Below are 129722 nucleotides of genomic sequence, written 5' to 3' on the forward strand. Positions count from 1 at the left end.
GGAAGTGCTCACTGGGGAGGTGACAGGAGGAAGGAAGAAAGAGGTTGGAGGCAGCTCTGCCATGGGGCATGGGCATCCGGTCCCCTAACAACATGCCCAGGCCCATAGCATGAAGGGGAGAGATGCCAGACTGGTGGGCAGGGGGTCCCCAAGGTACACAGGGGGATGCAGGGGTTGGGGCCACCCCTAGAGCAGCCTGTAGAGAACCAGGTCTGGTGTCCTGTGGCCACCACTCTGGGCACCGGGAACTAGGATGTGACCCCCTAGGGGGGAGGGGATACAGCAGAGAAGGCTAGATCTTACGCCTCTGTAAATTGGGGTGCATAGATGGGGTGACTCTAAGGGTCCCACAGGCTTGTAGAAGAGTCTATTGACCTTCGTTCTCCATCCATGACCCACTGTTCTCTGAGTCCTTGTAAAATGCATTCCATTCCCTCGAGGTCTTGCTGAGCAGAAGGCAGCCTGAGAGCTTGGGGACTGGGGGCCCGGGCAGTGCAGAACATGGCAGAGCACTGGTCGACTTGTCTGGGGACCAGGGGCAAGGCCATCCTTGTCGGAGCCTCGGGGGCCTCCTTTGGAAGTGAGGTGGAGTCATTGCCCTGGCTGGGGCGAGGAGGCCTTGTGAGTCAACGGGACACGCCAGGGCCAGTGGAGGGAAAGCGGGGAGCAAGAGAGGCTTCTGAGGTCCCTCACGTCCCTCCTGGAGCCCACAGGTCCTGCTCCTTTGCGTCCTCGGCCCTGGTGGAACCACTGCCTTGAGGACCCCAAACAAAGAAAGGTGTGTGTTTTGCTTTCTGCTTTCCTGCCTGGGGCTGCAAGGCTGGGGCTGACCACCAGGGGTGTCCTGTGTCCACTCATGCTCAATGCAGCAAGTGGAGCAGGGAAGGGACGCCCAAGGCTCGTTCTGGGTGTTCCCCTGTCCAAAGCAACAGGCACCTTTGATTACTGGCATCCACGTCCACAATGGGAGCTGCTCAGAGGCGGGAGGGGACCCTGAGATCCTTTCATGATTCTTTCAGCTACTGTGGCGCCAGCACTCACCCTGAGCAGGGCCCATGTTAGTCCTGAGGGCAGTGCTGAAAGCACCCACATGGTCTCTGTCCTCCAGGAGCTCACAGCCTGGAGGTGGAAAGGACAAAATCATGAACAAATCCATGTGAAAAAGAAGAGAAGGTGCTACAGAGCAATGAAGCAGGGTGCTGGAGGAGGGAGGGCCTGGAGCCCCTAGGTGGGTGTAAATGGCCTCCCTGGGGACATTTGTGCCCTGAGCAGAAGGACAAGAGGAGCCAGCCCTGCATCTGTCTGCAAACAGCGTGCTGGGGGGAAGCTCAAAGGCACAGAGACTTGGAGGCAGAAGAGGATTTGACGAGAGAGGAGGTGAGAAAAGAGCCAGTGTGGCTAGAGTGAGCTGGGGAGGAGAGAAGTGAGGGAGAGAGGATGGCAGGGCCAGACCCAGGCCTGGAAGGAGGTACTAGCTGTCTATGCTGGGTGACAGCATTAGCCTCACTTAGCACTTACGAGACCTATCATTGAGCATCTGACAGTGTCTCTACCAGGGTCCAGGCTCAGGTCAGCTGGGAGGCTCCCCGTCAAGGTCTAGCAGGAGGCTGGGGCTGTGTTCTCAACTGAAGCTCGATAGAGGCAGGAGCCATCTCGGAGATCATTCACAAGTATCGGGGCAGTGGTAGGATTCAGTTCGGATGGGGGGTTTCAGGCCTTTTCTGTCTGTGGGCCGGGACCCTCTGCCAGTTCTTTGCATTAGGGGGTGTCATAGGGAAGGAAGCTCATAATATCTGATATGGCTTCTCCTGAATAGTGGATCAGAGAGACAGAAAGAGGGAGAGAAAGAGAGACAGTGACACACAGAGATAGAAAGATGGGGAGAGGGGCAAAGAGAGTAGACACAGACAGAGACAGGGAGACAAAGAGAGAGACAGAGAGACAGGGAGAGACCAAGAGAGATACAGACAGCCAGAGACACAGAGACAGAGAGAGACAAAGACAGAGAGAGACAGAGACAGAGAGATAGAATGAACACAGGAGAGACAGAACCACACAGAAGTCACAGACTTTTCATTAAGCTGACCGTGGAAGTGACATCCCATCACTCGGCCCTATTCTATTGGTTAGAAGCCAGCCGCAAAGTCCATTCTCACAGAGGAGCGGGGATTACATAGGATGTGTGCCTAGGAAGTGGGAACGCTGGGAGCCGTTGTTGGGGCTGCCCACCACATAGGCTGAGATGACCACCACTCAGGCACTTGGACCTGAGTCTAAACATAACAGGAGGCCCTGGAGGGTTGCGAGCCAGAAGGAGATGATGTCTGAACGTCATTTCATTTCAACCCTCCCTAGGAACACTGGGAAACAGGCAAGAGGGGAAGTGCCTCTCCCAGACGCCCAGCAGACCCAAGCCTCTTTGCGTTGTATTCTCTGCCACAGCCAGCCCTTTCTGTAATCCTTGCACTGCCAAGTCTGTGCAGGAGCTACGTGTGGGAGCAGCCCACGGGATTCACAGACTCTGAAGGGATCTCTAGGTCTATACACCTGATGACATCCCTAGGAAGTAGATGCTAGAATGACCCCCACTACACAGAGAGGGACATGAACACAGGAGAGACCCTGAGAGGGGAGGCCCTGAGAGGCGCAGGGTTGTCCAGGGTGACATCACTGGCAAGAAGCAGGAGCGGGACTGAATTCAACTCTGTGTCCTCAAAGCTGGGGCCCTGGTTGCGTCCAGACCTCCCCAGAGGCTGTGGGGTGGACTGTGTCGGTGTGACTGTGTCTGGACAGGGTATGGAGATGGAGAGTGAGCAGTCAGCAGCCCGGGGGGCCCTTAGGAAGGTCTTGTGTGAGGAGGAAGCTTAGGTAAGGGGATCCCAGGAAGTGACCTCACAGAGCCCAATAGAACTTGGAACCCTGGTAACTAGGCACCCACATCCTAAACACAGCCCCCAAGCGAGCTCACTTCTCTAGCACTTGTCTAGAAGGAACAACATGTTTAGTTGCTGCTTCCCAATGACCAGGGGCCGGAGCCCCAGGAAAGCCCCCAAAGACCGATGCAGATGCTGGTGCCCCTCTCACGGCCGACGGCTCTGGTCGTTTACCCGGAGGGACGGAAAGGTAACACCGGGAGGCCCAGGGAAGGCCATTCCAAACCAGGCTACCACTGTGGTCCCATCTGGGCAGCCCTACATCCCCTCCCCATGTGTGCCTGGAAGGGCGGGTTCATGTGGGTAGACCACCATGAGCAGGAGCAGTCGGTGAGGTGTTAGAAGCCTTGGGGGGTCGGTCAGGTTCAAAGCCCAGGTCAAGGCCGGCTGGGTGGGATGTGGAGTGCGGGGTGGTGCCCTTCTGCCTGAGGTTTATCCCAAGCCCCTGAGGTGTAGGTCTTTCCTCAGGGGTGGAATAATGTGCAGACACAGGTGTGTGCCTGATCTGGGAGAATTAGGACCAGAGGGCAGAAGCAGCAGCAAGGACAGCTGGGCAGGGCTCTGATGCCTCTGGGACGGAGCCAGTCACTGTCTTTGCAGAGCTCCACGAAGAAGATCAGCGTGGAGCTGGCGGAAGGGGATATTCCATCCATCTCCCCGATGGAGGCGCCGGTGTCCCACAGGCCTGGACCAGCAGCTACTGGGAGACCGTCTGCAGTGACAGTGATAAAACCCTCAGAGCCACCAGAAGACCCAGCTTCAATCCCGGGAGAACCATCATACCCACCATGTCCTGCAGCAGCGCAGGAGGCAGCTGAGGCCCCAGCATCCGTGCAGGGAGCGCCATCCCCTGCACAGTCTCCTGTAGCAGACCAGGAGGCAGAAGAGGCCCAAACCTCTGTGCAGGGAGGGCCATCCCCTGCACAGCCTCCTGCAGGAGACGAGGAGGCAGCTGAGATCCCTGCCTCCGTGCTGGGACAGACATCTCCTGCACAGACTCCTGCAGGACTCCAAGAGGCAGCTGAGGCCTCAGCCTCTGTGCAGGGAGAGCCATCCCCTGCACAGTCTCCTGCAGGAGAACAGGAGGCAGCTGAGGCCCCAGCCTCTGTGCAGGGAGAGCCATCCCCTGCACAGTCTCCTGCAGGAGAACAGGAGGAAGCTGAGGCCCCAGCCTCTGTGCAGGGAGAGCCATCCCCTGCACAGGCTCCTGCAGGAGAACAGGAGGCAGCTGAGGCCCCAGCCTCTGTGCAGGGAGAGCCATCCCCTGCACTGTCTCCGGCAGGAGACCAGGAGGCAGCTGAGACCCCAGCCTCTGTGCAGGGAGAGCCATCCCCTGCACAGGCTCCTGTAGGAGAACAGGAGGCAGCTGAGGGCCCAGCCTCTGTGCAGGGAGAGCCATCCCCTGCACAGTCTAATGCAGGAGACCAGGAGGCAGCTGAGGCCCCAGCCTCTGTGCAGGGAGAGCCATCCCCTGCACAGCCTCCAGCAGGAGAACAGGAGGCAGCTGAGGGCCCAGCCTCTGTGCAGGGAGAGCCATCCCCTGCACAGGCTCCTGTAGGAGAACAGGAGGCAGCTGAGGGCCCAGCCTCTGTGCAGGGAGAGCCATCCCCTGCACAGTCTAATGCAGGAGACCAGGAGGCAGCTGAGGCCCCAGCCTCTGTGCAGGGAGAGCCATCCCCTGCACAGGCTCCTGTAGGAGAACAGGAGGCAGCTGAGGCCCCAACCTCCGTGCAGGGAGAGCCATCCCTTGCACAATCTCCTGCAGGAGAACAGGAGGCAGCTGAGGCCCCAACCTCCGTGCAGGGAGAGCCATCCCCTGCACAGGCTCCTGTAGGAGAACAGGAGGCAGCTGAGGGCCCAGCCTCTGTGCAGGGAGAGCCATCCCCTGCACAGTCTAATGCAGGAGACCAGGAGGCAGCTGAGGCCCCAGCCTCTGTGCAGGGAGAGCCATCCCCTGCACAGCCTCCAGCAGGAGAACAGGAGGCAGCTGAGGGCCCAGCCTCTGTGCAGGGAGAGCCATCCCCTGCACAGGCTCCTGTAGGAGAACAGGAGGCAGCTGAGGGCCCAGCCTCTGTGCAGGGAGAGCCATCCCCTGCACAGTCTAATGCAGGAGACCAGGAGGCAGCTGAGGCCCCAGCCTCTGTGCAGGGAGAGCCATCCCCTGCACAGGCTCCTGTAGGAGAACAGGAGGCAGCTGAGGCCCCAACCTCCGTGCAGGGAGAGCCATCCCTTGCACAATCTCCTGCAGGAGAACAGGAGGCAGCTGAGGCCCCAACCTCCGTGCAGGGAGAGCCATCCCCTGCACAGGCTCCTGTAGGAGAACAGGAGGCAGAAGAGGCCCAAACCTCTGTGCAGGGAGAGCCATCCTCTGCACAGGCTTCTGCAGGAGAACAGGAGGCAGCTGAGGGCCCAGCCTCCGTGCAGGGAGAGCCATCCCCTGCACAGTCTCCTGCAGGAGACCAGGAGGCAGCTGAGGCCCCAGCCTCTGTGCAGGGAGAGCCATGCCCTGCACAGTCTCCTGCAGGAGACAGGGAGGCAGCTGAGGCCCCAGCCTCTGTGCAGGGAGAGCCATCCCCTGCACAGCCTCCAGCAGGAGAACAGGAGGCAGCTGAGGGCCCAGCCTCTGTGCAGGGAGAGCCATCCCCTGCACAGCCTCCAGCAGGAGAACAGGAGGCAGCTGAGGGCCCAGCCTCTGTGCAGGGAGAGCCAAGCCCTGCACAGGCTCAGGGAGGAGAACGAGAGGCAGCTGAGGCCCCAGCCTCTGTGCAGGGAGAGCCATCCCTTGCACAGGCGCCTGCAGGAGACAGGGAGGCAGCTGAGGCCAATCTCTGCGGCCTGGGAGAGCTGGCTCGGGAACCTCCCTCATTAGCACCTCCAGTCCCACCTGTTCCACCTACTCCCTTACCACAAATATCCTTCCCCATCCTCCTAATTGTGTTTCTCTATTTCTTGGTTTCTTTCATTGATTTTTTTTTATTGTTTATATCTTGATTATTTAAAATAAATTTCACTTTCATCTTTTAACAGTTTAAAGTTTAATGTTTTTCATTTTAAATTGTACACTTCATGAGCATTAAGTACATTCACAATGCTGTGCAGCCATCACCACTGTATGGGTTTAGAATATTTCATTCTCCAAAAGAACACCCTGTTCTAAAAGCACTCACTCCCACTTTCTCCCTCAGGCCCTGGCAACCCCTAATCTGTTTTCTGTCACTGTTTCCTTTTTTTTTTTAAATCTGTTCAGGATGTTTCCTATAAGTGAAATCATGCCATAGGTTGCCATGTGTTTTCTGCCCATTTATTTTCGCACGGCCTGATAGGTTTTCCTTTTCTGTTTTTATTTGAAATAGAATTTCTCTAATTTGATAGGAAAATCCCAGATGGAGTCTAGATTTGATGTATCAAAGAAAGCCCTTCTGGTAAATATGTGCATAATCTTAGGGTACAGACTGCTGTTCTACGTGGGACACCAAAGCCAGAAGCCACACACGAAACGCGTTGCTCTTCCTGCGGCCAAAACAAAAACAAGAAAGGGTAGAAAGCTGGAAAGACAAACCACAAACCGGAATGTATTCCTCATGACACAAGGCCAGGGAAAGGTTACGCATCCTTGTGGTCCAAAAAAACGCTCGAAAGTCAGAATTTTAAAAAGAGATAAAGAGCAAACACATTCAACGCCAACGAGAGGTGATACACGGGGGCAGCATGTGTCAGAGATGCGCGAGCTCCCCGAGGAGTAGACGCGCACATGGAGACACTGTGGAGAGGGCACTGGGCCCCATCAGACGGGCTGGGTTCCAGTGTGGTGACGACCAGACCTGGTGACAATGTGAGGAAGCAGAGGCCCCAGTAGACCCCTAGAGACAAGTGTGAAAGGACACTCCTCTCTGGAGACCAACCTGCAGGACCCATCGCAGTCCCCAGGGGCACGCCTGTGCTGGCGGTACTGATCCCAGGACTTCATCCCACAGAAATTCCTGCCCAACTTTTCAAAGATGTATTTTCCAGACTATTCATCACAGCACTGGTTGCAATAGCAAGCAATTGGAAGGAATGCTACTGTCCATGGCGAGGCGATGGGATCCATCCGTCCCATCTGTAAGACCACTAATATGTGATATCAGCCGGGAGACATGCATCTAGGAACATGAATCTGTGTGTGAGAGAGAGACAGAGACAGACAGAGAAAGAGAGAGACAGAGCCAGAGAGATACGTACCAAATCATCCATGGGGTTCACCTCTGGGGATGGGAATTGCCACTCGCTTCTCTTCTCCTTTAGAGGCCTGCGTGATATTTCAACTTGATAGAATGTGCCTCTATTCCTCTTATAATTCTAACAAGATTAAAATCACATGTTAATGTTATCCATTTATCACTCATCTTTGGACTGAAGTACATTACTTAGTTTTTCTTTGTAAAGGTTTTTATTACAAAGACAATGTACGTTAATTACAGTAAAAGAATGAATTCTAAGGGAATTAAGAATTAAGTGGAAACTGAGGAGTGCCCTTAACAGGCAGTGTTCACCGTTTCAGTCCTTTGCCTTTGTATGCACGTGTGTGTGCACATGTGTGCATGTGCCCATTCAGCTGTGTGCATCTGTATGCACATGGGTATGTCTATGTGCAAGTGTGTGTGGGTGTGCACTTGCGGCTATCGTGTGGGAAGGACTGCAGGGAGTGTGCTCTTCTGGAACCTGATTTCCCCAGGGCTGGACCCTGGCCAGTCAATCCTCTTCCTCCTCTGCGTCGGCCTCAGAATTGCCTAAGAGCCTGTGCTGGGCAACACGGATCATTTCTGATTTCTCACTCCCGTCATCGTGCTGAAAGGAACACCTGCATCCATAAATCTCTACTTCTTTAGGACCGATCCCTAGAGGCAGAGATTCTGGCTCATAATGTAAACGTGATGTTAAGGTGTTGGTCACAGTCTCTGACCCCCAAGGTCTCCTTCTACCCTGCGATCTTGTTTGGGAACAGGGAGTCCAGAGACCCTGAAGCAGAGACCTGAGGGAGGGAGGGAGAAGGAGGAGCAGCTAGGATGCAGGGGATGAAGGTACCTGGGGTGACCTGCCCAGCTGGAAGGCCTCGCTCCTGTTGCTTCTGTCCCTACCACTCCCCTCACCCCTGGCCCCGCCCCGAACACACCTGACCCCGCTTTGGCCTTGCCCATGCCCCTCCTGCTCCCTAACTCACCTGAGCTGAGCAGCCTGGCCTGCCATCCAGGACAGATGATGATGAGGGTCTGGACACTCCTGCCTGCTCCCTCTCCCTCCAAGCAGAGAGCCCCATCCTCAGTCAGGAAAGTACATCTAGGTCAGTGCAGTGAGTCACAGGGACCTCCTTGAACATGCTCCCTCCAGGGGGAGTTCTCAGTTGCAACAGCAGGACCCACTTAAGCTTGTGTGAGCAGAAGTGACTTTTACAAGACAGAGTAGAGGTGTCATAGAAGGTGCCAGAAGGTCAGAGCACGGGGCTAGAGGCTTTGGAGAAGGTCATCGTGCCCAAAGCACACCTCAGGGTTTTCCAGGAGTGATGGCTGCCTCAGGCACTGTGCCAGCCCCAGCCCACATATCCAGCACATTCAGCCTCTGCGATGGAGGGGCCCTGCTCAGTGGGGATGAGGGAGAGAGCCCTGGTGACCTCGGAGAGGCACGGCCATTGGAGCCTCGGTTTCCTCCCCTGTGAAGTGGGGTGGCAGCGACCTTTCATGGTGGTGTCAGACAAGTTCGCTGAGGCTGCACCTGGAGCGCCCTGCACCTTCTCAGATCTCAACAGCTGCTAGCTCTAATGAAGAGGAATCAAGAGAGGAGAGATGGGGCTGGGTCCTGGATCCCCACCTGGCTGGCTGACTGCCATGGGACGAGATGGGGTGGAGAAAGGCATTCCAGAGGAACAGCGGAGTCAGAGCGAGTAGCGCATGCCTGGTGGGAGATCAGAGTGGGCAGAGGCGAAGGGCCCCAGGGGGCTCTGAGTGGGGTGACATCAGCAGGAACAGCTCACGGTGATGAGCACTTACCGGGGCCTCTGTTCTCCTCTTGAGCTATCTCCTTGAATCCTCCCCACAACTCCTTGGGGGAGGAGCAATTATTGTCTTCATTTCACTGATGCGGAAACTGAGGCTCAAAGAGACTTGCCCCCTCTGTGCCCTGCAGAGTGGCAGAGCCGGGATTTGAACCCAGTGCCTCTTAGACCCCTTGGGCCTGCCTGAGAAGGGCTCCCCCATGCTGAGAGAGGGACCTCTTTTCCCTAAAGTTCTGAGAACTTTTGGTCCTGATGCCCAGAGAGATCTCACTCTGCGGAGGGATAGGCTGGTCCTTGGTACTGGGAGAGCCCACAGCGCCCACAGCTGGCCATTCCCCGGCCACCATACCCAGCCCCAGGCAGACGGAGTAGCCCTGTCCCTTTAGTTCAGTGATGGCTGGAGGCCAGAAGGGTGCAGGCCCCAGGGAGGCCAGGACCCCTGAGCCCGAGGAGGCCACAGTGCAGGACAGTGGTTTGGAATGATCCAAAGTCAGAGAAACAGGGGTCCTAGTCCCTGCTCAGCCTCTTTCTAGCTGGTGATGCAGGTGAGGCTCTCAGCCTCAGTTTCCCCATCTGTACAATGAGGAAATAACTTGGCCTCCTGATGGGCTGTTGGGAGACTTCCCTGAGGAATTGCTTGAGCATCTCTAGCCTGGTGCCCGGAGCGTGTTAAGAGCCCCCTGCCAGGCTGTCACAGTGGTCCTCCAGGGCGCAGGGTCTGGGAAGTCCCTCCTCAGGTTCCCTTCCTGCTGCCCTGCTCCCGGGAACATTCAGCATTGTTTGAGGAGGAGCTGAAGAAGATCCAGGACCACACTGTGTTGCAGGTGACGGAGGCTCAGCGCTGGGAGGACAGCTGGACATGCTCCATGCCACCGTCCAGGGCTTGTGCTGTGACCCACTGTGAGCCCGCCACAGATAAAGGCTCCTCCTGTCTGGATCCAGCTTCTGTGGTTTACTCACTTACTGCTTCATTCACCCAGTCATTCCTTCACTCATTCCTTCACTCACTCACTCCTGCACTCATGTACTCATTCATGCATTCGTTCATTGTTTCACTCACTCATTCAGCCAATACGTTCTGGTCCCTGCCATGGGCCGAGCACTGTAACTTCACCAGTGAGTATGACTCCACGTGGTCCCTGCCCACCTGGAGCTCACATCCACTGTGTGACCTGAAAGAGGGCTGTCCCTCGGGTTAGCAGGGGTGATGAGCACCAGGAATCCACTTCTGAAAGTAGAGGCCACCCATGCAAAGAAAAGAACGGAGAAAACCCATGCTTGGCACTTCATCGACAAAAGAAAATAATTAAAAGTTAAGAAAAATAAAGATATCCTACATTTAACAAAATGTGGGTTCTAATCACAAGTGTGCACTCATTCCGACAACCAATGAGAAGTAATCCAGAGTGGACTGGGTGTTTGTAACACATTCTTCCGGCCAATAATAGCATTTCAGTAAACATGTTCCAGGGCCTCACGATTTTCCTCAGGCCTCTGTGATCCTCCAACACTTAAATCTTTCTCCTTGGAAGCCTCTGTCCTGTCCCCCTCCTTGTCGAATGGCTCTTCCACTGTCCGGGGGCCTACCCTGCACGGCCACACTCGTCAGTGACTCTCCACGTTGTGTGGACAGGCTGCCCGCGTTCCTCCCGCAGCCTCACGAGCTCCTGTTGCTTTGGCAAGGTTGGGGTTTTCCCTGGGTGATCAGCGGGCGTCCTTCTTTGCAGCGGTGTGCGTCTCCCCACGCTGCGTCTGCTCTGGCGACTCCGGGAGGCAGGCCTGTGGCCCCATCTCACAGGTGAGGAAGCTCAAGTCCAGAAGGCTGGACGACCTGCTCCACGTCACAGCCAGCGTGCAGCCTCCGCAGAGTCTGGGCCCAGAGCAGACAAGGACGTAGGGCGAGTGGTTTGTCTGCAGGTGAGGGAGGAGGCCCGAGGGAGGCCATGGGGAAGGGAGCCTGGAGGAGGAGAGCCAGTGCGGGCCTGACGAGGGAGCACTGAGGTGAGCATCCATCCTAGTCCTGCTGGGAGATGAGATCCCACCCGGACTGGCTCTGTGCCCGTGGGTGGAGGGTTTACCCCGGGTCGTGAAGGCTTCTGTGCTACAGGCTGGCACAGGCTCGCAGGAGAGGAAGCTCCCGCTGCAGGAGAGAGCCCTCAGGCAGAGAGTGGATGCAGGTGCTCCAGGGGGACACTGTGGGCCTGCCGGGGACTGGCTCCCGGGGACTGCAGGGACTCAAGTGGGCTGAGGGAACTGAAGGGCAGCAGCAGCAATGTCTGCAGCGGGGGTCTGCACACATGTCCCACACGTATGCCCCCAGAAAGGCTGCTCTGCGTGGCATTTCTCCTCCCAGATGCGTAGTTGGCCCAAACCGCCCCTCCACTCCACACTCCCAACTCCTTTCCACTCGTCTCAGGTTACTAGAAATTCAGAATATTTTAGTTGGTGTTGGAGCCCAGAGACTTTTGTTTGTCCTGCCCATGTTCTAACATTGCTGGCTTTTTAAAGATCTCAGGGCTTTGACTCCAAAACAGCAAGATGATGAGGATCCCAGAGAGCTTTCTGGAAGCAAGATTTTATGCTTTGCAATACTGCCATCCCACCAGCTCTTCTCAAAATCCCTCCAGGACACAGACTCACAATCTTGGGTCCTCAGATTGCTGAAAGGATGCGCCTTCAGAAAGTGATCGGCGTGGGTCGGCAGGACACACCGAATGGTTGAGTGAGGAATTCAGCCAATCCTCTTCCCGGAAAGCCATGATCACACCGGACGTGCTGTCAGAAAACAACCTCTGGGAAGAGACCGAAGACATACAACCAACTGAGGAGCATGTGAAGCTGAGGGAAGAACAGTGAGAGTCGTGGTGTTTTTGCCCAGGGCAGGTCCCGTCCCCACCCCCTCAGTGTGACGGCCCTGTGAGCAGCCCAAGCCTGAATGGGGGTGGCTTCACTGTCAGAGGTTGCCCACTTGATGTCGCCATGCGTGGGCAAAGCCCGGCCCCTAAGCATTTCTGGAAACAGTAGCCATCTCAGTAGCAAGCTGACATGGAAGGTCAACTTTGCAGCCGCCTGAGGTTGGATCTAGAACAGAGCAGCGAATCAGCCAGGAAGGTGAGACGGACAACCACACAATGAGACAGACACAGCGGCCTTGATGGGCTGCACGTAACCCCAGGGGGTCTGAAAGGTGGTGTGCTTGTGCAGGCCTGTGCTCAATCAGGTGAGACCAGGAAGATGGGCATTGTGGGGATGCTTAGAGACCTGCCACCAGCCTAGGCCCTGCCCCCAGGGGTTGCTGCCTCCCAGGAAGTCCAAGTTGACTGAGGGGACAATGCCCAGCCCTGTCGAAGGTCCCTGTCCACTCTGGGGCTCCCATGGAGAGAGGCCTTCCCACCTGGAAACTTCTCCCCAGGTCTTCTTCAGAGGCTGAAACGAGGTGCTCTCAGAGCAGAGAAGATGGTGAGCAGTGAGGAGAGGCTCCTGAGGAGTCGGCCCTCCTGGGGAAGGAAGCAAATGAGCTGGGAGGGTGGAGTGGTCCCTGCTTGCTCTGGCCTCAGCCCCCTCAGTGTACATCTCCCTCCTGGAGGAGACAGGAGCCCAGGGAACCCAGGAGACCACACCTGGGCCCCGAGGAGCAACACTCCCAAGGAGGAGGATCTGAGCTCAACGCAGGATCAGCCCAGGTAGGAAGGGAGCCTTTCGCCACCAGGACACTCGAGTCAAGGTCAGCGTGCTCCTGCAGGGATGAGCTCCCTGCCTGTTCTACACGTCCCTGTGGACCACTGACTGCTTAGGGACTGGCTTCTGACCAGCAGACCCAGCACAAGTGACAGGACGACCCTTCCCAGATTCCATCACCGAGGCTGTCATTCTCTCTCACTCGCTCTCTTGTGTTCCCTCTTCCCTCTCCCCTTGTTCCCCTCTCTCAGTCTGTCTAACCCCTGGACCTGGGGACATACATGGATGTCCTGAGCTCCCCTATGCAGAGGCCCACGCAGAAGAAAACCAAGGGAGTGCCCTGGCCAACAGACAGAAAAGAGCCAGGCTCTCAGTGAAGCTGATCCTGACCGAGCCCACAGGAGTAAGCTTGACAGCACATCTCACCCTGGTCCAGCCTCAGTGGAGGCCACAGCCCCAACCTGGAAGTCGTCATGAGCAGAGGCTTCAGCTCAGTTGTGCAGGATTCCTGGTCCACAGAGATGAAGAGAGAGTGAATATTTGCGGTTTACAGATGCAGGGTGGGGAGCAGTGTTGTCAGAGAGGAGGAGACACCTCACACCATCTCCCAGTTCCCAGGTCTGGCCTGCCCTTCTCCCTCCTCTCCCCTCCAGGTTCTCTGCAGCCACAGTGCCCACCTCTCTAACCTCCTCTGGCCAAACTCACTTCTGCCTGGGTGTCTCCACACCAGCAGTGCCTTCTCCCTGGCACGCTGATCACAGGTGAGTGCAGCGCTGTGTCCTCATGTCATTCTGGTCACAGCAAATGTCACCTCAGTCAGGCCTTTCAGACCCTCCTACCCAGTGAGACCCCAGCCCTCCCTGCAGGACACTCTTTATTTTCATTCCAGTTCATGCTCTTCTCTTTCACGTGTCTCTGATTTTGTGCTTTTGTCCATCTGCCTCCAAACTGAGCTCCTGGTGGGCAGGGACCACTGGGTAGATTTCAGCACCACCCTTGGGCCCACCAGGGCTCCCGGCCCAGGGTGATGGCTTGGCACATAGCTGCCGAATGAACAAATAGGGGCATCTTGGATCCCTCCTTCCTGCTTTTGCTCCACTCAGTCGGTGAAGAGGAACACTAGTAATAGGAAGTGCAAGTGGGTCCTGAGGCAGGCGGAGGGTCAGCGTGACTTCTGCATGAATCCTCCTTTCCCCAAATTGCTCCAGCAAAGCTCAGTGGGCACCACTGACACAGGAGGCTGCCACCTGATGGCCAGCACAGGAACTGCAGCCTCAGGCAGGGACAGCACAGCACCAGGCAGGCATGTATTTCTGCTGGAGAAATGCCTATCCAAACGCATTGCCCATTTTTCATTGTGTTATTTGTATTTTATTGTTGAGAGGGGAGAATGTATTATATATTCTCAATAGTAGACCTTTATCAGATATGTAAAGATCTGTAAACATATTCTCCCCTTCTGTGAGTCGTCTTTTCGCTTTCTTGATCGTGTCTTTCAACGCACTCAAGTTTTACTTTTCATGAAGTTTAATTGATCTGTTTTCCCTTGGTTGCTTATGTGTTGGGTGCCACAATTACAAAAACATTGCCTAATCCAGGGCCATGTTTTCTTCCAAGAGTTTTATAGTTTTAGGTCTTACATTTACATCTTTGATGGTAAGAAGATGTAACATTTTTGTATATGGTGTGAGGTAGGGGTTCACCTTTATTCTTTCACATGTGGATATCCACCTGTCCCAGCACTACTTGTTGAAAAGATTATTCCCTCCTCATTGTCTTGGCATCTCAAATAATTCTAGAATCTGTGGTTGTTGCAGGTGGTGTGACTTACAGTTCCTTAGAATTTTTCTTTACATGAAGGTTGCTTTTCTCTGGCCTTGTGGACTTTCACCCACTGCATATGTAGACTGATCATTAGTGAAATAATCATATCAGGTATTTGGACTAGTTTTTTCTTTGCTTGCGGTGGGTATGTAAGTCCACACCCTGTTACTCCCTGATGGCTGGGTGGACCACATTGCACCATTGTTCTGGCCTGGATTATCGCTGTATCCTTCTAACTGGTTTCTCTGCCTCTATATTTGATGCGCAATATATCCTCAATGCACCAATTGGAGTGACCCTTTAAAACCAGATGTCACACCCTGACATTGTGAAATCTCTCAAGGGGCTCTCCATTTCTCTCAGGGGGAAAGTTCAAGTCCTTATGATGGACCTCAAGCCCAATACAGTTGGTCCCACACTCTCTCTGACATCATCTTTGGCCAGTCATCCCCTGTACCATTTGCTCCAGTCCCTCTGCCCTCCATTATGCTCCTGGTACATGCCAGGCACTCTCCCACCTGTAGACTTGTACTCTATGTTCCTTCCACTTGGAATCCTCTTCCACATGATGATTTCATGCCTCATCTTCTTCACTATCTTTAATTCTGTGTTCAAATGTCATCTTGGTGAGGCTGTATTGACCATCTCATTTAAAATATAAACTATCCTCTTGTTCTGACACTCCCTATCCAACTTGTTCCCCTTTCATTTTTCCCCTTAGCACTAACACCCTATAAAATAATATATAATGATAAGAATCAGTGTTCAATCAGGACACGGAAACCAACCAATAGATTGAGCAGGGACAGTTTATATAATGAACAATTAACCATAAACCTTTAAAGGGAACTATAGAGAATAGCCCAGAATTACAGTAGAGTAGTTAAGAAAGAAACAAATTTGGGAGAGGACCCCCTCGCCAAGGCTGCCTTCAGGCCTTGTTGGAGAAGGAATGATTGCAGCACAGGGATGGTGGAGAAGATTGTCATGTTTCCCAAGGCCAGTACCAGTCCCTGGTCAGGGCAGAGCTCAGCAGGTAGGGAACAGCAGGCTGAGACCGGCAAACAGGAAAACCCTGTCCCCTCCCAGGGGCAGGTAGGCTGAGGCTGGGATGCCTACTGGATTCACTGGGATTCCACTTGCAGCGGTGCCACTCATTCTCCTTATTAAGCCATCCAAGGGGATCCACTGAATCCACTGTGGATCACCCACTGTGGGTGAGTCCACGTAGACACCCCTGAATTGCGCCACTGCTGGTTGTACTGCAGGAGAAAGAAAAAGAAAAGAATGGAAGCACCCTGGAATTAGGATGGAAGGCCCTTTGTCCTAAACCTTCTCTGACAAAAGCTTAACCCCTGCCAGGCGCAAAAGAGAAATGTCTACTGGGTGCAGCTCCATTATTGCAGAACAGACAATAGAGGGCAACACTCTGATCTTGTTACACAGGGGCAATCCATTGATAACTGGCACCATAATTCCCTTATTATTTTGTTTATGTATTCCATGCTTTTACTTCCAACTTGCCTCTATTGCTTTATTTGAAGTAAGATTTTGAAGACAGCATATGCTTGTATCAAGGTTTCTAAAAAAAGGTATTTTGACCCCCCAAAATGCCATTATTAGATCAAAACAACAGAAGAATTAAAAGTACAAAGTAGCTATACTATCAGTATATGCCTTAAGTAAATAGTTTACTGTCAAATTCCTCTTATATAAGAAAGCACCATGCAGTTTCATTTTAATGATGTTAACCTCAATAATCTAGTATAATAATAAACTCCTTTGTAATGAGTAACTATATAAAATGAAGTTACAATAATTTACAATTTACGTCTGTGACATGACCCAACTACTCTCTACAAGCACCACTGAAATCTTGATTGATGCTTGGCTACCTTGTTCTACTAGAACTAACGGGAATATTTCACTGCCAACAAATTCTGTTTACCTACTGTGTAGTTTATAAGGGTTGAATTCTTCTCTACTTGAAAATCACCATTTTCATCTCTCCATATGGATACCTGTTTATTGGCAGATAGCTTTGCAGCCAGTATAGTTTTTTTCAGGAGAGTCTTATATAAGAAGTCATAAAATATGAGTATAAATAACTTACACTTAGGTAATTTTTCTTTTTCTTTTTTTTTCCCTGCTTGGAAAGATTTGCCCTGAGCTAACATCTGTTGCCAATCTGCCTCTCTTCTTTCTCCCTTCCCAAAGCCCCAGTACATAGTTCTATATTCTACGTGTAAATCCTTCTAGTTCTTCTACATGAGCCACTGCCACAGCATAGTCAATGAGAGATGAGTGGTGTGGTTCGCGCCTGGGAACTGAACCTGGGACTCCGAAGCGGAGCGTGCCAAACTTTAACCGCTAGGCCATCAGGGGTTGCTCCAGGAAATTTTTCTAGAAAAATATTGGAATCAAGATGTATGATTTATTTCTAAAAATTTCATAACATACTTTAAAACATGAAATGCTCAACATGTTTAAAAGCACTTTACCACTCAGTTTACCTTAACAAAGATATAGCAAACATTTTGAGAAATATACTTTCCACAGGAAAGTCCAATTGTAGCTTTATGCTTTTGTAGACCACTCCCAATAACGTGGCTTAAAAAATAATACTGTAAGAGTCTCTCAAGAAAAGGTATTTCATTTCTATAAAAATCGTTCTTTACAGTGTCTCAATGTTTGTTTCCTACTAAGCTTCTCAATGTTCTTTAGGCTTAACAATATAGTAGAATCAAGCTCCTATAATCTAGCTTTTAATCCCACAATCCGGAAAGCTCTATCTCAAGGTCATCAACGACCTCTTAAATCACCGAATAATATTATTCCCATTTTATAAGTGCGAATACTAGGTTTTAAAGAAGTCAAGTTCATGCCCAATATTGTTTAGCTAGTAAGAGGCAGAGCCTAGATATGACTGACTCCTGCTGTCTGATTCTAAAATCCATAAGCATAACCTCTAGGTATACAGCCAAACATAACACTCTGTATTCTTGCAACAGAATAAATGCATTTGCTTTTTCTTTAATATCTGTAACACGGTTCTTAACTATTCCAATACATTGGTTTCTCCTTTTCTGTAAATGAGAGTGTTCTTCAAAGTACCTTCCTTCCTCTCTGCTCTTCTCTATACTTTCCCTCCACTCCCAGTTCTTGAATTCATTTCACAAGCATTTATTTTATTGAGTCCATACAATTCCAGACCCCATGGAAAAACAATGAAAAAAAACCAGTCCCTGGCCTTGAAGGATTTACAGACTACTAGGGGAGAAAGCCCTATAAGCAAGTCCAATACTATTTTCAAAAAAAAAAAACAAGTTTGAGTCTGCACAAACACAGAAGGCTATCTATGCCACACAGCACGGGTTTTCAAGCCTTTTCTGAGGAGGACTACAGTTTTTTAAGAAATAGCGTTTAAAATTTCCAAAAGAGCACGCGAGACCTAGAACTTCCCTGATCCACTGTCCCCTTCCCACTACAAGCCATGTTTTTTCTAAGACTCTTAAGAACATCGTTTGAAAACCACTATATTCTAACATCTTAATAGTTTTGCCTTTCATGCCTAGGTCTTTAATCTACCTGGAATGGATTTTTGTGTACGGAGTAAAGTAGGGTTCCAATTTGAATTTTTTCCATACTGATATCTAATAGTCCCAGGACCACTTAAAGAAACGCCCCTCCTTTGCCCTCTGCTCTGTAAGAGCACTTCTATTAAAAGAAATCAAGTTTCTGGATACACGTGGAACTGGATTTGGGTTCTCTACTGTTTTCCACTGGTCTAACACTGTGCTAATACCAAAGTGCTTTAGTTACTATAGCTTTATATATAATAAATCAGGATATCTCATAGATCAAGTCTTCTCACCTTGACCTGCTGCTTAAAAAATATCTTGGCTATGCTTAGTCCTTTGTATTTCCATATGGATTTCAGAAAAGACACGTAATTTTGAGCTCTGTAATTTCCTGGTAAACTGGTAAAATACCCACAAAACAAATCTAGATCAGTGTTTCTCGACCAGGGCAATTTTAACACCCCCACCTCCCACCCCAGGGACATTCAGCAACGTCTGGAAACATTTTTGGTTGTCACAAAGTGGGGGGTAGGTACTACTGGCCTCTAGTGGGTTGAGGCCTGGGAGATGCTGCTAAGCATCCCACAGTGCACAGGACAGCTGCCACAACAAAGAATTATCCCATTCAAATTTTAATAGTGCCACTTTTGAGAAACCCTGTCCCAAATAAATCAAGGGGCAAATTTGCATGGACCTATTAAAGGCCAGGGAACGTCTACCAAAAACAATAATTTAGTTTTAGAAAAACTGAACTGCCATGTGCCAAATGAGATTTACCCCAATTCATTAAAAAAAAAATCATATTATTTGCATAGACCAAAAGGCTTATCTTCCTCTTCTCTATAGCAGGGACATTTACAGGAAGCTTATTGGAGGGGTTAAGTCTTTAAAATACAAAGTTATAAAGAAACAAGACATATCCAGAAGATATTTAAAAAAAAAAAGAAACTCATAGAAATCAGTAAGAAACAACCCAATAGAAATATGGGCAATCTAAATAGGCAATTCACTAAAAGGAATATTCAAATGACCGATAAACATATAAAAAGATGCTCAACCTCATTAGTCACCAGAGAAATACCAATTCAAACTCACGAGAACACCATCCATGCACCAGAATGGCTAAAATTTTAGAAGACTGGACATAGCAAGTGTTAACAAGAATGCTGAACAACGTAATTCCGATAATACTACTGGATGTAGGGAAGGGGTTGCATAAACTGGTTCAACCACTTTGGAAAATGTTGGCAGTCTCTACTATAGCTGAACATATCCATACACTATGACCAGCAATGCCATTCCTAGGTATATATCCAACAGAAAATACTTACCTATTTGCAAAAGAATGAACAAGAATGTTCATAAAAGCATTAAAAGCCTAATGTAGAAACCATCCAAATGTCTAATAACTGCAGAACGGATTAATAAACTGTGATATGTTCATAGAAGTAAATAATATACCACAACAAGAACTACTACTATATGCAACAACACAAATGAATCCCCAAAACACAATGGTAAGCAAAAGTACGCAGACTCAAGAGTACAGATATCACTCCATTTCTATAAAGAGGCAAAACTCATCAATGGTGACAGAAGGGAGGATAGCCAATACCTGTGGAGAGAAAGGATAGTGACTAGAAAAGAGCATAAGAAGGGGCTGTAGGGTGTTGGTAATGTCCTATTTTTATCTAGGTGGTAGATACACGAGTGTGTTTACTTTGTGAAAATTCATCAAGCTATACACTTAGGATTTGTATGCTTTTCTGTATTTAGCTTATATCTTACTAAAGAATTTGCTTAAAAATAGAAAGAATCCAACCCTGATTTATCGCATCTGATGCTTCAAGAGACTATTCTAAACAGCCCAAACTCACAATGATGCTAAAATGCAAGTTGTGTATATATTGACAACTGATTTTTTTACCAAGGAACAAAGGCAATGCAGTGGATAAAGGATAGCCTTTTCAATAAATGGTGCTGAACAATGAGATATCCATAGGCAAAATAAATGAACTTGGATCCATACCTCACACCATATACCAAAAATAACTCGAAATGGATTTTAGACCTAACAGTAAAACCTAAAACTATATTTGCTAGAAAAACACTTGTATTCAAAATATATAAAGAACTCTCAAAACTTAACAATAAGGAAAAAAAAATAGGCAAAAGTTTCAAAAAGACATTTTATCAGAGAAGATATACAGATGGCTCATAAGCACATGAAAAGACGCTCAACATCATAAGTCATCAGGGAAATGCAAATTAAAACCACAATGAGATACCATACTACATGCCTATTAGAATGGCAGACAAGACTGACCATACCGAGTGTAAGCAAAGATGTAGAGAAATGGGAACTCTCCGACACTGCTGGTGGGAATGTAAAGTGGTATAATGTATAAACACTTTGGGTAACAGTTTGAAAGTTTCTTAAAGAGTTAAACATAAGTGATCCACTCATTCTACTCTTATGTATTTGCCCATAAAAAGGAAAGCACATGTCCATAACAAAGACTGACATACAAATTTTCATAGCAGCTTTATTTGTAATAGCCCAAAACTAGAAACAACTCACACATACATCAACACGTGACTGGATAAACAATTTGTAGTATATCCATAGAACAGAACCTTACTCAGCAACACAAAGGAACAAACTGTTGACACACACAACATGGATGAATTTCAAAAGAATTATGTTAAGTGACAGAAGCTAGACAAAATTGGTGCACAAATTGTCTGATTCCATTTATATAAACTCTAGAAAATGCAAACTAATCTATAGTGATAGAAAGCAAATCAGTGGTTGTTTGGGGAGAGAAAGTCACAGAGGGGTGGGAAGGAGGGATAACAAATGTGCATGAGAAAACTTTTGAAGGTAATGCATATGTTCACTATCTTGACGCTGACTGAAAGTTTCATGGAGGTACACCTTATGGTGGAGGCCATAACTTATCAAAGCGTACCATTTATTTTATTTTATATTTTTTCATTTATATATTTTTATTTGGAAATGTTTATATCAGTACAATGAAACTAAATTTTAGAGACACGGGATGTCATTAGTTTGGATATCATTAGTATATTATAAAAGAGAGACATGGAAATTATTTACATGATGAAAGATTTCAGTACTTCAGTGCAATGGGCAGCTTCACGTGATGCCATTTCAATAGTGATTCATTTCAGTCTACATACTTTCCAAGAATGTCACCATCTCTAAATAAGAAATAATCCTTGTCGTCTAGAGCTACTTTGGTGCCTCCGTACCCTTGGAGAAGCACTTTATCTCCCACTTTCACACTAACTGGTTGAATCTCTCCACTCTTTCCTTTAGAGCCGGATCCAACAGCTACTACTGTTGCTTGCAATACTTTTCCTTGAGATTTTTCTGGAAGCATAATGCCTCCTTTGGTTACAGTTTCCGCTGCACTCCTTTCAACCAAAACTCGGTCAAGAGGGGAAGAGACTTTCTAAGTGCCTGTCCTGCCATGACTCCGGCCGCCGCAGCCCACGCTCCGCTCTAGCGCCGCCGTTGCAAGAAGAGACCCGCAATCCCACCCTCGAGACACGTGAACTTGGGACAAGGCACCCGGCGTGCAGGCGCACTCGCCCCCGGCCCCTGCCCCTCCCCACGCGAGGGGGCGGTGAGGCAGCGTGCACCGCGATTCCGCAGGAGGGCCCTGCGCAGGCCCTGACGCGAGGACCCCAAAGCGTACCATTTAAATAAATACAGTTTGTTTTGTCAAGTATGTTTCAATAAAGCTTTTCTAAAAAAATACAGGTTGTATATAAATATTATAAACCAGAGTTTCTATAATTAGCTCAAAATCAACTCCATTCATTCACACAACAAATAGTTATCTAGCACCTACTATACGCCAAGCACTCTGCTAGGTTCCAGGGTTACAATGGTAAGCAAACTGACATGGCTCCTGACCTCATGGAGAACACAGTCTGCTAGGGGAAGCAGAGATCAATAAAAGATGCACACAGACACATGGATAATAAACACTTCACAGACAAGTGCTGTGAAGGAGACAAACAGAGTGAGATGACACAAAATAACGGGGAAACCAAATCTGATCTAACGGAAAGGTCATCATGGCTCCCTCAAGGAAGTGAAATTTAAGCGATACCTAATGGAAGAGGAGGATAACAAGTTGAAGATGTAACTTTCCTCAGAAGAGACACTAACACAAGCAAAGGCTCTGAGGCAGAAGAAAGCATGACCCTTTGAAGGAATGGAAAGAAAGTCAAAAGGGCTAAGGGTCAAAACAGTGTAGACAACACTATTGGTCACCTCTCCAGTAACTATTCCATCTCCTCTTCCTCACTCCTAACAGAATCACACTTGGGTTCCAGCAGCCACCCTCCTCCACACATAGTCATGTGCTTTAGAGGAAGATGACTCCATTCTTGATTTTAGGAAGTGGATACGTTGAGACTTAAGTCAGTCATGGCCACCTCTTTTCTCCCTGCCAGTGATTAGTTAAAGAATGGCATGAGGGAAAGCAGGAAAAGAAGTTATTGCATGCTCTAAACAAGAGATGGTAGTTTGGACCAGGGAGTTGTCAATGGAGATAGAGATTTGCACGGAGAAATAAGGTAGAGCAACGTGTACAGGATGTCTCCTAGGTCTTAGGCAAATAACGACCAATCTTTTCCATATAGTCAAAGCCAGAGAAATATTTTTTAAAAATTAAGAGTCTTATGTTATTCTTAATATATTTCACTTAAATAAATCTAATTAGAACTATTCAAGGATCATACCTAAAACATATCTCATCCTCATGCAGGATACTGGCTTCAGAAGTTCATGCAAACTTATCAGGAATGAATGAGGCTAACTAGATTTTGTCTTACAATACAAATCAGTGTTTTCTAAAATCCTAACTTATAATTAACAATCCTGCCTACAAATAACATCAATTTCTGAATATCATTTATTTTGCCTTGCCTGCTTCAAAAAATGATTTAAGCTAGCAAAATGTCCAAATCAATTAAAAGCCAAGCCAAGAATAAAGTAGTCCAAGGATTTCTGACCACTCTTGTGTTATCTAAAAATAATTCCAGAGAAATTAGATGGAGGTACCTAATGAATTATGCTCATCAAATTTATCAAATTAGATCTCATAACAACAGTAATGAAGGTTCCTATTACACATACCAACAGACCCAGGCAAAAATATAACCTACCTTGACAAGTTGATGAAGTGCCATTTCTTTCAGAAGCTGGTGTACTTGGACTGTTGAAATGACGTGAAGCTCCTCGGTCCTCGCCATCGTTTGTAACACTCTTTGAGTGGCACGTACAACGACGTGACAACGGCACTTCAGCTTTTTCGCTTAAGCTTTCATCCGCTGGCTTCCCTCAAAGTGAAAGAACCTCTATTCATAACATTTCTAATTAAACAAACATTAATCATCCTCTGCAGCTAGAGTGAGCAACCACTCAAATTTGCCCAGGATTGGGAGGTTCCCCAGGCTGTAAGATTTTCAGGGCTAAACCTGGGAAAGTACCTGGCAAATCTGGACAAGTTGGTCACCCTATCTGTAGCATCAAATTAGGACAGGAGAGAAACACTTATGCTGTCAGAGACATTTATAGAGAAATTATCATCAATTTACATAACTTACAAAAAGATAATAGTCAAAGATTAATAATGTAATAAAGGCACAACCACTTGAGTATTCGTTTATATTGAGATTCATTAAAATATCAAGCAGGGAGGATTAAAAGAAAGACCAAAAGTATATTCTTAGTTACTGCTATTTCCTTAAATGAATCATTCTGGATAAAAAGTACTTTATTATATTTTTGTCAAGTCCCAATAATCAAGCTGAATATATCAACCAAATACTCACCACGAAGAAGAGACTGTTGCCACGCTAAAGCAGCACAAAGTAAGACTAAGCTTTTCCCACTTCCTGTAGGGCTCTCCAACAAACAATGCTGCTTACTTTTTAATCCTTGGACAATCTATTGACACAAAAACAATAAAAAAAAATCAGTAAACAATTTACTTCATTAGGGTCTGTCTGCATCACAAGTACAAACACAACAAGCAGTAAAGTTGTACTTGAGGGAACATAGCAATAGCAGAAGGGAGAATTAGTATTTCGTTCAATCTAGACCTTATTCCTTTATCTTTCTCCCTAAAATTACGTTGGACTTAAAAGCATATAGGCATAAAAGAAATGAACAAAGCAATTTCTGCCTTAAGGATGCAAGCACCATCATTTCTGTAAGACTAGAGTACACTAATACCTTTGAAGACAACTTAATGGAGGATACTGCTAGAGAGTGTAAATCACTACAACCACTTTGGACAGAAATTAACAATTTCTAGCAAAGTTGAAGATACCCAACACCAGGAAGTCCAGTCCTATGTATATATCCAAAACCTTTCCCACAGGAACATAAGGAAACATGCATAAGAAAGTTCATAGCAGCATTGTTTAGAATTGCAAAAGAATGTAAACAACTTAAATGTCTGTCAGAAGGAAACTGGATAAAAAAATTCTGGTACATTCATACAATGGAATACTATACAGCAATTAAAATAGACTAACAATCAATAAGGCTACTTCTTAAAAATAATGTTAAGCAAGTAAAAAAACTTCTGAACAAATATAGGTACAGTATCATATCATTGTACAAAGTTTAAAAACAGGTAGAGCAATGCTCTATATTGTTTACAGATACATATGTAACAAAAGTATAACAACACATCTAGGAAAGAAAAAGAATAAATTCAGCATACTAGTAATGTTACTTGCAAACAAGGTATAAAGTAAATATGGCAAAATATTAAGATGGAACAACTCTGGAAAGTTGGCTTACTCATTTGTCTATTAATTTTCTATATGATTGAAACATCTCAAAAAATATGGTGAGAAATATAGTATTCTGTGTAAAAGACAGTAAATACTTTGTAGAAAGTAGTAATTCCGTAAAGTAAGTAGAAGTTCCAAATGAGCTGAGAATAGTTTTCAGAATATTCTCCTTTGCCTCCTAACCATATACAGTTTATAGCGATCAGGATTATTTTTCGAAAGGTTACATGTTCTTCCATGAACCCAGCAAATATTTTCAATCTATTTACTATCTGAGAAAATGAATGTAGTCACAGATTCAGTATGTTATGAATTATCAGCATCTTTATCTTAATAAAGACTTAACTGCTGAAAAATACTTGCAGAATTCATTATAGCAAGCTACGATGGACAAGCTTTACAAGGAAAGTTCATCTTCACCCCACCAACTGCACATTCAGACCATATTGAAGAGTCCTGCTTTCCTGTTTACTTAGATTCCTAACTGCAGCAGAAACGAAAATCAAGACTGAAACATCGCCATTCAAAGAAAACCAGATACCCAACTAGACTAGGACAGAAGTCTAGAAATAAAAAGGGGATTCCTAAATGTATAAACAAAACAAATGCAAGTAAAAGAATTTCCTAGTCTTAACCATCACAGTGGTTGAGAACATGTCTCGGAATCTGACAAATCCGGATTTGTATCCCTACTCTGCCAAAGCTGTGGACCAGGAGGTAGAAGTACGAGTTCTAGATCAGGTTCCCACAACTCAGATGTGTTTCCTTGATCATGTTTTCACTTCTCTAGACTAAGATCCTTATCTGTAATAATCCCTAATTGAAAAACTGTTGTAAGGGAGAAAATGCCTTGGCACACAGTAGGTGCTTGATAATTCTGATTTAAAGGTCAGAAGGGTATAATGAAAAGAAGAGGGGCTTTGGAGTAAAGCAAGCCTAAGTGTGAGTCCCACTGTGTGAATCACTGAACCTCAGTCTGTTTCTTCATCTGTGCAATGGAGATAAGATTATCTACCTGATAGAGTTTTGACGAAAATTAGCCAGGCATTGAGATAAGAATTAAGTAAGGTAATGGATAGAACGTGCCTAAACTCTAGTACTTGACACAGAGGAGGTGATCTACTTTAATCCCCACCTCTTCTGAACCACCTATGCTTAATCTAGGATCCAGAGACGGAAGTCAGAGACTGTGCTCTCTTGCTATTGCGTGCAGAAGTCTTGGTACATGACTGCATTTCTCTGAAGAGAATGTCCGTGGATTTCTCATTCCCAGAACTATATCCTAATAAAATCACTGAAAATAGAGGGGAGACTGATATGCACTGTTATCAACTGAGGACTTCCTTGCAATAGTGAAAAAAACCGGCAAATTCGACCTGGGGATGGAGGGATGGCTAAAAGAGCAACTCAACAGCTTAGGAAGCCAATTATACCCCGACCCCCAGCCTATGTGTTCCCAAACAAGCTAAGAACCACTATTCTGAGGTATTTCCCAGTTCTAATATTCTGTGATTCTATCTGTGCGACTCTTGAGAAGAGATTTGGTGGACCCTAACCCCTTCACCGCAGCCAATAACGCAACGCCGGCTAGCTCCTCAGATACAGCCTAGAAATCCACCCCGCCCGCAGTCGCTGCAATCCCCCAGGGGATAAAGGACGAGCCTCAATCCGCCTCCCGCCGCCGCCCCCGCCGCCACGAGTCAGCGGGGGGCCGAGGGGGCCCGGGCCCTCTCCCCGGGGTCGGGACAGGCTCCCTCCGGCCTCCGCGTGCTCAGACCCCCGAGGCCCGGGGACGCGGGCACCCCGACGGCCCGCACGGCGGCCAGGCGAGAGCAGAAGGCTCCCTTTGGGCAGGCTGCGCGCCGCCCCACGAGAGACAGGCTGGCCTGTTCTGAGGAAAACCGAGGCAGCGCTGCCTGGGCTCCGAGTCCCGGGAGAAAAGGAGACGGTATCCGCGAGCACACACGGCGGAGCCTGGCAGAGAGGAGAAGCCCCAGACCTCTCGCCTCCTCACCGGGCTGCCACTCCCCGGCCCAGCGCGGACTCCGGCGCCTCACCCGCTCCCTCCTCCGCTCTCTCCAGGCCGCGCGCCCGCGCGCTCCCGGACGAATTCGCGCCTCCCGCCCCCTCGACTCCCAGCACCCAATCACCCGCCAGAGCAGAAACCAAGCAACCAATCCCGGCGTGAGGTTAGGGGGCGGGAACCCTGGCCCCCGAGGGAAGCCTCCGCAATAAAAACCAACGCAAAGGATTTGGCGGCCCGGAGGGGAACGCCTGAAAAGCGAAGGCCGCTCGCAGACCGCAGGGTTTAAAGGAAAAGTCTCCGTTTTGAGATTTTGAAACCGGCGACTTAACCCGTGCATCCGTTTCCTTGGAAACTCGCAGTCTCATTCTTCAGGTCTGTAGACGAAGAGAAAGGAAACCCTTTGAAGCCTCGCCGGGTTCTTCGCAGAGCGCCCGGCAGTGCCGCTCAGCTCACGCTTCCGACCTTCATGGCGGCCCGGGTGTGGCACAGACGGAGGCGGGAACTGCCAGACGCCCGAGCCCGGCCAGGCGACAAGGCTGGCTGACGACTGGCCGCAGAACCTCAGGATGTTCGAGGCTTCCCCGGACAGCGAGTCCACCCAGAGCAACGCTCTAGAGCGCTCCCGCCCCGGCCGCTTCTGCTCCATCAAGGCTCATCCGCCTCTGTCCCTCCTGACACCCGGTTGTTATTCTTTGCCACGAAGTACACTTCAGCTTCCTCGAAGGTAGGGAGTTAATCATGATCTCTCCAAATTGTGATTTTGTCAATTTCTGAGTAACTTAAGCTTGGCTCCAGTACTAGTGTCTCAAAAAAGCAAAACCTGAGACAGTTTCTCAAGTTTGAGCAAGTAGTTTGGGGAGAGGTTTGCTGCAGGGGGAGCAGCGGGAGGAGAGTGGATTTGTTTGCCTCCCTTTCAGTTTTACTGCATCTTCCCAAATTGCAAAATGTACAGTGCTAAAGATAAATTCTACCTTTTAATTTAGTAATCTCAGCCTCAAAAATTTATCCTAAAAGAGTAATCCAAAAGAAAGAAAAAGTAAAAATACCTCAGTTGATAACAGTGCCTACTGTAATCCTGAAAAAAGTCATCAACCTCCAGGTCTAGTAATAGCACCCTATACGGTTATGATATATCAGTTTGATCATTATGAAGCCAGTAAAATAATTATCAAAACTAAACAACTTGCAAAAAAATTTCATATAAAGTTAAATGAAAGAAAGCAGACTCCCTACTGGGTATTATGAATTCCATTATGTGAAAATATATATGCATAAGCAAAGATAGAGGGAAAGTATAAAAAATGTAACTTGCTGTTAAAACAGTGGAATGAAGGATAATTTATCAATACTTAAAAAAATCTTCAAATTTTTATTCTGCTTTTACAATTTTTTTAAATATCAAATCGTTTAAGTAACTGCTCCAGGGAAAGGACTACGATTTTCCTCCGCTCAATTCCTAAGGCTCTCAACCCACTCTAGCCTTGTATGGCCATTTGACGTGTGTGGCCTTAACAGAAATGGATACACGTAGGCTCTGGAGCCAGACAGTCCTGGATTCCAGTCCCTTGAACTGTTCCTTTCAGGTGAACAGTAGTGAAAGAAAACACAAAAAACTACAAGTTCATTTGATAAAGAACAGGAATGTTTATAAACCAATATTCAAAATAGCTGCACACATCTGTTTTCACTTGAATAAAAAAATCACATTGTGACAAATTTTGTAACCTTAACTTAAAATACATGAATATTAACATTTACTAATATAGTTACACATTTTGTTTACATCATCAATGAATGTGATGAAAAACAGCATGTTATTATTTAAACACAGCAGGTTTTGACCAGTCTTTGAAAACTGATCCAAGAATGTGTGCTGCATTTAGTTAGAAACCATTTATTTCAACATTTTCTGAACTCCTAGAGGTTTTCTACTCACATAAAATATTCCAAAGCCTCAGTTTAAAACAAAACAAAACAGGAGCTGCTGTATTTAATCTTAGAAGACTACAAAACTGCCTTGTTTAACAATATGAAAATTCTTACAGTATTTTTCAAGTGTATGCTTTTCTTTTTCGCATCGAAATTACTTAATTGAACATTAAGCATCTGATATCTCAGGGAAAGCCAGCCCAGTATCCTGTTTTTCAGAGCTGACCAGGTGTTTCTGATGCAATCTATGGACCAGCAGAGACCCATTTGACTAAAGAAGAAATAATTAGTCAAGTGTTCTCTAAACATTGCTGCATAATGGAATCAACTGGGGAATCTTAAAAAAAATACTAATGCCTGACTCCCATCCGCAGACATTCTGATTTAATTGGCATGGGTTCCAATTGGGGATCAAGAGTTTTAACAGCTCTCCAGGTGATTTTAATGTGCAGCAAAATGTGGAGCCACCACAATGATGCAAGACACAATAGTGATCTAAATCACAATTAGCCACAAATGACAGATGCCTATAGAGGAGAACTCACTTTTAAAAAAGTTTCTCAAGTTGGAAATACTTTATAGTTTCTCTCTGTTTCTTAAGATCAAATTTATGCTTTTTCTTAAAGTTATAATGACTCTTTAATTAGTAGTGTTCAGAGGGGTTTTCTATTGTTAAACACTCAACAATTTTTTTCACCCATTAAGTTTAGGTTATTGTATATAATCACTGCTATACACTTATCTATTACGTGTAACAATACACTGAAATTACCTTCTAGGCATCACAGTTTTAAGAATCATCCATAGTTTATTGACTGTTTGAAGCATTCTCCACAGAACCCCTGAATTCAATAGCTGGTTCATATTGGATGTTAATACTTCTGCATATGGTATAAGTTCACTGGCAGAGAGTGGAGTCAAGCGTTCTAGAATCTGTATCGTGTCCATATGTCTTACTGGGACAGCTGAAAATGCTAAAGGGGAAACTTAGCAGTCATAATCTAAATTCTATACAGCTTACCAAATAAGAAGTAACATTGCTCTATCAGACTACAGGCCAAACAAATCAAGAAAACAATGTTGCTCTAAATGTAAAACTTTCAATCCTAGCCATAGTTTTGGCCATACTTAAAATAAGGACCTTAAGAAAAATTCATTTAAGTGTAGTTATTTCACAAAGAACAAAACATATCTCATTTAAGAAATCACCTTAGTGACCCAAAGACAAGGGTCATTTCCTTGGTGATTCTGACTGATTTTAAAAATTGATTGAAATATGAAAATATACCTAAGTATTGCCTTTTGTAGTCCCATTCACTTGAAAGATTGGAATTTGTTGATGCCTATAAGGGTGGCCCCCTTTATAGGTTATAAGCACCCAGCAGATTGCTGTTATTCAATAATATCAATCCTGTGCTCTTCAATAGAACAGACACTAACCACACCTGGCTGTTGAGCACTTGAAATGTAGCTAGTCCAAAATGAGATGTGCAGTAAGTATAAAATATACACTGGATTCCTAAGACTTAGTATGGAACAACAGTAAAATATCTCATTAATCGTTTTTGATATCGAGCACCTGATGGAATAATATATTAGATATATTGGGTTAAATAAAATAGTTATTAAAATTAATTTTGCCTTTTTACTTTAATGTGGCTATAGAAAGTTTAAAATTATATGTTAAAATTATATGTGTGGCTTGCGTCTTATTTCTATTTGACAGTGGTGATCTAGAACACTATCCAGTAACCACAAGTACGTTGCTCTATTCCACGGCACTTATTTCTGACTTCTTTCTATCGACCTTTCACACAACCTGTTTAGTGATATAACGTAGGACCTAGGAGGAAACAGATACAAGCATATCAGAAAGAAATGGTTAAAACTCCTTAAACTCAAAGAGAATGATTAAAATTATATTCACCAAAACCTTATTATATCCCTAGGGAAGTTCTGCATGATTGTAAGATTTCAATGAGCCTAACATCTCTTTGCACTACTAAAGGGGAAGAAGGAGTATCAATCTACTATACCTTCTTGGAGTTGTTTAGGAGAGTGGTTTTTGGCATTATTAGTCAGGAGCATTTCCCTTAACAGGGCGTCAGTCCCTGTGATGTTTTCTTCACAGACCCATCTTTCACAATGCATAAATGCGGGTAGTTAGTTACAAGGAGACATAGTAAAGCAGAATGCGACCCTTAACAATTTACAGAAAGTCAACTGGATTCTTCATTCTTAAACACAAAACTCATCTCTCTCCTCTCTCCCCCTCCCTGCTCCCTTTCACTGTCAGCAATCCAAAGGAAGTTGCACTTCGTGTGCATGCATACTAGAGTTTGAGAACTTCTGTTAGGTAGTTCAGCCAGGGAATCTGCTTAGATCAAGATCCCCAAGTGATCTGATACAGGGAAGTTGGAAACTACTACTTTTATCAAAAGTTCTCAAGCTTTCTTCCACTCTATCCCAACATAAAAGTCTTTCATCAGGAAAAATTGTTTGACATAGCCATAGTTCTGGAGTTGAGAGGGGGAGGAAAGAAAAAGAGGAGAAAAGAATGTCCATTTGGGGGAGATCATATATGACTTTAAAAAGGCCTCACTCAGAAATTCTGATGACTAGTGGTGTAGCGGTTTGCATACTCTGCTGCAGTGGCCCGGGGTTTGCAGGTTCGGATCCCGGGCACAGACCTACACACCACTCATCAAGCCATGCTGTGGCAGCATTCCACATACAAAATAGAGGAAGATGGGCACAGATTTAGCTCAGGGCCAATTTTCCTCAAGCAAAAAAAAGAGAGGAAGGTTGGCAAAGGATGTTAGCTCATGGCCGGTCTTCCTCACCAAAAAAATAAAAAATAAAAAAATAAAAGAAATTCTGATAGGCTTCTATAGGAGAACATGTCCTCTCCTCCAACCCAATTGACAATCATTGCTATATATGGGTAAAATTCAAGTTGCTCACTTTAAATGCCTAAAATGTCTCAGGCACTTGATGTATATTTTCTCATTTCACCCTAACATTCCTACAAGGTAAGCAATATTGTCTCCATTCTGCTGTAAGGAAACAGGCTGAAAGACATTTATTAATATCCCAAAGTCACACAGCTACGTGTGTCAGGCAGTCGAAGCAGTGCTGGTGACGCCCACAAGAGGACGCATTTGTCTTCCTTCAAGAAGGGTTAAGGAGGCTCCAAAGGAATGGGAAACCTTCCTTTTTGTAAATCAAATGCTTGTTTCTAACCTTTTGCTTATACCATGGTTTGACCATTCGTGACTATTGTTGTGTAATATCAATAATGAGAAAGTAAATGATGATATTGTAAAAATGCCTATTTAGATATATGAGATACCACTATGCTAAGTGGTTGGCACATAAATACTTAATAAATATTTTTGTTACTATACTACTAGTATCATCATCAGAGTTGTAAGTGTAGTAGTAATAATATTAGTAGCAACAATGGTACTTTAGATACAATCATCAACTTCTCATGCAACTTAAATCAAATCATACCAGTGCTTAGTCCCAGTAGGGATGGCATGATTCAGGGTTGGGAAATTGCCAGGTGACTCAGAGTCTTCAGTGGCCTTCCCACCTCCTTCAGCTTGTCTGGAGGGGGCAGGGCTCTGCCGGGCTGACCTCACTTTCTCCACCTGGAGGGAGCAGGGTGGGAGCGGAGCCTCCAAGTGAGTCCCCACTGCTGGGCGGGTGGCTTTTGGGTGAGGCCATCCACCTGCCCCATTAGCTGCCTCACCTGACCCTCCTGCAGGACATCTGCGCCCTCGGTCCCGTCCCCTTCGGGCAGCTCCCTGGCCTTGAGGAGCCTCTGACCTCTGCAGAGACTCGCTATGGCAATGGTTCAGGACCCCTCTCAGTAATATATTAACACTCAGATAATGAATGCAGCAATGGCTTTTAATGTCCTCTGTGTGTCAGGCTGTGCTGAAGACTATTATCTCCTTCACCTTCCAAACGGCCCCATGGCAGGGTGCGTGTGTGTGTGATAATCTCTTAATTACACACGAGTAAACTGAGGTCCTGCTGGCTGAGGTGAGGTGCTCGGCCTCAGAGAGGGGACCCAGAACCTCTGGAAATCTCCAACACCCAACACCTAGAGGAGCTCACAGATCCTTTTCTTTTTCCATTTTCATTGTATTTATTTATTTGTTCATTCATTCATTTTAAACAGCTTTGTTGAGTTGTAATTCAAACACCACACATTCACCATTGAAAGGGTGCCCTTTGATGGTTTTGGCTTATTTGTAGATAAGTGCAACCATCACCACGGTCAGTCTCGGGGCATTTTCATCACCACAAAGAGAAACCTGGAACTTTAGCTAACTGTCCCCCAACAGTCGGTTTGACCATAACAGTTGGTGTAGTTTGCGATGTCCAGCGACAGCCACCTCTGGCTCGGCTTGCTGACGCCCCCGGGCCCCGAGCTGCCCCTGCCTCTGCTGCGGCTCTGTGCTGTGTCTTCCAGGCCTGCCCAGCTCTTCTTACAGACTGGCCACTTGGGGCAGGAGTGGGACACGGGCTTCCTTAAAGTGGCCCAGACCGACCTGATGGAGTTACTGAAAACACGGATATAAAATAGGAGCAGACAGGTGGCCTCTCCTCACCTACTGGAATTCACCTCGATCCCCAAGGTCATGCACACTGTGCCCTAAAATGTCCCCCAGTGGCAGGGACACCTGACCCAGCATGGAGCCCACAGGCCACACCCTCAGTCAGAGGAGTCCACGTGGCCCGGGTTACACGTGCTGCTGCTGCGGGTCTGGCTCGCTGGCTCTGTGCAGGGCCGACTCCCGCAGCCGTGGGCCTTCACCTGGCGGGCAGCTCCCACTGTGCTCACCGCTGTTTCTCTGCCCCCTGATGAAGCTGCAGGCCCGTGCACCCCGCTCCCTCCTTCCCCGAGTCACGCCCTCAACAGGCCGACAGACTGCAGGGCCTGGCGCTGGGTCTGGATTTGGGGGTGCGGGACTTATGGCTGCAGAGCCATCTCCTCTCCTTCATCCAGGGGCCCTGGCTGGGAGGGAGTGAAGGTGCAGAGAGACCGCTGGGCTCGGGCGGGTGGGGGCCCATGGCGCAGGGTGGGCAGAGGTCCAATCTCCATGCCCACCCATTCCCCACAGCCCTGAGCACCCCTTTTCCTCCTCACCTGATCTGCTGTGCACACAGCGGCCCCAGACGCTGCAAACAGGGAGAATCCACCCCTAATTACTTGCTGTCCATCATGTTACCAGTCCCTGGTGACCCGTCACTTCCCAGGTGGCCTCCAGAAATGTAAAGAGTGGAGGGACCTGTGATGGCCGATTCTCTGACCGGGAGGAGCCTCCCTCCATCGTCGGTCACTTCACCTGGCAGGAACCGGAGTCTCTTCTCCCCAAACGCACGCACCTGTTTCTCCGCGTTGGAACCCGGAGCGTCCCAGGATTGCTGACTGTCACCCGAGAGGAGCCGATGGCCTGGCTCCCAGGCCTGGCAGGTGCGAGGGGCCTGGCTGGGACAGGGCCCGGGAATCTGGGGGAGATTCTTGCGAGCTGGAGAGCAAAGTGTGCTCAGGGGCCTGGGAGCTTCTAGTCAAGCTCTGGAAAAGTCCTCCAGGCCCCAGGGCGGAGGTAGAGCCAACCCCCAGAATGGGTGGGCGTTCCAATGGCAGCCGGGTCACAGAGCTTCACTCAAGGGACGTCTCCGAGGGCGTCCCTCATCCAAACTGGGGGCTCAGTGAGGTGGGGGCTTGTTCCCAGTCTAGGCATAGTGCCTCTGGGAGGCAGGAAAGGAGGGAGGAGGGATGTGGGAGGAGGGAGAGGGAAGAAAGCACTTCCCTGGGTCTTTATGAGGCACCAGGCCACCAGGCTCCACCACCTTCTGCTTCACAGTGGTGCCTGAGTTGTAGGACCACCCTTCCTGGTCTGACAGTTACTCAGGAAGCCTTGGGTTCTCTGGGAAGATAACTGGCCTGGGAATGAGACCATCTGGGGTGGAGTTCAAGCTCAGTCATCACCATCCCTGTGGCCTCTTGACCTTCAGGTGAAGCCCCAGGTGAGCTCCAGGTGAGCCCTGCACAGGGTCCCCACCTGCAACTGTCTGTCCTCTGCACACCCCACGCTCTGCCCAGGGTGACGTGGGCAGAGGAGGGCCTGACAGCTCTGGCCAGGGAGGAGGCCTGCCCCCGAGTCTCAAGGTTACCATGGAAACAAACAGAAAGGGGACAGGGCTGAGCTCCTCCTCCCTGGCAGCTTGGAGACCACCACGAAGGCAGTGGCCCGTGTGTGCCGACATGTCCACTGGCAAAGGGCAGAGGGCTGCCACTTGTCACCCAGAGGGACAGGGCCCTGGGCTCCCACGACTGTCGAGCATGTTCTGGACGCTTCAGTGCTGCTGATGGGGAGAGCTTCTGGGGGGAGGTGTCAGACCGTGGACGTGTTAAAGGTCAGGGGTGTGAAATTACTGCACACGGATAAACCCTGGACACAGTTGCCGAGAAGGCTCTTTATGTTGGCAAATGTGCTTTGAGGTCATGAGTCAGGGTTTTATAGGCCATTTCTTAGCTGGGCCCCAGGAGGGCTGACAGCTTTGCAGAAAGGCGGCGTCATGTTTAATGAACGACAGATGCTATCATCACCCTCCGCACTGTCGTTCTGGTGACAGGACTGTGGCAGCCCCTGTGGACGTGGCCCCGGGTGGTACCTCCAGGCAGAGCCTGGGGTCTGGCCTGGAGTGAGGATCACTGGACAGTGCTCATGAAGTTTGTACCTCCCTCTGACGTTCCTGCTGTCAAGTCACCGCATCGAGAGCATCCCTGGGGCCCCTGGTGTCCGGTGTGGCCCTGACGCAGGCCGGCCTTGCAGGATTGGCGGTTCTCCAATGGGACCTGGAAGGGCATCTGTCCCAGGCCCTGGTCCTCCCTCCTCCCTCCTGTCTCCACAGGCATCTGCAGGAACATCCTTGTCCAAATCCCATTCTCCTCGTCCATTCTTATCTTTTGTTTTTTCTCAGCCCCATAATCTGGGCCTGACATTTAGGGGCGAAGGCTGTACGTTCTGCTCTCTGCGGCTCACGCTGATCACGGCTCAGATCTGCCCCAGTCCTGCTTCGTTGCAACAGAATTATTTTTAATAAACAGATTTATTTCTCAATCTGGGAGAAATCACTGCATTTGGCCAAAACAGACATGATTTATGTTTTTAAGATCAGCTCTGCTCTGCTCAAAAGATGTTTAAAGGAAAGATGGGCAGAGACATCTGGGCTCTTAGGGTGAGAGTCCAGGGAGAAGGCGGGGATGAGAGCCAACCCAGGACCAGAGGGTGGTTTCCGAGCAGGTCACAGGGCGATGAGTCAAGGAGCAGAGATGCGATGAGTCAAAGCCACAGCTTGAAACTCTAGCCAGGCATCAGCTGCTGTGGTGCTGCTGGAGCCCGGCCCAAGGGGAGCAGGGGTCGGGGGTCAGGGGTCAGGGGTGCAGAGGGGTCAGGGGTGAGGGGGTGAGGGGTAGGGGGTGGGGCTGCGTCTGTCTGTCAGGTGTGAGTCAGTGTCCTGTACGGAACCCAGTGCCCAGGGCACCAGCAGGCCTGGCTTCTTCCCTGAGTCCTGGCCAGCAGGTGTGGGCAGGTGAATGAAGCTATGGGGACACTCCTGTCCTCTTCGTCTGGGCGGGAGAAGCACAGAGGAGTCTGTTCAGGCCAGGAGAGAGCTGCTTCAGCATTCTGGTTAGTTCCGTTTTTTTCCAGCACCCCGTGAGTCACACGGTCAGCACGGCATGGACCGCCTCTGACATCCTGCTCTGAGCCTCCCAGACCACCCCCCTAACAGCCTGGTGACATCTCCCGGCCCCTCTGAACAGGGCCTGCTCCAGGCCGCTGCCCCGCAGACAGGTCTCACCGTGGCCCTCGTGGGTGCTGTCCAGAGTGGTCTGTATTTTCTCAGTAGAGCCAGGGAAGGGGCCCTGGACAGGCTGTGGGGACCCCAAGTCCTCTGTAGAAAGTGACTTGGCCAAGCCCTCAGGGGACCCGAGAAGGGCCCAGCTTCTGCCTCAGAGACGGGGCGCTGTTCTCCTTGACACCTCCTGGAACAGGCAGTTTCTCCTCTCCTGGTGTCCTCTTCTCTCTCCTTGTCTCAGCTCACGCCTTCCAGCTGCAGGGGTGTGACAGAGACCTGGACACAGGCCAGGGCTGGGCTGGCGTTCCCTCGGGAACACTTCCGGTGAAAGGGAGCTGTGACTGTGTGTGCGTGTGTGTGTGTGTGTGCATGTGCGCACATGTATGTCACTTATAAGCATGCCTAAGCCAGCAGTGGCACACAACACACACACGTGCTCATTCTGAGGGTGGGCCCAGTCCCCCTCACGATGCCCAGCGTTTCCCACCGCCTTGACTGTGTCCGCCAGCTTCAGACAAGTGCAGTCAACCGTCAAGAAGAAGAGAGCGCTTGGGTCCCATAGCTGCTCCTGAGGGGACCAGGATGCAGACAGTTGGAGCAGAGGCTCCGCACGCATGTTCCAGGAGCGCCCGAGTGTGGCCAGCCTGGCTGCTCCCCACTCAGGAGCCACACGGCCGGACCAAGTTCTTGAGCGGCTCCAGTCACAGCGTCGCGTCTGTATGGGGGGCAAGCACCCCCACGAAGCTCGTGTCCTGGCCCTGAGTCCCGGCTGTGGTGTGGCCAGCAGAGCCAGCAGCATCCCCCTCATTTCCTCCCACCGCGTCACCCTGTCAGCTCACCAGGACCATCCGACACCCCCATGGGGTCCACAGGTCACTTCTGGGAGGTGGTCAGAAGGGGAGGTGGTGCAGGTGAAGCACGGCAGGAGCGTGTGCTCGATGCACGGTGGCTGCTGTTACAAGATTTACTGTCTTAACAGCAGTGTGTCCGGGTTCTGGGGCCCTGCCGCCCCATCCACAGGAAATGAGTGTGCAGGGGAGAGCTCCAGCCCCTAGACCATCACCTGAACACTGAGCCCCCAGGACCGACCTGCACCCGCTTTCCTGTCCTGGCAATGCCCCTGGCTGGGCTCCCCGTCAGTTCCCTGCTCACCCCGCCCTCCCGTGCTGGAGCTCTCCACCTCCGCTCAGCTCCAAACCTGGGACCACAGCCCTTCCCCCTGCACTTGGTGGGGAAATACTGCTGCCGCTGGGATCCTTCTGGCTCGCGTCTGCCCCTCTCTCGAGACGCACTGGGCGTGCCAGGGGCGGAGGCTGGATGGGAGCTTGTTAATGCTGAGTGAAACGCAGTCGGATCACAACGCTCCTAGCACAACACTCCTCGGTGCCCCAGCTCCTGCTGCCTGCAGAGTGAGGACCACCCTCCTTCCGTGGCACAAGGGGGCCCCCCAACTTCCCTCAGGTGTAACCTCCTCTGTCCTGACCCTCACCCATCTCCCTCTCACCTGGCGTCTGTTAGCATGACTATCTCTGCTGAGCTGTGAGGCAGAGACCAGACTGCTCAGTGGTGTGTCCTTGGATCCTGGGCCCACTCTGACCAGTGGGCATGTGTCAGGCTGACACTGAATGACTGGTGGGCATGGTGTCAGGCTGACACTGAACGACTGGCGGGTTGGTGGGGATGAGGGGGGAGAAAAGGAGGTTGGCTTTATTTTTCCCTAAGGACATAGAAAGAAGGAGGGGAGGTGGCTTCTGGGCAGGAGCAGACAGCTGTGCTGAGACAGGGACTCTGAAAACAGAATAGGCTCCAGCTGTCCTCTCCTCCTCCCTCCTGTGGTAGCCGGCCCCAACCCTCGTCTAGTGCACCCGTGGCTATTCTGGGGTTCCGTTCACTACGCTGCACTCATGTCCTCTGGAAGATGGTAATCTATTCAAGTTCCCTGCAGTGAAGCTATCTCTACCTTTGAAACAGATGAAAAGTACACTTTTTCCAAATGTGACTCAAAGGATGTGAGGTTCGTGCACAAGGCAGTTCTAAAAGTGGACGGGTAATTACTGGTTCTGCTTCCTGTAATGATTTTGTAAGATCACGCCACACTGCCTCCCCCACAGAGAACAACTAGAAAATCTGTACATAATGCAACCAGCAGCCACTTGACGGCACTGGGGAGTGAACAGCAGCAGACAGATTCCGGGGGAGTAGTTTGAAGTGAATTCCTGTGGCTTCCAGTCTGGGGCCATGTGCAGTCAGAGCAGGGCATGGGAGGCAGTGGCTCTGGGAAAACCACAGTCTTCACAGCCCAAGAACAAGAAAAATGAAACTGGGGGGCTGTGGTTGTTACCAAACCAAGTGGGCTTGTTACCGAACCAAGTGGGCTCGCCTCCTGGTGAGTTAAATAAGACTATACCAGTGGAAGTTGTCCCACAAAGTAAACTGTATTTGCAGCAAATAGGAGGCCGTGAGGAATCATTTCCAAAGTCATGGCGTCCCAGAACTAAGGGAAGCAGGAACTTTTATTTCAGTTGGGGAATAATATTCAAAAGGGAGAGGTGGGGGTATTCACTTGCACAGGCTCAGTTGGAGAACATGCTTCCACATAATGAGGCCTAAGCTCCTCCTGGAGAGATCTTTGCATTAAAAATAAAGCAAAGGTCATGGGCATAGCTCTTGTGGTGAGGCTTGGTCAGTTTCAGGATGGCTGGTGGTTACATCTCCCTTGAGTGCCTCATTTGGTCAGTTTCAGGATGGCTGGTGGTTACATCTCCCTTGAGTGCCTCATTTGGTCAGTTTCAGGATGGCTGGTGCTTACATCTCCCTTGAGTGCCTCATTTGGTCAGTTTCAGGATGGCTGGTGGTTACATCTCCTTAACCTACAAAAGGAAAAGAAACAGCTTGGAATAACAGTTAATTGCTTCCAAACCCACCTTTGAGTTTCTCCAGGCACCTAGTCCCGGACATGGTCACTGAAGAGGGAGGGGGATTGCAGGAGGGGAAGAAATGTGGAGGGGAAACTTCAGACTCTGCCCTCACCTTTCTGACGGACTGAACCACGCATGCGCAAGCCACTCGCTAACAACAGAAGATCTGAACTGAGGCTGGCGCTGCAGCCAGGAGCCAGTTTGCGGTTCAAGACCAGCTGAGATCACTACCTGCTGAACCAAGAGACACAGTCATTGGTGGAAAATAACAGAATCCAGAATTTCCACCACACCACATTCATAATGTCCAGGACACAGTGCAAAATCACCCAACATCCAAAAATCAAGTAAATGGGACACATTATTAAGAGAAAAGAGGATCAACTGAGATAGATCCCAAGATGACCCAGGTGTTGGAACTGGCAGATAAGGATTTTTCTTCATGTGCCATAAAGCTCGGTTATTAGGTGCATAAACAGTCTGTATTATGTCTTGTTGATAATGGACCCTTTTGTATTTCACAATGACCTCCTTTACTCCCGGTCATATTCACTGTGCCTGAAATCTGCTTTATCTAATATTAATATAGCTTCTCCAGCTTTCTTTCAACTAGTGTTAGCATGGCATGTTTTTCCAATCTCTTTATTTTTAATTTATTTGTGTTTTTATATTTAAAGTGGGTTTGGGGTAGGCAGCATGTAGTTGAGTTTGCTTTCCTATTCAATCTGACAAATTATGCCTTTTAAATGGGGTTTTTAGACCACTGTCATCTAATGTTACTGCTGATAATAGTTAGATTTGAATCTATCCTGCGATTTGTTTCTTAGTTGACCAATCTGTTTTTTGTTTGCTTTTTCCTCTTAGACTGCTTTTTTTTGGATAATTTAAGTATTTTTTATGATTCCATTTAATCATCTTTTTTGGCTTATTCTGGATGAGTCTTTGCTGTGTGTGTGCGTGTGTGTGCATGCCTTAGGGTTTACAGTACACATCTTTAACTTTTCACAGTTCATCTTCAAATAATAGACCACTTCATGATGCCTGAACAACCTCACAAGAGTACTCTCCCACCTCCACTGCATCCTCCGTGTCCATGTTGTCACACGTTTTATTCGACATGTTACATACCCCACAGAAAGTGCTCTCTATCCCTTTCTTCACATAAGGTTTCCATATTGTGTCATTTTCCTTCAGCATCTCTCAGCGCTGATCCGCTGGTGACCGTGAATTATCTCAGCTCTTGTGTGTCTGAGAAAGTTGATATTTTATCTTATTTGTACCCTTTGCTGCCAGGCATAGAATCATAAATTAGCAGCTTTTTTTCTCAATACTCTGAAGACCTTGCTTCACTCTGCTCTGGCCTCAGTTCCAGTAAGAGATCTGCCTTCATTCTAAGCTTTGTTCCTCTGCACTCAGCAGGTCTTTTTATCTCCTGTCTGATTTCATGATTATCTTGTTATCACCCTATTTAAGCAATTTAATTATGATGTGCCTTCTTCATACTTCTTTGACTTGGGGTTCATTAAGTATCTTGGATATGTGGGTTTATAGTTTTTTTTTTTTTTAATAAAATATGGAAAATTTTCAGTCATTATTTCCTCAAATTGTTTTTTCTGTTTTCTTCTCTTTCTCTTTCTGGGACTCTGATTACATATATTTTAGGCCATTTGAAGTTGTCCTGCAGTTAACTTTCTGTTCATTTTCTTTGGTCTATTTTCTCTCTCTATTTTATTTTGAATGGTTTCTATGGTATGTCTTCAAGTTCATTAATCTTTTGACGGATTTGCTCTTAATCTCATCTAGTAAGTTTTCATTACAGATGTTTAATTACAGACATTTCATCTCTAAAAGTTTTTGGGTCTTTTTCCTATCTTCCATATTTCTACTTAACATCATCAGCCTTTTCTTTTTTTTTACTGAAGTATTGACATACAATATTATGATAGTTTCAGGTGCACCGCATAGTGATTTGACATTTATATACATTATAAAGCGATCACCATGATAAATCTAGTTCCATCTGTCACCATACAAAGTTATGACAATATTGTTGACTTTGTTCCCCATGATGTAATCCTATCCCCATGACTTATTCATTTTATGACTGGAAGTTTGTACCTCTTATCCCCTCACCTATTTCACCCACCCCCGACCCCCTACATTGTCAGTCTTGTCTCTAACTTCTTGAACATGTGGAATATGATGACAGTAATAACATCCCATCTTTGTCTATGAATTATGTCCTCTGTGCTATTTGTGGTCAGTATCAATTGAGTGATTTGTCTCCTCATTACACGATGTGTTTTTCTGCTTTTTTGCATACCAGGTAATTTCTGGTTGGCTGGTAGACATTGTGTATTCTTCCTTGTTGGAACCTGGATAGTTTGTACTCCTAAAAATATTCTTGAGCTGTTTCCTGGGACAGAGTTGTGTTACTTTGAAACAATTGGAAACATTCAAGCTGATTCTAAGCTTTGTTAGGTGGGATCTGAGTAACCTTTAGTCCAGGGCTGACTGTGTTCCACCACTGAGGCCACTCTGAATACTGGACACAATCTCCTGCGAGTTATGGGGCTTTCCTAAGCCATGTGTGGACTGGTTGAACCCAAACCATTCCTGTCTGTGTGAGCTCCAAGAATTATTTCCTCTAATTTTTTGGTGTTTGATTCTGTAGTGTTGGGTAGTTTCCTCACATGGGTGCACTGGTCATTACTCAGTGGAAGATGCAGTGGGCCCACGGAGAATCTGTGAAGTTCTCTCTTGCTGCAGTTCTCACTTCTTGGGTGGTCTTCCATATGTGCTCTAGTCACCTCAGCCTCCCAGGACACCCGGTGCCATCTCTTGAACTCAGGGAGAGCTCAGGGGTCCACCTGGCTTCTCCTTCCCTGTGCTGGAGCCTGGAATTCTCTCTCCAGGCAGCAGGGCCATCACAGGGCCCACCTTGTCAGTTCCAGGTCTCTCAGGGGTCACTGAACTCTGCTGCCTGAGACCCACTGTGTGAAAACTACTGTTTCATATATGTTCCCCAAAATTTTCAGTTGTTGTGGGAAGAAGGGTAAATTAGTTCCCTGTTATTTCATCTTGGCTGAAAGCATAAGTATTAAACAAAGATTTTAAAGTGATTGTCATAACTATCCTCCATGAAGGTAAACAAACATGCTTGTAGCAAATGAAAGAGTAGGAAATCTCAGCAGAAAAATTTAAAAAAGAAAATGTTAGAATTGAAAAATACAATATTAGAAATAACAAATTCTTTACATGGAATTTAAGTAGAACAATAGAAATTAACATGGAAAATAGAAAAAAGGGTGGAAAAATAACAGAGCCTCAGTCACTTTTAGGTAAGATCAAACTTTAATATACATGTGGTCGGCTTCAAAGAAGGAATGGAGAGAGAGAATGTGCAGACAAAAATACTTGAAGAAATAGTGCCTGGAATTATCCAAGTGATGCAAGATAGACATTTGCAAATATGATGCTCAACTAACACCAAGCAGAATGAAGACAGTCCCACATAGACACACATCAGATCAAGCAGCTGGATACCAAGGCCGAAAAGCAAATGTTGGAAGCAACAGAGAAAAATGACACTTCACACAGAGGAGAATAATGATTTGATTAATAGCTGACTTCTCATCAGAAACTATGGGGACCAGAAGAGAATGAGAAAAGAAATTTAAAGTGTTGAGAGAGAGAGAAAAAAAGACCTGTCAATGCAGAATCGTATATCCAGCAAAAATATCCTTCGAAAATCACTGTTGAAAGACAGCATTTTCAGATTTAGAGAAACTAAGAGAAATTATTACCAGCAAATCTCTACAATAGAAGATGCTAAAGGAAATTCTTTAGGAGAAGGGAAATTATACCAGAAAAGGAATCTGAGATCCTCAGAATGGAATAAGTAGCTTCAGAAATGGTAAATATCTAGGTAAATGTCAAAGGCTACTCATTTTTTCTGCTTTCTCCTTCTAACTTTTGTATAATACACACAACTTACAGTAAAAACTGTAATATTATGGGGAGGGTAGAAGGATGAATAGGTGAGCATAGAGGGATTTTAGGGCAGTGAAACTATTCTGTATGACACAGTAATGGTGGATACATGTCATCAGACATCTGTCCAAACCCACAGAATGCACAACAGCGAGAATGAACCTGGTGTAAACTGTGGACTTTGGGTGATGATGACATGTCAGTGCAGGTTCGTCATCTGTAACAAATACACCATCCGATGGGCAAAGCTGATAGTGGGGGGGCTGTGCATATGGGAGCAGGGCATATATGTACCAAACACTCAATTTTGTTGTGAAACAAAAACTGCTCTAAAAAAATAAAGTCTTTAAAAAATGATAAATATTTTCTTCTGAGGTTCATAAGATATGTAGATGCAGTACATACAGTTACTACAGCATAAAGGATGGGCGGGGTGGCCCAACATGGCTGCACTATTTCCATATTTTACCTGAAGTACTAAAATGTTCACTGTAAGTGGAACAGGAAAAGTTAGAGATGGAGATTGTGAACTCTGGAGAAATGACTGAAAAAAAAAATAGCCAAGAGGACAAAAAATAAAACAATGTAATCCACCACATCACCAGAGTAAAGAAGAAAATCATGTGACATGCAGAAAATGCATTTGAAGAAATTCTACATCCATTTATAAAAGTCCAGGAAAGTAGAAGTAGAGGGAACTTCTCTAACTTGATACAAGGCGTCCCTGAGAACCTGCAGTCATCACAGACAGTGAGACTAAAGGCTTCCCCTGTAAGTCAGGATCAAGGCAGAGACATCCGCTCTCATTGTCCCCAGTCAACACCACACTGGATTCTTAGTTGGTGTGAAATAGCAAGAAAATCAAATAAAAGGCATACAGATTGGAAAGGAAGGAGTACAACTGTCTTTTTTCACAGATGACATGACTGTCTACATAAAAAGTCCTTAAGAATATAACAAAAAAAAAAGGCTACTGGAATTCATAAATGAGTGTAACAAGGTCATAGGATACAAAGTCAACATACGAAAATCATTTGTATTTCTATACAGTGGCAATAAATGATTGGAAATTGACATGTTTTTTCTTTTGCTTGAGGAAGATGGTCCCTGAGCTCACACCGGTGCCAATCTTCTTCTACTTTGTATGGGATGCTGCCACAGCATGGCTTGATGAGCAGCGTGTAGATCCATGCCCAGGATCTGAACCCGAGAAACCAGGGCCGTGGAAGTGAAGTATGAGAACTTAACAACTGCGCCACCATGCCGCACTTAAAAATTGACATTTTTAAAGTGCAACTTACAATAGCAACAAAAATCATAACATATTTAGGAATAAATCCTATAATATGCCTGTAGAATCTCTATGCTGAAAACTACAAAACACTGATGGAAGAAGTAAAAGAAAACTTCAATAAGCAGGGAAATGGTCTTAGTCTATTCGGGCTGCTGTAAAAACACCCACAGACTGGATAGCTTATAAACAACAGACATTTATTTCCCACAGTTCTCGAGGCTGAGAGTCCAAGATCAAGGCGCCAGCACGGTCACATTCTGGTGACAGCCCGCTTCCTGGTTCATAGCTGGTGCCTTCTTGCTGTGTCCTCACACGGTGCAGGGGACAAGGGCTCTCTCTGGAGCCTCTTTTGTTATAAAGGCACTAATCTTGTTCATGAGGGCTCGACCCACATGACACAAGCACCTCCCAGAGGCCCCACCTTCTAACACTCTCAACCTTGGGGGTTAGGATTTCAACATGTGAATTTTGGGAGGACATAAGCATTCAGACCCCAGCAGAAATATACAGTGTTCGTGGATTGGAAGACTCAGTATTTTAAATATTAATTTCCCTTAAGTTGATCTATACCAATTACAATTCCAGCATATTTTTGGTAGAAACTATGAAGTTGATTCTACAATTTATTTGAGTAGGCAAAGTAATTAGAATAGCCAAAACAATTTTGAAAAAGAAGAACAAAGTTGGAGGCCTTAAACTACCTGCTTTCCAGGCATATTATAACATTACGATAATCAATAGTGTGCTGGTGAACGAATAAACACACAGATCAGTGGAACAGAAGAGAGAATCCAGAAACAGAACCACACATGTATGAGCAATTGATATTTGACAAAGTTGCTAAAATAACTTAATGGAGAAAGAATGGTATTTTAAAAAAGAGGCACTGGAAAAATTGAATATTCATATGCAAAAATATCCACCATAATATATAACTCAAAACAAAACAAAACCCCAAAATCCTTGGACCCATGTCTCACACCACATACAAAAATTAACTCAAAGTGAATCATAGCAGTAAGTGTAAAATCTAAAACTATAAATCTTCTAGGAGAAAATATTCATGACCTTGGATTAGGCAAAGATTTCTCAGGTATGAAACCAAAAGCACACCCATAACAAATTTTGTTTAGTTAAACTTTATCAAAACTAAGAACTTCTTCTCTTCAAAAGACACTGTTGAGAGAAGGAAAACAAGTCAAAAACTGGGAGAAACCATTTCTGCAACACACATCTGTGAAGGCTTTTTATTCGGTGTATATGAAGAACTCTTCAATCTGAATAACAAAACAAACAACCTCGTAAAAAATTGGCAAAAGATTTGAAGAGGCACTTCAGCAAAAATGATACACAAATGGAATGAAAGTACAGGAAAAAATGCTCAACATCATCAGTCATCAGAGAAATTCAAATTAAAACCACAAAGAGATACATGTGTGCACCTTTCAGAATGGCTTAAAAAATTAGCAACAATATCAAGTACTGGCAAGGATGCAGAGCAACCAGAATGCTCGTACACTCCTGCTGGGAAAGTAGAATGTTTCAGCCATATTGGAAAACATTTTGAGAGTTGCTTGTAAAGTTAAAGAAATGTTGACCATGTAATCTTTCTGATCCAGTAATCTTATTCTTGGATATATGTCAAAGAGAATCAAAATGTTACGTTCACACAAAAATCTGTATGTTGATGTTTATAGCAGACTTATTCACAATTTCCAAAAACTGGAAACAACCCAAACAGACAAACTGTAGATATAAATGTTCTTGAGCTAGTAAATAGGTGGCACATCCATCCAATGGAATATTATTCAGTAATGAAAAGGAATAAGCATTTTATATGTGAGACGAAATGGATGAATATCAAATACAATCTGCTAAGTAAAGAAGGTAAAGCTCAAAAAGTTGTTACATAGTGTGTGATCCCATCCCTGTGAGATTCGGGAAGAAGCAGAACTACTGATAGGGAGCAGATCAGTACTAGAGATAGTGACATTTTATAATGATGAAATGGTCAATAGTTCAAGACATAACAATTAAAAACATATATGCATCTATTAATGGAGCATTGAAATACATGAAACTTTTAATAGAAATGAAAACAGACAATTCAACAATAGTTGAAGACTTCAATACCCCACTTTCAATAATGTATAGAACAATTAGACAGAAGATCAACACGGAAATAGACGACTTGAATAACACTACAAACCAACCAGATCTAACAGACTTCTACAGAGCACTCCATCCAACAACAGAATATATATTCTCAAGTACATAGGGAACATTCTCCAGAACAGATCAAATGTTGGGCTATAGAACAAACCCCAATAAATTTAAAAGCATAAAAATAATACAAAGTATGTTCTCCAACCATAATAAAATAAAATTAGAAATCAATAGTAGGAATAAATTTGGCAAATTCATCAATATGTGGGAATTAAACAACACATTCATGAATAACCAATGAGTCGAAGAAGAAATCTAAAGGGAAATCAGAAAACGCTGGTTCTTTGAAGAGATCAACACAATTGACAAACCTCTGTCCAGTCTGACCAAGAAAAAGAGAGAAGATTCAAATTACTTGAATCAAAAACAAAAGAGAGAAAACAACACTAAGATATCACCTCACGTCTGTTAGAATGGCTATAATCACCAAGCCAAAAAACAACAAACACTGGAGAGGATGTGGAGAAACAGGAACCCTCATACACAGCTGGTGGGAATGCAAACTGGTGCAGCCTCTATGGAGAACGGTATGGAGATTCCTCAAAGAATTAAAAATAGAGATGCCCTATGATCCAGCTATCCCACTACTGGGAATCTATCCAACGAACCTGAACTCAACAATCCCAAGGGCCTTATGCACCCCTATGTTCACTGCAGCATTATTCACCATAGCCAAGAAGTGGAAGCAACCTAAGTGTCCCTCAACTGATGACTGGATCAAGAAAATGTGGTGTATATATACAATGGAATACTACACAGCCATAAAAAAGACAAAATCGTCCCATTTGCAACAACATGGATGGGCCTGGAGGGTATTATGTTAAATGAAGGAAGCCAGAAAGAGAAAGACAAACACTGTATGATCTCACTCATATGTGGAATATAAACCAACACATGGACAGAGAAAACTGTATTGTGGTTACCAGGGGCAATGGGGGTAGGGGGTGGGCACAAGGGTTGAAAGGAGACATATATATGGTGATGGACAAACAAACATGTACAACCCAAAATTTCACAATGTTAAAAACTATTAAAACATCAATTAAAAAAAAGACAAAACTGAAGGAAAAAAAAAAAAAAGATAGGACAAGATTACCAACCTCACAGAAACAAAAAGGATTATAAACAAATACTATGAATAATAGTACACAAATTAGATAACTTAGATGAAATACACAAATTACTAGAAAAACACAAACTACAAAAATGACTCAAGATAATCTGAATAAACCTATAATAAGTGAAGAGATTGAATCAGTAATCCACAAACTATGCACAAAGAAAAGCCCAGGCATAAATGGTTTCACCGCTGAAATCTACCAAACACTCAAGGAAGAATTAATACCAATTCTTCAAAAAAAAAAAAAGAGGAAGAAACACTTTCCACTACATTTTATGGGGCTACTATTACCCCGATACCAAAGTCAGACAAAGATGTCACAAGAAAGCAAAACTACAGGGGCCAGCCTGGTGGCGTAGAGATTAAGTTTGCACGCTCCACTGTGGCGGCCCAGGGTTCACAGGTTTGGATCCCGGGTATGGACTGATGTACCGCTTGTCAAGCCATGCTATGGCGGTGTCCCATATTAAAAAAAAATAAATAGAGGAAGATGGGCACGGATGTTACCCCAGGGCCAATCGTCCTCTGCAAGAAGAGGAAGATTGGCAACGGATGTTAGCTCAGGGCTAATCTTCCTCACAAAAAAAAAAAGAAAACAAAACTACAGACTAATATCTCTTACGAACATGGATGTAAAAGTCCTCAACAAAATACTAGCAAACTGAATCTAGCAATATATAAAGAGAATTATACACCATGACCAAGTGGGATTTATCCTAGGGATGCAAAGTTGGTTTAACATCCAAAAACAATTAATGTAATACATCATACAAATAGAATGAAAAACAAAAAATCACAAGACCATCTCAGCAGATGTAGGAAAAAGCATTTGACAAAATCCAACACGCTTTCATGATTTAAAAAAAACTCAATAAACTAGGAACAGAAGGGAAGTTCCTCAATATAAAGGGCATCGACAAAAAATCTCCAGTTAACATCATACTTAATGGTGACATACTGGATGGTTTCCCTTTAAGATTAGGAACAAGACAAAGATTTCCACTCTTGCCATTTCTATTCTAAATTGTAGCGGAGGTTCTAACCAGGGCATTTAGGCAAGAAAAAGAAATAAAAGGCATCTATATCGGAAAGGAGGAGGTAAAACTATCTCTATTTGCATGAAGTGATCCTGTATATAGAAAATCCTAAGGAGTCTACCAAAAAACTATTAGAAGTAATAAGTGAGTTCAGCAAGGTTGCAGGATACAAGATCAATATACAAAACCCAATTGAATTTCTATACATTTGCATTGAAAAACCCAAAAGTAAAATTAAGAAAACAATTCCATTCACAATAGTATCCAAAACCAGGAATAAATTAACCAAAGAAATGCAAAACTTATACTCTGAAGTTGATTCTAAATTCATACGGAATTCTAAGGCAACAAGCTACAGCTAACAAAACAATTCTGAAAAAGAAGAATAAATAGTGTAAGACTCATACTTTCCAATTGCAAAAGTGACTACAAAGCAACAGTTGTCAAGACAGTGTGGTACTGGTACAAGGACAAACATACAGATCAATGGAACAGAACTGAAAGACCAGAAATAAACCTATACACCTATGGTCAACTGATTTTTCACAAGGGTGCCCATGGTGCTGTGACAATTGAATAGCTATATGCAAAAGAATGAAGTTAGACCCTAACCTTATCCCATAAGCAAAAGTTTACTCAAAATGGATCATACACTTAAATTGAAGAGCTAAAACTATAAAACACTTAGAAGAACACACAGGCATAAATCTTCATGACCTTGTATTTGGCAATGGACTCTTAGATCTGACACCAAAAGCAGAAGCAACTAAATAAATGAATAAATAAGTTAAACTTCATCATCAAAATTAAGGAACATGAGAAATGTAAAGTTCCTGCTTTAAAATTTCATCAGGGGCAAGCAACTAATTCAAATGGAATGCAGTCATCTAAAGGACATCTTTTTAATGAGAAATGCTATTACTAAAGGAGACTTGGGCTGTTTTAAATGATATTTAGCCCAAAGCAACATGGGAGGTATTTCAGCAGGTGACTGCTTCCATTCCCATCTATAAATTCTTCCCCAGTGACTCAGTGCCCTTGCCTGATCAGTATTTTTTGTTGATGACAAATCTCGCACACAACTCACTTATCATTGCTTGAAAAACTTACAAGAAGTGCTACTGTTTAACAAAACTGAAAAAATATATTTTGTCCTTTATGGAAAATAAGGAAGAAAGTATCAGGAAAGGAAAGAATAATTTAGCTCAAGTACTTGGTAAGAAATAGGAATACAAAAACAAATAACCAGAAATTGCTAGTATATGTATCAGCCATCTCAGAAAGAAGAAACAGGCCACTTTATTTCCTTTAAGGCCTGACATTTTTCTCTCTGCCCTTTTCCGACACCCTCCATTGTGTGGTCTCTAAGCAGCCCTACTGTGAGCAGCTGTAGACGCTAATTCGTGGTTCACTGAGGTGTCAATTGAGTCTTAAACCAAGGAAACAACAGCTGCAAAACAATACTTGACTCTGGTGCAAATATTTTCAAAGGTAGACTAAAGTTTCAACTGTTATTTTAGATAAACAAAACCCCAAACCATAACCTTCCATCAAGTCACAAAACAAAAGAACACGCGGCCGGAGTTTAATTCATTGCGTAGCGACATTTCTCATCGTGTTGCCGCTATTTAGACAGGCTTTCACGACTTTACCTTGACAAACGACTTCCTTCACTAGATGAAAAACTAGCTTCCGAAGCGATTTTGTTAGTTGTCTTTGTCTTGAATGTACCGCTGCCAGTATTCAAACCTGTGAGAAGCACAACATGGAGAGGGAGTGTCAGCCACCACGCAGCAACGAGTGAAGAAGAGGGCTCACAATAACTTTGGTGAAACAAATGTCAACAGGGGAAGATGCTGCTCAAGCCACAGAAGACAGGGAGCTTCTGAGGCAAGGAACATGTTGATAGAACTCTGAAAGGAAGTGGAGCGTTTTCCGGTGATACTTAGAAGCCACAAAAAATAAAAAATAAAATCATTCGAAGAGCTCTATTCCAAATGACCACGATGCACATGTGAGCACATGGGTCTCTACTACAGCACCATGCACTGGATAATTCACCTTGTTATAACACATGGGCAGCAAGGGATCATCAAAATTATGGGTGCTGGGAACCAGGTCTCAGAAATAACTGACACCGCTGGATGACAGTTACCCACCCCACCCACCCTTAAGCCCTCTGCCAAATCCTCTGTTTTTCCATCTCCCAGGAGAGACTGAATCTCCATTGAAAACCATCAAGGCCACTCTTTAACCAGCCTGAAAAAGTTGATGGGGAAGATGCACAATCCACCTCTTTCCTGGAGCCAGGGGAACCAGACTGTTCCCATGATGCTATCAGCGTGCAGGGCAATCCTTGACCTCTGCCCCCTAGGTGACTTCAGCCTTGGATGTTTCTGTTTCAAGTCTGATTCTTAACTGGCAGTCACCTGAGATCATGGATAGAGAGTGCATGGGTGTCTCTGCAAAAGGCATTTGCTGAGTTTCTATCCTGTAACCTGCTTGCCTGCATGTAACTCTGCAGCCAAGCCATTCTCTTAACAATGTGTCCGTGCTCAGCCTGAAGAGGGCTTCCATGTGCTTAACAGCATAAGGCCTTTTCAGACATGGAAAGGAAGGCGCAAGGTGGCAGTGGCTTTCCTTAGTGACAGGTCCAGAGGCAGAGACCTAATACATCTGATGCAGAAAGTAACTGAAACATGCACTGCTTCTTCAATAGTCAGATTTGGGGTGGCTCCTGAGTTCAGGATGCCCATCCTCACCACTACCTGTAACAGCAGTAGCGGGGTACGCTAACCACGGGGTACGTGGCTTCCATTTCCCTCCACCTTGCCAGCCTGCCTCCTGCTTCTCTTTGGAGCTCAGAGAAGTCCCCAGGATCACAGTGAGAGCGAGAGAGTGAGAGTGAGAGTGAGAGTGAAAAGTATTGTGTGACCACACGTAAACTAAACGCCAGAGGCCGTATCTGACCTCAGAGACGGCTGACACCACCAGAAGGACTTCTATGATCCCAACGCAGGAAAATGTGGAATCTTGCAAAGCACATAGTGTAAATTTGAGTGTGGAGTGAGGGAACTGAATCTAGGGGTGCTTGATTATACAACCTATAAAGTATCACTTCACTTATGAATAAATTAATAAACAAATACATTAATCATTAGTATATTAATAGTACCAACATTTTTTTTTTTTTTGTGAGGAAGATGAGCCCTGAGCTAACATCCATGCTAATCCTCCTCTTTTTTGCTGAGGAAAACCAGCTCTGAGCTAACATCTATTGCCAATCCTCCTCCTTTTTTTTCCCCAAAGCCCCAGTAGATAGTTGTATGTCATAGTTGCGCATCCTTCTAGTTGCTGTATGCGTGATGCGGCCTCAGCATGGCTGGAGAAGTTGTGCGTCGGTGTGTGCCCGGGATGCGAACCAGGTCGCCAGTAGTGAAGCACGCGCACTTAACCGCTAAGCCATGAGGCCAGCCCCCAACATTTTTGATATACATCCAAGGGACTACAACTTATGTCAAATTTACTCATCCTTTGAACTTGTCCAATTAACTATCCATATAAAATAAACTTACCAAACACAGCTTTGTGGAGTCAACTTCCAACCACGTGTGTCTGCTAACTGGCTGTAAGGCTCCGAGGGAGGTGCTACTCTCTTGTCGCCTCCTTTTGTAAAATGAGGGGGTTGGATAAATACTTTCTAAATCTCTCTGGATTCTAATTCTGTGACTCAAATGTGAAGAAAGTGGTGAAAAGCAAACGGTTAAGGGCTCACGAGTGCTACATCTTTCCAAAGTGATGAAGCCCTCCATTGGGGCAGAGGCCCTGCTTCATACCTCAGCCAACTACAATGTCTCACATTCGCGGAGTTCACATAACACCCAGCACCACCGCGGCCAGCAGTCGCTGAGGGCTGCTCTCTAACAGGCCCTGTGCTGGGCATTTCGCCTGCAGTGGCTCACTGAATCCTCAAAACAACCAAAATAACAGAATTTTGCAGCAACCAATTCTAACACTAATATTATCTAGGAAATAGCTCTCTGAAGACAGACAGCTAAGTCTAATGCACCATATGTCCTTCGAAAAAATGCCTGTCTGATATAGACATCTTTGAGACAATTGGGAAATCTGGATATGGCCTGGGAATTATGTGATGTTGAGAGATCACTGTTCATTCTGATGGGTGAAATTATGGAATGGTGGTTTATGTAAGGATAAGGAAGTGACTAAGGTGTACTTCCTTCTGTATGAATCCATTTACTTTCACAAATGGAGCTGAAGTGACATACTAAAAAAAGGTGTAATAAAATAAAAACCAATGAAAATAATAAAAATGCAATAAAGTATACGAAAACAAAGAAAATTACAATTAAAACAAAAATCCTAGATTGAAGGAACTACACTTAAGCTTAAAATTTAGCGTTACTGGGATTTACAGTCTTTTCATTTAAAAAACCCAAAGTTTTCCAACATTCTGGTGAGGGAAAATAGCCCAGGATGATGTTCCCCATTGATGATTAAGCAACTGGAAGATGTGGGAAAAGAAAGAATTTGGGGTGTCTCCTGTGGTACTTAGCGACAAGTTACTATCATGACATGCCAGGTATAATCCAAGGGCCTGTAAGGACCATCGCCATGCCAGGGCTGGCACATATCCAGGAGGGAAGACTCTTCCAAACTCTTGTTTGTTAAGGACTGAAAAAGTACTGGCTGATTCTGATCCAGTGATAGCTTATTACAAAGCAAACTCCAGAAACTTTCAAGGAATGACCACCCTTCCCTGAGCACAGCACTAGCTGCTGCCTTGGGTCACCTAGACACTGGCTGTGAGTGCTGAATCTGCTCACTTACCTGACAGTTGTGATGCAGAAGCATCTGCCTTTTGGAACCTGTCTTCAGTTTGAGTTGTATTATCCTGAAGGGTAGACCACTTCAGCAACTGGTAGGCTTTTGTTTCTACAGATTTAAAAAAAGGCACAGATAACTGGATATCCACATGCAAAAGAATGAAGTTGGACCCTTACCTTATACCATACACAAAATCAACTCAAAAAGGGTTAAAGACTTAAACATAAGACTGAAAACTATTAAATTCCCAGAAGAAAACATAGGAGAAAAGCTTCAGGACATTGGTTTTGGCAACGATTTCTTGGATATGACACCAAAAGCACAGTCAACAAAATTAAAAATAGACACACGGGACTATCTCAAACTTAACTTTTGCATGTCAAAGGAAACAATCAACAGAGTGAAAAGGCAACCTACACAATGGGAGAAAATAACTGAAATCATATATTTGAAAAGGGGTTAATATCCAGAATATATAAGGAACTTCTACCACTCGACAACAATAACAAAAATCAAATAACCCAATTAAAAATGGGCAAAGTGCTTGAATAGACATTTCTCCATATACAAATGGTCAATAAGCACATGAAAAGATGCTCAAAATCACTAATCACCAGGGAAACGTAAATCAAAACCACAATGAGATATCACCTCACACCCATCAAGATGGCCACTATCAAAAGAACAGAAAATCAGCGTTGTGGAGGATGTGGACAAATCGGAACTCTTGTGCACTGCTGGTGGGTGTAGCTATTAGGGAAAACAGTATGGAGCTTCCTCAACAAATTAAAAATACAATTACTATATGATCCAGCAATCCACTCTGGGTATATATCCAAAAGAACTAAAAACAGGATCTCAAAGAGTTATTGGCACACCCTTGTTCATCACAGCATTTTCCACAATGGCCAAGAGGTGGACGCAACCCAAATGTCCATCAATAGTTGAATGGATAAAGAAAATGTGGCATATACATACAATGGAATATTATGCAGCCTTTAAAAAGAAGGAAATCCTGTCACATACTACAGTGTGGATGAACCCTGAGGACCTTATACTAAGCGAAATAAGCCAGTCACAAGAGGCCAAGTACTGTATGATTCCACTCATATGAAGTAACAAAAGCGGTCAAAATCATAGAAACAGAAAGTGGAAAGGTGGTTATTAAGGGCTAGGAAGAAGGGGGAGGGAGTATTAGTGTTTAGTGGGTATAGTGTTTCAGTATTGCAAGATGAAAAAGTTCTAGAGATCTGTTGCACAACACTGTGAATATACTTAACACTACTGAGCTGCACACTTAAAAACAGTTAAGATGGTAAATTTAAAGTTATGTATTTTTTACCACAATTAAAATAAAAAGTAGAATTTGTCCATGACAATTCAGGTTTCTGCCTGTTGTCCCAGCATAATAATTAATAGAGTTGTCTTTTGTTAATCAAAAGTTTCCTAATTTAGACAATAAATTATATGGTGATGCTACTACTTAAGAGACATATGAAGCAAATGCAATGCAATGGCACAGTTTGGCTACTCATCAAAAAACATCAACTGAAAAGATATCTGCTTGGCTCCTGACTGAACACTGATTGGATATATGATATTGCTAAATTGTTATTAACTGCTTTAGGTGTGAAAAAAATACACAGAAATACTGAATTTTCTACTACCTAGAAACAAGTTTCTTGAATTCCTCCTACGACGTTAACACTTTTCAAATGCATGCAAATTAGTTTTTTGAACTGTCCCTTTTTAGAAACTCTGAAAACAAACAAACAAAAAACAATTTAGTTGAACCCAGGTTTCAAGACTCGAAGTCAAGTTGTATGAATTTATTTGAGGTGGCCAAATTCTAGTCATTATTTTGAGTGGGTCTGTGGATAGGTTCAACTCACAGTAAAATGGTTCCTCTCCAGTCCAGGCCTTGCAGAAGCGGCTACAGGAATGAATCAGAGGACACATAACTGACTGCCTTGGTTGGTCAGCTGGTCCTCTGGAGCTCTCGCTGCCCTGGCCCTCAGGCTTGCACATTTGAGTGTGGGGTCTCTGGGCTGAGTGAGGGGCGGGAAGGTCAGGAAGGGGAGGCGGCAGCAGGATGAGCTGGGAGACCCCCCGCTGAGAAAATCTAACCAGGCTCATGGTAGGGACAGAGAAGAGCATCTGCAGGGAGCAAAGCCAGGTGCCCCAGAGGGGTCAGCAGCAGCCTGGGCACCCACAGGACACCCTTACCCTGCAGGACTGTTAACAGTGTCTGCTGTAAGTTAAAGTGGGGAAGACTATTGGGAAAAACAATAAATAATGATCACGTAAAGAACCTGAGAGACACAACTTTCCCATTACCTCAAGTCTCAAGGATGCCTGGATGAAAGAGAGGCTGGAGAAATAGAGTTTTAGCACAGACATAACAAAACAGCATCCACGTCCACATCTCCAACGTGGCCACAAACAAAAGGACTCCTGCTGTCAGCACCGGAGGCTGGCAATCACTGCTTTCCTGCTTTTGCTGGTTCAATTTAAGAACTTAACCATGAGCCCCTTATTACTGGATTAAAACTACTGTCACACTGACGAATAAAAATGTAACTTATCTTGCCCTACTGAGAATCAATCAAGATAAAAATAAGTACTTAAAATGAGCATCATATTTTGAAATATTAAATGCTATATAGTTAAAATATGTACAGATCAGGGACTCAACTCTGAAAATAATAAATCCTAAGGCAACACTTTTTAACATTGCTGGATTGTGATATTAGTTGGGCAAACCTGAACTAGTATTTTGACAAATTTAATAAAGAAAACACCAGATGTCATGCATGCAGAAGGGGAAAGTACTGTTTTGCATAACTTGTGTATATGTGTTGGGTACTGGCCTAGGACAGAAAGTGTTTCTTGCTGTAGATTAGTCCCACTGTCCTAGGACAGCATCATAACACTCTCCTGTCAGTCCTACTACCTATATTACTTCAGATTTGTGGTAAGGTACTTTTGGGAGAGGAGAAGTATCAATAAAATCAAAGAATTCTAAAAAGGTAAGGAATCACTGTAAAAGAGGTAAAAATGTTCTGTTTTGTTTTTATTCTATAAAGATCAACCAAAAAGTTTTTCAGCTTTTAGGATACAAGTCCAGATCATAATGACCATATGCTATTTCTGCACTCAATTATACTGACTTGGTCAAGGAAAAGAGAGCAAAGATAAAAGTTAAAAAAAAAAAAAGAATAGGAAAAGAAAAAAAGAGTAGCTTCTTGGTAAACAAAGGCTCCTGGCAGCTGGAAGCTGGAGTTAGGCTTTCCTCTCATCTATTGTTGTGAGGTAAATCATCTGACTCCAGTGAGCTGGCTCTCCTGCTCCTCAGAAAACACGTGCCTTTTATTTTTAGGAGAAGATTTTCGTGAAAAATATAAAGCTAGTAGTTGTGAGTTAATTTCACATTTGGGAGGATTAAGTATTCTGTCCAAATATAGGACAGTATGGATATTATCACTGGTCTGAGTCTAGCAAAGGAGGAATGTGAAGTGAATTCACATTAGCAGCAAGGGACCATTTTACCACTCTGGAAAAGAAAGGCCATTTCCATGTTCCACACACTTTCCATTCTGGTTTCCTTCTCTTCCTTCCTCTTATTCTTTTTTTTTAATTGAAGTATAATCGACATACAGCATTATATTAGTTTCAGGTATACAACATACTGATCCAATATTTGTACATATTGTGAAATGATCACCACAGTTAGTTAACATCAGTCACCATACGTAGTTACAAAGTTTCTTTTCTTGTGGGTGAGGAATTGTAGGATCTACCCTTCCCTTGCTTCTTGAAGGACTTGGACTCTGTAACTGGCCTTTCCCTTCAAGGCTGCCCTGAGTCTGCTTTCAACCGTACACAGTTTTGGAGGGATGTAGCTTGTCTCTCCAGTCTCGTTCTCCCAGAGCCCACCCCGCTTCCCAGCCATAGCTCCTTACTGGTATTTGATCTTTAAACCTTCTGTAGCCCTTCTCTAAGCGGAAAGTCAGTGAAGCTCACCCGGACAATTTTTATCTGGGACATAGCCGCCCTGACCTAAGTAATAGAGGGTTGGCAAAATCAAGCTGAGGACTGCTGGGCACATGGCCTGCTTCCATCCCCGATGCATGCTTCCTCGTGTGGTTTAAGGGCAAAGTGAAGTTTAAAAGGTGAAAGGATTAAGTGTATTCACTTGGAGGAAGAAACACTAACTGAGGCAGGACCAAGACACCAAACCAGCCAGAGGGGTTGGAGCAGGCGGCAGGTGCTGCTGTCTAACAGGAGGTCTGTGTCGGGCAGCAGATGCTCAGAGCTGTGGTCATTCTCCCATGGCATGTATCACACCCTCAGTCACCCCTGTTTTAGTCAGAAGAGCTGTACAAAACATTTGAAGGACTGGGAAACAACCCAAAAAGGAAAAACAAAATTAAGGTTTGGTTAAAAAATAACAATGAGAGGATAAAGGCTACATAGCCTGCGTAGAAACAAGGGAAGAGGGTTTAAGAACAGAAATTGCATAGATTGGACAGGGCAGGATTATAAATGCAGATGCTCTGGGGCCAAGCAGGTAGCACAGAGAAGTGAGTCTGGCCAGCTGGAGAGCACATGCCTGGCCAGGGGGGACAGCTGTTCTCCGGCTACAGCCAACTGTTGCCAGGTGGGAAAGTGGGCCTAGTCTTGCCAGACTCCTGCCTTTCTTAAAAAAAAAAATACAACACTGCACAGGCCAAACAGAACACACTGGAAACCTCGAAACTAGATGGTGGTGAGCAATTTTTTCTGTGTTCCCTAAAAGTGGCACAAGAACACTCGGAGAAAAACTTCAGCCAAGGGATATAAGCTAGATGTTAGCAAAAGCTTCCGTAGTTGACAGAGCTGAGAGACCCGGGAACACACTATCAAGGCAGGCTGCAAGAGCTGTGTGGAGGTTTTTAAGTAGCTGCTTGTATCAAATAGACCAGGTTTCAGACTCTCTGGAGGCAAGAGTCTACGTCTTGCTAGGGGCACTCGAACAATTCAGACCTCCTCCTGGAAAAGCCTAGAGGTCTTGGCCAGGACGCCAACTTCATAAGTCAAGTAGGCAAAGCTACGGGCGTGAAGTTTCTGGTAACTCAGGCCCAGGCTCTCCTAGAAGGAAGAAGGATAGTGAAGAATCAAGCAGTTCAAAGCTGCACTGTATTGCCCTGCAGATTTATAGTTACGAAATGAATGAACAAACAAAAGAGCAAAAGTAACAAGTCTAGAGTTCAAATCAGCCTGCTATAGACAAGTGGGGGCCGAGTTCCTCCAGTTCCAAGGAGAAAAGACTTGAGTCTTCTCAACTGCAAGTAAACCCTAAGTCTGCAAATTCGAGGACTAGGTAGCCCCTTAAGGCTTTACTTTCCAGCCTGTGACTGAGAACTCCAGAGAAACGTTTCCGCTCATTAGTCATGTCAAACTCTCAGAAAATTATTGAGAAGTGCGTATAATTAGATAAAACAAATATTTCTAAAGAATACAATTATTGTCAATTACAATGTTCTGGTACACACAGAAACAAATATATCTGCATGCTCAAGCTTTCAGTTCTGGATCTCTCAGTCAAGCATCTATTATACACTCAAATCTGTGTCAAGATTTAATTTAAAAAGTAGAAAATATTGCAATTTAAAACATAAAATAAAGGAGTCCAGGGGGTTAAAATCCATCCTTGGCTATTAATTCCAGACTGATGACACAAAGAGATAAATATGTTTTTCCCTACTTTGTTACATAAGCCAGCCAAACCCAATGATCTATCTTCCTACAAAGTGGTGAAGAATCACTGAGATTGTTTTTTTTTTTTTGATATGCATTTCGTGTCTAGAAAATGGAAACAGCCAGAGAAGGAAAGTGAAAACATGCTGAATAAAGGGAGATAGGAGAGAGATGATGTTGAGGAGGGAAGAAAGAAAAAGCCTCAACTTCTTATCTTTTATTCTCTTTTATATGCAAATGTACACCTGCTAAAATACTTCTAAATCTAGAAATAAAAAGAAAAAGAAAATATCTGATGAACAAGTGCTTTTAACAACTCATTACAAGAACCAGAGAGAGGCAGGGTTCACCAGCCTCTAGGGGTGTCTCCAGGCAGAGAATCTGCCTCTGGCTTGCGCAGAAATCCCTAATGAAAGAAAGAAAAGTTGGGCCCGGAAAAGGAGTAACAAAGGGAGATGCAAACAATACCATCACTACAAATAGAAAAACAACCTTGAACCAACAAAGAACTGGGCATCTTTGAGTAAGGAAGTGGAATTACTATTCCTATAGGAAGTATGTAGAAATTTAAAAATTAAATTTGAAAAGTATTTTCTGTCCACTGAGTTTCCCAGTGCTGTTACTTTTCACATATTTCTACACCCATGCAAATTTTTTTCCACACATTTTACTAGATGTGTTGCTGATGCAGCAAACATAGTCATTTTTGTAAAATAAAATAAAAATTGTGACATATATTTCTAAAATTAATTCTAAAGATAAATATTATCACTGAAAATCCAGAAGTCATTTGTCTAGTAATCTGCTCAAATGAAAACAAGAAAATATTAGGATATGGGTGCCTTCACAATTCTGAAAATACAGAAAACTCATCCATATTTAGGATTTTTTTCAAAGGCCATAAGTCAATGTGAACCTGAAATACATAGGTTGGATCCATGACCAGAATCACTTTTCATGTCCAGACTTTCTGCAATAAACTCCACTCCCCCAGTGTCGTGAGCCTGTAAATCTATTGCCAAGGTTTCTCTGTGCTCTCAGAGACTGCTGATGTACAGAGAAGAGAAACTCCTACTTCACATGAGTTGCCTGAAGCTGCTTCAGAAAATAAATATTTAGGGGCCAGCCCTATGGCATAGTGGTTAAGTTCGGCATGCTCCGCTTCGGCAGCCTGGGTTCGCAGGCTCGGATCCTGGGTACCAACCTATACAACTTGTCAGCCATGCTGTGGCAGCGACCCACATACAAAATAGAGGAAGACTGGCACAGATGTTAGCCTAGGGCTAGCCTTCCTCAAGCAAAAACAAGAGGAAGATTGGCAACAGATGTTAGCTCAGGGTGAATCTTCCTCAGTTAAAAAAAAAAATTTACATCACATTCTTAATTTCTACGGAGTAATTCAACAATTACACTTGAAAATAAATGTCAGGCTTGTAACTGAACTTTAACGAATGTTCCAAAACTGAACTGAACAGTCCCGCTGGTATTACTTCATATGTAAATTTATAACCATAGTGCCTGCCACTTAACATTGTTCAGCCATGGGAGGGGAATTTTTAACTCTCCAAGTCATGCAATCTTGAACTTTTCAAAGATTGAGTAATCTTGATCAGGAAGCTATATTTTATTGGCATAATTAAATATTTTTAAAAACAGTATTTTTAGCAATTTGCATTCAATGATTTATATAATGAGAAGAATCAGAAATAAAGACAATAATATTATCATTAGCATTATAGTAGGGTCAGGAATAATCAATGTATAAGATGAACTAGATGTTAGAAATGTAAAATATGAAGAAATCTCTCTTCACCCCCTACAGTGGGTTGAATGATGTCTCCCCTAAAATTCATGTCCACCCAGAACCTCAGAATGTGACCTTATTTGGAAATAGGTTCTTTGCAGATGTAATTAGTTAAGGATCTCAAGATGAAATCATCCTAGATTTGTGGTGGGCCCTAAATCCAATGACAGGCATCCTGACAGGAAGAGTGGACACAGAGACAGAAAAGAAGGTGATGTGCTGATGGAGGCAGAGACTGAAGTCAAGCTGTCACAAACTGAGAGCCACCAGAAGCTGGAACAGGCAAGGAAGGCTTCTCCCCTAGAGCCTTCAAGAGCACGGCACTGCTGGCCTTTGGTTTAGACTTCTGGCATCCAGAACTGGGAGAGAATACATTTCTGTTGTTTTAAGTTTGTGGTACTTTGTTACAACAGCACTAGGAAAATAATACACTTCCTGATCCTCGATTTTATTAAAATATCCGAAGCCCAACCTCTTCTCTCCCCACTTGAATCTCTTGTATAAAATGAAGGTGTTTCACAACATGACCTACAAAGGCTCTTTCAGCTTTGAGACCCCCTGCTCCATGGTTCTCAAACCTGGGGAGTCACCTGGGGGTGTTATAAAAGACTGATGCCTGAGCCCCACCCCTAGAGGTTCCGATGTAACTGGTCAAGGGTGTGGCTGGGGCATAGGTATCCACCCAGGATTCTACTGTCAACGACCAAGGAGAATTTCTCTAGGCATTTATGAATTAATTTCCTTGAATGCAGGAGCAACCAATCGAAAACACTCTTCAGAAAGGTGCCTTTCATTCTTTACTGACCATGTTAAACAAACACCACCGCCCTGCAATGTCATGAGTGAAGACGCTTTGCTGTAGCAGCAAAGGGGAAGCCCCAGCAGCCTGACATCTACCACAGAGACAGGGCCACAGGGACTGCAATGGACAATCCAGCAGCATGAGATGGTTCCCCTGGTTTTGCACGAGTTGGGGCTCCCAGGCTTGGCAGGTAACACGTCTTGCCTGATTCTCGTGCATTTCTGGGACAGGACAGGTGAGACACATTCTTAGTAAAGTCTCCTTAGTGGAGTGTTACGCCACTGTACTCCGGCAGTCCAACGTTGTCACCACAGTCTTCTCTCCCAGGGTAAATCCAGTCACCAATGACAACCTGGCTATTGTATGTTCCCAGCCTTTTCCAATTTGATGTAAAACTCAAGCAATAACGTTTTGAGAAGCACTGCCCAGAACCCCAAGTGGCTGACCTCCCTCACAGCTTCTAAACGGACATGCCTTAGTATGACATTGAATATTTCAGCTTGCCAAAGAATATCAGTGAGAAATGGCACTGTCAGGCAACCACTTTCAACACAGCTTGACCAAGAGAATTGGAGTCAAAAGAATGAGAGGCTGAATGGACATTCTTAGAGGCTTAATCCTCTTGAGATAAAAGCTGAGAGCCCTTTTCACATGGAGCTTAAGGAGATGAGTTTGCCAGGATGGGCACGTGGGGTGGGGAAAGTATTGGTAGAGTGACTGAGTGAAAGAGACAGCGTTCTGGCCTGAATCAACAAGCATTTAAGGAAACTCCTTAATCTTTGGATTCCAACTCGTTTTTACTCATTCGTTTGACAAACTGAGTGCCCACTGTGTTGTGTGCCAGATACCGTGTCAGGTGACGGGTTTCTATGACATTTAGCATAACCTGTGTCACTTGCTAAAACTAAAACTCACTTCACTCTCAGAGGTAAATTCAGTATGAATACAAACAAAATTGCCAACGTGGGAAATTTCACTTGGGGGTATAAGTAGTTCAGATGAGATTTTCTCTCATAATCTGGATAAGCATGGCTTTAATCCTGGTCTAAGTGTTCCAGGGAAGCACTGACCTGAGTATTCTAGTCCTGCACGTGCACTCAGGCTCGCCCCGCTTTATAAAGGGCACACACACCTCTTGGCAAAATCCATACTCGGAAATCCTTGCAAGCGCCCACCTCTCTAGGCCTAACACAAGAGAAAGGAAAGGTATAGCTTCGCTCATCGTCACTCGCAAAGCATCTTGTGGAGCTCATCTTTTGTGATGATATACACTGATGTTTAATTAATCCAGACACCTTGATGCAGTCGCCTCTCTTGTAAAACGAAAGCAGCAGGCTGGTGGAACAGAAGGAGTTCAGGGATTAAATCCTGAAGTTTGAGTTCGATTCAAGATCCAACACACTAGCTATATGGCCTTGAGCAGGACTCAACCTTCCTAAGTTTCTGTTGGACTGACTGTAGAATGGGTCCCTAATGTTTACCCCACAGGGCTGTTGTGAGGATCAGAGATGATGAAGACTTAGGAGGGGCAAGGACCCAGTCTTATTCCCAGGACTTAGCCAAAGTAAAGGTGTAATATACATGCAAATGATATACTATCTATTATAGGGAGAAAACCACACATTCATAGATATCAAAATTATTCTTTCATTTCTACCTTAATTCTTCAGTGTGAACAACCAGACTAATAAAAGGGGTAGATTGTGTTAACAACAACAGATCATACAGGCTGTGGGAATACTTATTCTGGTTGTGTGTGTGTGGGTCTGTGTACGGGAGGGTTTCTATGTAAATCTTAGCACAGATTGCAGGAGCTCAAGTTATGAAACCAACACTCTGCAAATGATTAACAAAGCAGATGCCTTCAGAGTGACAGCAAACTCTTTAAGGATGAGCCCCTCTGCCAAGGAGACCTATGTTTGGAAGTAATAAGCAAATAAGAAAGGGAAATAAAGAAATGAGAATATTGGCACATTTGATTTCTTTCATATGGAATGAGAATCACAGTCTCTTAGCATTAGAAGGAATGTCAGTTCCAGAAACAAGAATTCCTTCCACAGTGTCCCTCTAGAGAGTAGGTTCCTGCCATGGTTCAAGCACCCAGCACAGAATCTTATACCTGGAAGACACTCAGCTTGGTTTTGCCTCAAAGAAGAGCTAGAAAGTTGTTCCATTACTGAGCTGTGAATTCCTTCCCTGTACCACTCACACACAGAGCCCCCTGAGTTAGACTCTAAAACTATGCTTGATCAATGTTCTGTCTTGTACGTGGAGGCCTCGCAAATATTTAAAGATAGCTTTTGTAGGGCCGGCCCCGTGGCTTGGCGGTTGGGTGCGCGCGCTCCGCTGCTGGCGGCCCGGGTTCAATCCCGGGCGCGCACCGACGCACCGCTTCTCCGGCCATGCTGGGGCCGCGTCCCACATACAGCAACTGGAAGGATGTACAGCTATGACCTACAACTATCTGCTGGGGCTTTGGGGGGAAATAAATAAATAAAATAAAATAAAATAAAAAAGATAGCTTTTGTACCCTTCTCAGGTTAAACTTCCCCAGGGCCCTCATCATTCTGAAAGTGGTCTAACTTCAGAGCTTCCCCTCCATTCTGCCCAAACTCCTGGTGCCTGCCTGGGTTCACTTCGGTGTCTTTCTCTACTACATCTCCTCTGAGACGGCTGTAAAGCAAATAGTCACGCAGAAGGACCCACACTAAAGAAGAGCACTTCTGGACTGTCCAAACTCACTACTGGAACATGCTGGTCGTCAATACATCAATTCAGGAAGCAGCTTTAACAAGTAACTTTCAATCATAACATCAACTGGGTTTAGTTACACTAAAGTAGCCAAAGCTTCATTATAAAGCAATCTCATCCACAAGGGAGATTCCCACAAAAAGGACTCACGGGAAAATGTTGACGATAATTTTAGTGTATTAAGAATACTGGTGCCCTCATTAGACTCAAGGTTTTAAAAAACATTCTGTGTATATCTGTGTATATTTCCCAAAACATGTTCCACAGAATATTAATTCTGTTGGCTGTTCATAGGAAGGATTCCATTTTCAAATAGAAGATAATTATTTGAAACTTTAAGTTCACACATTTAAATGGTTCATTTACTGAAAGTCTAAAAGTTTTCAACGTGCTCCCGTGCACTATGCATGTTGCAGAGGGAGAGAGCGATTATGCGGGATTTGGTCAGAGGATGTGTATTCCCTGAAGCATTTTCGGGGTGGAGCCTGCACAGAACACGCTTGGGGAAACGCTGCATCCGCCCGTCCACACCGTGAGGCGGCACAGCAGGGGAGGACTGTCGCCTGGGAACCATGTGCCCTGCAACGCCCTCACCTGTGAGCCTGTAAGAGTTATGGCATATAGTCACTCACAGGCAGAGATGCTGGGCCTTGACCAGTGAGATCCCCAGGAGCCACTGCACCAGGTTGCTGTGATTCTTCTCTAAGGGTTTCTTCATGGGACTAATTAGAAGTTCCAAAAATATCATGCAACTCTCCTCAAGATTCCTTTTTGATAGGGTAAATATCCTTCTGGATTCAAATCATCAATTGAGTTCTTAAGTGGAAATTTCTTGCAGAAACTAATTTAGCGGTACCACTGGGAAGCACTGTCTAGGAGGAATTATGGCAGCACAGGGCTTGGGCGAGTCTTGGTCCCAAGTGGCTACCGCAATTCAGGAGGTGGTGTTCAGATGCCTTTCCAAACTCTCATACACTGCTGGTGGGAGTGCAAACTGGTGCAGCCACTATGGAAAACAGTATGGAGATTCCTCAAAAAATCAAGGATAGAACTACCATATGATCCAGCTATTCCACTGTTGGGTATTTATCCAAAGAACTTGAAAACACCAATTTGCAAAGGTACATGCACCCCTGTGCTCATTGCAGCGTTATTCACAATAGCCAAGACTTGGAAGAAACCTAAGTGCCCATCAAGGGACGAATGGATAAAGAAGATGTGGTATATATACACAATGGAATACTACTCAGCCATAAGAAAGGATGAAATCCAGGCATTTGTGACAACATGGATGGACATTGAGGGTATAATGCAAAGTGAAATAAGTCAGAGGGAGAAGGTCAAATACCGTATGATTTCCTTCATTAAGTAGTAGATAATAACAACAATAAACAAACACATAGGGACAGAGATTGGATTGGTGGTTACCAGAGGGGAAGGGGGGAGGGAGGAGGGTGAAAGGGATAATTCGGTACATGTGTGTGGTGATGGGCTGTAATTAGTATTTTGGTGGTGAACATGATGTAGTCCATGCAGAAGTAGAAGTACAATGATGTACACCTGAAATTTTTACAATGTTATAAACCAATGTTACTGTAATAAACAGATGCCTTTCCAAGACTCGTCTCAGGATTATGCTTTCTGTGGCACTGTACCCCCAGCCCCCTGCTTCTTTTCCTCTTTGAGTTTGCTTTGTGAGATTCCTTTTAACTAGATGGCATTGGTTTGAAAAACTGGGGACTGTGGGGCCAGTGCAGAAGATCAATACTACTACTAACATTCACATGAATATTATTATTATAAATCGCAGCTTACATGTATTGAGTGTGTAGTACACGCCTGGCACTTGCACACACACGATCTCATGTAAACTTTAAGACCATCTTGCCAGGTGGTATGTTTGCTTTCCCAGTACAGAGGCTCAGAGAGGTGGAGAAATAGAGCAGGGAGTAAAATGCTGACACTGACGGCTGATGCCAAAGCCCAGGCTCAATTGCAAATCCCCTCAACCCTGAGAACAGCCTCTGGAATATTCCTTTTCTTTGGAATATTCTAGAAGGAATGCAGCCCATAAAACAGGAAAGTCTCAATAAAACTATTATAAAGGGGGAGGCAGAGTCTATCTTTTTTTCTTTTTCTTTGTGAGGAAGCTCAGCCCTGAGCTAACATCCCATGCCAATCCTTCTCTTTTTTTTGCTGAGGAAGATTGGCCCTGAGCTAACATCCGTGCCCATCTTCCTCTACTTTATATGGGATGCTGCCACAGCATGGCTTGACAAGCAGTGCGTCGGTACACTCCCGGTATCTGAACCTGAGAACCCTGGACTGCCACAGTGGAGCGCGCGTACTTAACCACTTGCGCCACTGGGCTGGCCCCAGACTCTATCTTAAATCAAACTATATACCTGCTTTACTCTACCAAGGCCAAATCTCCAATAATTATGCCAAAGACACAAAGATTTAATAAAAAGATAATGGTCAAGAACTTGAGATTAAACTAATACAATGTTATATGTCAATTATATCTCAATTTAAAAAACTGGGGAAAAAAGAACTTAGAGATCAAAGTAGTTTCAATGACAGACATGACAACAGCATTAAAGAGTCAAGGCACATGAGGCCCTCAAACATTAATTTCATGGGAAGTCCAGTGGGTGGGGAGCAAAGAAGAAAGAGAGTATGGTGGCGAGGACAGAATGGAAATGCTCAAAGTAAACGGCTTTGAAAGTTTATTTTTATATCTCCCAAGTTATTTTATATGTCTAAAACTTTGGCATGCAACAGGCACAAAGCATTTTTTTCTTTATTTCTTTCTTTTTTTTTTTTGGTGAGGAAGATTGGCCCTGAGCTAACATCTGTTGCCAATCTTCCTCTTTTTGTTTGAGGAAGATTGTCTCTGAGCTAACATCTTTCTCAATCTTCCTCTATTTTGTATGTAGGATGCCTCCATAGCATGGCTTGATGAGCAGGGTGTAGGTCTGCGCCCAGGATCTGACCCCATGAACCCCGGGCCGCCAAAGCAGAGCGTGCAAACTTAACCACTACGCCACCGGGCTGGCCCCACAAAGCATTTTTTTAAAACTGCCAACTATTAATTGACTGATGGCAGGTTGTTGGAATTAAAATTTCTTTAAAAATCTTAATGGTAAATAGCCCTTATTATTTCTAGGCACATCACACCTCTTTCTGCAAGAAAAAAAGAAAGATTTGAAACTCCAGTACTTAACTATCTCTTCTCTTATAAAGAAAGTCTATGAGAAAATAACGTTTGCACTAATTTTGAGGACAGTCATCTGCTCACAGCAGGGAATGACTGGAAAGAATACCGAAAAGAGAAGCAAGAATGGGCAACGAGATCACTTCCTGGTTTCTCTCCAATAAGTCTTTATAATTTTAACTGAAATAAATTCAGAGGTCATTAGATACTTCTGCATTCAAAGGTAAATGCAAGAGAAAAGTTTCCAAATGACTTCTTGATTATCTGCAATTTGGGATCATCTACACTTCTACTAACAAAAAAATAAAGAGGGAACGCTACCAGAGTTTTCTCAAAATGAAGAATAAAAATGCAATAAACACATCACTGGGAAAATGTTTAAAAGAAAAGAAAACCTCTGTATTTCGGAATGAAATATTATCTGATGCAGAATATATACAATAATTGCTCTACTATAAACTCTTTTTTCAAAACCAGAGTTCATCACAGAAACATGAGTTTAAAAAATTAATCATCAGGCTATGAATCGTATTGTCATAAAAGAAAGCCATTCTTTTCTGCTTATAAACAACAAAACGACCACATATGCAGAAGCGTGCCTCAGTACCGCAGTGCAGTGGTGTGGTTACTTGTATAAATATTTAAAGTCAGACCTTTGAATTTATAATGAAGTAGTGTACCACTTTACAAAATAAGATCCTAGTAAATTTAGACGTATGACAAATAGAACTCTGTTCAGAATACTCATTGCTGCTGTTGATATTCTAAAACTAAAAACGTAATGATATTCAGATTCCAGCTAAACAAGCGTAATACATGTGCAGAAATCTTAATAGGTCTTGATGAAACGTTACTGCTAAAATTTTTAAATTATCACATGGGCTTTGTAACTGAGGCACAAGCAAGCTTCTTGTCTGGCATTTTTTTTTCCTGCTCTTATTTTAATGAGACACATTCAATTATCACAGGAAAGAAAAGAGTAAAATCAGAAACAGCTGTAGTTGGCCACACAATGACTGGTGTTCCCCACGGAGACTGACCTTGTCACACAGACGCAGGTGCTGAAAGGCTATGTGATGGGGTGCTCACACGTGTAACTGTGTAGCATGATCATGAAGAATTCAATAGGCATGGTTATTTTCCACCTCAGTTTATGCTAATGTAAGCGCACACGTCATGCTCTTACAATTCATCGTCCCCTCCAGCACGTAGTAGTTGAATATACTTGCTCTTAGCAGAGTCCACACACCACTAACCTAGAATGTTCTGATTATAAAACAAGGTTGAATCCTGTGTTTGAAACTCTGAGGCAACCATAACTTTACCTGTGATTGGAATCTTTGCTGCCACGCTCTCTTCCTTGCTCTCGTCTCCGCAGCCACTTGAAACGTCTAAAAATCAAACACACGATAATAAAAGTGTATTTCAAGGTTATATTTACGGAATAGGCCTTTGCTTTTTTTTTTTCTTAACTGCCATTCCTTTTATTTTCACTGCTTCCCCACCTCCTTTCTTTGCTTAGTTTATTTCTTGTCTGGAATAGTACTGTTCCTAAAAAGAAACCTATTCTAAAACTAAGGTATCTCTATGTTGCTTTCATGCAAAATGATTTAGCCTGACATCTATCAAATTTGACTGGGGCTTAAAACAAGCGAGCCTCAAATCCTGTGCATGTGTATCAGCTTCTGAATATATCCTGAGCAACTCATAGCTCTCCTGGGAATACATTATAGCGGTTTATTGGCATGTCTTAACAATAACGTTAAAATAATCACAATTTTCGGGCCGGCCCCAGGGTTTAGCGGTTAAGTGCGCACGCTCCGCTGGCGCCCGGGGTTCGGATTCTGGGCGCAGCACCGATGCATCGCTTCTCCGGCCATGCTGAGGCCGCGTCCCACATACAGCAACTAGAAGGATGTACAGCTATGACAGACAACTATCTACTGGGGCTTTGGGGGGAAGAAAATAAATAAATAAAATCTTTAAAAAAAAATAATAATCACAATTTCTGGATACTAAAAATTGGTTATTAAGTTTTGGGGGGCATAAACTGATTCTTAATCATCTGTTTAAACTTATAAAAGGTTCTATTATAATTAAAAAGAATGTTTACCAATTATGAGTAAATTCTATTAAGTGATATCAAAAACTTCACAGTACTCTATGTGAAGTACTTGATGGACTCATTTTCATAGAATCATCTTCATCTTTGTGGGATGATAATAATTATCTACTGCCAAGTGCTGTTAGTTCTGTTAAGATTTCAATTTATAAAAACTTATTTTATTGGAAATTCAGCAGGACAGCAGATCTACAATTAGGTTTCCTATTCCTGTTAGACTAAATGAAAGCATATATTTATTGGAAGGTGGTATAAAACAAATAACATATTATACATATTAAAATTAGAAGTGTTCTTGAGTCTGCTTTATTTTATAGGTACACCTTGAGAAAGGGTGTTTGTGTTGACTCTGAATGCGTTTTTGCTGTGGACAGACCCTTTAACAACAGTTACCTTGTTCCCTTGTAAGAACACTGTTGAGCCATAGAGTGGGTTCAGCTTCCTTTATTCCACTACTGTCATTCAGAATAGATGGCAAGCTGCAAGATGATTCATTACTGTGAACGGCCGAACTATCGTCACACTCTTCTGTAGGGGCTTTTTTCAATAACGCTGCTGCCTACAGTGTTTAAAAGAAATAAAAATAAACTCTAGCCACATTCCCGTTGGTCTCAAAGACCCAGCCTTCAGACATAATTTTAGGTTAAGCTTTACTTTGGATTTAATTTGCTTCCTGACATTTAATTGAAATTAAAATGTCTTCAAGATAAAATAACATCTGATTATTTTGCAGCATAATTTAATTCTTTACAACAACTTACACTTGTAATAATACATTTTTTTGTGGCCTGAATCTTATGTCATGCTGAAGTGTTCTGCTTGTGAAGTACGTATGTGAAATGTGACCACTCTTGTGAACCTGGGCTGGTTTATCCAAGATCGACTCTCTCATTGCATGAATGCTGTTGGTTTGGATTGAGAAAGAGATGTGGAAAAATGTGACCTTGCAGTATCCCCATCCTTCCAGAAATGACCCCTGAACTTCCCTCAAATGAGAAGACTGTAGAAAAACTTGGTGGCTGAGAAGGAGACACTAAGCAAAAAGAGAATTGCCCTTATTTTAAAGCATAATTGTCAATCAAGGATAAACACACTCTGCACTTTGCTGCTAAGTCTGCTGGGGAGCTCAGGAAACTTACTAGCCACACTGCCTATCTGTTTTCAAAGGGCACCAAATTGTCTTACCCATATCGCCTCATGTGTCCTGGGCAGGGAGGTGGGCACAGATTTTATCACAGCCAACTTGAGAGGCAGAGAAAAAGTAAAAATTAACAGGACAGGTAAATACCCATGTCTCTTAATTTCTAGGTCAACACTCTTCCCCCAAGAAATAAAACTATACTGGTAACAAGAGTTAAACAACCAATGATGACATTGTCCCGCTGCCAGAGTGTGTTTCTCTCTCATTTCCTACTTGGAAGTGGTGATTTGCCCAGGCTGCTGGGAGAGGAAATCTCGGTGGTGGTGCTGACCTTTCCCTGGTCTCTGGCAACAGTAGTAAATACAAGGAAATGTCCAACTCAACCTGTAGAATGGACACGAGACTCTACAAGTTAATATGAAGAGCAAAACTGGACAAAGCCTCATAGGTCATCTTTAGTTTGAGAGCGAAGGGGTAACAACAGAATTCTCTAGTGAACAAGGGGGAAGATAATCATCTCTTCTCATGAAGATGCCCTGACAGGAAGAATCACAGAGGCAGAATATGGAAGATCTTGCCTTGTAAGTTTGGCTTTGAACATACAAGGCCACTGCCATCGGCCTTGATATCCCTGCAAGGCTCCTGCCCTCTGCCCTCCCCTGGACCAGCTGGCCACCTGGATCCACGGCCTATCCTAGGGGCCGGAGCAGCTGATTTTAGGGGATTTAAGGAATTCTAGTCTCCTCGGCCGAAGGACTTGGTGTCAAGTTAGCCTTGTAGCCAGCACCTGTCTGTGGTCCAGTTCTAGTAACCAGGAGCTCTTCCTCTATTTACATAAAGTAGTCCCTGAATTTTACTCGAGTTGTGACAATTCTCTGTTGGGATGACCTGCATTGTATCCCTGTTTCTGCATACTGGGGTTCAGGTGTAGAGTCCTGCCCTCGAAGCTCAGGCCAGGGCTGGTTCCCATCACTGGCTGCCATAATGCCTCAATCCCAGCTGCCTACATGGACCACTGTACTGCACCTGCTTCCAGAATCTGTCCAGGAAGACAGGTGTGAAGAATAGTGTCACCTCCTTGACCTGCCATCTCTCAACTGTCAGTGTGCAAGCTGGACCACTGTGGCCTGTCTCATTTCCAGACCTCCACCTCTCCTGCTCTAGTCTGTCTGCTTCCACAGAGAGATAAGCTCTTATTCTGTGTGCCCAATCATCCTGGATCTATGAAAAGCATTTTAGAATATGAACAAAAAGAACTGACCCAAATTCTGAAGTGAAAGTTATAATTTTCTTTTCCTAAAATAATTCAAACATTCTGAGAGAGCCTCAAATATGTATTTCTTCGTCGTATTACCTTATGCAATAGCTGTAACTAATAATTTCTTGGCATGACTTCGTAAGAGCCACTGTTTTAACACATATTTTAAGAATAAAATTGTTAAAGGACTTTCTACACTTTTTACTGTAGAATTTGCAGATAATGGAAACTGTTTTGGATTGTCAATGACTCAGATTACTTGTAACTGGGCCCTCAATGATGACACACAATTTATCTCACTGTTTTGTGCACCTCTTTCATATTAAGACCCTCTTTTGCTTTAGCTGGGTTCCAACTGGGTTTCAAAAGAACACAGAATAAAATGCTATAATAATCCTGCAAATGTCTTTCTAATAAGTCCTTGTATACTTGATAAGAATACCACCACTGCTACTAGTTCTACACTCTGCCCTCTTTTTTTTTTTTTTACCATGGTGAGGTAAATAAAGTAGTGGGCATACTGCAGGTTTTCACTTATTTCATATATTTTATCCCATTTATCTTCACTACTCAATACTCTTATCTCTAGGATTTCTCTTACTTTTTTGATAGAGATGTTTATAAAAGGACTCATCTTTTAAGATAATCCTAGAGATAATTTCTCAAAGATGAGTCTTTTATTTTATAAGGATTTTGATGGATGGTCAAATTACATGAGAATGGTTGGCTTCACTTTACTGGACCACAGAGCCAAGAAAGAGAGCAGCAGATCTGCCCAATGGGTCATTCATAAGGGAACCCACAATATAAATCCCTAATAAGCAGGTAATAATGATAAGCAGGGACAGAAACAAAAGTCAATCTCAGACAAGGAATGGTTAGAGGTTTCTAGTCAAAAACAACTTCTGCAGAGTCAGGAAAAACATCTGTAATACATTCTCAGGATGTACTGTTTGCAGATGCTTTAGCCAGGCATATTTCTAAGGAAGTCCCCAATTTGAAGGAGCTTGCAGTCTGAAACTGACAACACTAACCCATACCTACAAAGAAACAAAAGCCCAAAGAAGAGGGAACAAGCTGCTTTACACAGCTCATGCTGGGACTGAATGGGCTCTGCAAATTGGAGCTCTCTATCTGAAAAATGCCACCAGACAACACTTTTACCATGGGCCTCCTGATGGTGCTTATGAATATACTATGCTTGGGTCTCAACTTATCTGTTAGCTAATAAAGGCTCTCTTTGATTTCATACATTTGGAGCCCAGGAGGGAGACTGGGGACTGTCTCACTGTTCTCAGCAGTCTGGAGCCTAAGTCAATAGAACAAACTAGTTCCTCACTTTTCTGCCTTCCCAGGAGCCAGGAGAAAAGGCTTAGAAATTCAATGCCAAGGCACACACTATTTGTAGAATGACTGATGGTCATATTTCACATCTTAGAAAGGCAAATCGTCCTATGATTTACACTTAGCAGGACACTTAGAATTACTGGCTCAATTCTACCAGAATTTTTCTCAAAGGTCAGTTACGGTTCCTGCTAGGTCTAGAACCCCAAGAGTCATCTAGGCTGCCTCTTAATTTATATCCAGAAACTTAACTGTGATATTCAAATGCATAAATAGACAGATGAAGATAATAACGGAAAAGACTTTGTGTCCAAAATATCATTAAGAAAAATGAAAGGCAAAAATCAAACTGCTCAAAATATTGCAACAAATTGTACGAATTTATATAAAAACAATTCTTACAAGTCAACAAGAAAAACATTACTAACCTAATAGAAAAATGAGCAAAGGACACGAACTGGCAAATTATAAAAGAAGAACCACAAAGGGCTCACAAATAGGTAGGGGAAAAGTTTGACCTCAATGGTAAATATAAAGGTCAAATGAACAAAAAAATTGGATGTCATTTGCACTTCTCAATTTGGTGCTCAAAAAAAAAAAGGTTGATAGCACCCAGTTTCATAAAGAGCTCAGATTATATATATATATATTTTCCTCCATTCCTTGTGACTTTGATGACCCCTCCAGAGTGAGATCTGGCAGTGCAGAGCAAAAGGCTGAAAGACACGCATTCCCTTCGACCTAACAACTCTACATCTAGGAATTCATTCTAAGGAAATAGCATGGATATTTGTACAAACTGAATTGCTCAGATGTTCTTTGAAATTTTTTTACTACAGGAAAAATTAAAAACAACTTAAATGTTGAACAAGAGGCTGGTTAAAGGGACAGTGGAATAGCCACACAGGGGTCTCTGCACAGCTGTTGGAAATGATGTAGAAGAACATGTGATGGTATGAAAGGAAGTTCACTTGTGACAAGTGGGAAAAAAAGAAGCTATGGACACAAACAGTACAACCCATGTTTGCCAATATATTAAATATTAAAAACCATACACCACAACGTCAACGGGCAATTTTATTTTCTCCTTTTTGTTTACCTTAATATTCCAAGTTTGGTTTTCTTTTTTTCCTGCTAGTTTTTTAAGAAAAACACATGCTAGCTCCAAAGGAATCTGATTTCTGCGATGGATGGTACAAATACAAACAGAAAGCGAATGTGAAAGCATTTAATAAAATTACATTTCCTTCTGTATGTAAATCAGTGCTGTTAATGCAGAGACAGAAAAGCAGGAGAATTAAAAACCACGGATGTAGACAGCAGATGACAATTTCCCCTAATACACAGATTTAACTGACTTTTTCCTCAAGAACCTTCCTCTTGCACACCAGAAGTAATTTTTCAATGTTTAAAGAGAAATGCAAGCATCATCACCTAAGGTATGTCTAAGTTATAGGAAGGGGATTTTATCTGTGCAGCAATTAAAAGAAAGGGGAAAGTATTCATATGAGCCAGCAAATGAGTATTCAAGAGAGAAGACCAAGAGAACAGTCGATCCTTAGGGAGAGATGAAGGGATTTCTGTGACTAGTCATGTGTCTTTCTGGTATGTGTGGTGGGGGCACTCTATGAGTGCCACCAGTAAGCCACTCTGCTTTCCCTGGAGAAGTTCTCCTCGGTGGAAACAGACATTACTTAGGAGAGAAGGAGTATTAAGGCACTTTGTGTTTTAATGAAGCACCCAACTCATTTTTTTTTCCACATAAAGTAATTATAAATTTTTCTGATTTAAAAGCCTGCAGCTCAATTATGTAATTGCCTAATAGGGTATGGGGGTGCTGTGGATCTTATCTGGTCTCAAGGGGACATAATCTGAGTTTCAGCGGCTTTAATGATGTATTTACTCAAGAGACAGGACTGACTCTAGCTGACAGCAAGGGGACCCACAGGTAAACATCACTTACACGTGACTGTTTAATTAGCCATTTACCCAAGAGATCAAAGTAAATATTTCTGAGCTGCATTAGACTCTTAGCCAAGTAATTTTTAGTAGAACTTTCTTAAATTTTGAAAATCTCTTATTTTTAAGATTTTTATCTACAGAGAAATATGTAACTCATGCTATTTACTAAAGGTGTATATTGTTTCAATACAGGGAAACAACCAAAGATACTTGATTTTGCTAATAGTAAAAGCATGACATGTAAATCAAAGCAGTCCTAGAACTCACAAAAGCATTTTGTTCTAAAGTTCGCAAGGCTTGCCCTGCCCACGTCATTTTGGTAACATTGTTCTTTACGGCTGTGCATTTCTTCAGTCACAACCTAACCGTTTCAGAAACTGCCTGCTTACTTCGATTTTTAAGGACAGATTTTGTGATTAATTTATTGGTAATTTTTATGATTGTCACTAAGATGAGATCAGGATGATTTAAAAGGGAACAAAAAACCTACGAGGGGAGGCAGAATAGCACTTGATTCATAAGTTATTAATTGGGCAGCCCCTTCTCATTAATAATGGAGTTATTGGGCCGGCCCCGTGGCTTGGCGGTTGGGTGCGCGCGCTCCGCTGCTGGCGGCCCGGGTTCAGATCCCGGGCGCGCACCGACGCACGGCTTCTCCGGCCATGCTGAGGCCGCGTCCCACATACAGCAACTAGAAGGATGTGCAACTATGACACAACTATCTACTGGGGCTTTGGGGGAAAAAATAAATAAATAAAATTAAAAAAAAAAAAACAAAAAACCAAGCAACACTGAGAGATCCTTTAAAAAAAAAATAATGGAGTTATTATTTGAAAAATTATGAGTGGATTGGTTGTCTGGAACTGGGAATATGTTTTCTAATATAAACAACACCTTTTTAAAAGAAGATGACTAGATAGGAAAGGGCAGTGGACCACTGCTTATTTCAGCCTTGACACGGCTGAGATGTGACCTACTCGAGTGAACAAGAATGGAATACAATGTTGTTACAAAATGGTACTAGAGAAAATGGACAACAAAACCGGAAAACAAATCCTTCTTAGGATCTACATTTATTGGGCCAGCCCAGTGGCAGAGTGGTTAAGTTCCCCTGCTCCGCTTCAGCGGCCCAGGGTTCACAAGTTGGGATCCCAGGCGTGGACATATGCATGGCAGGTGCATCAAGCCATCCTGTGGCAGGCATCCTACATATAAAGTAGAGGAAGATGGGCACGGATGTTAGCCCAGGGCCAATCTTCCTCAGTAAAAAGAGGAGGATTGGCAACAGATGTTAGCTCAGGGCTAATCTTCCTGACTTAAAAAAAGAAAGAAAGAAAAAAAAAAAAGATCTACATTTATCAATAGGTGTGGAACAGATCTAAAAAACACAGGTTCTGTTTTTCCTCAAGAACATGGTTCTTTCTCAAAGAACATTCACACAACTGGTATCATACCTCAAACAAAACAAAACTATAGGTTATTTATTGAGTCACAGGAAGTGCAGTGAAATGAAAATATGTGTGGGAAGGATAGCACAAGATTACCTCTGAAAAGGGGCATGGGCTTGAGGAGAAGCGCACAGGGGCTGTATCTCCGTAATAATTTATTTCAGGAGAAAGAAATTGGGGAGGAAGGAGGTTAGAGGAGGGAGAGGAGGAGAAGGAGAAAAGGAGGGGAGAAGAAGAGGAGAGAAAGAGCAGAAGAAGGGAGGGAAGGTGCGTGAAAGGGGGAGAGAGAGAAGCCAAGAGGGAGGGGGAAAAGGAGGAGGGGTGGGAAGATGAGGAGAAGGAAGATGAGGAGCAGGTCTGAGATAAATAGGGTGCAATGGTAACAACACATGTGAGTCTGGGCTGGTAGGCATGGGATTCCTGGGTTCATTTTATCACTCTCTGTATGTTTGAAATGCTTAAAAAAGCACTTCTACTCTCTTTTAATCAAAGGGGCAAAGAAAGGGGGGCTTGAGAAGGACTGAAGGTGCTCTGAGAGGCTTGAGGGGTGATGGCCGAGGCTCTGGACCGCACAGCGACACAGGTGTGTGACTTCAGTGCAGAGATGGCAAGCCGCGCCTCCGGGAGGGGCACATGCAGAATCCTCGAACTTTGCGCACGATAAAAATAAAAAGGATCAAAGCCAGAAAACCCTATATTACATATAAGGATGAGAAAACATACATGAAACTAGACACGTTCACAAGACATTAAATTTAGGAAAGGAAAGGCCACCTCTCTGAGTATATGGCTTCTCCAGGGAATGACGAGGACCACGACGGGAACGCTCTAAATCTGGCTCCTGGGTGGGAGCCCTCCTGCCTTCCTTGGGAGTCTGCTCCATGGGTTCCCTGGTCTCTTCAGCAGCTCACACTCCCCTCTGCGCCAGCTCCTGAGTCAGGCCCCTCCTGCCTTCCTTGGGAGTCTGCTCCATGGGTTCCCTGGTCTCTTCAGCAGCTCACGCTCCCCTCTGCGCCAGCTCCTGAGTCAGGCCCCTCCTGCCTTCCCTGGGAGTCTGCTCCATGGGTTCCCTGGTCTCTTCAGCAGCTCACATGCCCCTCTGCGCCAGCTCCTGAGTCAGGCCCCTCCTGCCTTCCCTGGGAGTCTGCTCCATGGGTTCCCTGGTCTCTTCAGCAGCTCACGCTCCCCTCTGCGCCAGCTCCTGAGTCAGGCCCCTCCTGCCTTCCCTGGGAGTCTGCTCCCTCGGTTCCCTGGTCTCTTCAGCAGCTCACGCTCCCCTCTGCGCCAGCTCCTGAGTCAGGCCCCTCCTGCCTTCCCTGGGAGTCTGCTCCATGGGTTCCCTGGTCTCTTCAGCAGCTCACGCTCCCCTCTGCGCCAGCTCCTGAGTCAGGCCCCTCCTGCCTTCCTTGGGAGTCTGCTCCATGGGTTCCCTGGTCTCTTCAGCAGCTCACACGCCCCTCTGCGCCAGCTCCTGAGTCAGGCCCCTCCTGCCTTCCTTGGGAGTCTGCTCCATGGGTTCCCTGGTCTCTTCAGCAGCTCACACGCCCCTCTGCGCCAGCTCCTGAGTCAGGCCCCTCCTGCCTTCCTTGGGAGTCTGCTCCATCGGTTCCCTGGTCTCTTCAGCAGCTCACACGCCCCTCTGCGCCAGCTCCTGAGTCAGGCCCCTCCTGCCTTCCTTGGGAGTCTGCTCCCTCGGTTCCCTGGTCTCTTCAGCAGCTCACACGCCCCTCTGCGCCAGCTCCTGAGTCAGGCCCCTCCTGCCTTCCTTGGGAGTCTGCTCCATGGGTTCCCTGGTCTCTTCAGCAGCTCACACGCCCCTCTGCGCCAGCTCCTGAGTCAGGCCCCTCCTGCCTTCCTTGGGAGTCTGCTCCATGGGTTCCCTGGTCTCTTCAGCAGCTCACACGCCCCTCTGCGCCAGCTCCTGAGTCAGGCCCCTCCTGCCTTCCTTGGGAGTCTGCTCCATGGGTTCCCTGGTCTCTTCAGCAGCTCACACTCCCCTCTGCGCCAGCTCCTGAGTCAGGCCCCTCCTGCCTTCCTTGGGAGTCTGCTCCATGGGTTCCCTGGTCTCTTCAGCAGCTCACACGCCCCTCTGCGCCAGCTCCTGAGTCAGGCCCCTCCTGCCTTCCTTGGGAGTCTGCTCCATGGGTTCCCTGGTCTCTTCAGCAGCTCACACTCCCCTCTGCGCCAGCTCCTGAGTCAGGCCCCTCCTGCCTTCCTTGGGAGTCTGCTCCATGGGTTCCCTGGTCTCTTCAGCAGCTCACACGCCCCTCTGCGCCAGCTCCTGAGTCAGGCCCCTCCTGCCTTCCTTGGGAGTCTGCTCCATGGGTTCCCTGGTCTCTTCAGCAGCTCACGCTCTCCTCTGCGCCAGCTCCTGAGTCAGGCCCCTCCTGCCTTCCTTGGGAGTCTGCTCCATGGGTTCCCTGGTCTCTTCAGCAGCTCACACTCCCCTCTGCGCCAGCTCCTGAGTCAGGCCCCTCCTGCCTTCCTTGGGAGTCTGCTCCATGGGTTCCCTGGTCTCTTCAGCAGCTCACACTCCCCTCTGCGCCAGCTCCTGAGTCAGGCCCCTCCTGCCTTCCTTGGGAGTCTGCTCCATGGGTTCCCTGGTCTCTTCAGCAGCTCACGCTCCCCTCTGCGCCAGCTCCTGAGTCAGGCCCCTCCTGCCTTCCTTGGGAGTCTGCTCCATGGGTTCCCTGGTCTCTTCAGCAGCTCACACGCCCCTCTGCGCCAGCTCCTGAGTCAGGCCCCTCCTGCCTTCCTTGGGAGTCTGCTCCATCGGTTCCCTGGTCTCTTCAGCAGCTCACGCTCCCCTCTGCGCCAGCTCCTGAGTCAGGCCCCTCCTGCCTTCCTTGGGAGTCTGCTCCATGGGTTCCCTGGTCTCTTCAGCAGCTCACACGCCCCTCTGCGCCAGCTCCTGAGTCAGGCCCCTCCTGCCTTCCTTGGGAGTCTGCTCCATGGGTTCCCTGGTCTCTTCAGCAGCTCACACTCCCCTCTGCGCCAGCTCCTGAGTCAGGCCCCTCCTGCCTTCCTTGGGAGTCTGCTCCATGGGTTCCCTGGTCTCTTCAGCAGCTCACACGCCCCTCTGCGCCAGCTCCTGAGTCAGGCCCCTCCTGCCTTCCTTGGGAGTCTGCTCCATGGGTTCCCTGGTCTCTTCAGCAGCTCACGCTCCCCTCTGCGCCAGCTCCTGAGTCAGGCCCCTCCTGCCTTCCTTGGGAGTCTGCTCCATGGGTTCCCTGGTCTCTTCAGCAGCTCACGCTCCCCTCTGCGCCAGCTCCTGAGTCAGGCCCCTCCTGCCTTCCTTGGGAGTCTGCTCCATGGGTTCCCTGGTCTCTTCAGCAGCTCACACGCCCCTCTGCGCCAGCTCCTGAGTCAGGCCCCTCCTGCCTTCCTTGGGAGTCTGCTCCATGGGTTCCCTGGTCTCTTCAGCAGCTCACGCTCCCCTCTGCGCCAGCTCCTGAGTCAGGCCCCTCCTGCCTTCCTTGGGAGTCTGCTCCATGGGTTCCCTGGTCTCTTCAGCAGCTCACGCTCCCCTCTGCGCCAGCTCCTGAGTCAGGCCCCTCCTGCCTTCCTTGGGAGTCTGCTCCATGGGTTCCCTGGTCTCTTCAGCAGCTCACACGCCCCTCTGCGCCAGCTCCTGAGTCAGGCCCCTCGCTGTCTTGTCTGACCCACAGCAGGGCTCGCTCCTCCCCGCCTCAGTCCCACTCCAAGCAGACAGAACTCCCCAAGGCGCAGCAGAGACCTCATGACAGCCCCGCTCGCAAAGCTCTGCCGGCTTTTCAGAATCTACTCAATAAACACCAACTCCTTAGCCTAGGCTGGACCCGGCACAGCAAGGCTCCACTCCCTCGGACCTTCTCGCCCCAGCCCACACACCAGCCACGGAAGACGGCTCTGTTTCCCGGGTCTCGATGGAGTGGAGGAAGAAAACCAGGACGCCACAAGAGGCTTCTAAGTTCCTTGGAAAATGCTGGGGTAGATATGCTTAATTAGGTTAGCTCCAAAACCTGAATCAACTTTACGTAAGGAGTTGAGATTCCTACATAAAACACTATGCAAAAGGCCTGAGAGCAGAAAGTTAAAACCAACCATAAACCCTCACTATTATTTAATCTTTTTTCAACTATGTTAACCATTGCTAAGAACATGACTATTTCCTTAAATGAATAATTTGTACATCTTGAAACTTATTTAAAAAAATAAAAATTACTAACCCCTGTCCTCTGGTCCACGTTTGTGACTAGGAAAACTTCAGACTTCTTAGCTACCTCTTCTGTGATAGAATTATCACGTTCTTTCAAGGTGGCCATGTGCTGACCCAACTGTGCCCTCAACAAGCCTGAGGCTGACGCTTGTTCAGATCTGTAACACAGAAATAGGAGACACATTAGAAATTTGTAGTACTGGGTTACTTATGAGATTCCCATATTTTCAAAGGCCCCTTAATCAAGTTGGTAAAAGACAGTTCATCCAGAAAAGTCTAGAACCTAATATATTCTGGACTAAGGGAATTTCCAGAGTCTTGGTATTTCTTTTTTAATTTTATTTTGGTTATGATTTCATTGCTAGATGAGCATTCTCAACTTTGGCTGCATACTGGAACTACCTGGGGAGGTTTGCAAAATCCAGGTGCCTAATGCCACCCCTACAGAGTCTAGTAAAATTGGCCTGAGGTGTGGTCCAGCCATTGGGATTCTTTAAGGCTCACAGAGCGATTCTAATGCGCGGCCATGGTTTCAAATCACTGCACAGATAGTCAGCCTCCTCTTAAGTGTAGTTAAGAGAAACAAATCACATTTCCATCTCAACAACAGTTGATTCCTGTTATATACTTACTATGAAATTTATTAAAAATTAAGATATTATTAGGAAAGAGTTAAAAGGAAGCCTATATTGCTGCCTAGACTACGGTATTTAGATACTAAAAGGAACCAGGTTCCCTTAGGGAAATGCCCTGTTCTAGTTCTGGGGCAGGAAATGTACAAGATGAGCCTGGAAAACCTTGTCATACTAGAAAGCATGGAAGCTATCAAAGACTACTGAGTCATGTCAAAAGGCCTCAGAGGCCATCTTGAAAGGGTTCCTGCTGGCCAAAGATGGGACAATTTGAGCACCAAAAAGAACAATGAGTGCAATGGACTTAAACACAGCAAATATATAAAAATGTACAAGTTCATTTAAAAAATAAATAATAAAAAGTTTTAAAAATAATAAAAAGTCTTTGGATTCAGCCTCAAAAAGGAAGGAAATCCCGTCACATTCTACAACATGGATGAATCTTAAGGACACTATGCTAAGTAAAATAAGCTAGTCACAAAAAGACAAATACTTTATGATTCCACTTACATAAGACACCTAGAGCAGTCACATTCACAGAAACAGAAAGCAGAATGGTGATGCTAGGTGCTGGGAGAGGGAGAAATGGAGAGCTATTTAATGGATACAGAGTTTCAGTTTTGTAAGATGAAAAAGTTCTAGAGATCTGTTGCAGAACAATGTGAATGTACTTAACAGTACTGAGCTGTACACTCAAAAATGGTTAAGATGGTAAATTTTATGTTATGTGTGTTTCACCAAAATTAAAAATATAAACAAATAAACAAACCTTTGGAGGCTGCTAGGGCAACAACTTGATATTCTGAAAATTGGTAAGTAAAGGGATAGAATCAAGCATTTATCCTGCCTTTGTGGTCAAAAAATGCATTTTACAATTAACAAGTAGTTGATGGGAAAAGTTCTTCCAACTAATAAATGCAGAAGAAATTAACAAATTAGAAAAGTCACCATTTTGTAAGTCCAAATTAATGAATGCATCTAGGAAATGATCATAATTTTGTGGAAACTGCATAACAGTAAACTTTATACTGAAGCATCAGTCTATCAATGTTCAAAGCCACAGACCAGTCTTCCTAACAACATGACAACCAGATATCACATGCGGCCTGAGGGGGTGTAATAAGAAGTACAAGCACTGGGGCAGCCCGGTGGCGCAGCAGTTAAATGCGCGCACTCCGCTTTGGTGGCCTGGGGTTCGCAGGTTCGGATCCCGAGCATGCACCAACGCACCGCTTGTCAAGCCATGCTGTGGCGGCATCCCATATAAAGTAGAGGAAGATGGGCATGGATGTTAGCTCAAGGCCAATCTTCCTCAGCAAAAAAAAAAAAAAAGGAGGAGGATTGGCATCGGATGTTAGCTCAGGGCTGATCTTCCTCACAAAAAAAAAAAAAGAAGAAGTACAAGCACCACCTATGACGTTGTCTTGCCAAAATAACTGGGCTGGAGTATAATCATGTATCTGGATTGAACCAGCAGTTTACAGGTGATAGCATTTCGATCCTGATACAAACAAAGCAAATGTAAAATGACTTTTTTGAGATAATCAAGACAAACTCACAAGAAATAGGTATCAGATAAAGTAAAGAATCTTGTTAAATGGTAATGTATTATATCCATATATGTTAGAGATATAAGTATTTGTATTTATAAGTAAAATATGTTGTCTCTTTTAAACTACTCAAAGAAAAAAGTGTGGATGAGGGAAAGATAAAACAAGACTAGCAAAATGTTGACAACTGGTGGATCTGGGTGAGGGGTACATGGGACTTCATTATGTTATTATAGTGGCTTTTGTGAATGTTTTAAAAATTTCAAAGTAAAAAGTTAAAAAACAGTGTAATAATGTCTGCAACTTACTTGGAAATGCATAAAAATAAGAGATTGTGACTGATGGATGGATGGAAATATGAAGAGACAGACATATGGGAGTGCAATCAAATGTCAATGGTAGATTCTGGGTGGTGGGTATATGGATGCTCATTACACAGTTCCTTTTACTTTTCTGTATGTTTGGAATTTTCATAAGAAAATATTTGGAAAAAAAGTAAGTCTAGGTACAACTCAGAACCTTCTTTAATAAATCTTAATGGTTATAATCTTTGCCTGACCTAACTCTAGTTTTTCCCAAGAGTTGAATAAAGTGGGATGGGTCATCGGAATCCTTGAACTTATTTAAAAACTTCCCAGAATGATTCTAAGGTTTCTGGCTGGTTTGGTAGAAAGCCCCTTCAGCAACTTGCCTTTCTTGGTTCTGTCTAGACCTCACCAATGTCATAATGCCACCCAATTCCTTTGTTCTGTTTCTATGTAAATGAAGCAACCTTTTTCTACATTTGGTTTCACAAGAGATTTCCCTACCGGGAAAATGCAATCACAGGCTACCAGCAAATTCTAGTCCATTCAGCCGTTACATTTCTCATAATGAGTAAATCAATTGTGCTTCTGGTCTGAAAAGATGCTTACTTAGGTTGAGTTAAACTTGGAAACAAGTTGAAGTAGGGTGAATTAAGTTAGTTAAAGTAGTTGGGATGGACTGAATTATCAGAGACCGTCTCGCTGGTGACTGATACACGTGACTTCTGCAGAGGCAAAGCCAAGGCAAGAGGCTACTAATGTCCCCACCAACTGTAACCATCCTTTGGGCTCTGGTATGAAAGAACTAGCTAAGGTTTCCTATAATTATTATACATACCTCACAAAAGGACAAAACCCATTAATTGACTTGCATGGGGTCAAATAGCAAATGAGCTATGGAAGGAGGTACAGCATCTAGAGTCTGTGACTTCTGAACAGTTAAGCCAACACTTACAGCACAAAACCAGGCTTTCGTGCAGATTGATTTCAGGACAAATTGGGTGAGGAGTACAACAGCCATGGCTCTCCTTGCATGGAGTCTTGCCCATGTTTCTACATAAACACACCAAATCAGAAAATTTGCAAAGTGGTACAAAGGATTTTTTTTTGTGTGTGTGAGGAAGACAAGCCCTGAGCTAACATCCAATGCCAATCCTCCTCTTTTTTGCTGAGGAAGACTGGCCCTGGGCTAACACCCGTGCCCATCTTCCTCTACTTTATATGGGACGCCGCCACAGCATGGCCTGACAAGCGGTGCGCTGGTGTGCGCCCGGGATCCTGGCCAGCGAACCCCGGGCTGCCACAGAGGAGCGCGAGCACTTAACCGCTTGTGCCACTGGGCCGGCCCAAGGTACAAAGGATTTAAAGGAGTTTTTTTTTTCTCTTTCGTCTACTTTACATTGAAAAATTTATAACATCAATGCCACAGAGAAAAAACAAAGTTCAATGTCAGCTAAATTATATACTCCTTTAATTAAAAAGATAATAAAAGAATAGACTTTAAACAGTCTATAATTAACTTCATACACTTGGAATGGCTTCCAATCAGAAAACTGCAATTTAAGTAAATGTACCAACATTTCCTAATTACAACTGATTTACAACAGATTGGTAACTTGACCAAAGTTTTAAATGCAGACAAAATAGTAAGTACCCTGAATTTTATTCTGAACATAATAGGCAGAATAAAATAAAGAGGTTTTTACATACTGTAATCCAAATAATATAAAGCTGACTCAATTTTTCAGCATGAGTTTGAGAGCACAATTGGGCAACTGTATCTGAAAGTAGCCACTAACAAGAGACAATTAATTAGTTGCACCTGGAAAAAAAATAAAATAATGAGTACTCTCAATATGGATTTCATATACGATAAAATTACTTAAGTAATCATTTTTATGTTAAAATATGTTTTCCAGAAGGCAATAATGAACAAATTTTTTATCAATTACCCCAAATGAAATGAATTATATTTTAATAATTCACGATTGTCTAAAATAACAACTTGGTCTTCCACCTAATAACAGTAAACTTTTCATATGAAGGTCTTTGAACACTTAATCCCTGATATAACAAAAATCAATAATGATGATAGGAACGGTTTTGTTCTTTTTCCTTTTAAGATGCTTCACTTTGTGAGCAGGAATTCAGAAGTCTTCTCACTATCTTTTAGAGTACGCTGTGGGGCAGGTATCCCATTTTGCAGATGAGATTATAGTAAAGAGATAGACCTCGACAGCCATGGTTGGGTCGGGGCACAAGCAGGGCTGCCGCCACACCAAACACAGTTCTCTTCAACAGGCTTTAAGGAGTTCATAACCCATTAGAGCCTTCCTACTCTGCCTGGCTTAGAATTCTAATGACATCACTGTCATTAACAATTAAGGAACAAAAGTAGATCATTCTCTCCAAATCTGTGTTTCTGAAATAGTTTATCAAGTTGACCAGTTGACTGCTTTGGTCCAGGGGAGATCTCAAAGCAGATGGGAATATATCACTTAGGGGAGTGCCCAAAATAATTCCTGGGTGCTGAGGGGCACAGAGGGTGGCTAGAGCAAGAAGAGCAGCAAGGAGCCCGATGCCATGATTAAAACTTGTTAGAGGGGCTGGCCTGGTGACCTAGTGGTTGAGTTTGGCGTGCTCCACTTTGGCAGCCCTGCTTCACGGGTTCGGATCCCAGGTGTGAATCCACACCACTCACTCATCAGCCGTGCTGTGGCAGTGACCCACATACAAAATAGAGGAGGATTAGCACAGATGTTAGCTCAGGGCTAAACTTCCTCAAGCAAAAAAAGAGGAAGACTGGCAACAGATGTTAGCTCAGGGCTAATCTTCTTCAGCAAAAATAAATAAATAAATACAACTCCTTAGAAAGAATCTGTATTTAAAGACCTCACTGCTTATCTCTCAAAGGTCATATAAACACTTGGCACTTTTTCCAAGGCTAGACAGTGAACCAGTGACAATCAGCGTGCATTAAACAGCACCCCCAGTCACAACACACAATGCGGCATAAAAGGGCAATCCTAATCGTAACAGAACATAACACTGACATTAGTAACCATTCCTGACTTCTTTATCTGGCTTAAAAAAATGATTGTGGTAAAGAAGCAGTCTTGCAGCCTCCAGATATTAATTTTAAAATTTGTGTTGGTCATAAAGAAGGATCATTTCTTAGGGAAAGCTGATTTATACATAACTGTAGACCAACAGTCATGCAAAATGCAATCTTTCATAATGGAAATCAATGCTCTCTTATGCATGTTGAGAAACTATACAAATGTCTAGTCTAGTAGATGTAGATATTTTATCTCATCACCCACAATCACAGTTTGGCAGCGTAGGTTAAGAGAGTCACACAATGAATCATTTAGTCTAACAAGTCAGTTTGCACAGAGAATTACAAATGCATATATGCTTTCTACGCCACATACCACAACTGTGGTTTATGCAAAATAGTATATCAACAGATACAAAAAGCAGTGAGAAAGAAACAGGGGCCTGGTTACAGAGCCTCACAACACATAATCACCAAATGACCTACAGAGTGCAGAAAGACTCCGCCCCAGACAGCTTCTTCCACCGCCTTGTAAAGGAGTATTTGAGACTGCTGTTTTTTATTTTGCATGATAAAACAACAGGAAAGAGGGGGAGCCGGCCCCCTGGGTTAGTGGTTAAGTGCGCGCGCTCCGCTACTGGCGGCCCAGGTTCGGATCCTGGCGCCCACTGACGTACCGCTTGAACGGCCATGCTGAGGCCTTGTCCCACATACAGCAACTAGAAGGATGTGCAACTATGACATACAACTATCTACTGGGGCTTTGGGGAAAAAAAGGAGGAGGATTGGCAATACATGTTAGCTCAGAGCTGGTCTTCCTCAGCAAAAAGAGGAGGATTGGCATGAATGTTAGCTCAGGGCTGATCTTCCTCACAAAAAAAAAAAAAAAAAAAAAAAAAAAAACAGGAAAGAGGATTTTCTTGCATTGCCCTTTACTGCTTCAGGTTGAAAAGTTACTGACCCGGAAGGTCATTTCCAGCATTTTCCACAGTTTGGAGATCACTAGTACAGATGCAGAAGGTAATGTATACACATTCAGGACTTGTGAACCTCATCTTGTGCTCTGTTAAATGGAACATATGATTGGCCAAGTCTTCTTGTGACAAGGCCCTTTTAGAAACTATCATCTTGACTTCTCACGCCTTCATGGGATTTATGCTGAATTCTACTCTGAAGAAAATCATTAACATAAAACAGCCTATGTGGCACACTGAAGGTAGAGAAAACGATGTTAGATATAAGATAACCAGACCCAAAGCCCCTCTCACTCAGCGAAACAAGGTCCTTTCAGGTGGGCTTTCACAGACACTCATCTGCTGACCATGCTCGAGAAATAATTTGTTCTCTGCTAGTAAATAGTGGGGATATATTTTAATAAAAGGAAATATAGTCAGTCCCCAAAATAAAAATCAGAGTTAGGTCACTGGCAACAATTATGCAACATGAATTAGGCACCGACCAGGTGCCAACGCTGGACAAACCATTACACAAATTACACATATGTAATTCTATGACCTCAATAAGTCACTCAGATGCCACAAAGCTTCTGAGGCCATGAAAAGAAACCCACACTACCTAAAAGGTGGCTAGAGGGTAGAGAACAGATTTCTGATTGACTCAGGAAGGATGTACAAGAATCATGGTTCACATGTGCCAACTACCCTGCAAATAATTAACCCCCTCTCTCTCTCATCCTAGCTTTATGGCCTTTAAGGGATATCCTTGAAGTGGTGGCTCTCAAACCTGAGTGAGGGTAGTTCCCTTAAGGGCTCAATAAAACCCAGATGGCTGGGTCTTACCCCCAGATTCCTGATTCAGTGAGGCCTGGGTGGGGAAAACGTGTTCCCAGGTCTTGTTGATGCTGCTGGTCCAGAGACCATACTTGCAGATTGGGGGCCTGTATCTTCTAGATTGGGGGCCTGTATCACCAGCATGACCTTGGAAATTGAGGAATCCATCTGGGGTTTGGACTTGCCAATGACATCCCTCTAGGGGGGTAGCTAGACTAGATTATATCCTGGGTTGTTCACGAAGGTATGCTAATATACCAGATGAAGGCTACCTGTGCTCCCTCCCCCCAAGTAAGCCCTTAAAACGTTGTTATGAGTAGGGATTGAGTGGATATATCCAATTAACAATTAGAAACAAATACATTTACAAAGAAGTTAATGGTCAAGTCCATGAAACAGTTAAACTGACAACTACAAGTGTCTATCCCAGTGGTGACCGTGTGGACTAGTGTTTTGTTTTCATTTGGAAGCATCTGGGAACAAGAATGGCCATCCTTCCACAGCAGCAATTTCATCCCAATAATACCTGACTTGCTTTTCATGGCTGCCACCTCCAGGTAAGAGTCTCGGAGGCTGGTGAAGGACAGCTGTTCCACAGGCTTCAAGGTCTTCTTTCAGAATGTCACTGTGATTATAGAGCCTATAAAATAAAACAGGTGCTGCATGAGATGTTTATTTAAGCACAGATGGCCCAGCTTCTAGAATCTACGGAGGTTCTTCGTGGTTTATTGACATATCTGTAATATAATCTAGACACAAAAATGCAGCAACCAGACTATCTCTCGACAAAGATGTAAAATGGGGCATTTTGAAAACCTTGTTTGTGTGTATGTGGCAGTTTTAAATCCATCAGTGGAAGTAACTTTTAACCCTTTGAAGACTTTAATGACCTTCAAATCGACAGCTATGCAATCTCATTCCACATTCCACCTGACTGATAGGAATGCTAGATAATCTTAACAGCAGAAAAGGCTAATTTTCTATTGTCAATCATAACAAAGTTAGATCTCCACAACTCATGTGAAATTTACTTAAATCGTCACTGCTAAGAAATTGAAAACTGCTGGCTGGATACTGGTTATGTCCTCTATTTCTGAACGCAGAAAAATGACTATTATTTCTCCATTCAGATCCCACTGCAATACAATTTTCTTTATTTTTAGTAAGAAGAGGAAGGGAGGGAAAGAGGGATTTAGCCTTCATTATCTATTTCCAGTCTACTGGGGGACTGGTCTAGTCTAACAATTTGGCCACTGTTTTAGGTTAGGTCTGTCACGGTATCATAGTAGCTTCCAAAGAGACTGATTAGAAACTTCCTTTAAAAACATGTCTATTTGGGGGAAAGCATGATTCTAAAAAGCTATAGGAGAAGACATCAAAGACAAAACAGTATTTCTACTTTAAAGAAGCTGATGACATACGTAGTTGGGAATATTCAACATGTACTCCAAAAAGAAAATGAAGCAACTTGTAAAGCAATGTGTTAATTAGCAACATCTTACTAACTTGTAGTTAGTACAACAGTGGGTTAAGTTACTGGATCCACTTGATGGCCATGTGCCTAATATCAAAAGGATGAAAGAGATGTGCTCTGTTTGTCTATTAGAGGGTGAGTGACAAGTGTAGGCTCAGGCACCCTGACTCTGAAGCAGGCTTTTATCCTGGGCAGGAAATACAAATGTCGTGTCATGTCCGTCCCCCCCGCCCCATTCAAGCCCTATTCTGGACCCTAGGCCACCCTATGGGCGCTCCAGTTCCTTGCCGTGTCTCAAGCTCTTGTCTAAACTCTAAGCCTAAGATTCTTAGTCCTTCTGGGCCACATCCTGTGTTGGATCCTTCACCTCTGAGCTCTGCTGCCAAAAACCTTCCATTTTTTGATCGGGTTGTTTTGTTTTTTGTTGTTGAGTTGTATGAGTTCTTTATATATTTTGGAAATTAACCCCCTGTTGGATATATGATTTGCAAATATTTTCTCCTAGTTGGTGGGTTGTTTTTTCATTTTGTTCATGAATGGCCAACAGGCATATGACAAGATGTTCAACATCACTAATTATCAGGGAAATGCAAATCAAAACTACAATGCGATTTCACCTTACATCCACCAGAATGGCTATAATTAACAAGACAAGAAATAACAAATATTGGAGAGGATGTGGAGAAAAGGGAACCCTCATACATAACTGGTGCAAATGCAAACTGGTGCAGCCACTATGGAAAACAGTATGGAGATTTCTTATAAAATTAAAAATAGAAATACCATATGATCCATATATCCCACTACTGAGTGTTCATCCAAAAACATGAAAGCAACAATTCAAAGAGATTTATGCATCCCTATGTTCATCACAGCAATATTCACAACAGCCAAGACATGGAAGCAACCCAAGTGCCCATCAACGGATGAATGGATAAAGAAGACATGGTATATAGATACAGTGGAATACTACTCAGCCATAAAAAAAGACAAAATCATGCCATTTGTGACAAAATAGATGGACCTTGAGGGTATTATACCAGGCAAAATAAGCCAGACAGAGAAAGATAAACACCGTATGATTTCACTCATATGTGGAAGATAAACACGTGGATACGGAGAACAGATTACTGGTTACCAGAGGGGAAGGGAGTAGGCGGAGAGTGAAAGGAGTAAAGGGACACATATGTATGGTCACAGATAAAAACTAGACTATTGGTGGTGAACACAAAGCAATCTATACAGAAACTGATATATGATATTGTGTACCTGAAATTTATACAATGTTATATGCCAATATGACCTCAATAAAATAATTTAAAAAATAAATTAAAAAACAAACAAACAAAAATCCTTCCAGACTCCTGGCCTATATGACTTACAGTACCTATAATACTTCTTTTTCCTTTGGCAAAATCTGGTTCCTAATTCTTCCTGGAAGGCTTTATCTCGTCACCACTCAATTCACAAAATAACACCTGCCCTTAAGAAAAGGAAGACAGGCCCATCGGAGGTAAGCCAATTTCAGAGCAGCAAAGGAGAGCACATAATCACTGGGAAGGCAATCAGGAGTTGTGAGGCAGTAGAGAGACAGAGAGCTCCTTGGCATCACAAGGGCTTGACTATGGAGGAGGAACTTCAGCTGGGCAAGATTTAGACAGAAGGGGAGATGACCCTTTAAGCTAAGGGGCGGCACAGGCAAAGGTGAGAGGAAATGCCATGGTAGGAGGGGTGTCGGGACCAGCAAGGACACAAGTCTGGCCAGGTGGGGGTTGCTGTTTGTGGTGATAAGATAGTAATGGGAAATAAAATTCAATATGAAACTCGGGTGAGAAAATAGTAATAAATCTTGCGGATTTCTGAGCTATGGCTGGTTTCTTGAAAGCAGTGTTTTTGAGAGGGTTAGCCTGGCAGCCGTGCACAGATGCAGTTGGTGAGGGGACAGACACGAGACCCAGACCACAGCCAGGAGACTGAACTTATGCTCTAGATGGCAGGGGAAGAGTGTGTAAGTGGGAGAGCAGTGGTGGGGGTGGCAGAGAGGGAGAACAGTCATTCACGGCTCAGCTGGGGGGAAGTCAAGCGCCTACAGCTGGTGGGGTGGGCTCGCGAAAAACTGGGGTGTGTGCCTCACTCAAAGGGCCAGTCACTCCCAGCTCCCGCAGTGGAATGTGTCTCAGTGACGTCGATCTTCCTAGTTTTCAAGAGAAGCTGGAAATTCACAATTGCTAGTTTTATTTTTACGTGACATCTCCCAAATTTAAAAATCTGGCAGCTAATTCAAAAGGAGGTTAAATACTATGCTGGACAAACAGAGCTGGTCTGCAGGCTTGGGGTCTCCAGCTTAGACTGCCTCTAGTCTCACCTCCCACCCCAGGTGGTAGACCCTGAGCAAGGACCAGGGCTTGATGTTTTTGCACCTCCTCTGAAATGCTGGTACAATGGCGGAAGTCAGCAGACGCTCACCAATGCTGGGGTACCACAGTGGGGTATAGGCAGGGTGTTCGGGTGGCAGCAGCCTCCCTCCAAGGAGGAGTATTTTATCTCTGCCATTCTTAGGAATGGTGATAAGAGAAAACAGTTTTAGTGGTTTTATTACTGTTTATAAATGCTCTACAGACAATGCACCCTTTGTTGCCTGTATCCCCCACCCCCCCACCATGGTATGCCAGTGCTAAATAATACCTGATTGTCCAGTCAGGACAGATGCCAGATAACCTTTGTTCTTTTCCAATTTGATCAATCCAAATATCAGGCTTACTTAGACTAGCTCTTCTCATACTTGTCTAGGAGCTTCTCTGACTACCTCATTCACAGGGATCTTTCTTATCCCTGAATTCCTTTAGCACAATACAGACCACATCCTACATTGTACTGTTCTCTAGTTATGTCATGTCTGTCTAGTCTTCTCAACAAGACCAAAAGCTTGTTGAGAACAACAATTGGACTTCTGAATTTTTATCTTACTTGAAGTTTCATGTTGCACTCAGCACAATACTGAAGACATACTTAACACCACGAGTTGAATGACAGGCCAAGATTTAAACCTAGATTAGAGAAATCCATGACACCTATTTTTACAGTATGTTTTTATACGGTTGCTGTTAGACCAGTCCAGGGCTTCCATGGCGTCCATGGCTTGGCAAGGAGCGATCAATAAGACGGCCACAAGTACTGTCTGCACAGAGCTTATGGTCTACTCTAGATTAATTCAGAACCTTCTCTGGCTAAAAGACAAGTTGGTCTGTGCTGAGGGTTTCTAGTAGTTATTTCTCCACGTGATACCTGACTTTAGCTTACAAAATATTCATCAGTCCTTTGCTGAAAAAACCTCTATTAAAGAATTCAAACACTATGGAGCTAAAGATTAAAGACTATGTGTTATAAAAAACACTATCCTAGAATTCAAGACCTCAATTTCTTTCATGTCTTCTATTTGCATTCCCATCAAAATAATTCCAGCTGGAGGGGCATCAGTCTGACCAGCCCATGCCCAGTCCTTCCTGGGGAATATGTAGACGGGCCTGGCACTAACACACTGGGCCTTACCATCAGTTTGTCTCTGTGAACTCCAGCAAGTGGACAAACGTGATGGATGACAAGTAATCTCTAGAAGCACAAAAGGCACTTTAAAGAGGTATATTTTATTTTACCCAACAGTGCAGGCAGATAATAAATAAATTTTTTTGGCCAAATTTAAAGTAATTGCTTTCTAGCTTCATTTTCATCTTTCAGTCATACAGAATTTAAGAGAGAATTTAAAAGAAAACAACTCCACTCCAGGCTAATGGGAACACTCAAAGGAAGGTACAATTTTTTTTGGAAGCAAGGAAGAGAGAAAAAGTGCCATGCTTTTCCTTTCAGTACTGCAAACTGAGAATTACATTTTGGCAAAAATGACCCTGTATTAGGGCTGTAGAAAATAAACTTTTCCTTAACCCCACCAGGTAACTTCCACACATTCCCGTGGGTGTTCTATCAGAGTGGACATGTTTCAGTTGCAGCACTAAAGGCATGACTTTCAGGTTTTATTTTCTCTAGGGAACAACAGTCTCAAAATGGTGTGGTAATCACTGCCCATAACTAGTAATGAGTTTACTTCATAATTTACATAATATAATGTTACTTTTAAAAAGTTTTATACATTTACTGTATTTTTAATGAGACTGAAGAATAATAAAGCACCATAGTTGGTCACATCCAGAACAACGTTTTGGGGAAGGAAATTGTATTGCTAAATGAGCAACAACAAAAAGGCATCATCTGCAGAGGTGGTCTGTAGTTCTGAGTGTGGGGTTTAGGAACATCCCATATACAGAACAGTGGGCAAAGGGCAACACGACCGGCCTTTGCTTCCCATTCCAGTGCCTGCAGAACACTGGCCTGCACACTCAACTTCTTCCTTCTCATGGGTTTGACCCTACACTCCTTCCAAAACATAAGAAGGTTTTGATCTTTAAACTAAGAACACATGGCCTGGATAGAAAAGATTACTTTTAAAACCATCACTTTGGGGCTGGCCCGGTGGCATAGTAGTTAAGTTGGAGCGCTCTGCTTCGGCAGCCCAGGGTTCTCAGGTTCTGATCCCGGGTACGGACCTACACACCGCTCATCAAGCCATGCTGTGGTGGCATCCCACATACAACACAGACGAAGACTGGCACAGATGTTAGCTCAGGAACAATCTTCCTCACCAATAAATAAATAAATAAATAAAGTCTTAGTTGCATATTTTATCTCTATTAAAAAAATAAATAAATAAAACCATCACTTGATCATGTTCTGGTTCTGTTTTTCACATTTAATTCCCAAGGAAATTTGTTGATTACAATCAACAACATTTAAAATCCTCCTAAGACCCATGAGAATTGTTAAGTTTAAACAGAAGTAACAGAATGCATTCATGCACCCAACACTTAAAGACCACAACTGCTACAAAATATAACTAACGAACCAAAGCGGGCTGTTGTCAGTCAAACCCTGATATGCTAATTCAATTTGTGTAGCTTACTGGTCATCCTGAAGCAATTTAGCACCTTCACCAATAAGAGAAAACCTCCAGTGACCTCCCACCCACAGGTACACAAATACAACAGAGAACCAGAGAGGTCTGTAGAAGCCCTACCTCCATAAAGATGCAAATTAAGATTTAAACAGTGTAACAATTGGCGAGAGCTAATCCTTTTACAGAGGTGTAAATGGCTATTGAGAACTGAATTCCGGCTGCTAGCTTTTGTTAAGTAGCATTACAGACAAGTTTCACCCAAGAGCAATGCCACCAATTCTGAAGACTATTGATAAAATAGTTTCATAAAGCCAGTGCAATTTGTTTACTCTGATATCAAGTTTCCTGACCATAAATCCAAACATGTAAATATAAACCACATCGAGAATTAGTGCCCTGGGAAAATAAACTGGGAGGAACTATCTCAAGCCTGACACCCGATGGCTGGAACAGCTGTATGTGCGGCCACAGTGAAGTCTGTATACGGGGTTTTGTTTGCCACACAAAACAGTTGTAGAAAGGACAAACACATACATAGTTAAAGAGTATTTTTCTTTTAACGGGCTGTCTTACAAAACCTATGTTTTGGTGGCTCCCTTGGTCCCCATTGTGCAGCCCCCTGGGTGGTCCCTTCCAGGGGGCCACTTGAAGGGAACACAATGCCAAAAATGAGGGAAGGAGGGGACAGCAACACAAAGGCCAACAGAGCTGGGCGGTCTGCAGCGGCAGGCTGCAGACTAGGGGTCAGCAAACAAGGCTCTCTGTTTAGCCCTGGAAACAAGGGCTCCTTCTCTATACCTGGAAACAGCGTGATTAAGCTGACAGCTTGAATTATGGGCTGCATTTTGTAGGGTACGGTCCGTCTGCGTTAAGGTCCTCTTTATTGTAGCAGAGGCCTCACAAGCAAAACCCTTGCCTTTTCCCCCTCTTTGGCTTCAAAACATCATTCTGTTCCATTTTAATTTTCAAAACTACTCCTTCTCCCATATCACCTTTCCTTTTTTTTTTTTTTAAGTTGCTTACTGAGGTGCTGGGAGGCCTGAGAGAATTTATAATAGGGTGTTTCCCTCTACCCTTAAACAGAGATAACCAGCCTGAACCCATAATGAGATTTTAGCAGCCGAGTCATTAGCGATGGCTGCATAAAGGATGGTTCCTTTATGAAATGGATGTGTTCTTTTTTTTTTTTATTATTTATTTTTTACCCCAAAGCCCCAGTAGATAGTTGCACGTCATAGATGCACATCCCTCTAGTTGCTGTACGTGGGACACGGCCTCAGCATGGCCAGAGAAGCGGTGCGTCGGTGCGCAACCGGGATCCGAACCCAGGCCACCAGCAGCGGAGCGTGAGCACTTAACCGCCAAGCCACGGGGCCGGCCCTGAAATGGATGTGTTCTTAATTTGCTCTTTGATAGGTCTGTGGATCCCAAACAACACCTGAGTTGATAAAAATCCTCTTTGCTGGGAAGGTGAACACTGGAAACATTTACTCTTGCTCCCTGGATTTCCTTTAAATCAGCACAGATGTGTCGCCAGTGGGGTGTTGTCATTAGGGTGCTGGCTGCACCCTCCAATCTGAGGTGCACACAACGGATTTATGGAGCCAGTCACCTAAAGTGACCTAGCTTTAAATATCTGCTGCAAAAAAGAACATGGAGGGTAAATGTCTTATCGTACAACTTTATGCCTTTGATGGTGCTCAGGGCAAGCTACCCCAGGAAGCACCACTCTGGTATGCGGATTATTTCGAGCTGAAGACAATAAGGACTCAGAGAACTCAGGAAGAATATTTGAGTTTCCCCTCCCAAACTGCCTAAAGAATTTAAAACAAAAGATCTGTTTCAGGAAGGAGTTATTATCATGACTGCTATAAAGATAATGTAGGATAGAGGTTACAATAGAAAAGGCACCAACAAGCCCATCTTATCGGAAGCTCTGTCTCTCTGGCCACATGCTCTAGATAGCCCTGCGAGGAGTTACCAGACAATCATTTACAAGGGAAGTCTCCATTTGTAAAGGTATCTCCCTCTCTGTATTGGGAAGAGAGGGGATGACCTCATTTCTAGAGACTTATCAATGTAGAAGGTGAGGCCTTAAAACTGCATAATAAACCTTACTCTTGTTTATAGTGCTTTAGTGATAATCTCCTGTAACTAACACCCCCGCCCCCAACATCCTCCTTGTCTTTGGTTGGACATGGTATTTAAGACGAGAATCTCTGCTACTGTGTTGATAAACGCAGTGTCCCTGCTTTCTCCCATGTATACATGTTATTAAACTTGGTATTATTTTCTCCTGCTAACCTGTCTTGCTATTTGGCCAGCCATAAGAACCTTAAGGAAAAGGACAGAGGGAGATTCCCCCTCTTCCCCCGACACCTTTCAGAAATGTAATACAATCAGGCCTTGTATTTTGACTAAATTTAAAGAATACTATGAACATAATAAATTTTTTTATTAGACATTATCATAATTGGTTCTATAATTAAACTCTAGAGGGCGCTTTTTGTAAAAGGGCATCTGATATTTTCAGGGTAGAATCATCTTTGCTGGAGCTTAAGGACTAACAGAGGATCATAAAACAAAACACCAGACTTTTGCTGTCACACGGCTCTCCGTCTGTCTCCACATGTGTGTATGTGCCGGTGCGGGTGTACGTGCGTCTGTAAGAGAAGAGACAAGGAGGACCAGACTGGGCTGGCAAAGATTATGCTACGTGAGGGGATCCAGGGAGAAGGCAAATCAGAAGGCATGATGGGATGGTGGATGGGCTTACTGAGGGCTCAGGCAACGTTCAGACTCTGAAATAAGTTAGTATGTCACTTCTCTGGGATAAGTGAGTCTCCTTAGAAGCCAATTAACTCTGATGAATGGGAATGGGGTCTAGGGCAGTCACCCTCCACTGAGGGAGAGCTCAGACCTGTAGGGCAGGTCCCTCCCTGGGTTCTGACTCAGTGTTCGGGGCCCACCTCCATGATGACAATGAGATGGGAGTGGCAGCACCCTGGGAGGGCACCAGCAGGAAGGAGACTGAACACTTGGCTATTAATGATTGCCTCCTGCTATGTGAGTATGGTAGAAATCAAAGACAGAATTACTGACAAAATTGTGCTGGTTTTCTGCTGGCTCCTTCAGAGGGCCAATACTGTATTAAAATGAAGAAGCTGAATCAATTTATTATTCAAATGCTCATTCACCTAAGAAGCTGCTAAAAGGAAGCCAAAAGAAACAAGAAAGTGAATGATAACAAACCATCATTATGAATGAATAAAGGGGATTAACCGGGAGGAAAGGCAGGCGGGATGCAAGCTAGGAAATAATGCCCTCCTGGGTAGACCCTGGGAGCCAGGTGAAAAGGCTTCTCGTCAGTGTGAAAGTTCAGGGGATGTAAGACAAGCACATCCCCAATTCCAGGTAAGTACACCTTTCAAAACAGCAGAAACCAGTTTCAGCTGTGCCCATGATTACAGATGTAATAATGCTCCAAAACAACCATGTCCAGCATACATCCATGTAATATATAACATCTGATCAGCAAGCACCATCAATCCCAGACCCAGCACTGGAAATTCTTTTAGGGATTCAATTATCCTAGAAAGTAGTGCTTTTCAATGTTTAAGGTGGCAGAACACCTGGAATTCTTAGAACTTTCTGTAAAATATCATGAAGTACTGATATACGTCATTTCATCACACAAATTAGGAACATTTTTACTAGCGGACAATGAATATACAATATAAAAATCAAACCACTAACACAAATACCCATGATGAAAAACCAATCTATCAAACCTAACAGGATCAGCTGATTTCACATTTTTCATTATTATTCATTTGGTACTCTCATTCATTTTCTCTTCCAGTAGGCAAGCTATAGCAGGTAACCAAAGTTTTATTAAAATAATTTTGAGGAAGTTCTCAAAATTACAAAGATTTATTTTCCTAAAAATTGGAAAAGACCACTTGACTCAATAGCAGGAGAATTCTACTGGAATATATCTGAGAATCACTGCACTAAAGAAAACGAATCTAGCATTGTTTTAAGCAGCAGATTCAAACACACTTCCAGTCCACAAAAATGACAAGCAAATTAAAATGAATTTACGCTGACAAAGGAAAATAGAAAAAAGTTAGACAACTAGTTGAAGGCCATTAAACACAAGGTGTTCAGAAGTGCTCCTCACATCTCTCTTGTAGGTTAAAGTAATACTGTAAGTCTCCTAACTGGGACTCAAAACAGTGAGATTCAGTACAAAAGCACAAGAAAACATATCAAGGTCTCACTTATTGCTTTTTGAGTTTTTCTTATCTGCTTGGCCTATCTGCACAGATTCCCTCACAGAAGCCATCACTGAATGGAAGCTTTCCCACTCAGTTATCAAGCTCAAATGTTCCTTATCAAATCCCACCTTAAAATAAGTTTCGTTTTTCTAGAAGCCTATCACCAATAGCTCAACAACTGCTCTTCAAAAGGTGAGAAATACAAGTTTAAGAGAATAAAAGGGAAGATGAGCCATAAGGAACTGATCAAGTCTAAGATCAAGGTGCTGGCTGGCTTGGTTCCTGGTGAGGGCCCACTTCCTAGCTTGCAGACGGCTGCCTTCTTGTTGTGTCCTCACAGGGCAGAGAGAGGAGGAGAGCTCTCTCAGGTCTCTTCTCATAAGGGCACTAATCCCATCACGAGGGCCTGACCCTCATAACCTCATCTAACCTTAATTACCCACTAAGGGCCCATCTCCAAATACCATCACATTGGGGGTTCAGGCTTCAACATATGAATTCTGCAGGGACACAACTCAGTCCATAAGAACACCGCTGCCACCATCTTGTTCCTGGCCTAAGGATGAGGTCAGCACTGAGGATGACAGAGCAGGGAAACGGAAAGGACCTGGGTCTTTGATGACAAAAGTGAAGGGCAGTATCAACCAATCCCAGGGCCTGCTTTACTCCCGGACTTCCAGAAATAAACAAAAATGTGTTTATTGTTTAAGGCAGTTCGAGACAGTGTTCCCCCTTGATTAATTATCAAGATAATTAATAGGTAAATGTTCAACAAGGCCAGAAAGCCAAGTTGAAAAACTTGATGGATGGCTTTTCCATAATTCAAATTTACATTTCATTGAAAAGAATTTAAGGGAAGTATCTTAAAATGACGATCCTACCCCTGTCACTCTGCTCCCCTACCATGTCTCCTTTTTATAAATACCAGTAACAGCAGAATCTTTGCTCTTGGTGTGGCTGGGCCAGCACAAAGCAGGATCGAGGGGCTGTTCATGTCCTGGGTGTGGAGGGATAAGAAAAAGACCCCTGTAGCCCCTGAATGTGTTCCCCTGGCCTGCAGTGGTGCTATACTCTGCCACATGAGCCACTCCTTCAGCTGGAGTGACCAACAGTTCCCTAGACATGGGCCATGCTGGTCTGTCTTCAGGCCTGTGCTCCAGCCATTCCTCTCTTAAAATCTGGAATGGCTAATCTCCTTTCATCAGCCAAACCAATCACCATGGCTATTCTGGTTTTCTATTGCTTGTAATAGCTAACCTGAATTTAGTGGTGTAAAACAACAATCGACAACTTTTTGTTATGCTCATGGCTTCTGCGGGTCAGGAATTTGGACAGGGCACAGGGCAGGTAGCTTGTCTCTGCTCTGCAATGTCAGGGACCTCAGTCTGAATATCATGGGGTGATGTGGAACACAGATGACTGGAATTATCCGGAGGCTTCTACACTCACATCTGGAGCCTGGGCTGGACTAAATTCAGGCTCAGCTGGGCCTGCTGACTGCAACACTGACACACGGCCTCTCCCTGAGGCTTGTTTGCTGTTAGCCCCACTTTCTTGGAAACCTGGCCATATTCCAGTCTCTCCTACCTTATTTGAATCTTAAACAACCAAGACTTGACCCCTAGAGTCTCCTCTCCAACTTTTGAAACCATAGGTAAACTTGTTCCACTCAGAATAAACTACTTTTAGATCTCAAATTTGTATTGAAAGAGGTCTCATTTTTCTGCAGCCCTCGTGGAATTTGGGCTGCTGGTTCCCTCCCTAGCAGAGATGCAGGCCTGCTATATTCTCTCATCAGCCTCCCTAGTCTCTCTTTCCCCCTGCCCTCCCTTTCTCCCTCTCCCCAATCGCCTCCTCCCTCCCCTCCCTCTACATCTCTTATTTGGCTCCCGGAGTGCTGGGATAGGGCCTCTTAACACTCCATTGAGACATCTCCCCAAAAATGTTGTAACTCACTTAAACATCAAATGATAAGAGGGATTCTAGGAAAACAGTGGCAGCACAGCCTTTATTTTTAAAAATCTCCCTGAATTCCCTTATATAAATATAAAAAAAAGTTAGAACAACTAGGAGAGCAAACCAAAAATTCATGCATAATATCTATGACAAAATTATGTGACAAAATATGAGTGAGTGGAACAAACTACTGATAGCAACTAAACTCCCATTATATCTGCAATTGTACAGAAGGAAGTGGAGGGACAGCAAAAGTATGAATGACGTTCCTGAGAATGCAAGAACCTCCACATCGTCAAGCGGTACTCACTGGCAGGCTGAGGTGAGAAGGGCAGCCCATCTGGAAGGGGGCTGCAGGTCCATTTCAAGGGTTAGAACAGAGGGACTGCGGTAGGTGCAGGAGCAATCCGGGCCCTACCACTCCAGAACCTTACCAGTCTAAGTGCCCTTTCAGCAGAGCTCTGCACTGAGGAGAAGCTGCTGGGAGTGAACTCGAAATTGAACTTAACTGGGACAATAACGGCAGAGGAAGAATCTTCCCATTTCAAGTGGAGGAGGGGAAAAGAGCCAAGGGATCTAAGAAAGTAAGAGGCCACATACAAACATTCTGGGAGAACAACAGAAGAGGGAGCTCTGGAGCCATAAAACTAGGAAAGCCAGCCTGGCCCACCTGCCCCTCCTGAGTGCAGGAGAACTCCTCTCACCAGACATAGGCCCAGAAAAGATTCCAGGTCTCTTTATCAGTAAAGCGCAGGTAACGACACCTCCACTGCATAGGGCTGCGGCAGCAGATGAGATAATGTATGTAAAGCAGCTGGCACAGCATCGGGTACACAGTAAGCACTCAAAGATGATCGAAATTATTACCATTATTATAAACATTAGCATATCAAGTTTATATAACAACCTTAAGCCTAACTCTAACAAAAGATTAAAGATTTCAGTTAGGCCACAGTGAAGTGTGGTAAAACACCACTGTCCCACTCCAGAGGACATTTCCCAAGTTGTCCACCCCGGACTCAGCACCCTCCTCCGCAGAACAGTACTACCCAGTACATAATTGCTCAATTCTGCCTCTCGCCTTCCCTTTGCCCAGCTGCAGGCTGACCCTTTTCCAGCTGCTCACACATCCTTGCTTCAGAGAGCCTCTTACAGCTCCCTGGTCTACGATTTTCCTTTATGATCAATTTTCCGCCCTGATTATCTTGTTTCTGGAAGGTAGCTCAGGTTTTAGGAAAACTTCTGATCACACCCAATTGGATGATGATTTCCTGGTTGAACTCGCAGACTTCTAGAGCCTCGCTGGTGACCTCATGTACTGATGCTAAGCACAAGCTCTACTTACGGTGCATCATACCCAACACTTCTCAGTGAAAAGGGCTAAATAAAACAAACTGTCCATTTTGTCAGGATTCTGATTCATTGATGCTAGAAATTAAATTTATCAAATTGCTAAGAGTCATAGTAGGAGAGACAGAAGCCAAGTTCATTTCTGACTTAAAAAAAAAAAGAGGTTGGCCATTCCCTTTATATGTCATGTATGTCCCTGCATCTTGACTTCCAGAACCACACTATCAGATTACCATTAACTATCAAATGCCAACATGTGCCAGCCACTGTACCAGGTGCTTTAGCTGAAAAAATCAATCTGATGAAGATAGTAAACTAGAACTTTGAAGTCAAATTTAATTAGTCAAAAGATGATACTGGTCAAAAGGAGATCCAAGACTATAATCACAAAAGGTCATGGCTCTGCCAGTCTTCCTGTGGTCTAGAGCAGGGAAAGAGAAAGAGAACATTCCAAACAAATCAGTAAGTTCCTGATTTGTTTCTTGTGATCATCTCTAGTTAAAGAAAGGGAATTAGGGACAGGGCTAGCCTGACAGGAGAAATAAAAGGGAACAGGTTCATATTCTGGATAATTTTTCATAAATGTGTACAAAACATAATATTCTGAAATCACATATTCTCCATGTCAGCAGACGGTTATGAGTTTGGAAGGCTTTCTAGTAACCACACATAATAAAATAAGAAAGTACTGTGTATAATCTAAAAGGACAAATTGTTAAAAGACTTGGGAGGGCTCATCACAAGGAAAGAAAGATGAAATGGAAGGGGAGAAAACTGTTCCACCAATAGATTTAAAAGGTAAAAGACAAACTAAATTAGAAATGACTTTGTCAAAGCTATGCATTTCATAACGAAAACTGAAAGTGGCCAAACAATATCTGGTTTCCCCGGCCTTCAGAAAGGAAGCAGCAGCCAAGTGGAAGCGACTATGAGGGAGAAGGGAAGAAGAGACACCAGGTAGGCTTCAGGGTGCTGATACTATTTCTTGACTGGGTGGGGGTTACCAGCTGTGTTCACTCTGTGATAATTAATGGAGCAGTACACTCATGATTTGTTCACTAGTATGTAGGCTATACTTCAATAATAAAATTCATTTTAAAAAGAGCACATGACAAGGACTTCTGCTTCTTGTAAAGGCATCCTAGGTAATGCAGGCCAATCCTTGCACTAAGAACAAAAAAAAGTATAAAAAATATCTCTTTGATAGCTTAGAGAGATAAGGCAGTGATGAATTACAGGATCAAAACCTAGAAAAAAAGGAAATTCAGAGAGATAAGCCTAACATCTGGGGCAATTTTTCTTTGAAGGGCATGTGCCAATTCCAGAAAAGGCAGCTGAGAGTCTGAGAAGCTGAGTGGAGCTCCAGGCAATCCCACAGAGTGGGAGAATAAAAACTGAAGTCCAGGTCTACCAACGAAGGGGAACCCTAATAAATCACCCACACTTTGAACTGGAACTTCAAAGGGCTGCTTCCTGTGGATAATGGTGAAACTGAGTCTGGCCCTCAAAGGGACCAAGGCCTGGCTTCACACTGTCTCAATTCTTCAACCTGGATGAAAGGGACCCAGGATCACTTCTGCCCCAGGCGCCTGCCAGAAGCAAATGCAAATCCTCTTTAGAGGAGGAAAACTTCCTTGTCCTCAAATCACTCCCAAAATGCTCCTACACAATATCCATTCAAAAATTGCCAGAGATTTGAGAAAAACAAGACAAGAGTGATTAAAAAGCGAGAGAAAGAAAAGAAAACAGAAGCAGACCCATGGGGAAGAAATGGAGATCCAGTCTCTAAGGTACTTATACTGTCTGGAAAGAAAGTAAAAATATTAATTAACAATAGATTTTGAAAGGTCAGAAACTTAGAGATGAAACAAAAATTAGTAAATATATAGGTGATTAGAATCATGTAATTATTAAGCTCGAGCTAACAGAAACATACAGCACCCTACCCAATGAAGAGTGAATATACATGTTTTCAAGCATTATGGGCATTTATAAACATTGGCCATTACTATGGCCAATCAACAAAGACCAAAGCACAGATGTTGTTCAGAACACATTTTCTGCCAACAATGTGATAAAATTGGAAATCTATAATGAAAAGAGAATCCTCTTTTCCCCTAATATGTTTAGAAACAACCAAAAATCATTTTACATAATACCTATGTCAAAGAAAAAGATATAATAATTATAAACATTTAGATAATTAAATTAAAATACTTAAAACTGAATGGGAGTGATAGCATTATTTGTCAAAACCAGTGGGGTGCAAGTCAAGCAGTACTTACATGGAAATTTAAAGCCTCAAAAGTATATGTTCTAAAATGGGAAAGATTGAAAATTAGGCATTCAACTCAGTTAGAAAAAACCACCTGGTAAAACCAAGCAAAGTAAAAAGGGAATAATAAAGATAATAACAGAAAGAAACGAGATTTTTAAAAAGCAACAGATGGGATGAAATCTGATTATTTGGAGAAATTAATAAAATAGACAAATCTCATGCAGGATTGATTGATGAAAAAAGTTGGGCAGACATAAAATTATGAATGAAAAAGAAACATAATTATTGACACGGTAAAAATTCTAAAATATAGGGTCCAGCCCCGTGCCCTAGTGGTTAAGTTTGGCATGCTCTGCTTTGGCGGCCCAGGTTCAGTTCCCGGGCATGGACCTACATCACTTGTCGGCAGCCATGCTGTGGTGGTAACCCACACCCAAAATACAGGAAGACTGGCAACAGATGTTAGCTCAGGGATGATCTTCCTCAGAAAAAAAAAAAAAAAGAAAAAAATTGTAAAATATAAAAGCTGCCCACAAATTTGAAAACTTAGAAAAGTATTAAGAAACTAGAAAATTTTTCTAGTACACTCTACATTTTCAAAATTGACTCAAGATGAATGAAAACATCAATATACGTATAAGCATTTAAGAAATGGAAAAAGTAGACAAAAATTGAGAGAATTTTCATCAGTGCACCTGTCTTGCAAGAAATGTCATACATTCTTCTGGTTTTAACCTTTGCAAGTGTTCTCAGTATCCCAGACTCCTGCCTTTGCTCTAGGTCACCCACCTCTTCTGACTGAGGCCAGAAGCCTATGGTGAGAAGGGTGGGAAAGGCTGGGGAACCAGGTTCAGGTCGGTCAATGGAGACTTCTTTTAACATCTCCCGTACAGACACTGAGTGACAATTAATGCCTACTTCGCTGACCATCTGGTCTGAGGACTACTGCCCTCTTGGAAGCCTGGTTCTGGACTTTTAAAAATTTAAACCAAAATAAAGATAAGGAAAGTCTTAGATTTTTCAGATCAAAGTAGGTGAGCTAACAGGAGAGGCACAGGCAAGACTGGGGAATGAAGTGCCAGGCAGAATAGGAAGGGGATACACTGACAGCCCCACCTGCTGGCACCAGGTTATCTTTTCAAAAGTGTAATGCACAACCTTACTTTGGGAACAAAAGCGATCATTTGTGGGGCAGCAAGAAAAAGCTCAGGGGGCCACTTGTTGAGGGGCAGAGGTCAGGTCCAAGAAAAACAAGAGACAGTGGTGAAGAAAAAAAGCAAGTGAAGCAGACACCTGAAGGCATCATCACATCTGAAGGAACACTGAATCCATAAACATGCTGCCAGCTCCGCTTAGAGTGACTTGCGGGTAAATGCTACAAGAAACACAGTTTTATGCAAGAATTTCAGATGCAAGAACTTCCTTCCCATATTTAACTTTGAAGAGGGGCTAAATTAAAATCACTAGAGGAGATTCACTTCATGTGATCACATTTTTATGACCCTGAGAAACCAAGGCTTTCACTTATTTAGTGTAAAAGGCAGCATTACGTTTTGCTTTCAGCCATACTCCAGGGGGGAAAGAACAAAGCAACTCTGCGAGTGCTTTGCTCGGGCTTGAAGAAGGGCACACAGCACTTCCTCAGCTTATTTGAGGCTGGAAGGCACAAAAATCAATACGGACAGAGCAAAAGGTCAAATTGCCACCGCTTAGTTTTCTTTTCTTTTCCTAATTAAATAATCTCATTTGCTTCTGGAGCTTCCTTATTCAACCTAATGAAATATTATCTCTGATATTCCAGTTTTTTAGGCAGTAGAGAGTTACTGGGAACCAGCCCAGGGTATCAGTTAAGAATACAGACTCTGGACCCAGATGGCCAAGCTCAAAGTACACTGAGCCACTTTGTGACTTTGAACATAACTTCTCTGTGTCTCAGTTTTCTCCTTTGTAAAAGGGTAATGATGATAGGAATAAATGGATTATTATAAACAAAGCTCTTCACAACAGTGCCTGGCACAGAGTGGGTGCTATTGAAGGGTATATCACCATTATGATTGTGATTTGCATGGTAGAGCACAGAAATTAAGAGCATGAATTCTGGCATCCGGCGGTCAGTTCGAATGCTAGCTGCACCTCTAAGGTTATTTAATCCTTCTAAACCTCACTTGAAATACTCCACTTGGCATCTGCAGCACAACTTCTTCTCGGTTCTCTTGATTCTTCCCTGCAGCTTCGCCTCAAACTCCTTTGCTGTTTCCTGCTCATTTTCCTGACCTTGAATGTGGAGCCAGGCCTTGGGCTGCTTTCCTATTCACACTCATTGCCTAATGTTCTTCTCAGGGTCCACGGCTTTAAAGTGCATTTATACTCTGATGATTCAGTAAAGTTGCAGGATACAGAATCAACATACAAAAATCAGCTGCATTTCTATATAACAATCCAAAGAAAACAATCCCATTTACAATAGTATCAAAAAGAATAAAATACTTAGGAATAAATTTAACCAAGGAGGCAAAAGACTTGTACATTAAAAACTACAAAACATAGCTGAAAGAAATTAAAGAAGACACAGACAAATGGAAAGATATCTCATATTCATGGATTGGAAGATTTAATATTGTTAAAATGTTCACACTATCCAAAGTGAGCTACACATTCAATGCAATCCCTATCAAAATTCCAATGGCATTTTTCACAGAAATAGAAAAACCAATCCTAAAATTCATATGGAACCACAAAGGACTCTGAATAGCCAAAATAACATGGAGAAAATGAACAAAGCTGGAGGAGTCACACCTACTGATTGCAAAACATATTACAAAGCTACAATAATCAAAACAGTATGGTACTGGCATAAACACAGACACACAGACAAATGGAACAGAATAGAAACCCAGAAATAAATCCACATATATATAGTCAACTGATCTTTGACAAGGGCATCAAGGAGGCACAATGGGGAAAAGATAGTCTCTTCAACAAATGGTGCTGTTATTCACGTGCAAAAGAATAAAACTGGACCCTTATCTTACACTATACACAAAAATCAACTCAAAATAGACTTAAAAATCAACTTAAACGTAAGACCTGAAACTGTAAAACTCCTAGAAGAAAACATAGGGGAAAAGCTGCCTGACATTGGTCTTAGCAATGATTTCTTAAATATGACATCAAAAGCACAGGCAACAAAAGCAAAAATAGATAAGTGGGCCTACATCAAACTAGAAAATTTCTACACAGCAAAGGAAACAATCAACAGAGTGAAAAGGCAACCTACAGAATGGAAAAAATATCTGCAAACCATATATCTGGTAAGAGGTTCACATCCAAAATACAAAAGGAACTCTAACAACTCAATTGCAAAAAACCAAATAACCTGATTAAAAAATGGAGAAAGGGGGCCAGCCCGGTGGCGCAAGCGGTTAAGTGCGCGCGCTCCGCTGCGGTGGCCCGGGGTTCGCTGGTTCGGATCCCGGGCGCGCACCGACGCACTGCTTGGCAGGCCATGCTGTGGCGGCGTCCCATATAAAGTGGAGGAAGATGGGCACAGATGTTAGCCCAGGGCCGTCTTCCTCAGCAAAAAAAAAAAAAAAAGAGGAGGATTGGCGGATGTTAGCACAGGGCTGATATCCTCACAAAAAAAAAAAAAAAAAATGGAGAAAGGATTTGAATAGATATTTCTCAAAAGACGATATATAAATGGCCAACAGGTATATGAAAAGATGCTTAACATTACCTATCATCGGGGAAATGCAAATCAAAACCACAATGAGATATCACTTCATACTTGTTAGGATGGCCATTATTAAAAAAAAAACGAAAGAAAAGAAAATAACAAGTATTGTTGAGGATGTGGAAAAACTGGAACCCTGTGCACTATTAGTGGGAGTGTAAAATGTTGCAGCCGCTATGGAAAACAGCATGGAAGTTCCTCAAAAAATTAAAAATAGAACTACCATATGATCCAGCAATCTCACTCTGGGTATTTATCCAAAAGAACTGAAATCAGGATCTCAGAGACACAGCCTCACTCCCATGTTCACTGCAGCATTATTCACAATAGCCAAGAGGGGGAAACAAACTAAATGTCATCGACAGATGAATGGATAAAGAAAATGTAGTATATAAATGCAATGGAATATTATTTAGCCATAAAAAGAAGGAAATCCTGTCAGATGCTACAACATGGATGAACCTTGAGGACATCATGCTACACGAAATAAGTCAGTCACAGAAGGACAAACACTGGTTGGTTCCACTTATATAAGATATCTGAAGTAGTCAAATTCATAGAAGTAGAAAGTAGAATGGCGGTTGCCAGGGGCTGGGGGAAGAGGGAAATGAGGATTTACTGTTCAATGAGTATGAAGTTTCAGTCATTCAAGATGAAAAAGTTCTAGGGATATGGTATACAACAGTGTGCTTACAGTTAACAATATTGTACTGTACATGTAAAAATGTTAACTTTTCAATAAATGGTGCTGGAACGGGATATCCACATGAACAAAAATGAATCTAGGCACAGATCTTACACCCTTCACAAAAATTAACTCAAAATGGATCACAGACCTAAATGTAAAATATAAAACTATAAAACTCCTAGAAGATAACACAGCAGAAAGCCTAGATGACTTTGGGTATGGTGATAACTTTTTATTTGTTTATTTATTTTTTATTTTTTTGTGAGGAAGATCAATCCTGAGCTAACATCCACGCTAATCCTCCTCTTTTTGCTGAGGAAGACCGGCTCTGAGCTAACATCTATTGCCAATCCTCCTCCTTTTTTGTTTTGTTCCCAAAACCCCAGTAGATAGTTGTACGTTATAGTTGCACATCCTTCTAGTTGCTGTATGTGGGACGCGGCCTCAGCATGGCCAGAGAAGCAGTGCGTCAGTGCACGCCTGGGATCTGAACCTGGGCCGCCAGTAGCAGAGTGTGCGCACTTAACCGCTAAGCCACGGGGCCGGCCCTGGTGATGACTTTTTAGATACAACACTAAAGACATGATCCAGGAACAATATAACTAATAAGCTAGACTTCATTAAAATTAAAAAACTTATGCTCTGCAAAAGATAACATCAAGAGAATGAGAAGACAAGCCACAGACTGGGAGAAAATATTTGCAAAAGACACATCTGATAAAGGACTTATATCCAAAATATACAAAGAGCTCTTTAAAACTCAACAATAAGAAAACGAATAACCCAATTAAAAAACGGGAAAAGATCTGAACAGACACCTCACCAAAGAAGATATACAGATGGTAAATAAGCATATGAAAAGATACTCAACATCATATGTCATTAGGGAACTGCAAATTAAAACAAGAAGATATCATTACATACCTATTAGAATGGCTAAAATCCAAAAAAACTGACAATAACAAATGCTAACAAGGATTATAGAAGCAAGAACTCTCATTCATTGCTGATGGGAATGCAAAATGGTACAGCCACTTTGGGAGACAGTTTGGGAGCCTCTTATAAAACTAAACATAGTCTTACCAAACAATCCAGCAATTGCACTCTTTGGTATTTACCCAAATGAACTGAAAACTTACATCCACACAAAAACCTGCACATGGATGTCTACAGCAGCTTTATTCATAATTGCCAACAATGTGGAAGTCACAAAGATGTCCTCCAGTAGGTGAATGGATAAACTGCAGTACATCAAGACAACATAATATTATTCAGCACTAAAAAGAAATGATCTATCAAGCCGCAAAAAGACATGGAGGAACCTCAAAGGCATATTACTAAGTGAAAGAACCCAATCTGAAAAGGCTACATACTATACGATTTCAAGAATATGACATTCTGGAAAAGCCAAAACTATAAACTGTAAAAGGATCAGTAGTTAGCAGGGGGTGGGGGTGGGGGTATGAATAGGTAGAGCACATAGGATTTTTAGGGCAGTGAAAATACTCTTTATGATACTATAATGATGGATACATGTCATTATACATTGTTCAAACTCATAGAATGTACAATACCAAGGGTGAATTGTAATATAAATTGTGGACTTTGGGTGATTATGATGTGTCAATGCAGGTTCATCAGTTGTAACAAATGTACCACTCTGGTGTAGGATATTGATGATGGGGGAGGCTATGTATGTGTAGGGGCAGGCGGTATATAGGAAATCTCTGTACCTAATTCTTAATTTTATTGTGAACCTAAAACTGTTCCAAAAAATAAAGTCTTAAAAAATGTTAAGAGGATAGATCTCATGTTATGTATTATTTTATTTTATTTTATTTATTTATTTTTCCCCCCCTAAGCCCCAGTAGATAGTTGTATGTCATAGTTGCACATCCTTCTAGTTGCTGTACGTGGGACGTGGCCTCAGCATGGCCGGAGAAGCGGCGCGTCAGTGCGCGCCCGGGATCTGAACCTGGGCCGCCAGCAGCGGAGCGCGCGCACTTAACCGCTAAGCCACGGGGCCAGCCCTGTATTTTTTTTTAAACACAAAAAATATATGTATATCCAGAATTTGACACTTCTCACTGCTGCCACCCTGACCCAAGGCACCACCACCTACTCCCTAGATTACTGTAATATTCTCTAAACAGGTCTCCTTGCTCCCACCCTGTCCCCTACAGTTCATTTTCCATTAAGCAGCCAGAGTGGTTCTTCACCTCCCTTGAAGCACAATCCAAAGTTCTTCCGACAGCCTACAAGACCCTTTGTGATGTGGCCCACTGATATTTCTCTCACTCCATCTCCTACCTTCCTCACTCACCTGTTGTGGTCCAGCTGCACTGGCTTCTTTGCTGTTCCTAGAAACACCACGTATGCTGCCACTAGAGGGCCTCTGTACTTGCTGTTCCTGCTGCATGGTATTCTCTTCCTCAAGATATATCCCACTCATCTCCAAGACACTGAAGGAGAGAAATGAAACATAAATTGATAAACAAACAAATATACCAGGGTGAAAATTAAGGTAACAAAGAATAAAGCAGGTTAAATAGACAGAGAAGGCATGGGTACAATTTAATGTGGCTTACTCTCACTCACTTTAGATCTCCTCTCAAATGTCAAATCACCACAGAGACTTTCCCTGAGTATCCTACACTAAATTGCATCTATGCATTCTCTATGCACTTAACCTGCTCGTTCTTTGTCATAATATTTTCACACAGATTGTTTATTGGTTTGTGTTTTCTTCCTCCCCTCCACACGCATGATCATAAATACCATAAGAGCAAGAGTAGTGCCTGGGACAGAGTAGGCACTCAGTAAATATTTAATGTTAAATGAACAAAGTCCTATACTAGCTATCTATAGACTCGTAACAAACTACCCCAAAGCTTTGTAGCTTAAAACAACAACCATTTTGGGGCCGGCCCCGTGGTGTAGTGGTTAAGTGTGCGCTCTCCGCTGCTGGCAGCCTGGGTTTGGATCCCGGGTGGGCACCACGCACCACTTGTCAGGCCATGCTGTGGCGGCATCCCATATAAAGTAGAGGAAGATGGGCATGCATGTTAGCTCAGGGCCAGTCTTCCTCAGCAAAAAGAGGAGGATTGGCATGGATGTTAGCTCAGGGCTGATCTTCCTTACACACACACACACACACAAAAAACAATAATAAAAAAAAAAAACACCACCATTTTATTATATCTAATGACTTTGTGGATCAGAAAATCAGTCAGGGCTTGGCTGAGTGGATTCTTCTGTTTTAGGTATTATTGAGAGAGGTTATTCAGTGATATCAGCTGGTGGATGCACTTGGTAGAGGGTCCAAGAAGGCTTCGCCTACATGTCTGGTACTTTGGAGGGGATAGCTGCAAGGATGGGCACAGCTGGGACCACAGTCTAGAGCACCTACACATAATTTCTTTACCACGGCAGTCTCAGAATAGTCAGACTTCTTACATGGTGGTTCAGGGTTCCAAGAACACATGTTCCAGCAAAAAGAGTGGCAACTGCACGGCCTTTTATAACTCAACTTTGGAAGTCATAGAGGATCAATTCTACCATGCTCTATTTGGTTGAAGCAGTCATAAGCCCATCCATATTCAAGGGAAGGGGAGAGAGATCCCATCTTTTAATAAGAGGAGTGTTGAAGAATTTGCAGCCATATTTCAGATTGCTACAACCCCATACCTCACAGTACAGAGCTTTGGGCCTACTAGGTATTCAGGAAATTTTGGTTGACTCAAAATGGAATTACAAAATGGGATTTTCAACTAAGGTACTATAACTAGAAGAGAGAACAGTTTGGTTCTTTAATACAGGGGTTTATAAAAAATAATTAATTTTAAATGGTCTACATAATTTCAAAACCAAAAAACTAAACATCAAACTCAAAACAGACCATCTATGAGGGGCTCACCAATACACTGGACATAGCTGAGGAAAGAATCAGTGAGCTTGAGGATATGTCAGTACAAATTTCCCAAACTGAAATGCAAAGAGAAGGAAGAATGAAAAAAAAATGGGACAGAACATCCAAGAATTGTAGGATAATTACAAAGGGTGTAACATACAAGTAATGGGAATACCAGAAGGAGGAGAAAGAGAGAAAGGAGCAGAAGGAATATTTGAAGTAATAATGGCTAAGAATTTTCCGAAGTTAACAACATATACCACCAAACTACAGATCCAGGAAGCTCAGAGAACACCAAGTAGGATAATTACCCAAAAAATCTACACCTAGGAATATCACAAAAATCCTTAAAGTGTATGCACCTAACAACAGAGCATTGAAATACACAGGCAAAAAGTGATAGAACTGTAAGGAGAAATAGATAAAGCCACTATTATAGTTGAATATTTAGTCACCTCTGTCGGTGACTAACATATCCAGCAGGTAAAAAGCAGCAAGGATATAGCTAAACTGAATAGCACCATTAAATTGGATCTAATCGACATTTATAAGATACTTCATCCAACAACAGCAAAATACACATGGTCACATGGAACGTTTGCTAAGACAAACCACATTCTGGGCCATAAAACACACCTCAACAAAGTTACAAGAACAGAAGTCATAGAAAGTATGTTCTCAGACCACAACAGAATTAAACTGAGATCAATAACAGAAATATAGCTAGGAAATCTCAAAATATTTGGAGATTAAACAACACACTCCTAAACACATGGGTAAAAGAGGAAGTCTCAGAAGAAATTTAAAAATATTTTGAACTGAACGAAAATGAAAATACAACTTATCAAAATTTGTGGGATGCAGTGAAAGCAGTGCTTCCAGGGAAATTTATAGCACTGAATGCACACATTAGAAAAGAAGAAAGCTCTAAAAGTCAATAATCTAAGCTCCCACCTTAGGAAACTAGAAAAGAGAAGAGCAAATTAAATTCAAAGTGAGCAGAAGAAAAGAAGTAATAAAATTTAGAACAGAAACCAATGAAATTGAAAATAGGCAAACAATAAAGAAAATCAAAAGACAAAAAGCTGGTTCTTTGGGGAAAAACCCAACAAAATGGATAAACCTCTAGCCAGGTTTATTAGTCTGCTCAGGTTGCCATAACAAAATATCACAAATTGGGTGATTTAGACAACAAAAATTTATTTTTTGCAATTCTAGAGGCAGGGAAGTCCAAGATCAAGGTGTCAGCTGATTTGGTTCCTAGTGAGACTTGCAGATGGCCACCTCTCACTGTGTCCTCACATGGCAGAGAAAGAAAGCTCTGGTGTCTCTTCCTCTTCTTTTAAGAGACCAGCCCCATTGGATAACGGCTTCACCCTTATGATCTCATTTAATCTTTATCATCTCCTCATAGGCAATCTCATTTAAAGCTCAGGGTCCTCTTCCAAGTTCACTGGTTGTTGGCAGAATTCAGGTCCTCGTGGCTATAGGACTGAGGCCCTCAGCTCCCACAGGGCACATACCATCGTCTGCCACGTGGCCTTCGTCACAAGATGGCAAGTTTGCTTCTTCAGGTGAACAGGAGAGTATCTCAGCTGCTTTGAATCTGATTTCAGTAAGTGCCCAGTCCCTTTTAAAGGTTGATCTGTTTAGGTCTGGCCCACCCCGAACAATTCCTTTTTGATTACCTCAAAGTCAACTGATTTGGGGACTTTCATTATGTTTGCAAAATTCTTCACCTCTGTCACGTAACATAGCCTAATCACAGAAAGGAAATCCTTCAAACTCACAGTCCTGCCCGCACGCAAAGTGAGGGGATTATACAGAGTGTACATCAGGGGGCAGGAACCTCAGGGGCCATCTCAGAATTCTGCCCACCAGTGTATACAATTAATCCTGATGAAACTAATGATGTCAGATTAATTCTCCTAAATCAAGTTACTCACCATACCACTCTTCTCTTAAAATAACCTTCAATAGTTCTGGAAAACACAGAGAAGGAACTTTAAATTCTTTACCCTGATATTCAAGGTCTTTCTCAAACATGACCCAGGCAACATTTTAAACCTTTACTCCAACAAGCCCTGCTCAATGAGCCCTTAGTCACACGCTTTGCTCTGCCCTCCCACGCCCTTTGTGTTCTCTGTATCTGCATTCCTTCTTGCACTCTTCCTCCAGACCTCATTCACTCCTTTCCCTCCTCCTTCTTATTCAAGCCTTTACAGCCTTCAAGATGCTGCATCAACACCCTGGGATAAAACCTTTCCTGACCCTTTTGACTCACACTGAGGTTATCTTCATTTGAATTTGTCCTCAAGTACTGTGGTGGATTGCAAAAAGCAACCGTAATCTTCTCATTCCTGTGTGCAATCATTTGCAATGGGACTTTGCCACTCATCCCATCAAGAGGTGGATTATATTTTTTCACCTCTTGACTCTAGGCTGGGTCCTGTGACTTTCTTTAACCAATGGGACATGAGCAAACCTGACACAAGCAGACACTTTAAAGCATTTGTGCACTGGGGCTTGCCCTCTTGCTGTGCTGGGAACCCTGCTACCACCACCAGGTGACTGAGGTTGGACTACTCTACTGGACGATGAGGGACATCTGGCCAAATAATTCTTGTAGCCCCAAATGACACTGGGCCAACCACCTGGCACCTGAAAAATAATAAATGTCTGGTGTTTTAGGTCATGGAGCTTTGTACCAATGTTTGCAGCAAACTACTCTTTAACAATGAGATTCAAGGTCCTCCTTTTTAACAACATTGCTTTTACTCAGCTTCATTCTAGTATGCTTCCTTGTGAGAAATGTGAATTATAGCTTGCAATGAAGGAACTGTGCAGGAAGCACAAGCTGGTCTTCAATTATCTGGAAATATCCATGGGGGTGGGTCATGAACCTTCTCAAAGATGCTTGGCTTTTAAACAGAGAAGCAATCCATATGTCCATCAACAGATGAATGGATAAACAAAATGTGGTATATCCATACACTGGAATATTATTTAGCCTAAAAAGGAATGAAGTTCTGATACCTGCTACAACATGGATGAATCTTGAAAATGTTATGTGAATTGAAATAGACCAAAAGGACAAATATAGAAGGGGGACAAAAAAGTTTTGGAAATTGGTAGTGGTGATGGTTGTACAATATCATGAACATAATTAACGTCACTAAATTGTACACTTAAAAATGGAAAATTTTATGTTATATACATTTTAACACAGCATTTAAATATTAATAATATAATATGCCAAAAACTCTTGAATTATACACTTTAAATGGGTGGATTGTATGGTACGTGAATTATATCTCAATAAAGCTGTTAAAAAGTTTTTTTAAATAAAACAAACAAAAAACAAGAGAAAACACCACCAAAAGTCACCCTTGATTTCACTTTTCTCCTCAGATGGAAACTACGCGGCATACTGCACATCTATTTTCCCTTCACTGCCAGGAAGCTTAAGACCAAGTTTTATGTTCAAGGTCAGCAACTCAGCTGGCACATAGATGTGCTCAAACATAGTATCTATCATCATTCTCATCAAATCAGAGGTTCCGCTTTCCTGTTCAGATCCTTCTATGTGTCTTCCTTTGTCCCATCTCTCGATCTTTGTTAACTAAAATTCATTCAAGTGACTTTTCTCCAGGCCCCCAACAGACCCTAAAGTAAACTGAGATAATGAACCTTTGAGGTCATAGTATTAGCTCTGTAAATATGACACTGTAGTCTCAGATGAATAATTAACCCTCAGAGCAAGGAGAAGAGCTCATGCTAAAGAGGAAATAAGAGAACGCAGCGCCTCAAAAGCGGTGAGGATGTCAGCAGGTTAACCAGGATCATTTAAACCACCTTCAACCTATTCCTGGGTAGTACTTTTTTTTTTGTTTTGTTTATTTATTTATTTATTTTTTCCCCCCAAAGCCCCAGTAGATAGCTGTATGTCATAGATGCAAATCCTTCTAGTTGCTGTACGTGGGACACGGCCTCAGCATGGCCCGAGAAGCGGTGCGTCAGTGTGCGCCTGGGATCCGAACCTGGGCCGCCAGCAGCGGAGTGCGCGCACTTAACCGCTAAGCCACAGGGCCGGCCCCTGGGTAGTACTTTTACCACAGAAAAATCAATGGGCTCAAATTTGGTAACAGACAGAAAACAACCATTGGTGACTGACCTTTCATTCTGGGACCATTCCATTAGGACAAACTATTCAAAAATTCCCCAAATGCCCATGTTTTCTAACAAATTTTGGAAAACTATATCCCAAAATTCTGAGGAACTTGGCTTTAAGATCATAGGAAAAAGTCAGTCATATAGGAGAAGGAGAGAGAAAACATTCTTAATTCTATACACATACCCAACTTTTTTCATCTCAGAAAAAGCCTGAGTCCTGGGTAAGTATGCTAGTCCCCCAGTTAATCCACCAAACTACTTACTTGTCCAATGAATTGCTATAAAAAGAAGCCTACAAATACGAAACCCAAAACAGATACATTCTATCTCTAGTAATAAAGTTTCTGATGATGTAGTATATAATACCTGTACCTCTTTGACGAGAGAAGTATTCTTACTAGAAAAATCCAATGGGGGGCCAGCCCGGGGGCACAAGCGGTTAAGTGCATGCGCTCCGCTGCGGCGGCCCGGGGTTCGCTGGTTTGGATCCCGGGTGCGCACTGACACACCACTTGTCAAGCCATGCTGTGGCGGCGTCCCATATAAAGTGGAGGAAGATGGCCATGGATGTTAGCCCAGGGCCAGTCTTCCTCAGCAAAAAGAGGAGGATTGGCAGATGTTACCTCAGGGCCGATCTTCCTCACACACACACAAAAAAATCCATTTGGCTTGCCACTCTAATAAATCAAATTTCCCAATGACAGGAACCATGTTGGTTCTTCCATCCACAGTACAAGTACTTTGTACTTGGATGTGCTATTAATAAATATTTCTTGAACATCACTTTAAAGTCAATCAGACTATAAATTAAAATTTTCACCATAAGTAGATAATGAATGGTAAGAGGCAATACATTAAAGGTGCAATGCTGCTCTAAAAGAGAACATATCCCCTCATATACAAGGATGCCCACTTGGCTTTTCACTGTTGCTGGGACTGTTGGAAAGAAAGAGTGATGGCATCACAGTGTAACAGAAAATTCTAGTGGTGGCATGTGGGTTGGGGAGGCAGGCTGTATGGAAGGTCTGCCCCAACGGCCTCCGTGTCATTCCTATGCCCCTAGCCTTGATTTCCTCATTTTTAAAAGGCGAGATCTACCTTAGTTTGTTACGTAGGTTCCTTCCACTCCTAAAAGAGATTTGATGCTATTAGAGTTATTTTTCATTGCAGAATTGGTTTTCAACAGTTTCCATGTTTTCTACACAATTCCACCTAGTACCTCCAATCAATAATAAAAAATTATACATGAGCTTTCATGAGTTGGATATTATAATAAGTGCTCAAAATGTATAACACTGATGTTGTTCCTATTTAACATTAAAGATTCCAGTGTCCTCATATTTACATTCAGAAAAGGAAAGCTGGCTTAGATATACACTTAGAAGAACTTATTAACTCATATTTAATCGTATGACAAAAATGACACCATGGCAAGGGATATTAGGATTAAGCAAATTAATTAGATACAAAGTTCCTAGCCTCTAAAGCTGAATTCCTAGTAAGTTTAACCATTTGTCACCTTCTGTGTTACCACAACTTCAAAATGATTTGTTTTCTTAAAAGGCTGGAGGGTAGGGGTGGGGGGAATGACTTATGAATTAACCAGGGATTGTTTGGATATAATTATAAACTGCAAATCACCATGATTGCAATGATATTCAGACTTTTAAAGCTATTTTATAAAAAAAGAAAAGAAAGCAAATTAGACCTTTGCTAAGAGATTATTTATGAGTAAGGAACTTATACATTCATGACTGAGTGTTCGACAATACATTCCCAGTGGAATGATCTCTAAAAATGTCTATAATTAAAAACAGAATAGTAAAAAAAAATTCAATGGCTTACTCTCTTGTTGGTGAGTTAGCGGAGGATTCCTTTTTTGAATCAGGAGAGCTTAGAGTTTGCAAAATACAATTATGTTTTTCGGTGGATAGGGCACCTCTTTCTTGCTCAGAGTGGATTAATTTTAAGGCCTCTATTCCATCTTCTCCCTCCATCTTGTCACTGGGATCTGGCTGTGGTTCTGGACTCTCTAAAATCAGATCATCTTCACTTACGGCAACTGTGAGGTCACTGCTGCTGCTCAGACCTTCCTCTTCCTGCTGTTGCTGCATTTTCCTGAAGGGCTTCTGTGCCTCGGGGTCCCCGTGAGGAGGATGATCTGTAACAGGGGATATGAAGAGACTACTGATCACTAAGTGCAGGGAGAAGCGAGGTAAGACGTTCCACCTCACGGAGTGCGATTATTCATCAGTTAAAACATGTAGAAACAATCTATGATTAATTACAGTATTTAAAAACTCATTAAAAATATTTTATTAAATATATTAAAAATATAACAATGAGTTTAAAAATCAGAGAATTCGCTTGTAAGAATATTTCCACATACATATTTAAGAATTCATTAGAATGGAATTTGTTGGCAAAGTCAGCACTGTACTTTGTTTTTTGACAAAAGATAAAATTAGAGAGTACACTTTGTTCTTACATAAGACCACTACCACCCGGAAAAACTAAATACCAACAAAAATCAGCAAACAATCTCAGCCTCTCACCCCACCTGAGAAACCTTCCTGAGCAGAATGCTTCTCTTGAGAACACTTACTTTCAGATGCACAGTATTCTGAGACTGATATCGGAGCGACTGGTAGTCTGGCACTGTCTTCCTTGACTTCAATATGTTCCCGTGTCAGTATATCTCCCTCTGATGCCCCTGATCTGCTGGAACTGTCACACTTTAAATCAGTGGTTCTGCTCCCTGGACGTAATCTTCCCCGTAACAGGGAATGGAGTTCAGCAGACTTTCTGCTTTCAGATAAATTACTCTTGCCGTGATGTGAGTTGCTTCCTATCTCCAAGCAATGAGTCTCTTCCTCCTCAGACAATGGGCTGGCTGTGACTGGCATTTTCTCATCAATCTGAAGAGATGTCCTTCCATCTATTTTGTCAGACTTATTTAAGCACTGTGTGCCACTATTAGTGCAGACTACATAGCTGTCTGTCACATCACTGCTCTGGGCTGTCTGTTGCTGTGAACATGGGTCAGGAATTGTTCTGAAGTTCTTCGTGGGTTGGGGAGATTTCCGCTCTGTACTAACATCTCCAGTGCTTGAGATGGCTGACATTTGGCGGCCCATAAAGATTGTTGCTGGTTGATACAATCCTCTTGACACAGCTGTCCCCAAGTTAATCCCTGCCTGCATTGCAACCTGCAGCACCAAAAGAGACGTGAGTTAAATGTATTGTGTATGAACAATTAGGTTGTTTAGGTTGTTTTCAGAAATGAAATGAGGTAAAGGAAGCATGACCATTGAAATCAACAGCTACCATGTTTATAAAACTCATGGCTTCCTACAAAACGAATGAGCAAAAAACTGGTATAGTCCATACTCTTTAATTTTAAAAACAGTGTTGGTTCACAAAGCAAATATTGTCAAGGAACTATGGAATCTATATTTTTCAAAAAGAAATGCATACATTGCACAACTATGTGAATGTAATTAACGCCACTGAATTGTACACTTAAACGTGGTTAAAATGGTAAATTTTATGTTATGTATATTTTGCCACAAGCAAAAAAAACAGCTGTGAGTTCTAGCCTCTTTCCTCAGAGATGCTCAGATTTGATGGAGCTAGGAAGGTACCTGATGGAAAAAAAAAAAAAGGGAGAGGGAGAGAGAGAGACGCATACAAAGGACTACCAGAGGTTTCAAAACTCTATTTCTGGTATTATGTGTAATATAAAAAACCCTCCAATAATCACATTCGAGATTGCATTAAAATATTCTGCATATGTGCAAACAGCCATAATTTCTAGTCAACCTCAAATAACAACAGTTTTTCCTGAACATCTTCAAATCATTTTAAATACATTTAAAGCAATTTAAATTTACTGGCATGTCTATCAGGAAAATGAACATTGTCTCTTCCTTGAAAAGAGAGAGGGGAGGGGAGAGGTGGAAAAAGAAACAGAAGCAATTGGTTCAGTGGCTTGATCAAGGACACACAGTGGGAAGCAGAACTGGAAGTAACAACCCTGAAGCCTTGAGGAATTTAAGTGCTTTTCTTCCAAAGAGACCAAAGCATCTCCACATATACAGTAGCATTTAGTTCACAGAGCCCTACAGAATAGATGGGGAGACGTATTTGCACCCCTTTTCTGCATATGGAAAAACTGAGGCCCAAATGTTCAGACAGAAAATGCTATAAACACAGCTGCAACAGAATCAGGTGTTGCTTCTCTTCAAATATACCATCTCTTCTATTCCAAAAAATAAAAGAAACAACTTTGATGTTAAAAACAAATGAACAGAGATGTCAGAGAAAATGGTAGAATAAGAACCTCTCAAAATTCTATGTTTCATAAAAGAAACAGTGACACCGGAAAACATCTTCGACACTGGAAAATAACTTAGAATTCCGGAGATTAACCACAGGCTTGCAGCAATCAGGGGAGCATTTACTCAAGAAAAACAACTGAATCTTGGTAGGAACAGTACACTTTACGGTGCTTTAACTTGTCCTATTCTCATTTCCCACTCTTCAGGTCTGCGGTAACTTTGAAAATCCACAGCCTGTAACCCAGCAGTCTAACAGCTACTGGAAGGAGTGGAAAAGAGATGGAATTCCTTCAACGCCCCATGCTCAGAGAACTGTCATTACGTGACTTATCTGGTGGTTTCCTGGAAGGCTACACTCACAAGACTGTCTTTATTTGACTTAACTTGGAGCTCACACAGTGCAAAAAGCCTTCTCCTTGGGGGTATTTGTCAAAAATAATCAGAGACAGGGGCCGGCCCAGTGGCGCAGGCAGTTAAGTGCACGCACTCTGCTGCGGCAGCCCGGGTTTCGCCGGTTCGGATCCCCAGCATGCACTGACGCACTGTTTGTCGAGCCATGCTGTGGCGGCGTCCCATATAAAGTGGAGGAAGATGAGCATGGATGTTAGCTCAGGGTCAGTCTTCCTCAGAAAAAAGAGGAGGATTGGCATCAGATGTTAGCTCAGGGCTGATCTCCCTCACAAAAAAAAAAAAAAAAATCAGAGACAATTGTTTAACATCAAGGCTATATATAAAAGCTGGGCAGTAGATAACAGTTGGGCAAACAACAGGCTAACCAAAAACCTTAAAAGGAAAAGCTGGTTAACAAGATGTCCATAGGGGGCTTTGAAAAGCTCCAACACACTCCTGGAAATCCAGATGGCCACCTGCACGCTCAGGCCTTGGGCATGCTCAGGAAAAGTCCTGAGAAGGGCCTAAGCTCTCACCTCAGGCTTGCCCGGAGGCTCTGCGCAAGCACTTAGCAAAGGTCAAGGTGGAATTGTAAACTGCCTGGATGAGGGCTGAAGGTGTGCCCGAAGACACACTCAAAGCCCCTTGGCAAAGACTGTGAAACTTACTGGTTTTAGGCATTTCAAAAAACTCTGTCTAATCATTAGCTGATCACTAATAAGTGAATAGAACCTTCAGTGACCACACATGACAAAAAAATACTTTACATAATTAGTCCAGAAAGTCAGTAAACAAACAGCAACAACAAACTCTGAGAGGAAGAGAATCAGATGTTCACAGTTGTCATATTTTATTATTTTCAAATGTCCAAATTGTAACAAAAAATTATGAGACATGAAAAAAAACAAGACAATAAAGCCCATACACAGGAAAAAAAAAAAAGCAGTCAAAAGAAACTATCCCTGAGGAAGCCCAGATGTTGGACTTACTAGAAAAAGGCTTTAAATTAGCTATTTTAAATACGTTCAAAGAACTAAGGGAAATCATGTCTAAAAAAATAAAGGAAAGTATGAGAACAATGTCCAAAAAGAGATTATCAATAAAGAGATAGAAATTATTAAAAAAAAAAAAAAAGAACCAAATAGAAATTCTGCAGTTGAAAAGTACAATCACCAGAATAAAAAATTCACTAGAAGGGTTCAGCAGCAGATATAAATAGGCAGAAGAAAGTATCAACAAACTTGAATATAAGTCAATTGAGATTATCAGACTGAGGAAAAGAAAGAAAAAAGAATGAAGGAAAATGAACAGAGAGAGATCTGTGGGACACCATCAAGCATACCAGCATAGGCACAATGAAAGTCCCAGAAGGAGAAGAGAAAGAAAAAGGTGCAGAAAGAAATTCTGAAGAAATAATGGCAAAAACTTCCCAAATTTGACGAAAAACATTAATCTACACTTTAAAGAAACTCAACAAAGTCCAAGTATGATAAACTCAGAGATCCTTACCTAGATACATCATAATCAAACTATTGAAAGCCAAAGAAAAAGAGAGAATCTTGAAAGTGAAAACAGAGGAGTGACTCCTCATATATAAGGGATCCTCAATAAGATTAGCAGTTGATGTCTCATCAGAAACCATGGAAGCCAGCAGGCAGTAGGATAACATACTCAAAGTGCTGAAAGAAAAAGACTGTCAATCAAGAATTCTATATCTACCAAAACTTTCCTTCAAAAATGAAGGAGAAATTGAGGTATCCCTTGCTAAACAAAAACAGAGAAAATTTGTCATTACCATACCCGCCCTACAAGAAATACTACAGGGAATCCCTCAGGCTGAAATGAAAGGACACTACACAGTAACTCACATTCACAGTAAGAAATAAATAGCACTAGTAAGGGTAACTACATTGGGAAATATAAAACAAAGCATAAATATATTTTTTGTTTGTAACTCTTTTTCTTCTCCTATATAATTTAAAAGACAAGTGCATCAAGCAGTAATTATAAATCTATGTTGATGAGTAGCATATAAGATATAAAGATATAGTTTGTATTACAATAACATCACAAGGGAGTGGGAAAACAATGGAGCTATACAGGAGCAAAGTTTTTGTATGCTATTTAAATTAAATTGGTATTAATCCAAACTAGATTATTATAAGCTAAGATATTAATTATGACAGTAGGGTACCCACAGCAAAATAAATGACAGAGATTTAAAATGGTATACTATAAAATATATATTTAGTGCAAAAGAAGGCAGCATGGAGGATTAAAGGAACAAAAAAAGATATATAGAAAACAAAGAGCAAAATGGCAAATGGAAATCCTACTTTTTCGATAATGACATTAAGTTTAAATGGAATAAATACTACCATTAAGGTAAGAGATTGGTAGAATGGATAAAAAACATGATCCAACTATATGCTGTCTAAAGAGACTCATTTTAGATTCAAAGACACAAAGAGGTTCCAAGCAAAGAGACAGAAAAGGGTATATGAACAAAGCCTCATGGAAAAAATATACTATGCAAACAGTAACCAAAAGAAAGCTAGAGCGGCTATATTAATATCAGACAAAATAGACTTTAAGACACAAAATTGTTACTTGAGACAAAGGACATTTTATAATGATAAAAGGATCAGTTTATGACAAATTTATAACAATGAGAAACAGATATCTATACCTATATCTATATATCTACACATATCTTAACAACAAAGCCCTAAAATACCTGCATCGAAAACTGAGAGAATTAAAAGGAGAAATAGACAATTCAACAATAGTAGTTGGAGACTTCAATACCCCACATTCAATAATGGATAGAACAACTGGATAGAAGATCAATAAGGAAACAGAGGTCTTGAACAACTATAAACCAATGAGACCCAATAGACATATACAGAAGACTCAACCCACCCAACAGCAGAGTACATATTCTTCTCAACTGCACATGGAACATTCTATATGTTAGGCCATAAATGAAGTCTCAATAAATTTAAAGGGATTGAAAGTATGAACTCTGCTGACAATAGAATGAAATTAGAAATCAATAAAGGAAGGAAATTTGGCAAATTCAAAAATATGTGGGAATTTAAAAACACACTCAAATAATTAATGGGTCAAAGAAAAAATCACAAGGGAAATTAGAAGATAGTTTGAGATGAATGAAAAGGAAAACACAACATACCAAAACCTATCAGAAGCAGTGCTTAGACTAGGGAAATTCATAGCTGTATGTGTCTATATCAAAAAAGAAGAAAGAACTCAAATCAGTAACCTAAACTTCCATGTTAAGAAATTAGAAAAAGAAGAGCAAATTAAATCCAAAGCAAGCAGAAGGAAGAAAATTATAAAGATTAGGGCAGAAATAAATGAATTAGAGAAGAGAAAAGCAATACAGAAAATCAACAAAACCAAAAGTTGATTCTTTGAAAAGATCAACAAATTGAGATACCTTTAGATAGACTGACCAAAAAAAAAAAAAATAGAGAGAAGATTTAAATTACTAAGTAAATCAGAAATGAAAATGGGTACTATGTTACCTACCTTACAGATATAAAAAAGATTATAAAGGCATACTAAAAATAATTGTATGCCAACAAATTAGATAACCTAGATGAATTGGACAAACTCTTAGATGGACACACACTAACAAAACCTACTCAAGAAGAAATAGAAAATCTAAATAGGCTTATAACAAGTTAAGCAATTGAATTAGTAATCAAAAAACTTCCCCTAAAGAAAAGTCCAGGACCAAAGGCTTCACTGGTGAATTCTACCAGACATTTAAAGAATAATTAACACTAATCCTTCATCAACTCTTCCAAAAACAGGTGAGGAAGAAATACTTCTCAACTCATTCTATGAGGCCAGTCCCTAACACTGAAACTAGACAAAGATGTCACAAGAAAAGAAAATTACAGACCAATATTTCTTATGAATATAGATGTAAAAATTTTCAATAAAATACTAGCAAACCAAATTCAGCAACATATAAAAGGGATTATACACCATGATCAAGGAGGATTTATCCTAGCAATGCAAAGTCGGTTCAACATATGACAATCAAGTAATGTAATATACCATATTAATAGAATAAAAGACAATCCCTCTGAATAATTATCTCCATAGACACAGAAAAAGCATTTGACAAAATCCAACGTGTTCATGATAAGAAAAAAACACTCAACAAACTAGGAATAGAAGGGAACTCCCTCAACTTGATAAAATGCATCTAAGAAAAACCCACAGCTAACATCATAGTCAACAGTGAAAGATTGAAAGCTCTCTCCCTATGATTCAGATTAACACAAGAATGTCTGCTCTCATCACTTCTATTTAACACTGTACTGCAGATTCTAGCCAGGAAGTATGACAAGAAAAAGAAACGAAAGGCATCTAAACTGCAAAAGAAAAAATAGTCACGTGCTGAATAATGATGTTTCAGTCAATGACGGACTGCACATACGACGGTAGTTCCAAAAGACTAGTATCATATAGCCTAGGTGTGTAGTAGGCTATACCATCCAGATTTGTGTAAGTACACTCTATGATGTTTGCACAACAGTGAAATTGCCTAACAATGCATTCCTCAAAACATATCCCCATCATTAAGTGATGTATCACTGTAAATCTATCTCTATTTGAAGATAATGTGATCTTATATAAAGGACTCCACAAGGAACAAACAGAGCTAATAAACAAGTTCTGCAAGGTTGTAGGATACAAGATCAATATATAAATAGAAATAATGTACTTCTATACATTAGCAATAAACAATCTGAAATTGACATCAGAAAACAATTCCATTTACAATAGCATCAAAAAGAATAAAATACAACAGAATAAATTTAACAAAGAAGTGCAAGACAAATACACTGAAAACTATAAAACATTGAAGAAAGAAATTAAAGAAGACCTAAACAAATGGAAACACATTCTGTGTACAAGCAATGTAAGACTTAATGTTGATAAGACAACAATACTCCTAAACTGATCTACAGATTCAAAGCAATCTCTATCAAAATCCCAGCTGGCATTTTTTCAGAAATTGACAAGCTGATACTAAAATTCATATGGAAATACAAGGGACCTAGAATAGCCAAAAAAATCTTCCACAGAAGTGCAAAGTTGGAGGACTCACACTTCCCAATTTCAAAACTTACTACAAAACTAGAGTAATTCTAGCCTGTACTGGTATAAGGACAGACATACAGATGAATGAAACAGAACTGAGAGTCCAGAAATAAATCCATGCATCTAAGTCAATTGATTTTTAAGACATCATCTTTTTAGAGAAATTTTAGGTTCAAGGCTAGAAGGGGCTGGAATTGGTTATTTCCTTTTCTCCACATAGAAGCCTAGGGCCTTCTGGAGTTGGGTATTTCCCTTTCCCTAGATCAGTTAGGCTCTGGTTAAATAGCTTCTCCTGAGGGCAGATACTGCTAAGAACAGAATGCTCTAGTACATTTCAAAAATGGTTCCTTTTCCCCATTCCTCTACCTGAATTATGAGGGAATTTTTCTCCGATGTTCACTGTGAGGACCTGTAAACTCACAAAAGAGGGGAGTCTCCCTATGACTAGTCCCCCCGGAGTTTTTAATCTCTTGAACCTATTTACACTGAGCCTCCAGCAATTTGTCAGTTACAGTTGAGGTTTCTCTCCCTCAGCACTGGTTATTGTAGAGGTTTCAGCTCTGTTCTGGTAAGTTGTGATTTCTCTATGCACCTGGCGGTCCCTCCAATTTTAGGAGCAGTGGACTGCCCTATGATCTCACTTCTCTGACAGACTGAAGAAGAGTTGCTGATTTTTTGGTTTGTTTGTGTTTTTACTTGTTAGGATGGAGTGGTGACTTCTAAGTTTCTTACTTGTTGGACTGGCAAAGAGACTATATTGCAATTTTAACAGCTGCATATTATCCTGTTCTATAGATGCACCATAATTTATTTAACCAGTCTCATTTTGATGGACCTTGGTTTGTTTCCCACCATCTACCACTGCAAACCATGCTGCAACAATATCCTTGAGTGTATGTCTATCTGCAAACGTGACAATACTAGTGGGACAGTTTCCTAGAAATAAAATTGTTGGGTCAAGATTGCCTTAGAGGATATTGCAATTTCACCATCCAAAGAGGCCATTACGTCATTCCTAAGAGTTTTCCATTATACCATATGGTTTAATTAGCAAAATTATATTAATCAACATTCTGATTTATCAATATGAACAGTATTTGTGATACAATGTGTCTTCTATTCCTTTTGTAATTGAAAAGCTGATATAATAACAAAGACAAATTTTAAAACAGGCAAAAATCACCTATTACCAGTACCCTAATGTAACAACTACTTTCATTTTTCCTGTTCTCAAAATAAGTTATTTATAAAGATGGCTCCAAGTGATGTGCTACTGTGCTTGAGCTTCAGCTGGCTGCACGTGAGGACTCAGAGTAGGTACACAATAGCGGTCATTTAGTGAAGACCTGAGGCAAATCAGTGACCAGACTTGTGAGTTTGGAAGGCCTTTGATATTTCACTTTCAAGACCCATTTAGGGAGTGTTGATGAACCAATACCAGAGAAATTACTAACCCAGCTCAGGGAGTACACAGCAGTCCCTCCCTCTTTGTTGGTCTGTTAAAGGCCAAGACATAAAGCAAAGGTGTAGGCCTGTCTCAGAGATGAGAAAGCCACCTGGGAGGGCCAAAGGAAGTGCCTTGAGTCACTCCTTGCAACCAGTAGTTCTCAAACTCCTCTGACCCACTAAGAGAGGCAGAAGACTCCAGGCCCATTTCCACTGGACAAAGAAGGCCGAGAGCCAAGAAGCGGAGAGAAACAACAGGAGTCTAAATGGT

At 43.3% G+C, this 129722-nt stretch overlaps 1 protein-coding gene across 1 annotated transcript; it reads right to left on the reverse strand.

Annotated features, from left to right (window-relative positions):
- Positions 1 to 59184: 59184 nt before the first annotated feature.
- On the reverse strand, positions 59185 to 121336 carry LOC131401855 (centrosomal protein kizuna-like). The gene is made up of 9 exons (XM_058536952.1): positions 120739 to 121336; positions 119979 to 120294; positions 89813 to 89926; positions 81962 to 82109; positions 71786 to 71842; positions 70994 to 71159; positions 69804 to 69869; positions 65856 to 65863; positions 59185 to 59295 (listed from the first exon to the last, which is right to left on the reverse strand). Exons 1-9 carry the CDS (start codon positions 121334 to 121336, stop codon positions 59185 to 59187), a joined length of 1584 nt encoding a protein of 527 aa, XP_058392935.1.
- Between the last annotated feature and the right edge of the window lie 8386 nt (positions 121337 to 129722).

Source organism: Diceros bicornis (assembly GCF_020826845.1).
Source record: "Diceros bicornis minor isolate mBicDic1 chromosome 21 unlocalized genomic scaffold, mDicBic1.mat.cur SUPER_21_unloc_1, whole genome shotgun sequence".
NCBI classification, from domain to species: domain Eukaryota; kingdom Metazoa; phylum Chordata; class Mammalia; order Perissodactyla; family Rhinocerotidae; genus Diceros; species Diceros bicornis.

Coding starts and splice junctions, on each gene's coding strand:
- LOC131401855 (XM_058536952.1), bottom strand. CDS start 121,336: ATGCAGGCAGGGATTAACTTGGGGACAGCTGTGTCAAGAGGATTGTAT. Junction 120,295..120,738: donor AGAATACTGTGCATCTGAAA/GTAAGTGTTCTC, acceptor CCCCTGTTACAG/ATCATCCTCCTCACGGGGAC. Junction 71,160..71,785: donor GGACACATGAGGCGATATGG/GTAAGACAATTT, acceptor TAAACACTGTAG/GCAGCAGCGTTATTGAAAAA.